We start from the raw sequence: 144,179 nt of genomic DNA on the forward strand, positions 1-144,179 counted from the left end.
CAAAGACCGGGGGGTACGAACACTGGGATGAAGCGCTCAAGGGGGCCAAGAATGATATTAGGCCATATCATCAACATCTGTATGACCTTTTGCTGAGCATGTTTAATACACCTCTGTTTACTTTTAAAATAGGTCATATTGTTGTTTTATTTACATATGTAACTGAGGTGTGTGCCTACAAGATAAAGAAACAGGTATATTTGTTGATATAGATCAAGTAACCAATCATCTGATTTCTTTTTGTCTGGACCGTAGAAAAAATTGTTGTGTATGTTATACTTTTCTCAATTGTCTAAAAAGGGGTATCTGCTCTCCTGAAGTTGAATAAAAAACCTTGTATAAAAACTTTGCGCATAGTGTGGGTCTGTTTGGTTATTTGACAGAATGACTCGGCAAGCTCCCCAAATGCAGGAACTATACTACAACCCAGCCAAGATTGGGGGTTTGGCGGGTAAGAAGGGTTTTCAAAGAGGACTCGCTGAGGCCGGAGTGAAGGTTAATGATGTGGTTGTTTCAGAATGGTTACGGGAACAAGACGCCTATACCTTACATAAACCTCTCAGGATTAACTTTAAAAGAAACCGCGTATATGCAACTGACATAGACTCACAATGGCAAATGGATCTAGTCGATATGTCAAATTTATCAAAACATAACAATGGTCACAAATTGATGTTGATGTGTATCGATGTGTTATCAAAATATGCCTGGGCTCGCATTCTACATAAAAAAACAGGTCGGGCGGTGACAAGGGCCTTTGAGGATATATTGTCCCAGGGTCGATGTCCTAAAAAACTGCAGACTGATAAAGGAAAAGAGTTTCTCAACAGAGAATTTCAGAATCTACTGAAGAGACACAAAATACATCATTTCACCACCGGTAATGAGCTTAAGGCATTGGTAGTGGAGAGGTTTAACCGCACCATGAAGACCAAAATCTGGAGATATTTTACAGCGGTCAACACGTTCAAGTATTTTGATAAAGTTCAGGATTTTATCGATGCTTACAACCAAGGGTATCACACCAGTATTAAAATGAAGCCTATAGATGTTGATCAAAGTAATTCTTTTAAGGTCTATAAAGAATTATACGGACCATTTATTAAGAAGGGAAAAACTACTTATAAGTTCAACATCGGTGATGTGGTTCGCGTTTCAAAGCTAAGGAGTACTTTTGCCAAAGGTTATGAACAAACATTTTCTGACGAATATTTTACAGTTACCGAACAGTTGGCTTGAGACCCCCCCGTGTACCGGTTAAAAGACTATGACGGGGAGGATATAGAAGGAACGTTTTACGAAGCCGAGTTACAAAAAATTATTGTGGGTAAAGACAGTGTATACAGAGTTGAAAAGATATTAGCTGAAAAAACCCAGAACCGGAAAAAATACGTGTTGGTGAAATGGCTTGGATGGCCTGAAAAGTTCAATAGTTGGGTCCCGGAACAACAGGTTTGCGATATTCAATCCTTATAACAACATGCCCGTGGGTAGGTTGGGGGCATTACTTTCGGTACTCAAGATGGAATCAGGAGGCTTCTACGTGACTCTACCCAGTAACGCCTCTCTCGATATATACCCTAAAAATGAAATATCCAGTTACACGGTACAATTTGGAAAATCTATAGATCTAAGGGGGTCGTGGGAAGTGGGGTTGGCGGAAATACAGTATCCTTACACTTGGGCTGTTTTACAAGATAAGGATGCCACCTTCGCCATTTTTGATGATGTTAAAATCAATGGATATTCACGATACAAGGAGGTTATTATGACAATGTGGATAAAATATTAGATGAGATGCATAAACAGTTCTCAGAAGGCACCCCCAACATCAAGCTATATTACAACCCTATTAAAAACAGAGTGTACAAGGTGTCAAAACCAGGTATTAGCATTCAAACCAGCGGCCAACTGGGGCGTATATTAGGGTTCTATTCTGACACAGAGAGCAGGTTCTCAGAAGTGGTGGGGCGGCTTTTACACTCTTTATGTGTATACGGATATCATAACCCACCAGAGGGTCGGGGATAGTTATGTCCCCCTTTTGAGAAATGTACTTATTAAAGGTAAAAGCAATGACATGGTCACAATTACTTATGACAAGCCACACTACGTACCAGTCTCAAAGACCCACTTTGACAACATCACGATCGAAGTCAAATCGGATCAGAATATCAACGTACCCTTCCGCTTCGGTAAAGTTATTGTCAAACTACATTTTCGACCCCTGAAACAGTGTGTACATTATTAAAATGGCTACCTCGAGGGGTTATGTAGATCCTAGCGCCTATGTGGATTATTACAAGATGCAAGCCGGGAACGGCTTGCCCGGTATTGTAGGAGCCCCCACAATGTATGGCGCCGGTCTAGGAGGACTCTTTCGTGGTCTCTTTAGAATGGCCGTACCCCTGCTTAAGAGAGGCTTTGCTATAGCCAGACCCCACTTGAAATCAGCGGCTAAAAATATTGTTAGTGACGTGTTCACCAATGTTATGAACCGGGCAGCTAGCCATGAGCATCAGGAGGGTTCGGGTCTCATGGTAATGGCGAGGAGGGGGGGTAAAAGAAGAAACAGCATGTGTCCACCAGGGGGCGACGAAGATCCGTGGCTAACAAAAAACGAAGAATCTCTCATTCTCCAACATATCGTGGAAATTTCAGACACGGCCCCTCTGGAGTTTTTTATAGCTGGCAATGGCGAGGATTATATTGATTTGAATAACACATTTATTTTAATGAACTGTAAAGTGACTGATGAGGATGGCGATGCAATCGAGAAGACGGCCAACGCTGGGGTCATCAATTACCCGGTGGCCACCATGTTTTCACAGGTGGATGTGACCCTGGGAGATCGGCTCATTAGTCAAAGCAGCAATACTTACCCCTATAGAGCCATGATGGAGTGTATCCTTAATTATAGTGAGGAGACCCTGAGCAAACAGTTCAGCCCCGGCCTTTTCTTCAAAGACATCCCGGAAGCTATGGACGACAAGGATCCAGAGGGACTCAATAAGGGTTTTCAAAAAAGAACGGCCTCTTCAACAGAAGGGAGGACCTTTGAGCTAATGGGGCATATCCATGCAGACATATTTTTCCAAGAAAAACTCATGCTCAACGGGGTAGACATTAAAATTAAAATGATCCGTAGTAAAAGTGCTTTTTGTCTGATGACCCCTGATACTGAAAAATATAAACTGACCATATTATTGGCCTCGCTGTTTGTGAAGAAAGTGTCCGTCTCCCCGGCGGTTAAACTAGGACACACGCAGGCGTTAATGACGGCAAACGCCAAGTACCCGATCGAAAGAGTCTATATGAAAGTCCACAGTATCCCCGCAGGGACACGGGTGATGAACCAGGAAAATCTGTTTCTAGGACAGCTCCCAAAACAGGTTATTATAGGTCTCGTGGATAATGATGCATTTACCGGGGTTTACAACAAGAACCCCTTTAACTTTAAACATTTTAACGCGGAATTTATAGCGTTGTACGTCGATGGTGTGCAGGTTCCATCCAGACCTTTTCAACCTGACTTTGAAAACGGCAATGCGGTTCGTGAATATTACAGTCTAGTACTGGCTACGGGTCGTCATCTCAAGGATCAAACTCTGCTGATCGATCGCCGGGAATACTGCAGCGGTTACACCCTGAACGGTTTCAACCTGACCCCTGATGAAGAGTGTGGACAACATTTTTCACTGATGAAGACGGGCAATATGCGTTTGGAGATGCGTTTCAAGCAGCCTCTACCACGCACTGTAAATATGGTCGTGTATGCTGTGTTTGACAACATTATTGAGGTGAATCAGAGGAGAAACGTTCTGTATGATTATTATTAAAATGAACACCAGAGAGCTCAACCACATCATGAATGCCCTGGCCGGCTCACGGAAACTGTTTCAAGGAGTCTACGCCTGCGATCAGCTGCCTAAATTTAAGATCAAGAATTTACCTGCAATGTACATAATCAACACACACCCTAAAAATATGCCCGGAGAACATTGGCTGGCTATTTATCTAAGGGAGGACCACCGTGGTGAATTTTTTGATTCCTATGGAAACCCCCCGGATTTCAGACCTTTCCCTCGGAAGATCAATAACTTTCTGCTCAACAACTGTCAAGAAACCATTTACAGCGGTCGTCAAGTACAAAGTATTCAGACCTTCACTTGTGGTCAACACTGTGTGTTTTTCTTATATCATAGATCTAAAGGAAGGTCATACCCCGATATTATGGCCTTGTACAGTGAGGATTTAGGCCAAAATGATAAAAAAGTGGCAGAGTTTGTCAGTACACTGTGGACCCCCCCTTATAACACAATGACTTACGACCCTAGCCAGCCATGTATACAGATGGGGTGTTCTTGTGAGGATTTTAAAAGATGTCATGCGTGTTAAGGTGAAAAAATAATGAAAACAGCCTTTGAATCATTAGTTTTGTTTTTATTCAAAACAATTCTAATACAAAGCAGGGGTTATGTTATAAATAAATGTACAACATTTGAAAATAAAAAAAATTAAATAAAAAATTGTTTGTCGGGTCATTATTTACAGGGGAGACAAATAAAAACATGAGATTAATAAGCTTCCCAACGATGGATTGATCCTGAGGATGGTCGCTCAGCACGGTCAGAGTAATGAGATATCGGAGTCAGATCAGGCTCCACCTCTTTACACAGATGGAATTTTTGTCGCGTTTCCTGGTTAGGAACTGTGGATTGGGGCATGTTCAGACAGGCCATCGCCTGTAGGAAAGCATTCCAGCCTACAGGTCGGCGACTATCGGGTACCTTATTAGTGCTAGTGACACTCTTCAACAAATCAAACATGTGTGAACCTTTGATCAGTTGTCCTTTAAAAACAAATTCACCCTGTTCATTCCAAGCCGTTACCCGCGGTTTCTGAACCATTTTGTGCAGGATATATTCTGCATGTCTTTTGCTTCTGGCCGGCATGTTTCTCAAAACATCCGTTACAACATCTCCCTCTGAACTCTCAACAGGTTCGGTCACCGCAACATCTTTATCAACCGTACCCCCCGCATCAGCCCCAGAACCATTTTCTTGAGAGGCCATGGTTAAAGTTAAAATGTTTTGATCTTTTTCACCCTGTCTAACCAAATGGAGGTAGCGCTGTAACGTGTTGGTATACAACTGGGCTTTGGAATACTGATTTAAATCGGCCCTGGCCTGTATAGCTTTCATTTCAGAGTCCAGGTTGTTTTCGGCCGTTTGTCTAATGGGCTCTGGCCCGACAACATTTTTTCTCAGTTTCTCAAGCTGCTCCTGAGGGATCAAAAACATTTTCTGAGCATATTCCATTATTAACCCACTCTGGAAGCTAGAAGACTGGTTAGGAAAGGCACGGCTATGCTCAACAGCGGTCCTATAAAACCCCCGGTTTGATTAATCTTCTTTCTTTTTCTTTTAATAGAATACTTCTTATTAGCGATGATCTTGATAACCGCTTTTTGTTTTTTGAGTTTAGAATGTTGAGAAGGGGTTAGGGGTATATTACCACGTAAGATGTTAAAAGCTATTTCACACAGGGTCTCGATCAAATCCGAGGGGGCCCCTGCCAGCACAGCTTTCCTATGGCGCGGGCTCCCCTCAAATAACATTTGCAAAAGTGGCAGATTTCTTTTAATCCGAACAGACATTCTTATTTATTTCCTTTTCTTTAGCACATACACTGCCGGCCAATCGGGCGGGCACAAACCTGTTCTGAGGCGAAAGTCTTCTGGGGTTTGTGCTTTTAAGTCTGCAATCAAGTACCCGTAGGGTTTTTTGGTGGCATCCTCAAATGCCTCCAAAAAGAACTTGGTCTGGTTAGGGTACATTTGACGAGCCAAGACGGTGACCTGTAGTTTATCTCTGGGGTTTTTAAAAAGAATTATATAATTGGCATTTAAATTAATAGTGCGGCTTTTTTTACCTTGAAAAAATAGATTTTGAACTAAATAAATAATACTTAAATTCCTATGATGAGTGTACTTTGTGAAAGCTTTTTCCACTTCACTGTTGTCACCGGCCTGCTCCATCAGGTCATCAAGGATCACTAGATTAGTTTGACCGGGCGGGAACAAGTCATCGTCACACAACAAGGCGGGGAGACCTTGCACAAATTTCAGATTATTTTTTTTCGAAGCCAAATCATCGTAGAGAGGTTGCCAGCAAGAGTAACACCACACTATGTTGTCAAGAGCTTGGGACTTGGTTGCGTCCACATCTTCTATGATGTTCTTTATAAGATAGCTCTTCCCCGAATTGGAGGGACCAGCTATAATACAGGAGAAAGGGTGTTGAAGTCTGTTATCAAAACCACCGCTAATATCCATAAGGCAGAGTGGTATAATCAGTCTTCAACACTCTTTTATTGTACACCACCCTGAATCGTTTGTTTAGTGATCTATTTTCCAACATTTACCCCTTTTTATTGCGATAGATCTGATTTCCGGCTGTAATAATCTCACGAGGAGGCGCGTCTTTCTCGGTTACAAAACTTTCTACCAGGGTCGTCAGAGACTTGATGTTAATGAGCTTGTTGTTACAATGGTTCAGAGTGAAACCCTTAACTTTCATACAGGTCTTACCCGCAGCCGTTCTGTATGCGTAAGTCTTAGGACCCCCTGAAACAAACTCCACTATGTGGTCCTGAGGATCTAGTTCGCTCGTTAACTCCCCAAGGTAGTCCCCGAGGGGAGGGACCCAATCCCCTGGCCTGGTGACAAAGATTACAGAGTCAGTATCATGATAGAGCGTGCGTTCCTGCAACTGATCCATTAAGTTGTACAGTTCAAGCCGGGCGTAAGCCGTGGTAAAAACCGCTATGAAAACATTAACGTTCCCCTGTTTGGTGGGGAAATCTTTAGGGGCCCTCCACTGGACCTGTGCCACGTGGTCATTTAAGAATTGAAAGTGTGATACTGCATGTTGTTTGGAAAACATAAATTCTATAAACTGTTCAGGGGTTTTAATCAAGGTTGTGTTTAGACGGTAATTTCTTTCCCCAAACTTACCCCACAGACTGTTTAAAATCAGTTTGGACATTTGTCTCTTGGCGGGGTTTACAGTTATGTTCCCCGGCTCTAGACGGATCCCTTCCTTTTCAAAATATTGCTGAACGTATCGCTCTTTGGCCGCGGAGTCAACACACCATGAGGGATAGCCCGATGCCTCCTGTTTCCCTTTCAGATGGGTCATAATGTAATCAGCAAAAAGAGTATCAGATTTTTCAGAAAAATGCCAAACCTCATTCACCTTACCGACTCTGTAACCTTTCTACACCGCCTTGTCAAGCTCAATGCTACACCAGACACCCGTCAGCGCTCTCTCTTCATCACTGTGCAGACAAGAGGTAGTTTGATTTTCAGTTTCCACACACGTTCTACACAGAGGGAACATCAATTTTCCCGAACACCTGTAAGGCAACATGGGTAAGAACAGCTCGCGAGGAGGGTACATGGTGACTTTGATCAAACCAAAGTAATGTCCGATTTCGAGAAAGTCACGATAAACAATGGTTGGACGCCCCACCGGGTACATTTTGGTCTTGTTGACATAAGGGTACAGACTGGTGAAATCATAGTAATCTACTCTCTCACCCTCCTTTACCTCATAATGTAAACAGAGGGCGTTGGTACGACCCCCAAATAACGCATCCCGGGGCTCTAGACGTTCAGGAAAGTCCAAGGTTTCCATAAACCGTTGTACCCCCGCTTCCTGTTGCTTCAGGGTCGTCCACTCGTGTTTCCAAATCACCAGCACGTTCAAACCATAGGTGTTTTTTAAAGTTTCAATTCGTTCCTGGAAATCATAGTACATATCACCGCAGAGTTTTTGTGTTACGGGGTTAAAGGTGTTTGGGTCGAAGCACTGAGGACAGCCATGGTAAATACAACCTGCAAACTCATAAGCGGTACGCCGCCCGGACACGTCGCTAAAACCGTCTAAGTAGTAAGGCCCCATTTTGACTTCCCCTTGATTTAAAGCATGTCTGATGAAGATGTTATCCCGGGCACTCAGGTATTCCAGCCACTGTATGGAGACAGTCGAAAAGTTCTTTTGTCTAGCACGATAGTTGTCAGAAGTGGTGACCGCTATAGTGTTTTTCTGCAAGAAATTGGACCGATACATTTTCATGCAGAGAGACGTTATGGTCACACTTTGCAAAGGGTCGAGACCCGATGTGTTGATAACCTCGGCGCAGAAACGCACACAGGCTTCTTTAAGGATCACCACATCATTTTTACAATAAGAGGCCATCTCTTCTCGGAAATCAAAAACACCTCCCTTAACCGTATTGTACCATTTAAAGAATTCCTCCCTCTCATGAGACATCATAGTATCAACCCCATAATAAGAGGCGGGCGGGTAGGACCCTCGATAATTTTGAGTGTCCTTAGTATTAAAAAAATGGCAGAACCAACCTTTCTTCTGAGCCTCAAAACCCAGAGCCTTAGGCAAAGCGCTCAATTTCATGGGGAGGAAATTTAACGAGTCTATGTAACGTTAGTTGAAAGCTTCGTCGGTGAAACACATGATCTTGCTACCCTGAGCTATTATTTTTGGGGTCACCCCATTTTCCACCAGATACTTCATCAAAATGTAAGAATCATAACCCTTAGCATTGTGGGCAATAAATGTGTAATTGAGGTATTTTGGACCGCGATACCGCGTAAAGAAATCCCTGACACAACTCTCACCGCTAGCTGACCACTCACGATCCAACATGTCAATACAGTGTATATAATTAGCAACGTGGACCCCGTTTTCTTGCCGGCATTCAAAAGCAAAAAAGACATACCGGTTGTGCGGCGGCTCCTTTTTAACCGGCTGAATAAAGCACTGGTGTTCGGACCCCGGGGTTAAATCAGCATTACAGATCCTGCATCTCGGCTCCAGACATTTGTGTGGTTTAACCTCATGAAAACGGTACTGGAGGCAACACTGCGGGCAATATTTAGTTTGATCACAATAACTCCGTTTTTTAACCCCCTCAGCAGCGGCCCTCTGTACCTTATGCTCGGAAAAACAGAACGCTGAGAGACAAATCCTTAAGCAATCTTTACATCGGATGGTAGGGGCCAAACCCTTACGACATTGCGGATTGAAACAGACGTTACAGTAACCGTCACAGCGGTGCTTAAGCTTATCAATGAAGGCCTTATAACACCAATGACAAACATACGAACAACCCAAAAAAGCCGTCAAACTCTTTATTCCAAAGTAATGACTATCACTTAGGAAGAGAAACAGTGTCTGTGTATGGGTTTCAGGATGTATCTGAAATTTCACAAATACTTCCTTTACCTCACAACGGTACCACACAACAATTTTTAAAGACAACAACTCCTCAAACTTGGTGATGTCTGAAAAGGTAACCATCTGTTGAGAGTTTAAGCCGGCCCTCTGATGAAGCATTAAAGCCTCTTGCAGAGCTTGGGGTTCAGGCATGTCGGGGGTGAGTAGTTTTATTAAACTGTAAGCAAAACAGAGCTTATTGTCCCCACTGGAACTCACCACTAATTGCCTGAGCTTGGTCCTAATTATGTCGTTCTTCAAGCATTTCGACAGTCTTCTAAGCGCCCCACCCTCAGGGTTACGAACCACATTCATTACCAGAGACAGACTTTCATCAGCTAAGATGGCTGCGTTACTTTGCAATAACGCTTCGATTTTAGCCAGACATCTAAATTATCTCCACTCAGCATTACAGATAGGTTGCTAAACAAATCATCCCCTCTGAGTTCTAACTGTACAACATCTCGAGGTCTGACCCTTTCAGCAACCTGTTCAAGCATTTTCTGCAAGGCCTCGTGTATGTTGACAAATATTTCTGCATAATTGTCACAATTTAAAAGTTCTGCAAAATTAAAACGCTGAATCATTTCAAAATTGTTATAGGCCGGTCTATCTATAATCACGGGATCACTGGTACTCTTGGACACATCATCATTTTGAACAAAGCCTTCACCCCCTACATTCTCACAGAGCATGTCCTCCACAGCCTTATCAGTCTCAGAACCCTCCACATTCCGAACACCCCCACTGCTGACATCTACAAAACCCCCTTTTTGAGGAGGCTCATTTAAAGCCTGTAAAAGTCCTTCAAAGATATCCAACCGGTTAATGTCAAGACCCTCCTCTATAGTGATGGCTGCTTCTGCCGCCATCCTGTGTTCTAATTGTCTCAAATAATTTATAATAGGGGCAGAATTTGGTCGGGGTAGCTCCTCCAAAGCCTCCACCATTTCAAACAAATCGGGGTGAACTAGGGGGTGAACCTCTATAAGCGCTACCGGTGGGAGGTGGTTATTTAGATCATTGACCATCTGTAACAGGTCGGGGTTCACCGGTAAGTCTGTTAATTCACATTCTATCGGTGGTAATTGGGGGTTATTTAAATAATTTATCATTTGTAATAGTTCCAGGTTCATTGGGACATCAGAGGAGTTCACAACAGGGCCGGGGATGTTCTCTCGGGAAGGTCTTTTTGGGGCCCTAGCATGTTCATAATCCTTTAGTTTGTGAGTTCTTTTACCAAGTCAGGACATTTTTTAATTTATTTTTTATTTTTCCAACAACCCACAATAGTAAGGCGTTTTGTGTCTATTAATACATTAAATACGGTACAATTCGTTAGTAAGGGTATTAATAAGGGTGTTTTGGCTCTCTATCACCAGGTTTTGCCCCACTAACACAAGTCTTTGATTTTGTAACTAAGTATGTAGCAACTCATGCCGACCTTCAGGAAGTAGCTCCGGGGGCTGGTGGCCTGGCTCAGCTTCAAAGGATGGTCGCTCCGGTAAATCTCGGTCGAAGGAGGCAGGGAGCGAGCGTATACTCATGGACGGAGACCAAGAAGGCCTTTGCGGTGACACCCTGGCCAAGCGCGGGGTACTGTTCCGCGTTTCTGTAGCCAAGAAACGGGTCTGGGGGGACGATGTTGAAACCAGGCCGTCGTTGGGTGGTGTGTCAGCCCTGACTGACGGCGACCCCTGAGGTTGTTGGATGCCTGTATTTGTTCCGCCCGACAATGCGGCGGGCTGAATCTGGGGTGTTGAATTACCCCCAGAAGGCTGTGGCCTGAGTAGATGTTGGGGGGTCTCCAAGACCACCGTGGGGGATCCTCTCGGTGATCTCACCGGGGAAGATGTTTGATCCCACTTAGACGGGGTAATTGTCCTCAATAGCTCATCCACAGAATGACTATCCCAAGAGTCTTGGGAAGAATAAAAATATACATTACATTTACATCTTTAAACGGAGACAGAAATCAAACTTAAAACAACATGTCCAGCACATTCAAAACCTTTAGCTTTTTTAGACCTTTGAAAATAGCCTTAGACATTCACTACAACGCCTTATTATTTACAGACAATATATTTATTAGGACTTGATAATAAATGTAAAACAGAGAAGCCGCTGTAAATAAACTGTTTCTTAAATGTTTCTTTAAAAACTGTAATATTGTTAATAAAACACACACACACACAACAACATTTCATTTTTAAACGAACCTTCCAAGTGTAAACGCTTCCTGATCCCGGGACTTCCTGTTTCACAAACGTTTTCACGATCTGTTTAAATATTAAATACAATGAACACCTTCAAGCCTTTTCCTACAACCACTTTAAAACAGAAGTATAATAGCGGGAGATAAGCCAAACAACTTACTAAACCCTTTCGGACGGCTTTACTTCCTAACCAGACGGTACGGCAATCGGTCATTTCTAAACACGTTCCCCAGAAACAAGCCTAGATCTGTCCGGACTTCTAAAGATCTTTCCCAGAACCCCCCGCCCTACAGGAAACGGTCACCCATCGCTTAAATATTAGCCCTCAACGGGCAAACAAAGCCCTTTTAAAAACATTAAAGTTTGAAAGATCTTACTTACCTCCACAGAATAATCGTTTCTTATGTTTTTCGGCTGGTTTAGCTTTTTGCACCGCTGTGAAGGTAAGAGACATGTTTAACCTTTAACCACACCGCTTTATAAAAAGCTTTAACCTCTTACAGGCTGCAGACATATACTCACAGCTATCAGATACCGGGGCTGACGGCCTTTCAGATTCTTGAAAGGTTACGGTTCTCGAAGGTAAAACGAAACAAGCCCTCGATGTGGAAGGCCTTTCGTTGTCTCGAACCACGTTTCTTAATACTGTTAGACAGGATAATTTTTTTAAAATTAACAAAACTGGACTCAAACATCTTACAGAAACGTTATACAAACAAACAGGGGTTTAGTTCTTACCCGGTCGGCAGACAGCCTGTCTAGGGACAACCACTTCTCTTGGTCGAGACATTAATCACAGGCCTTTCGATAGTTTCTGTGTAATTAAAGAGACCGGCATTAATATATATTAAAACGTTTTCATAACTCTAATGAGCCGCTTCAAAACCACACACACCCATACATAAGAACCCATGAGCGCAAACACAAAAATCTTACCGTCGTTGTTCCAGATGATCTCCTCAGCGTTTGGAATTAACTCCTGTTGACTGGCTGAAAAATAATTTTACAAAACTTAAAACAGATGTTATAGCCTTATTTACAATACATGCACACAACACGCTCTGAGTCAATGAAAAGAATCTGAAGACTTGCCTAAAAACTCGTTTAAATCGAAGTCGCTGATGTTGTTTCCGGACATTGTTGATCTTTAGTCTTAAATCGAAAGGTCAGTATGAGTCTGTCGAGCTGAAGACCAGACCTTCATACTTATACTGATGGCCACATGCCGGATCTGCTTGTAAGGCATTGTTCTGGTCTGGCCTTTGTGCATCAAGACCTATAGTCAACAAACCACTAAGAATATTGCAGGCCTTTATAAGCGCTAAAAAACAACCTGAGCCAAGAAACTAACTATAAAGATCTAAAATAACTAGCGCTTTTACAGTGATTTTTTTTTTTTTTTTAATAGCGATGCTTTGTTTGGTATTAAACAAGTCACAAACTACTCAGAACAGCGTTTATCCCCGCAAAAGAGATATTTGGGTTTATTTTACAAAGCTTATAAATTATATAGGTTAAAAGTATTCTGAATGTTTTGATACCACATGCCATACGTACTGTTGTCTGAGCCCACCCCCGCCACCCATGGTGTGAGTGATTTAGCCTTGAGTGTTGTGATCTATTTAGCATTGAGTGATCAGTTGTTTTTATTTTTTAAACGATTCCTTATCATCAGGGATTGAGACTGCTAAAATACCTTAAAAGCATATCCTTATCTTAAGTCTAACTCTTATGAGCTTTAAGACCCTAGAATGTATTTAAGTAAAACGACTGAACACATTATGTGAGAGATAAAATATAACCACAGCTTTTTTTTTTTTTTTTTACAAAAACAATTAACCTATACACACAAACACCCACACACACACCCTCTTTTTTAATTTTATTTTTAATTAAATTTGAGGGGAGAGACAGAGCCAGATACAGTGTGGATAACATAAGTACCCTATGCAAAACAGGCATTGTTAGGACCTGGGATCATAACAGACAACAGAACTTGTTGATCTTATAAAATGATTGGGCGAGAGAGAGAGAGAGACAGACAGAGACAGTGTGAATATGATAAACGCACTATTCAAAACTGGCATTGTTAAGACCTGGGACCATTACAGACAACAGAACTTGTTGATCTTATAACGGTTTAGATTTACTAAACCATTACATGTATATTTAAAAAAGACCCCCAAACACTACAGGAAGAGCCGACCCATTCACACTCTACAGTTGACCAACAAGAAAAACAAGAACAACAGGTTATGGGCGGCCTTGTTGTTCAGGGTTTTATGGGTGTACACTTTCTGACGGATATGACGTAGGAATAATTAAGGAAATAACTCTACCTAAAATCACGCCTCCCAATTATGACGTAGGAATATTAATAAGCTTAGGGCATACGTCATAACAAAATAGGCCGCGCCCATAAAACCCTACTATCTACTCATAAGAGTAACAGCAATGTCGCCGATCCTGCTACGGTCGTATTGTAACAGCAACAACATGTATCGATTTTAAAACTGTCAGTTCCAGCGCCTCGCAAAGCTACCCTTCTGTGATTGTTTGTTCTCAAGGTCAGGATTTCTTGACACTCCGAGGGATGGCCGGCCGCGTTACAGGGACAGATAACACGGCACTAGCACGCGTGCACCGCGGGTTGTTTCCGCCCGGTTTCGAACCAGGGACCTTTCGCGTGTGAGGCGAACGTGATAGCCACTACACTACGGAAACCGACCTGTCCTGGTGTTTCGAATGGCTCCCATCGAAGCCGGCTGGTAAAACGCGCACAGGCGTTTCCCGTGGGCCAGCCTGTGAGATAAAGGTTTCTATTTTCACTGACCTATTTTGCATTGCTCAAGGACACATCAGGACACTTTGGAAACTCTTTCAAAGGAAGAACGCCCTGAGCTATGACAAGACTTACACTTACCCCAACAAGGTGATGCTCAATGGCTTGTTCAAACAGCTGCTGCTCGTCTTGTGCCACCATCAGACAATCACAGAGCTATTGTGCCTTCTACACCTTACGGTAGCTTTACTTTAACAATAATAATGACGGCGACCACGACGACAAAAAGAAAAACAAGAACAACAACAACAACAACAACAACAATAACATCATCATCAGATTTTAATTAAAAGTGGCTACACCAGCGTTTACAATTTCAACCTGTCGACGGACGGACGCTCTGAGTCCAACAATTTCGGGAACTCCAATGAAGGAAAGCCACCTACCACCTCCGGGGAACCACGAGGGCAAGCAGGACGAAAAGGGCCGGCCCACAGCAGGCTCTTTCCGCCCGGTTTCAAACCGGGGACCTTTCGTGCGTTAGGCGAACGTGATAGCCACTACACTACGGAAACCAACCCGTCCTGGTGTTTCGAATAACTCCTATCGAAGCCGGCTGGTAAAATGCACACAGGCGTTTCCCGTGGGCCAGCCTGTGAGATAAAGGTTTCTATTTTCACTGACCTATTTTGCATTGCTCAAGGGCACATCAGGACACTTTGGAAACTCTTTCAAAGGAAGAACGCCCTGAGCAATGACAAGACTTACACTTACCCCAACAAGGTGATGCTCAATGGCTTGTTCAAACAGCTGCTGCTCGTCTTGTGCCACCATCAGACAATCACAGAGCTATTGTGCCTTCTGCACCTTACGGTAGCAACAAATCTAACTACTGCTTTACTTTAACATTAATAATGACGGCGACTACGACGACAACAAGAACAACAACAACAACAACAACATCAACAAGAACAACAACAACATCATCATCATCATCATCAGATTTTAATTAAAAGTGGCTACACCAGCGTTTACAATTTCAACCTGTCGACGGACGGACGCTCTGAGTGCACCGATTTCGGGATACTTCGGAAACTCTTTCAAAGGCAGGACGCCCTGCGATCAGACAGTGCCTGCACTTAGCCCAACAAGGTGATGCTGAATGGCTTGTTCAAACGGCTGGTGGTCTTCCGTCACCACCAGACTATCAGAGCTATTTTGTGCCTTCAACTACATAAGAGTAACAGCAATGTCACCGATCCTGCTACGGTCGTATTGCAACAGCAACGACATGTATCGATTTTAAAAGTGTCAGTTCCAGCGCCTCGCAAAGCTACCCTTCTGCGATCATTTGTTCTCAAGGTCAGGATTTCTTGCCACTCCGAGGAAGAGAAAACGACGGCCGGCCATGGGGCAGAGAGATGAGGACGGGTAACACGGCACTGGCACGCGTGCACCGCGGGTTGTTTCTGCCAAGTTTCGAACCGGGGACTTTTCGCGTGTGAGGCGAACATGATAGCCACTACACTACAGAAACCAACCTGTCCTGGGGTTTCGATTGGCTCCCATCGAAGCAGGCTGGTAAAACGCGCACAGGCGTTTCCCGTGGGCCTGCCTGTGAGATAAAGGTTTCTATTTTCACTGACCTATATTGCATTGCTCAAGGGCACATCAGGACACTTTGGAAACTCTTTTAAAGGAAGAATGCCCTGAGCTATGACAAGACTTACACTTACCCCAACAAGGTGATGCTCAATGGCTTGTTCAAACAGCTGCTGCTCGTCTTGTGCCACCATCAGACAATCACAGAGCTATTGTGCCTTCTACACCTTACGGTAGCAACAAATCTAACTACTGCTTTACTTTAACAATAATAATGACGGCGATCACGATGACAACAAGAACAACAACAACAACATCATCATCATCATCATCATCAGATTTTAATTAAAAGTGGCTACACCAGCATTTACAATTTCAACCTGTCGACGGACGGACGCTCTGAGAGCACCGATTTCGGGCACTCCAATGAAGAAAAGCTACCCACCGCCTCCGGGGAACCACGAGGGCAAACAGGACGAAAAGGGCCGGCCCACAGCAGGCTGTTTCCGCCCGGTTTCGAACCGGGGACCTTTCGCGTGTTAGGCGAACGTGATAACCGCTACACTACGGAAACTGACACCGCCACGTCTTGCTTCAAACGGTTACCGTTGAAGCCTGCTGGTAAAACGGGCTCAGGCATTTCAGGTCGGCTAGACTGTGAGATGGCGTCTGAAGTGCCGCGAAAGGATGCCATTTTCACAGACCTGTTTGGCATTGCTAAAGGGCACATCAGGACACTTCGGAAACTCTTTCAAAGGCAGGACGCCCTGCGCTCTGACAGTGCCTGCACTTAGCCCAACAAGGTGATGCTGAATGGCTTGTTCAAACGGCTGGTGGTCTTCCGTCACCACCAGACTATCAGAGCTATACTGCGCCTTCAACTACATAAGAGTAGATAGTAGGGTTTTTTGGGCGCAGCCTATTTTGTTATGACGTATGCCCTAAGCTTATTAATATTCCTACGTCATAATTGGGGGGCGTGATTTTAGGTAGAGTTATTTCCTTAATTATTCCTACGTCATATCCGTCAGAAAGTGTACACCCATAAAACCCTGAACATCAAGGCCACCCATAAATACCCCCACCCCTCTGAAGGCAACGCCCCGAAACTCTCCTCTCTATTTAAGAACCCGCGCTGCTTTTAGGCAATACCTCTTTAATTCTCAGCATCAGAAACATCCCGCTTCTTCAACATGTCCAGCGACATCAACATGAAACCCCGCAAGAAACAATCCCGGGCAAGGGTTCCTGTGCTCACCAATTTGAAGATTGAATGCTCCTGGGTGTTGTTCTGGGGGGCTCGACGGGGTTACCGCTTTAAAAGGGATCCCAGCTATGTTGGAGTGGAGCTTTTTGCTTTGGGAGAGAAGGAGGGTACGTTGGAACCTTTTGAGACGGTAATTGAATACTCTTATGAGGACTGGTTGAAGGTGATGGCCTGGAGAGATCTGGGGCTTGTGGATAAGACTCTAGAAGGCTTGCAAGAGGGTCCAAGAGAATGCGAAATGGAGTCTCCGACTCAGGGTTTTGAAAGGTGTGAATGGGAAAGCTTGCAGAACTACGGTAGAGTGGTGAAGAGTCTATCTCTAACTACAGATCGTAAGGTTTTGTTTAGCAGTACCCTGATTACAAACCCTATTGAAGGGGGTGTGGAGGATCCAGAAAAACAGGTTACTGAAATTATGTTTGACGCCGTGGACTGGCCGTTCTTGAAAGAGGTCATAAACTGTATAAATGATGGTTTTGACATCTTGACCAAATGTTCGCAACTGGATTTGGTTAGAAGGAGAATATGCTGGATTATGGATTATATATCCCCCTTGAATGACGACGACGATGATAAAACAGACGACGTGTGGGGTTTTGGAGGGGGGTCTGACGGCTCAGGGGCTACTCTCTTCTAAGAGGGCGGTGTGTCGTGACGTAGTGAAGAGATAGGATAAAAGGCGCAACAATTCAATCATGGTTGAAAATTAAAGAGAATGTCTTACCTGAAAGCTGCGGACGTCGACAGGCTCTACAGGCCTCTTCAAACCCGGGATCACCCCTGGTTCTATTCCCCAGATTTTGTATACACTCTGGAACCCTTTGACTGCGGTTACTCTCCAAGACCTCAGACCCTGGACTGCTTCTGCAACTGGTTCTGTCATCAACACTCTGCAGCTAACCTGAGAGCGCTATTACACCATGTGCTTGACAGAAAAGTAGCCAACGCGAGCCTTTTCTCTACAGATTTAACCATCGATGAGGATCAACTTTCAAACCTGGAAAAGTTAATGGCTGCTGTAACAAAGACCGGGGGGTACGAACACTGGGATGAAGCGCTCAAGGGGGCCAAGAATGATATTAGGCCATTTCATCAACATCTGTATGACCTTTTACTGAGCATGTTTAATACACCTCTGTTTACTTTTAAAATAGGTCATATTGTTGTTTTATTTACATATGTAACTGAGGTGTGTGCCTACAAGATAAAGAAACAGGTATATTTGTTGATATAGATCAAGTAACCAATCATCTGATTTCTTTTTGTCTGGACCGTAGAAAAAATTGTTGTGTATGTTATACTTTTCTCAAATGTCTAAAAAGGGGTATCTGCTCTCCTGAAGTTGAATAAAAAACCTTGTATAAAAACTTTGCGCATAGTGTGGGTCTGTGTGGTTATTTGACAGAATGACTCGGCAAGCTCCCCAAATGCAGGAACTATACTACAACCCAGCCAAGATTGGGGGTTTGGCGGGTAAGAAGGGTTTTCAAAGAGGACTCGCTGAGGCCGGAGTGAAGGTTAATGATGTGGTTGTTTCAGAATGGTTACGGGAACAAGACGCCTATACCTTACATAAACCTCTCAGGATTAACTTTAAAAGAAACCGCGTATATGCAACTGACATAGACTCACAATGGCAAATGGATCTAGTCGATATGTCAAATTTATCAAAACATAACAATGGTCACAAATTGATGTTGATGTGTATCGATGTGTTATCAAAATATGCCTGGGCTCGCATTCTACATAATACAACAGGTCGGGCGGTGACAAGGGCCTTTGAGGATATATTGTCCCAGGGTCGATGTCCTAAAAAACTGCAGACTGATAAAGGAAAAGAGTTTCTCAACAGAGAATTTCAGAATCTACTGAAGAGACACAAAATACATCATTTCACCACCGGTAATGAGCTTAAGGCATCGGTAGTGGAGAGGTTTAACCGCACCATAAAGACCAAAATGTGGAGATATTTTACAGCGGTCAACACGTTCAAGTATTTTGATAAAGTTCAGGATTTTATCGATACTTACAACCAAGGGTATCACACCAGTATTAAAATGAAGCCTATAGATGTGGATCAAAGTAATTCTTTTAAGGTCTATAAAAAATTATACGGACCATTTATTAAGAAGGGAAAAACTACTTATAAGTTCAACATCTGTGATGTGGTTCGCGTTTCAAAGCTAAGGAGTACTTTTACAGTTACCAAACAGTTGGCTAGAGACCCCCCCGTGTACCGGTTAAAAGACTATGACGGGGAGAATATAGAAGGAACGTTTTACGAAGCCGAGTTACAAAAAATTATTGTGGGTAAAGACAGTGTATACAGAGTTGAAAAGATATTAGCTGAAAAAACCCAGAACCGGAAAAAATATGTGTTGATGAAATGGCTTGGATGGCCTGAAAAGTTCAATAGTTGGGTCCCGGAACAACAGGTTTGCGATATTCAATCCTTATAACAACATGCCCGCGGGTGTGTTGGGGGCATTACTTTCGATACTCAAGATCGAATCAGGAGGCTTCTACGTGACTCTACCCAGTAACGCCTCTCTCGATATATACCCTAAAAATGAAATATTTGGAATTTGGAAAATCTATAGATCTAAGGGGGTCGTGGGAAGTGGGGTTGGCGGAAATACAGTATCCTTACACTTGGGCTGTTTTACAAGATAAGGATGCCACTTTCGCCATTTTTGATGATGTTAAAAAGAGTCAATGGACATTCACGATACAAGGAGGTTATTATGACAATGTGGATAAAATATTAGATGAGATGCATAAACAGTTCTCAGAAGGCACCCCCAACATCAAGCTATATTACAACCCTATTAAAAACAGAGTGTACAAGGTGTCAAAACCAGGTATTAGCATTCAAACCAGCGGCCAACTGGGGCGTATATTAGGGTTCTATTCTGACACAGAGAGCAGGTTCTCAGAAGTGGTGTGGCTGCTTTTACACTCTTTATGTGTATACGGATATCATAACCCACCAGAGGGTCTGGGATAGTTATGTCCCCCTTTTGAGAAATGTACTTATTAAAGGTAAAAGCAATGACATGGTCACAATTACTTATGACAAACCACACTACGTACCAGTCTCAATGACCCACTTTGACAACATCACGATCGAAGTAAAATCGGATCAGAATATCAACGTACCCTTCCGCTTCGGTAAAGTTAATGTCAAACTACATTTTCGACCCCTGAAACAGTGTGTACATTATTAAAATGGCTACCTCGAGGGGTTATGTAGATCCTAGCGCCTATGTGGATTATTACAAGATGCAAGATGGAACGGCTTGCCCGGTTTTGTAGGAGCCCCCACAATGTATGGCGCCGGTCTAGGAGGACTCTTTCGTGGTCTCTTTAGAATGGCCGTACCCCTGCTTAAGAGAGGCTTTGCTATAGCCAGACCCCACTTGAAATCAGCGGCTAAAAATATTGTTAGTGACGTGTTCACCAATGTTATGAACCGGGCAGCTAGCCATGAGCATCAGGAGGGTTCGGGTCTCATGGTAATGGCGAGGAGGGGGGGTAAAAGAAGAAACAGCATGTGTCCACCAGGGCGACGAAGATCCGTGGCTAACAAAAAACGAAGAATCTCTCATTCTCCAACATATCGTGGAAACACTCGGAGAAGGAAGCAGCACAAGAAAAAACCTGCAAAAAGAAAGTCTCAAAGAAAGAAAAATAGAGCCTCAGGATACATCTTTTAAACATGTCTTTTTTCCACAGTCTATCGGAAGTATGCGTCAAATCAGAACTGGATCTGTTTACAGTTCCATACACTCAAACGAGTATAGATAAGATCATATATGTAGAGATTCCCCCTCTATCTGCAATTTCAAACACGGCCCCTCTGGAGTTTTTTATAGCTGGCAATGGCGAGGATTATACTGATTTGAATAACACATTTATTTTAATGAACTGTAAAGTGACTGATTAGGATGGCGATGCAATCGAGAAGACGGCCATCGCTGGGGTCATCAATTACCCGGTGGCCACCATGTTTTCACAGGTGGATGTGACCCTAAGAGATCGGCTCATTAGTCAAAGCAGCAATACTTACCCCTATAGAGCCATGATGGAGTGTAAACTTAATTATAGTGAGGAGACCCTAAGCAAACAGTTCAGCCCCGGCCTTTTCTTCAAAGACATCTCGGAAGCTATGGACGACAAGGATCCAGAGGGACTCAATAAGGGTTTGCAAAAAAGAACTGCCTCTTCAACAGAAGGGAGGACCTTTGAGCTAATGGGGCATATCCATGCAGACATATTTTTCCAAGAAAAACTCATGCTCAACGGGGTAGACATAAAAATTAAAATGATCCGTAGTAAAAGTGCTTTTTGTCTGATGACCCCTGATACGGAAAAATATAAACTGACCATATTATCGGCCTCGCTGTTTGTGAAAAAAGTGTCCGTCTCCCCGGCGGTTAAACTAGGACACGCGCAGGCGTTAATGACGGCAAACGCCGAGTACCCGATCGAAAGAGTCTATATGAAAGTCCACAGTATCCCCGCAGGGACACGGGTGATGAACCAGGAAAATCTGTTTCTAGGACAGCTCCCAAAACAGGTTATTATAGGTCTTGTGGATAATGATGCATTTACCGGGGTTTACAACAAGAACCCCTTTAACTTTAAACATTATAACGTGGAATTTATAGTATTGTACGTCGATGGTGTGCAGGTTCCATCCAGACCTTTTCAACCTGACTTTGAAAACGGCAATGCGGTTCGTGAATATTACAGTCTAGTACTGGCTAAGGGTCGCCATCTCAAGGATCAAACTCTGCTGATCGATCGCCGGGAATACTGCAGCGGTTACACCCTGTACGGTTTCAACCTGGCCCCTGACGAAGAGTGTGGACAACATTTTTCACTGATGAAGACGGGCAATATGCGTTTGGAGATGCGTTTCAAGCAGCCTCTACCACGCACTGTAAATATGGTCGTGTATGCTGTGTTTGACAACATTATTGAGGTGCATCAGAGGAGAAACGTTCTGTATGATTATTATTAAAATGAACACCAGAGATCTCAACCACATCATGAATGCCCTGGCCGGCTCACGGAAACTGTTTCAAGGAGTCTACGCCTGCGATCAGCTGCCTAAATTTAAGATCAAGAATTTACCTGCAATGTACATAATCAACACACACCCTAAAAATATGCCCGGAGAACATTGGCTGGTTATTTATCTAAGGGAGGACCAACGTGGTGAATTTTTTGATTCCTATGGAAACCCCCCAGATTTCAGACCTTTCCCTCGGAAGATCAATAACTTTCTGCTCAACAACTGTCAAGAAACCATTTACAGCTGTCGTCAAGTACAAAGTCTTCAGACCTTCACTTGTGGTCAACACTGTGTGTTTTTCTTATATAATAGATCTAAAGGAAGGTCATACCCCGATATTATGGCCTTGTACAGTGAGGATTTAGGCCAAAATGATAAAAAAGTGGCAGAGTTTGTCAGGACACTGTGGACCCCCCCTTATAACACAATGACTTACGACCCTAGCCAGACATGTATACAGATGGGGTGTTCTTGTGAGGATTTTAATAGATGTCATGCGTGTTAAGGTGAAAAAATAATGAAAACAGCCTTTTAATCATTAGTTTTGTTTTTATTCAACACAATTCTTATACAAAGCAGGGGTTATGTTATAAATAAATGTACAACATTTGAAAATAAAAAAAATAAAATAAAAAATTGTTTGTCGGGTCATTATTTACAGGGGAGACAAATAAAAACATGAGATTAATAAGCTTCCCAACGATGGATAGATCCTGAGGATGGTCGCTCAGCACGGTCAGAGTAATGAGATATCGGAGTCAGATCAGGCTCCACCTCTTTACACAGACGGATTTTTTGTCGCGTTTCCTGGTTAGGAACTGTGGATTGGGGCATGTTCAGACAGGCCATCGCCTGTAGGAAAGCATTCCAGCCTACAGGTCGGCGACTATCGGGTACCTTATTAGTGCTAGTGACACTCTTCAACAAATCAAACATGTGTGAACCTTTGATCAGTTGTCCTTTAAAAACAAATTCACCCTGTTCATTCCAAGCCGTTACCCACGGTTTCTGAACCATTTTGTGCAGGATATATTCTGCATGTCTTTTGCTTCTGGCCGGCATGTTTCTCAAAACATCCGTTACAACATCTCCCTCTGAACTCTCTACAGGTTCGGTCACCGCAACATCTTTATCAACCGTTCCCCCCGCATCAGCCCCAGAACCATTTTCTTGAGAGGCCATGGTTAAAGTTAAAATGTTTTGATCTTTTTCACCCTGTCTAACCAGACGGAGGTAGCGCTGTAACGTGTTGGTATACAACTGGGCTTTGGAATACTGATTTAAATCGGCCCTGGCCTGTATAGCTTTCATTTCAGAGTCCAGGTTGTTTTCGGCCGTTTGTCTAATGGGCTCTGGCCCGACAACATTTTTTCTCAGTTTCTCAAGCTGCTCCTGAGGGATCAAAAAAATTTTCTGAGCATATTCCATTATTAACCCACTCTGGAAGCTAGAAGACTGGTTAGGAAAGGCACGGCTATGCTCAACAGCGGTCCTATAAAACCCCCGGTTTGATTAATCTTCTTTCTTTTTCTTTTAATAGAATACTTCTTATTAGCGATGATCTTGATAACCGCTTTTTGTTTTTTGAGTTTAGAATGTTGAGAAGGGGTTAGGGGTATATTACCGCGTAAGATGTTAAAAGCTATTTCACACAGGGTCTCGATCAAATCCGAGGGGGCCCCTGCCAGCACAGCTTTCCTATGGCGCGGGCTCCCCTCAAATAACATTTGCAAAAGCGGCAGATTTCTTTTAATCCGAACAGACATTCTTATTTATTTCCTTTTCTTTAGCACATACACTGCCGGCCAATCGGGCGGGCACAAACCTGTTCTGAGGCGAAAGTCTTCTGGGGTTTGTGCTTTTAAGTCCGCAATCAAGTACCCGTAGGGTTTTTTGGTGGCATCCTCAAATGCCTCCAAAAAGAACTTGGTCTGGTTAGGGTACATTTGACGAGCCAAGACGGTGACCTGTAGTTTATCTCTGGGGTATTTAAAAAGAATTATATAATTGGCATTTAAATTAATAGTGCGGCTTTTTTTACCTTGAAAAAATAGATTTTGAACTAAATAAATAATACTTAAATTCCTATGATGAGTGTACTTTGTGAAAGCTTTTTCCACTTCACTGTTGTCACCGGCCTGCTCCATCAGGTCATCAAGGATCACTAGATTAGTTTGACCGGGCGGGAACAAGTCATCGTCACACAACGAGGCGGGGAGACCTTGCACAAATTTCAGATTATTTTTTTTCGAAGCCAAATCATCGTAGAGAGGTTGCCAGCAAGAGTAACGCCACACTATGTTGTCAAGAGCTTGGGACACGGTTGCGTCCACATCTTCTATGATGTTCTTTATAAGATAGCTCTTCCCCGAATTGGAGGGACCGGCTATAATACAGGAGAAAGGGTGTTGAAGTCTGTTATCAAAACCACCGCTAATATCCATAAGGCAGAGTGGTATAATCAGTCTTCAAGACTCTTTTATTGTACACCACCCTGAACCGTTTGTTTAGTGATCTATTTTCCAACGTGTACCCCTTTTTATTGCGATAGATCTGATTTCCGGCTGTAATAATCTCACGAGGAGGCGCGTCTTTCTCGGTTACAAAACTTTCTACCAGGGTCGTCAGAGACTTGATGTTAATGAGCTTGTTGTTACAATGTTTCAGAGTGAAACCCTTAACTTTCATACAGGTCTTACCCGCAGCCGTTCTGTATGCGTAAGTCTTAGGACCCCCTGAAACAAACTCCACTATGTGGTCCTGAGGATCTAGTTCGCTCGTTAACTCCCCAAGGTAGTCCCCGAGGGGAGGGACCCAATCCCCTGGCCTGGTGACAAAGATTACAGAGTCAGTATCATGATAGAGCGTGCGTTCCTGCAACTGATCCATTAAGTTGTACAGTTCAAGCCGGGCGTAAGCCGTGGTAAAAACCGCTATGAAAACATTAACGTTCCCCTGTTTGGTGGGGAAATCTTTAGGGGCCCTCCACTGGACCTGTGCCACGTGGTCATTTAAGAATTGAAAGTGTGATACTGCATGTTGTTTGGAAAACATAAATTCTATAAACTGTTCAGGGGTTTTAATCAAGGTTGTGTTTAGACGGTAATTTCTTTCCCCAAACTTACCCCACAGACTGTTTAAAATCAGTTTGGACATTTGTCTCTTGGCGGGGTTTACAGTTATGTTCCCCGGCTCTAGACGGATCCCTTCCTTTTCAAAATATTGCTGAACGTATCGCTCTTTGGCCGCGGAGTCAACACACCATGAGGGATAGCCCGATGCCTCCTGTTTCCCTTTCAGATGGGTCATAATGTAATCAGCAAAAAGAGTATCAGGTTTTTCAGAAAAATGCCAAACCTCATACACCTTACCGACTCTGTAACCTTTCTCCACCGCCTTGTCAAGCTCAATGCTACACCAGACACCCGTCAGCGCTCTCTCTTCATCACTGTGCAGACAAGAGGTAGTTTGATTTTCAGTTTCCACACACGTTCTACACAGAGGGAACATCAATTTTCCCGAACACCTGTAAGGCAACACGGGTAAGAACAGCTCGCGAGGAGGGTACATGGTGACTTTGATCAAACCAAAGTAATGTCCGATTTCGAGAAAGTCACGATAAACAATGGTTGGACGCCCCACCGGGTACATTTTGGTCTTGTTGACATAAGGGTACAGACTGGTGAAATCATAGTAATCTACTCTCTCACCCTCCTTTACCTCATAATGTAAACAGAGGGCGTTGGTACGACCCCCAAATAACGCATCCCGGGGCTCTAGACGTTCAGGAAAGTCCAAGGTTTCCATAAACCGTTGTACCCCCGCATCCTGTTGCTTCAGGGTCGTCCACTCGTGTTCCCAAATCACCAGCACGTTCAAACCATAGGTGTTTTTTAAAGTTTCAATTCGTTCCTGGAAATCATAGTACATATCACCGCAGAGTTTTTGTGTTACGGGGTTAAAGGTGTTTGGGTCGAAGCACTGAGGACAGCCATGGTAAATACAACCAGCAAACTCATAAGCGGTACGCCGCCCGGACACGTTGCTAAAACCGTCTAAGTAGTAAGGCCCCATTTTGACTTCCCCTTGATTTAAAGCATGTCTGATGAAGATGTTATCCCGGGCACTCAGGTATTCCAGCCACTGTATGGAGACAGTCGAAAAGTTCTTTTGTCTAGCACGATAGTTGTCAGAAGTGGTGACCGCTATAGTGTTTTTCTGCAAGAAATTGGACCGATACATTTTCATGCAGAGAGACGCTATGGTCACACTTTGCAAAGGGTCGAGACCCGATGTGTTGATAACCTCGGCGCAGAAACGCACACAGGCTTCTTTAAGGATCACCACATCATTTTTACAATAAGCGGCCATCTCTTCTCGGAAATCAAAAACACCTCCCTTAACCGTATTGTACCATTTAAAGAATTCCTCCCTCTCATGAGACATCATAGTATCAACCCCATAATAAGAGGCGGGCGGGTAGGACCCTCGATAATTTTGAGTGTCCTTAGTATTAAAAAAATGGCAGAACCAACCTTTCTTCTGAGCCTCAAAACCCAGAGCCTTAGGCAAAGCGCTCAATTTCATGGGGAGGAAATTTAACGAGTCTATGTAACGTTAGTTGAAAGCTTCGTCGGTGAAACACATGATCTTGCTACCCTGAGCTATTATTTTTGGGGTCACCCCATTTTCCACCAGATACTTCATCAAAATGTAAGAATCATAACCCTTAGCATTGTGGGCAATAAATGTGTAATTGAGGTATTTTGGACCGCGATACCGCGTAATGATTTCCCTGACACAACTCTCACCGCTAGCTGACCACTCACGATCCAACATGTCAATACAGTGTATATAATTAGCAACGTGGACCCCGTTTTCTTGCCGGCATTCAAAAGCAAAAAAGACATACCGGTTGTGCGGCGGCTCCTTTTTAACCGGCTGAATAAAGCACTGGTGTTCGGACCCCGGGGTTAAATCAGCATTACAGATCCTGCATCTCGGCTCCAGACATTTGTGTGGTTTAACCTCATGAAAACGGTACTGGAGGCAACACTGCGGGCAATATTTAGTTTGATCACAATAACTCAGTTTTTTAACCCCCTCAGCAGCGGCCCTCTGTACCTTATGCTCGGAAAAACAGAACGCAGAGAGACAAATCCTTAAGCAATCTTTTCATCGGATGGTAGGGGCCAAACCCTTACAACATTGGGGATTGAATCAGACGTTACAGTAACCGTCACAGCGGTGCTTAAGCTTATCATTGAAGGCCTTATAACAACAATGACAAACATACGAACAACCCAAAAAAGCCGTCAAACTCTTTATTCCAAAGTAATGACTATCACTTAGGAAGAGAAACAGTGTCTGTGTATGGGTTTCAGCATGTGTCTGAAATTTCACAAATACTTCCTTTACCTCACAATGGTACCACACAACAATTTTTAAAGACAACAACTCCTCAAACTTGGTGATGTCTGAAAAGGCAACCATCTGTTGAGAGTTTAAGCCGGCCCTCTGATGAAGCATTAAAGCCTCTTGCAGAGCTTGGGGTTCAGGCATGTCGGGGGTGAGTAATTTTATTAAACTGTAAGCAAAACAGAGCTTATTGTCCCCACTGGAACTCACCACTAATTGCCTGAGCTTGGTCCTAATTATGTCGTTCTTCAAGCATTTCGACAGACTTCTAAGCACCCCACCCTCAGGGTTACGAACCACATTCATTACCAGAGACAGACTTTCATCAGCTATGATGGCTGCGTTACTTTGCAATAATGCTTCGATTTTAGCCAGACGTCTAAATTATCTCCACTCAGCATTACAGATAGGTTGCTAAACAAATCATCCCCTCTGAGTTCTAACTGTACAACATCTCGAGGTCTGACCCTTTCAGCAACCTGTTCAAGCATTTTCTGCAAGGCCTCGTATATGTTGACAAATATTTCTGCATAATTGTCACAATTTAAAAGTTCTGCAAAATTAAAACGCTGAATCATTTCAAAATTGTTATAGGCCGGTCTATCTATAATCACGGGATCACTGGTACTCTTGGACACATCATCATTTTGAACAAAGCCTTCACCCCCTACATTCTCACAGAGCATGTCCTCCACAGCCTTATCAGTCCCAGAACCCTCCAAATTCCGAACACCCCCACTGCTGACATCTACAAAACCCCCTTTTTGAGGAGGCTCATTTAAAGCCTGTAAAAGTCCTTCAAAGATATCCAACCGGTTAATGTCAAGACCCTCCTCTATAGTGATGGCTGCTTCTGCCGCCATCCTGTGTTCTAATTGTCTCAAATCATTTATAATAGGGGCAGAATTTGGTCGGGGTAGCTCCTCCAAAGCCTCCACCATTTCAAACAAATCGGGGTGAACTAGGGGGTGAACCTCTATAAGCGCTACCGGTGGGAGGTGGTTATTTAGATCATTGACCATCTGTAACAGGTCGGGGTTCACCGGTAAGTCTGTTAATTCACATTCTATCGGTGGTAATTGGGGGTTATTTAAATCATTTATCATTTGTAATAGTTCCAGGTTCATTGGGACATCAGAGGAGTTCACAACAGGGCCGGGGATGTTCTCTCGGGAAGGTCTTTTTGGGGCCCTAGCTTGTTCATAATCCTTTAGTTTGTGAGTTCTTTTACCAAGTCAGGACATTTTTTAATTTATTTTTTATTTTTCCAACAACCCACAATAGTAAGGCGTTTTGTGTCTATTAAAACATTAAATACGGTACAATTCGTTAGTAAGGGTATTAATAAGGGTGTTTTGGCTCTCTATCAGCAGGTTTTGCCCCACTAACACAAGTCTTTGATTTTGTAACAAAGTATGTAGCAACTCATGCCGACCTTCAGGAAGAAGCTCCGGGGGCTGGTGGCCTGGCTCAGCTTCAAAGGATGGTCGCTCCGGTAAATCTCGGTCGAAGGAGGTAAGGAGCGAGTGTATACTCATGGACGGAGACCAAGAAGGCCTTTGCGGTGACACCCTGGCCAAGCGCGGGGTACTGTTCCGCGTTTCTGTAGCCAAGAAACGGGTCTGGGGGGACGATGTTGAAACCAGGCCGTCGTTGGGTGGTGTGTCAGCCCTGACTGACGGCGACCCCTGAGGTTGTTGGATGCCTGTATTTGTTCCGCCCGACAATGCGGCGGGCTGAATCTGGGGTGTAGAATTACCCCCAGAAGGCTGTGGCCTGAGTAGATGTTGGGGGGTCTCCAAGACCACCGTGGGGGATCCTCTCGGTGATCTCACCGGGAAAGATGTTTGATCCCACTTAGACGGGGTAATTGTCCTCAATAGCTCATCCACAGAATGACTATCCCAAGAGTCTTGGGAAGAATAAAAATATACATTACATTTACATCTTTAAACGGCGACAGAAATCAAACTTAAAACAACATGTCCAGGACATTCAAAACCTTTAGCTTTTTTAAACCTTTGAAAATAGCCTTAGACATTCACTACAACGCCTTATTATTTACAGACAATATATTTATTAGGACTTGATAATAAATGTAAAACAGAGAAGCCGCTGTAAATAAACTGTTTCTTAAATGTTTCTTTAAAAACTGTAATATTGTTAATAAAACACACACACACACAACAACATTTCATTTTTAAACGAACCTTCCAAGTGTAAACGCTTCCTGATCCCGGGACTTCCTGTTTCACAAACGTTTTCACGATCTGTTTAAATATTAAATACAATGAACACCTTCAAGCCTTTTCCTACAACCACTTTAAAACAGAAGTATAATAGCGGGAGATAAGCCAAACAACTTACTAAACCCTTTCGGACGGCTTTACTTCCTAACCAGACGGTACGGCAATCGGTCATTTCTAAACACGTTCCCCAGAAACAAGCCTAGACCTGTCCGGACTTCTAAAGATCTTTCCCAGAACCCCCCGCCCTACAGGAAACGGTCACCCATCGCTTAAATATTAGCCCTCAACGGGCAAACAAAGCCCTTTTAAAAACATTAAAGTTTGAAAGATCTTACTTACCTCCACAGAATAATCGTTTCTTATGTTTTTCGGCTGGTTTAGCTTTTTGCACCGCTGTGAAGGTAAGAGACATGTTTAACCTTTAACCACACCGCTTTATAAAAAGCTTTAACCTCTTACAGGCTGCAGATATATACTCACAGCTATCAGATACCGGGGCTGACGGCCTTTCAGATTCTTGAAAGGTTACGGTTCTCGAAGGTAAAACGAAACAAGCCCTCGATGTGGAAGGCCTTTCGTTGTCTCGAACCACGTTTCTTAATACTGTTAGACAGGATAATTTTTTTAAATTAACAAAACTGGACTCAAACATCTTACAGAAACGTTATACAAACAAACAGGGGTTTAGTTCTTACCCGGTCGGCAGACAGCCTGTCTAGGGACAACCACTTCTCTTGGTCGATCCTCGGAGACATTAATCACAGGCCTTTCGATAGTTTCTGTGTAATTAAAGAGACCGGCATTAATATATATTAAAACGTTTTCATAACTCTAATGAGCCGCTTCAAAACCACACACACCCATGCATAAGAACCCATGAGCGCAAACACAAAAATCTTACCGTCGTTGTTCCAGATGATCTCCTCAGCGTTGGGAATTAACTCCTGTTGACTGGCTGAAAAATAATTTTACAGAACTTAAAACAGATGTTATAGCCTTATTTACAATACATGCACACAACACGCTCTGAGTCAATGAAAATAATCTGAAGACTTGCCTAAAAACTCGTTTAAATCGAATCGCTGATGTTGTTTCCAGACATTGTTGATCTTTAGTCTTAAATCGAAAGGTCAGTATGAGTCTGTCGAGCTGAAGACCAGACCTTCATACTTAAAATGATGGCCACATGCCGGATCTGCTTGTAAGGCATTGTTCTGGTCTGGCCTTTGTGCCACCCTGTTACCAATTAACATATCAAAACCAACCAATAAAATGACACTGCATCAAATTTCAAATAGAAACCAAGATGGAGACGATCTCTCTCCTCTCTACTCTAAACTTTTATTAGAACCTTTTGGTCTCTCAAAAAAACATTTTTAAGCATCAAGACCTATAGTCAACAACCACTAAGAATATTTCAGGCCTTTATAAGCGCTAAAAAACAACCTGAGCCTAGAAAATAACTATAAAGATCAAAAATAACTAGCGCTTTTACAGTGATTTTTTTTTTTTTTTTTATAGCGATGCTTTGTTTGGTATTAAACAAGTCACAAACTACTCAGAACAGCGTTTATCCCCGCAAAAGAGATATTTGGGTTTATTTTACAAAGCTTATAAATTATATAGGTTAAAAGTATTCTGAATGTTTTGATACCACACGCCATACCTATTGTTGTCTGAGCACACCCCCGCCCCCCATGGTGTGAGTGATTTAGCCTTGAGTGTTGTGATCTATTTAGCATTGAGTGATCAGTTGTTTTCATTTTTTAAACGATTCCTTATCATCAGGGATTGAGACTGCTAAAATACCTTAAAAGCATATCCTTATCTTAAGTCTAACTCTTATGAGCTTTAAGACCCTAGAATGTATTTAAGTAAAACGACTGAACACATTATGTGAGAGATAAAATATAACCACAGCTTTTTTTTTTTTTTTTTTACAAAAACAATTAACCTATACACACAAACACCCACACACACACCCTCTTTTTTAATTTAATTTTTAATTAAATTTGAGGAGAGAGACAGAGCCAGATACAGTGTGGATAACATAAGTACCCTATGCAAAACAGGCATTGTTAGGACCTGGGATCATAACAGACAACAGAACTTGTTGAATTTTATAAAATGATTGGGCGAGAGAGAGAGAAAGACAGACAGAGACAGTGTGAATATGATAAACGCACAATTCAAAATTGGCATTGTTAAGACCTGGGACCATTACAGACAACAGAACTTGTTGATCTTATAACGGTTTAGATTTACTAAACCATTAAATGTATATTTAAAAAAGACCCCCAACCACTACAGGAAGAGCCGACCCATTCACACTCTACAGTTGACCAACAAGAACAACAAGAACAACAGGTTATGGGCGGCCTTGTTGTTCAGGGTTTTATGGGTGTACACTTTCTGACGGATATGACGTAGGAATAATTAAGGAAATAACTCTACCTAAAATCACGCCCCCCAATTATGACGTAGGAATATTAATAAGCTTAGGGCATACGTCATAACAAAATAGGCCGCGCCCAAAAAACCCAACTATCTACTCATAAGAGTAACAGCAATGTCGCCGATCCTGCTACGGTCGTATTGTAACAGCAACAACATGTATCGATTTTAAAAGTGTCAGTTCCAGCGCCTCGCAAAGCTACCCTTCTGTGATCGTCTGTTCTCTAGGTCAGGCTTTCTTGACACTCCGAGGAAGAGAAAACGATGGCCGGCCGCGTTACAGGGACAGGTAACACAGCACTAGCACACATGCACCGCGGGTTGTTTCCGCCCGGTTTCGAACCAGGGACCTTTCGCGTGTGAGGCGAACGTGATAGCCACTACACTACGGAAACCAACCTGTCCTGGTGTTTCGAATGGCTCCCATCGAAGCAGGCTGGTAAAACGTGCACAGGCGTTTCCCTTGGGCCAGCCTGTGAGATAAAGGTTTCTAATTTCACTGACCTATTTTGCAATGCTCAAGGGCACATCAGGACACTTTGGAAACTCTTTCAAAGGCAGGACGCCCTGCGCTCTGACAGTGCCTGCACTTAGCCCAACAAGGTGATGCTGAATGGCTTGTTCAAACGGCTGGTGGTCTTCCTTCACCACCAGACTATCAGAGCTATACTGCGCCTTCAACTACATAAGAGTAACAGCAATGTCGCCGATCCTGCTACGGTCGTATTGTAACAGCAACAACATGTATCGATTTTAAAAGTGTCAGTTCCAGCGCCTCGCAAAGCTACCCTTCTTCGATCATTAGTTCTCAAGGTCAGGATTTCTTGCCACTCCGAGGAAGAGAAAACAACGGCCGGCCTTGGGGCAGAGAGATGAGGACGGGTAACACGGCACTGGCATATGTGCACCGCGGGTTGTTTCCACCCAGTTTCGAACCGGGGACCTGTCGCGTGTGAGGCGAACGTGATAGCCACTACACTACGGAAACCGACCTGTCCTAGCGTTTCGAATGGCTCCCATCGAAGCAGGCTGGTAAAACGCGCACAGGCGTTTCCCGTGGGCCAGCCTGTGAGATAAAGGTTTCTATTTTCACTGACCTATTTTGCATTGCTCAAGGGCAAGAGGATCCAGAAAAACAGGTTACTGAAATGATGTTTGACGCCGTGGACTGGCCGTTCTTGAAAGAGGTCATAAACTGTATAAATGATGGATTTGACATCTTGACCAAATGTTCGCAACTGGATTTGGTTAGAAGGAGAATATGCTGGATTATGGATTATATATCCCCCTTGAATGACGACGACGATGATAAAACAGACGACGTGTGGGGTTTTGGAGGGGGGTCTGACGGCTCAGGGGCTACTCTCTTCTAAGAGGGCGGTGTGTCATGACGTAGTGAAGAGATAGGATAAAAGGCGCAACAATTCAATCATGGTTTAAAATTAAAGAGAATGTCTTACCCGAAAGCTGCGGACGTCGACAGGCTCTACAGGCCTCTTCAAACCCGGGATCACCCCTGGTTCTATTCCCCAGATTTTGTATACACTCTGGAACCCTTTGACTGCGGTTACTCTCCAAGACCTCAGACCCCGGTCCCTCAGGACGAAACAACATGCGGTGCGATGGATGTCCAAATGAGTCTCGGGGATCCCCAGCCTCTGGAGCTCATGGAGGGCCTCGATTTTCCCGAACTGTCTACCGTCTGTGCGTCTCAGGAGGGGGTCAGTCCAATGGATGTAGAAACACCCCACAAACCACCAGGCGAACCAATGAGCATCGGACAGTCCCGGGGGCGTGATGAAGATGAAGGATTTATGCCCGGGGTATGTGACCAAGTAAGCAGAGTGGTTAAAAGCACCCTGGTGTATATTCTGAGTGCTCTCATCGACCGAGCTCTGAAAGAAGTCTGTCGGGGGTGTGAAGTGAATCACCCCAGTCAGTTGAGACACAGTTGTTTGTTTGAACCAGACCGTTACTATTTCCTGTTCTATTTCAACGTGTTTTACAGAAGACTGAACAAACCGTGGCTGAAACCGGCACTAATCAAGGCGCTGTCTTACTCCCACATACATGTCACTGCGGGACAAGTCCAGAAAATCATAGATGAGATTTTGCTGGAGCTGAAAAAGGAGCCGTTTATAATAGAGAAACTTGGGCAGCTGCTCAATGACCTGGATGAGCCGAGTAGAAAAACCGCTGGCAAGCTAAAAGCTTATTTCTTCCGTAAAGAAGTTAAAGCTGGGGACAGCGACGAAGAATTCGACATCTACGCCACTGATTCAGACTCTGACCTGAACTAAGGGACTTTGAACATGGGGAATGTTCTGGACTGCTTCTGCAACTGGTTCTGTCATCAACACTCTGCAGCTAACCTGAGAGCGCTATTACACCATGTGCTTGACAGAAAAGTAGCCAACGCGAGCCTTTTCTCTACAGATTTAACCATCGATGAGGATCAACTTTCAAACCTGGAAAAGTTAATGGCTGCTGTAACAAAGATCGGGGGGTACGAACACTGGGATGAAGCGCTCAAGGGGGCCAAGAATGATATTAGGCCATTTCATCAACATCTGTATGACCTTTTACTGAGCAAGTTTAATACACCTCTGTTTAATTTTAAAATAGGTCATATTGTTGTTTTATTTACATATGTAACTGAGGTGTGTGCCTACAAGATAAAGAAACAGGTATATTTGTTGATATAGATCAAGTAACCAATCATCTGATTTCTTTTTGTCTGGACCGTAGAAAAAATTGTTGTGTATGTTATACTTTTCTCAAATGTCTAAAAAGGGGTATCTGCTCTCCTGAAGTTGAATAAAAAACCTTGTATAAAAACTTTGCGCATAGTGTGGGTCTGTGTGGTTATTTGACAGAATGACTCGGCAAGCTCCCCAAATGCAGGAACTATACTACAACCCAGCCAAGATTGGGGGTTTGGCGGGTAAGAAGGGTTTTCAAAGAGGACTCGCTGAGGCCGGAGTGAAGGTTAATGATGTGGTTGTTTCAGAATGGTTACGGGAACAAGACGCCTATACCTTACATAAACCTCTCAGGATTAACTTTAAAAGAAACCGCGTATATGCAACTGACATAGACTCACAATGGCAAATGGATCTAGTCGATATGTCAAATTTATCAAAACATAACAATGGTCACAAATTGATGTTGATGTGTATCGATGTTTAATCAAAATATGCCTGGGCTCGAATTCTACATAATAAAACAGGTTGAGCGGTGACGAGGGTCTTTGAGGATATATTGTCCCAGGGTCGATGTCCTAAAAAACTGCAGACTGATTAAGGAAAAAAGTTTCTCAACAGAGAATTTCAGAATCTACTGAAGAGACACAAAATACATCATTTCACCACCGGAAATGAGCTTAAAGCATCGGTAGTGGAGAGGTTTAACCGCACCATAAAGACCAAAATGTGGAGATATTTTACAGCGGTCAACACGTTCAAGTATTTTGATAAAGTTCAGGATTTTATTGATGCTTACAACCAAGGGTATCACACCAGTATTAAAATGAAGTCTATAGATGTTGATCAAAGTAATTCTTTTCAGGTCTATACAAAATTATACGGACCATTTATTAAGAAGGGAAAAACTACTTATAAGTTCAACATCGGTGATGTGGTTCGCGTTTCAAAGCTAAGGAGTACTTTTGCCAAAGGTTATGAACAAACATTTTCTGACGAATATTTTACAGTTACCGAACAGTTGGCTAGAGCCCCCCCCGTGTACCGGTTAAAAGACTATGACGGGGAGGATATAGAAGGAACGTTTTACGAAGCCGAGTTACAAAAAATTATTGTGGGTAAAGACAGTGTATACAGAGTTGAAAAGATATTAGCTGAAAAAACCCAGAACCGGAAAAAATATGTGTTGGTGAAATGGCTTGGATGGCCTGAAAAGTTCAATAGTTGGGTCCCGGAACAACAGGTTTGCGATATTCAATCCTTATAACAACATGCCCGCGGGTGTGTTGGGGGCATTACTCTCGATACTCAAGATGGAATCAGGAGGCTTCTACGTGACTCTACCCAGTAACGCCTCTCTCGATATATACCCTAAAAATGAAATATCCAGTTACACGGTACAATTTGGAAAATCTATAGATCTAAGAGGGTCGTGGGAAGTGGGGTTGGCGGAAATACAGTATCCTTACACTTGGGCTGTTTTACAAGATAAGGATGCCACCTTCGCCATTTTTGATGATGTTAAAAAGAGTCAATGGACATTCACGATACAAGGAGGTTATTATGACAATGTAGATAAAATATTAGATGAGATGCATAAACAGTTCTCAGAAGGCACCCCCAACATCAAGCTATATTACAACCCTATTAACAACAGAGTGTACAAGGTGTCAAAACCAGGTATTAGCATTCAAACCAGCGGCCAACTGGGGCGTATATTAGGGTTCTATTCTGACACAGAGAGCAGGTTCTCAGAAGTGGTGGGGCGGCTTTTACACTCTTTATGTGTATACGGATATCATAACCCACCAGAGGGTCGGGGATAGTTATGTCCCCCTTTTGAGAAATGTACTTATTAAAGGTAAAAGCAATGACATGGTCACAATTATTTATGACAAGCCACACTACGTACCAGTCTCAAAGACCCACTTTGACAACATCACGATCGAAGACAAATCGGATCAGAATATCAACGTACCCTTCCGCTTCGGTAAAGTTAAGTTGTCAAACTACATTTTCGACCCCTGAAACAGTGTGTACATTATTAAAATGGCTACCTCGAGGGGTTATGTAGATCCTAGCGCCAATGTGGATTATTACAAGATGCAAGATGGAACGGCTTGCCCGGTTTTGTAGGAGCCCCCACAATGTATGGCGCCGGTCTAGGAGGACTCTTTCGTGGTCTCTTTAGAATGGCCGTACCCCTGCTTAAGAGAGGCTTTGCTATAGCCAGACCCCACTTGAAATCAGCGGCTAAAAATATTGTTAGTGACGTGTTCACCAATGTTATGAACCGGGCAGCTAGCCATGAGCATCAGGAGGGTTCGGGTCTCATGGTAATGGCGAGGAGGGGGGGTAAAAGAAGAAACAGCATGTGTCCACCAGGGCGACGAAGATCCGTGGCTAACAAAAAACGAAGAATCTCTCATTCTCCAACATATCGTGGAAACACTCGGAGAAGGAAGCAGCACAAGAAAAAACCTGCAAAAAGAAAGTCTCAAAGAAAGAAAAATAGAGCCTCAGGATATATCTTTTAAACATGTCTTTTGTCCACAGTCTATTGGAAGAATGCGTCAAATCAGAACTGGATCTGTTTACAGTTCCATACACTCAAACGAGTATAGATAAGAGCATATATGTAGAGATTCCCCCTCTTTCTGCAATTTCAGACATGGCCCCTCTGGAGTTTTTTATAGCTGGCAATGGCGAGGATTATAATGATTTGAATAACACATTTATTTTAATGAACTGTAAAGTGACTAATGAGGATGGCGATGCAATCGAGAAGACGTCCAACGCTGGGGTCATCAATTACCCGGTGGCCACCATGTTTTCACAGGTGGATGTGACCCTGGGAGATCGGCTCATTAGTCAAAGCAGCAATACTTACCCCTATAGAGCCATGATGGAGTGTAAACTTAATTATAGTGAGGAGACCCTAAGCAAACAGTTCAGCCCCGGCCTTTTCTTCAAAGACAACCCGGAAGCTATGGACGACAAGGATCCAGAGGGACTCAATAAGGGTTTGCAAAAAAGAACGGCCTCTTCAACAGAAGGGAGGACCTTTGAGCTAATGGGGCATATCAATGCAGACATATTTTTCCAAGAAAAACTCATGCTCAACGGGGTAGACATTAAAATTAAAATGATCCGTAGTAAAAGTGCTTTTTATCTGATGACCCCTGATACTGAAAAATATAAACTGACCATATTATCGGCCTCGCTGTTTGTGAAAAAAGTGTCCGTCTCCCCGGCGGTTAAACTAGGACACGCGCAGGCGTTAAGTACCCGATCGAAAGAGTCTATATGACTGCAGGGACACGGGTGATGAACCAGGAAAATCTGTTTCTAGGACAGCTCCCAAAACAGGTTATTATTGGTCTCGTGGATAATGATGCATTTACCGGGGTTTACAACAAGAACCCCTTTAACTTTAAACATTATAACGCGGAATTTATAGCGTTGTACGTCGATGGTGTGCAGGTTCCATCCAGACCTTTTCAACCTGACTTTGAAAACGGCAATGCGGTTCGTGAATATTACAGTGTAGTACTGGCTACGGGTCGCCATCTCAAGGATCAAACTCTGCTGATCGATCGCCGGGAATACTGCAGCGGTTACACCCTGTACGGTTTCAACCTGACCCCTGACGAAGAGTGTGGACAACATTTTTCACTGATGAAGACGGGCAATATGCGTTTGGAGATGCGTTTCAAGCAGCCTCTACCACGCACTGTAAATATGGTCGTGTATGCTGTGTTTGACAACATTATTGAGGTGAATCAGAGGAGAAACGTTCTGTATGATTATTATTAAAATGAACACCAGAGAGCTCAACCACATCATGAATGCCCTGGCCGGCTCACGGAAACTGTTTCAAGGAGTCTACGCCTGCGATCAGCTACCTAAATTTAAGATCAAGAATTTACCTGCAATGTACATAATCAACACACACCCTAAAAATATGCCCGGAGAACATTGGCTGGCTATTTATCTAAGGTAGGACCACCGTGGTGAATTTTTTGATTCCTATGGAAACCCCCCGGATTTCAGACCTTTCCCTCGGAAGATCAATAACTTTCTGCTCAACAACTGTCAAGAAACCATTTACAGCGGTCGTCAAGTACAAAGTCTTCAGACCTTCACTTGTGGTCAGCACTGTGTGTTTTTCTTATATCATAGATCTAAAGGAAGGTCATACCCCGATATTATGGCCTTGTACAGTGAGGATTTAGGCCAAAATGATAAAAAAGTGGCAGAGTTTGTCAGTACACTGTGGACCCCCCTTATAACACAATGACTTACGACCCTAGCCAGCCATGTATACAGATGGGGTGTTCTTGTGAGGATTTTAAAAGATGTCATGCGTGTTAAGGTGAAAAAATAATGAAAACAGCCTTTGAATCATTAGTTTTGTTTTTATTCAACACAATTCTTATACAAAGCAGGGGTTATGGTATAAATAAATGTACAACATTTGAAAAAAAAAAAAAAAAAAAAAAAAAAATTGTTTGTCGGGTCATTATTTACAGGGGAGACAAATAAAAACATGAGATTAATAAGCTTCCCAACGATGGATAGATCCTGAGGATGGTCGCTCAGCACGGTCAGAGTAATGAGATATCGGAGTCAGATCAGGCTCCACCTCTTTACACAGATGGATTTTTTATCGCGTTTCCTGGTTAGGAACTGTTGATTGGGGCATGTTCAGACAGGCCATCGCCTGTAGGAAAGCATTCCAGCCTACAGGTCGGCGACTATCGGGTACCTTATTAGTGCTAGTGACACTCTTCAACAAATCAAACGTGTGAACCTTTGATCAGTTGTCCCTTAAAAACAAATTCACCCTGTTCATTCCAAGCCGTTACCCGCGGTTTCTGAACCATTTTGTGCAGGATATATTGTGCATGTCTTTTGCTTCTGGCCGGCATGTTTCTCAAAACATCCGTTACAACATCTCCCTCTGAACTCTCAACAGGTTCGGTCACCGCAACATCTTTATCAACCGAACCCCCCGCATCAGCCCCAGAACCATTTTCTTGAGAGGCCATGGTTAAAGTTAAAATGTATTGATCTTTTTCACCCTGTCTAACCAGACGGAGGTAGCGCTGTAACATGTTGGTATACAACTGGGCTTTGGAATACTGATTTAAATCGGCCCTGGCCTGTATAGCTTTCATTTCAGAGTCCAGGTTGTTTTCGGCCATTTGTCTAATGGGCTCTGGCCCGACAACATTTTTTCTCAGTTTCTCAAGCTGCTCCTTAGGGATCAAAAACATTTTCTGAGCATATTCCATTATTAACCCACTCTGGAAGCTAGAAGACTGGTTAGGAAAGGCACGGCTATGCTCAACAGCGGTCCTATAAAACCCCCGGTTTGATTAATCTTCTTTCTTTTTCTTTTAATAGAATACTTCTTATTAGCGATGATCTTGATAACCGCTTTTTGTTTTTTGAGTTTAGATTGTTGAGAAGGGGTTAGGGGTATATTACCGCGTAAGATGTTAAAAGCTATTTCACACAGGGTCTCGATCAAATCCGAGGGGGCCCCTGCCAGCACAGCTTTCCTATGGCGCGGGCTCCCCTCAAATAACATTTGCAAAAGTGGCAGATTTCTTTTAATCCGAACAGACATTCTTATTTATTTCCTTTTCTTTAGCACATACACTGCCGGCCAATCGGGCGGGCACAAACCTGTTCTGAGGCGAAAGTCTTCTGGGGTTTGTGCTTTTAAGTCCGCAATCAAGTACCCGTAGGGTTTTTTGGTGGCATCCTCAAATGCCTCCAAAAAGAACTTGGTCTGGTTAGGGTACATTTGACGAGCCAAGACGGTGACCTGTAGTTTATCTCTGGGGTTTTTAAAAAGAATTATATAATTGGCATATAAATTAATAGTGCGGCTTTTTTTACCTTGAAAAAATAGATTTTGAACTAAATAAATAATACTTAAATTCCTATGATGAGTGTACTTTGTGAAAGCTTTTTCCACTTCACTGTTGTCACCGGCCTGCTCCATCAGGTCATCAAGGATCACTAGATTAGTTTGACCGGGCGGGAACAAGTCATCGTCACACAACGAGGCGGGGAGACCTTGCACAAATTACAGATTATTTTTTTTCGAAGCCAAATCATCGTAGAGAGGTTGCCAGCAAGAGTAACACCACACTATGTTGTCAAGAGCTTGGGACACGGTTGCGTCCACATCTTCTATGATGTTCTTTATAAGATAGCTCTTCCCCGAATTGGAGGGACCGGCTATAATACAGGAGAAAGGGTGTTGAAGTCTGTTATCAAAACCACCACTAATATCCATAAGGCAGAGTGGTATAATCAGTCTTCAAGACTCTTTTATTGTACACCACCCTGAACCGTTTGTTTAGTGATCTATTTTCCAACGTGTACCCCTTTTTATTGCGATAGATATGATTTCCGGCTGTAATAATCTCACGAGGAGGCGCGTCTTTCTCGGTTACAAAACTTTCTACCAGGGTCGTCAGAGACTTGATGTTAATGAGCTTGTTGTTACAATGGTTCAGAGTGAAACCCTTAACTTTCATACAGGTCTTACCCGCAGCCGTTCTGTATGCGTCTTAGGACCCCCTGAAACAAACTCCACTATGTGGTCCTGAGGATCTAGTTCGCTCGTTAACTCCCCAAGGTAGTCCCCGAGGGGAGGGACCCAATCCCCTGGCCTGGTGACAAAGATTACAGAGTCAGTATCATGATAGAGCGTGCGTTCCTGCAACTGATCCATTAAGTTGTACAATTCAAGCCGGGCGTAAGCCGTGGTAAAAACCGCTATGAAAACATTAACGTTCCCCTGTTTGGTGGGGAAATCTTTAGGGGCCCTCCACTGGACCTGTGCCACGTGGTCATTTAAGAATTGAAAGTGTGATACTGCATGTTGTTTGGAAAACGTAAATTCTATAAACTGTTCAGGGGTTTTAATCAAGGTTGTGTTTAGACGGTAATTTCTTTCCCCAAACTTACCCCACAGACTGTTTAAAATCAGTTTGGACATTTGTCTCTTGGCGGGGTTTACAGTTATGTTCCCCGGCTCTAGACGGATCCCTTCCTTTTCAAAATATTGCTGAACGTATCGCTCTTTGGCCGCGGAGTCAACACACCATGAGGGATAGCCCGATGCCTCCTGTTTCCCTTTCAGATGGGTCATAATGTAATCAGCAAAAAGAGTATCAGATTTTTCAGAAAAATGCCAAACCTCATACACCTTACCGACTCTGTAACCTTTCTACACCGCCTTGTCAAGCTCAATGCTACACCAGACACCCGTCAGCGCTCTATCTTCATCACTGTGCAGACAAGAGGTAGTTTGATTTTCAGTTTCCACACACGTTCTACACAGAGGGAACATCAATTTTCCCGAACACCTGTAAGGCAACACGGGTAAGAACAGCTCGCGAGGAGGGTACATGGTGACTTTGATCAAACCAAAGTAATGTCCAATTTCGAGAAAGTCACGATAAACAATGGTTGGACGCCCCACCGGGTACATTTTGGTCTTGTTGACATAAGGGTACAGACTGGTGAAATCATAGTAATCTACTCTCTCACCCTCCTTTACCTCATAATGTAAACAGAGGGCGTTGGTTCGACCCCCAAATAACGCATCCCGGGGCTCTAGACGTTCAGGAAAGTCCAAGGTTTCCATAAACCGTTGTACCCCCGCTTCCTGTTGCTTCAGGGTCGTCCACTCGTGTTTCCAAATCACCAGCACGTTCAAACCATAGGTGTTTTTTAAAGTATCAATTCGTTCCTGGAAATCATAGTACATATCACCGCAGAGTTTTTGTGTTACGGGGTTAAAGGTGTTTGGGTCGAAGCACTGAGGACAGCCATGGTAAATACAACCTGCAAACTCATAAGCGGTACGCCGCCCGAACACGTCGCTAAAACCGTCTAAGTAGTAAGGCCCCATTTTGACTTCCCCTTGATTTAAAGCATGTCTGATGAAGATGTTATCCCGGGCACTCAGGTATTCCAGCCACTGTATGGAGACAGTCGAAAAGTTCTTTTGTCTAGCACGATAGTTGTCAGAAGTGGTGACCGCTATAGTGTTTTTCTGCAAGAAATTGGACCGATACATTTTCATGCAGAGAGACGTTATGGTCACACTTTGCAAAGGGTCGAGACCCGATGTGTTGATAACCTCGGCGCGGAAACGCACACAGGCTTCTTTAAGGATCACCACATCATTTTTACAATAAGCGGCCATCTCTTCTCGGAAATCAAAAACACCTCCCTTAACCGTATTGTACCATTTAAAGAATTCCTCCCTCTCATGAGACATCATAGTATCAACCCCATAATAAGAGGCGGGCGGGTAGGACCCTCGATAATTTTGAGTGTCCTTAGTATTAAAAAAATGGCAGAACCAACCTTTCTTCTGAGCCTCAAAACCCAGAGCCTTAGGCAAAGCGCTCAATTTCATGGGGAGGAAATTTAACGAGTCTATGTAACGTTAGTTGAAAGCTTCGTCGGTGAAACACATGATCTTGCTACCCTGAGCTATTATTTTTGGGGTCACCCCATTTTCCACCAGATACTTCATCAAAATGTAAGAATCATAACCCTTAGCATTGTGGGCAACAAATGTGTAATTGAGGTATTTTGGACCGCGATACCGCGTAAAGAAATCCCTGACACAACTCTCACCGCTAGCTGACCACTCACGATCCAACATGTCAATACAGTGTATATAATTAGCAACGTGGACCCCGTTTTCTTGCCAGCATTCAAAATCAAAAAAGACATACCGGTTGTGCGGCGGCTCCTTTTTAACCGGCTGAATAAAGCACTGGTGTTCGGACCCCGGGGTTAAATCAGCATTACAGATCCTGCATCTCGGCTCCAGACATTTGTGTGGTTTAACCTCATGAAAACGGTACTGGAGGCAACACTGCGGGCAATATTTAGTTTGATGACAATAACTCAGTTTTTTAACCCCCTCAGCAGCGGCCCTCTGTACCTTATGCTCGGAAAAACAGAACGCTGAGAGACAAATCCTTAAGCAATCTTTACATCGGATGGTAGGGGCCAAACCCTTACGACATTGCGGATTGAAACAGACGTTACAGTAACCGTCACAGCGGTGCTTAAGCTTATCATTGAAGGCCTTATAACACCAATGACAAACATACGAACAACCCAAAAAAGCCGTCAAACTCTTTATTCCAAAGTAATGACGATCACTTAGGAAGAGAAACAGTGTCTGTGTATGGGTTTCAGGATGTATCTGAAATTTCACAAATACTTCCTTTACCTCACAACGGTACCACACAACAATTTTTAAAGACAACAACTCCTCAAACTTGGTGATGTCTGAAAAGGCAACCATCTGTTGAGAGTTTAAGCCGGCCCTCTGATGAAGCATTAAAGCCTCTTGCAGAGCTTGGGGTTCAGGCATGTCGGGGGTGAGTAGTTTTATTAAACTGTAAGCAAAACAGAGCTTATTGTCCCCACTGGAACTCACCACTAATTGCCTGAGCTTGGTCCTAATTATGTCGTTCTTCAAGCATTTCGACAGTCTTCTAAGCGCCCCACCCTCAGGGTTACGAACCACATTCATTACCAGAGACAGACTTTCATCAGCTAAGATGGCTGCGTTACTTTGCAATAACGCTTCGATTTTAGCCAGACATCTAAATTATCTCCACTCAGCATTACAGATAGGTTGCTAAACAAATCATCCCCTCTGATTTCTAACTGTACAACATCTCGAGGTCTGACACTTTCAGCAACCTGTTCAAGCATTTTCTGCAAGGCCTCGTGTATGTTGACAAATATTTCTGCATAATTGTCACAATTTAAAAGTTCTGCAAAATTAAAACGCTGAATCATTTCAAAATTGTTATAGGCCGGTCTATCTATAATCACGGGATCACTGGTACTCTTGGACACATCATCATTTTGAACAAAGCCTTCACCCCCTACATTCTCACAGAGCATGTCCTCCACAGCCTTATCAGTCTCAGAACCCTCCACATTCCGAACACCCCCACTGCTGACATCTACAAAACCCCCTTTTTGAGGAGGCTCATTTAAAGCCTGTAAAAGTCCTTCAAAGATATCCAACCGGTTAATGTCAAGACCCTCCTCTATAGTGATGGCTGCTTCTGCCGCCATCCTGTGTTCTAATTGTCTCAAATCATTTATAATAGGGGCAGAATTTGGTCGGGGTAGCTCCTCCAAAGCCTCCACCATTTCAAACAAATCGGGGTGAACTAGGGGGTGAGCCTCTATAAGCGCTACCGGTGGGAGGTGGTTATTTAGATCATTGACCATCTGTAACAGGTCGGGGTTCACCGGTAAGTCTGTTAATTCACATTCTATCGGTGGTAATTGGGGGTTATTTAAATCATTTATCATTTGTAATAGTTCCAGGTTCATTGGGACATCAGAGGAGTTCACAACAGGGCCGGGGATGTTCTCTCGGGAAGGTCTTTTTGGGGCCCTAGCTTGTTCATAATCCTTTAGTTTGTGAGTTCTTTTACCAAGTCAGGACATTTTTTAATTTATTTTTTATTTTTCCAACAACCCACAATAGTAAGGCGTTTTGTGTCTATTAAAACATTAAATACTGTACAATTCGTTAGTAAGGGTATTAATAAGGGTGTTTTGGCTCTCTATCACCAGGTTTTGCCCCACTAACACAAGTCTTTGATTTTGTAACAAAGTATGTAGCAACTCATGCCGACCTTCAGGAAGTAGCTCCGGGGGCTGGTGGCCTGGCTCAGCTTCAAAGGATGGTCGCTCCGGTAAATCTCGGTCGAAGGAGGCAGGGAGCGAGCGTATACTCATGGACGGAGACCAAGAAGGCCTTTGCGGTGACACCCTGGCCAAGCGCGGGGAACTGTTCCGCGTTTCTGTAGCCAAGAAATGGGTCTGGGGGAACGATGTTGAAACCAGGCCGTCGTTGGGTGGTGTGTCAGCCCTGACTGACGGCGACCCATGAGGTTGTTGGATGCCTGTATTTGTTCCGCCCGACAATGCGGCGGGCTGAATCTGGGGTGTTGAATTACCCCCAGAAGGCTGTGGCCTGAGTAGATGTTGGGGGGTCTCCAAGACCACCGTGGGGGATCCTCTCGGTGATCTCACCGGGGAAGATGTTTGATCCCACTTAGACGGGGTAATTGTTCTCAATAGCTCATCCACAGAATGACTATCCCAAGAGTCTTGGGAAGAATAAAAATATACATTACATTTACATCTTTAAACGGCGACAGAAATCAAACTTAAAACAACATGTCCAGGACATTCAAAACCTTTAGCTTTTTTAGACCTTTGAAAATAGCCTTAGACATTCACTACAACGCAATATTATTTACAGACAATATATTTATTAGGACTTGATAATAAATGTAAAACAGAGAAGCCGCTGTAAATAAACTGTTTCTTAAATGTTTCTTTAAAAACTGTAATATTGTTAATAAAACACACACACACACAACAACATTTCATTTTTAAACGAACCTTCCAAGTGTAAACGATTCCTGATCCCGGGACTTCCTGTTTCACAAACGTTTTCACGATCTGTTTAAATATTAAATACAATGAACACCTTCAAGCCTTTTCCTACAACCACTTTAAAACAGAAGTATAATAGCGGGAGATAAGTCAAACAACTTACTAAACCCTTTCGGACGGCTTTACTTCCTAACCAGACGGTACGGCAATCGGTCATTTCTAAACACATTCCCCAGAAACAAGCCTAGACCTGTCCGGACTTCTAAAGATCTTTCCCAGAACCCCCCGCCCTACAGGAAACGGTCACCCATCGCTTAAATATTAGCCCTCAACGGGCAAACAAAGCCCTTTTAAAAACATTAAAGTTTGAAAGATCTTACTTACCTCCACAGAATAATCGTTTCTTATTTTTTTCGGCTGGTTTAGCTTTTTGCACCGCTGTGAAGGTAAGAGACATGTTTAACCTTTAACCACACCGCTTTATAAAAAGCTTTATCCTCTTACAGGCTGCAGACATATACTCACAGCTATCAGATACCGGGGCTGACGGCCTTTCAGATTCTTGAAAGGTTACGGTTCTCGAAGGTAAAACGAAACAAGCCCTCGATGTGGAAGGCCTTTCGTTGTCTCGAACCACGTTTCTTAATACTGTTAGACAGGATAATTTTTTAAAATTAACAAAACTGGACTCAAACATCTTACAGAAACGTTATACAAACAAACAGGGGTTTAGTTCTTACCCGGTCGGCAGACAGTCTGTCTAGGGACAACCACTTCTCTTGGTCGATCCTCGGAGACATTAATCACAGGCCTTTCGATAGTTTCTGTGTAATTAAAGAGACCGGCATTAATATATATTAAAACGTTTTCATAACTCTAATGAGCCGCTTCAAAACCACACACACCCATACATAAGAACCCATGAGCGCAAACACAAAAATCTTACCGTCGTTGTTCCAGATGATCTCCTCAGCGTTGGGAATTAACTCCTGTTGACTGGCTGAAAAATAATTTTACAGAACTTAAAACAGATGTTATAGCCTTATTTACAATACATGCACACAACACGCTCTGAGTCAATGAAAATAATCTGAAGACTTGCCTAAAAACTCATTTAAATCGAAGTCGCTGATGTTGTTTCCGGACATTGTTGATCTTTAGTCTTAAATCGAAAGGTCAGTAAGAGTCTGTCGAGCTGAAGACCAGACCTTCATACTTATACTGATGGCCACATGCCGGATCTGCTTGTAAGGCATTGTTCTGGTCTGGCCTTTGTGCATCAAGACCTATAGTCAACAAACCACTAAGAATATTTCAGGCCTTTATAAGCGCTAAAAAACAACCTGAGCCAAGAAAATAACTATAAAGATCTAAAATAACTAGCGCTTTTACAGTGTTTTTTTTTTTTTTTTTAATAGCGATGCTTTGTTTGGTATTAAACAAGTCACAAACTACTCAGAACAGCGTTTATCCCCGCAAAAGAGATATTTGGGTTTATTTTACAAATCTTATAAATTATATAGGTTAAAAGTATTCTGAATGTTTTGATACCACATGCCATACGTACTGTTGTCTGAGCCCACCCCCGCCACCCATGGTGTGAGTGATTTAGCCTTGAGTGTTGTGATCTATTTAGCATTGAGTGATCAGTTGTTTTTATTTTTTAAACGATTCCTTATCATCAGGGATTGAGACTGCTAAAATACCTTAAAAGCATATCCTTATCTTAAGTCTAACTCTTATGAGCTTTAAGACCCTAGAATGTATTTAAGTAAAACGACTGAACACATTATGTGAGAGATAAAATATAACCACAGCTTTTTTTTTTTTTTTTTACAAAAACAATTAACCTATACACACAAACACCCACACACACACCCTCTTTTTTAATTTTATTTTTAATTAAATTTGAGGGGAGAGACAGAGCCAGATACAGTGTGGATAACATAAGTACCCTATGCAAAACAGGCATTGTTAGGACCTGGGATCATAACAGACAATAGAACTTGTTGATCTTATAAAATGATTGGGCGAGAGAGAGAGAGAGACAGACAGAGACAGTGTGAATATGATAAACGCACTATTCAAAACTGGCATTGTTAAGACCTGGGACCATTACAGACAACAGAACTTGTTGATCTTATAACGGTTTAGATTTACTAAACCATTACATGTATATTTAAAAAAGACCCCCAAACACTACAGGAAGAGCCGACCCATTCACACTCTACAGTTGACCAACAAGAACAACAAGAACAACAGGTTATGGGCGGCCTTGTTGTTCAGGGTTTTATGGGTGTACACTTTCTGACGGATATGACGTAGGAATAATTAAGGAAATAACTCTACCTAAAATCACGCCCCCCAATTATGACGTAGGAATATTAATAAGCTTAGGGCATACGTCATAAGAAAATAGGCCGCGCCCATAAAACCCTACTATCTACTCATAAGAGTAACAGCAATGTCGCCGATCCTGCTACGGTCGTATTGTAACAGCAACAACATGTATCGATTTTAAAACTGTCAGTTCCAGCGCCTCGCAAAGCTACCCTTCTGTGATCGTTTGTTCTCAAGGTCAGGATTTCTTGACACTCCGAGGAAGAGAAAACGATGGCCGGCCGCATTACAGGGACAGATAACAAAGCACTAGCACGCGTGCACCGCGGGTTGTTTCCGCCCGGTTTCGAACCAGGGACCTTTCGCGTGTGAGGCGAACGTGATAGCCACTACACTACGGAAACCGACCTGTCGTGGTGTTTCGAATGGCTCCCATCGAAGCCGGCTGGTAAAACGCGCACAGGCGTTTCCCGTGGGCCAGCCTGTGAGATAAAGGCTTCTATTTTCACTGACCTATTTTGCATTGCTCAAGGACACATCAGGACACTTTGGAAACTCTTTCAAAGGAAGAACGCCCTGAGCTATGACAAGACTTACACTTACCCCAACAAGGTGATGCTCACTGGCTTGTTCAAACAGCTGCTGCTCGTCTTGTGCCACCATCAGACAATCACAGAGCTATTGTGCCTTCTACACCTTACGGTAGCTTTACTTTAACAATAATAATGACGGCGACCTCGACGACAAAAAGAAAAACAAGAACAACAACAACAACAAGAACAATAACATCATCATCAGATTTTTATTAAAAGTGGCTACACCAGCGTTTACAATTTCAACCTGTCGACGGACGGACGCTCTGAGTGCACCGATTTCGGGATACTTCGGAAACTCTTTCAAAGGCAGGACGCCCTGCGATCAGACAGTGCGTGCACTTAGCCCAACAAGGTGATGCTGAATGGCTTGTTCAAACGGCTGGTGGTCTTCCTTCACCACCAGACTATCAGAGCTATTGTGCCTTCTACACCTTACGGTAGCAACAAATCTAACTACTGCTTTACTTTAACAATGATAATGACGGCGACCACGACGACAACAAGAACAACAACAACAACAACAAGAACAACAACATCATCATCATCATCATCATCAGATTTTAATTAAAAGTGGCTACACCAGCGTTTACAATTTCATCCTGTCGACGGACGGACGCTCTGAGTGCACCGATTTCGGGATACTTCGGAAACTCTTTCAAAGGCAGGACGCCCTGCGATCAGACAGTGCCTGCACTTAGCCCAACAAGGTGATGCTGAATGGCTTGTTCAAACGGCTGGTGGTCTTCCGTCACCACCAGACTATCAGAGCTATTTTGCGCCTTCAACTACATAAGAGTAACAGCAATGTCGCCGATCCTGCTACGGTCGTATTGTAACAGCAACAACATGTATCGATTTTAAAAGTGTCAGTTCCAGCGCCTCGCAAAGCTACCCTTCTTATATCGTTTGTTCTCAAGGTCAGGATTTCTTGCCACTCCGAGGAAGAGAAAACGACAGCCACCCTTGGGGCAGAGAGATGGGGGACGGGTTGTTTCCGCCCGGTTTCGAACCGGGGACCTTTCGCGTGTGAGGCAAACGTGATAGCCACTACACTACGGAAACCGACCCGTCCTGGTGTTTCGAATAACTCCTATCGAAGCCGGCTGGTAAAACGCACACAGGCGTTTCCCGTGGGCCAGCCTGTGAGATAAAGGTTTCTATTTTCACTGACCTATTTTGCATTGCTCAAGGGCACATCAGGACACTTTGGAAACTCTTTCAAAGGAAGAACGCCCTGAGCTATGACAAGACTTACACTTACCCCAACAAGGTGATGCTCAATGGCTTGTTCAAACAGCTGCTGCTTGTCTTGTGCCACCATCAGACAATCACAGAGCTATTGTGCCTTCTACACCTTACGGTAGCTTTACTTTAACAATAATAATGACGGCGACCACGACGACAACAAGAACAACAACAACAACAACAATAACATCATCATCAGATTTTAATTAAAAGTGACTACACCAGCATTTACAATTTCAACCTGTCGATTGACGGACGCTCTGAGTGCACCAATTTCGGGCACTCCAATGAAGAAAAGCCACCTACCGCCTCCGGGGAACCACGAGGGTAAGCAGGACGAAAAGGGCCGGCCCACAGCAGGCTGTTTCCGCCCGGTTTCAAACCGGGGACCTTTCGTGCGTTAGGCGAACATGATAACCGCTACACTTCGGAAACTGACACCGTCACCTCTTGCTTAGAACGGTTACCGTTGGAGACTGCTGGTAAAACCGACCCGTCCTGGCGTTTCGAATGGCTCCCATCGAAGCCGGCTGGTAAAACGCGCACAGGGGTTTCCCGTGGGCCAGCCTGTGAGATAAAGGTTTCTATTTTCACTGACCTATTTTGCATTGCTCAAGGGCACATCAGGACACTTTGGAAACTCTTTCAAAGGATGAACGCCCTGAGCTATGACAAGACTTACACTTACCCCAACAAGGTGATGCTCAATGGCTTGTTCAAACAGCTGCTGCTCGTCTTGTGCCACCATCAGACAATCACTGAGCTATTGTACCTTCTACACCTGACGGTAGCAACAAATCTAACTACTGCTTTACTTTAACAATAATAATGACGGCGACCACGACGACAACAAGAAAAACAAGAACAACAACAACAACAAGAACAAGAACAACAACATCATCATCATATTTTAATTAAAAGTGGCTACACCAGCGTTTACAATTTCAACCTGTCGACGGACGGACGCTCTGAGTGCACCGATTTCGGGACACTTAGGAAACTCTATCAAAGGCAGGTCGCCCTGCGCTCTGACAGTGCCTGCACTTAGCCCAACAAGGTGATGCTGAATGGCTTGTTCAAACGGCTGGAGGTCCTCCGTCACCACCAGACTATCAGAGCTATACTGCGCCTTCGACTACATAAGAGTAACAGCAATGTCGCTGATCCTGCTACGGTCGTATTGTAACAGCTACAACATGTATCGATTTTAAAAGTGTGAGTTCCAGCGCCTCGCAAAGCTACCCTTCTGCGATCGTTTGTTCTCAAGGTCAGGATTTCTTGCCACTCCGAGGAAGAGAAAACGACGGCCGGCCTTGGGGCAGAGAGATGGCGACGGGTAACATGGCACTGGCACGAGTGCACCGCAGGTTGTTTCCGCCCGGTTTCGAACCGGGGACTTTTCGCGTGTGAGGCAAACGTGATAGCCACTACACTACGGAAAACGACCCGTCCTGGCGTTTCGAATGGCTCCCATCGAAGCAGGCTGATAAAACACGCACAGGCGTTTCCCGTGGGCCAGCCTGTGAGATAAAGGTTTCTATTTTCACTGACCTATTTTGCATTGCTAAAGGGCACATCAGGACACTTTGGAAACTCTTTCAAAGGCAGGACGCCCTGCGCTCTGACAGTGCCTGCACTTAGCCCAACAAGGTGATGCTGAATGGCTTGTTCAAACGTCTGGTGGTCTTCCTTCACCACCAGACTATCAGAGCTATTGTGCCTTCTACACCTTACGGTAGCAACAAATCTAACTACTGCTTTACTTTAACAATAATAATGACGGCGACTACGACGACAACAAGAACAACAAGAACAACAACAACATCATCATCATCATCATCATCAGATTTTAATTAAAAGTGGCTACACCAGCGTTTACAATTTCAACCTGTCGACGGACGGACGCTCTGAGAGCACCGATTTCGGGCACTCCAATGAAGAAAAGCCACCCACCGCCTGCAGGGAACCACGAGGGCAAGCAGGACGAAAAGGGCCGGCCCAAAGCAGGCTGTTTCCGCCCGGTTTCGAACCGGGGACCTTTCGCGCGTTAGGCAAATGTGATAACCGCTACACTACAGAAACTGACAACGCCGCCTCTTGCTTCAAACGGTTACCGTTGGAACCTGCTGGTAAAACGGGCTCAGGCGTTTCAGGTCGGCTAGACTGTGAGATGGCGTCTGAAGTGCCGCGAAAGGATGCCATTTTCACAGACCTGTTTGGCATTGCTAAAGGGCACATCAGGACACTTCGGAAACTCTTTCAAAGGCAGGACGCCCTGCGCTCTGACAGTGCCTGCACTTAACCCAACAAGGTGATGCTGAATGGCTTGTTCAAACGGCTGGTGGTCTTCCGTCACCACCAGACTATGAGAGCTATACTGCGCCTTCAACTACATAAGAGTAGATAGTAGGGTTTTTTGGGCGCGGCCTATTTTGTTATGACGTATGCCCTAAGCTTATTAATATTCCTACGTCATAATTGGGGGGCGTGATTTTAGGTAGAGTTATTTCCTTAATTATTCCTACGTCATATCCGTCAGAAAGTGTGCACCCATAAAACCCTGAACAACAAGGCCACCCATAAATACCCCCACCCCTCTGAAGGCAACGCCCCGAAACTCTCCTCTCTATTTAAGAACCCGCGCTTCTTTTAGGCAATACCTCTTTAATTCTCAGCTTCTGAAACATCCCGCTTCTTCAACATGTCCAGCGACATCAACATGAAACCCCGCAAGAAACAATCCCGGGCAAGGGTTCCTGTACTCACCAATTTGAAGATTGAACGCTCCTGGGTGTTGTTCTGGGGGGCTCGACGGGGTTACCGCTTTAAAAGGGATCCCAGCTATGTTGGAGTGGAGCTTCTTGCTTTGGGAGAGAAGGAGGGTACGTTGGAACCTTTTGAGACGGTAATTGAATACTCTTATGAGGACTGGTTGAAGGTGATGGCCTGGAGAGATCTGGGGCTTGTGGATAAGACTCTAGAAGGCTTGCAAGAGGGTCCAAGAGAATGCGAAATGGAGTCTCCGACTCAGGGTTTTGAAAGGTGTGAATGGGAAAGCTTGCAGAACTACGACAGACGACGTGTGGGGTTTTGGAGGGGGGTCTGACGGCTCAGGGGCTACTCTCTTCTAAGAGGGCGGTGTGTCGTGACGTAGTGAAGAGATAGGATAAAAGGTGCAACAATTCATTCATGGTTTAAAATTAAAGAGAATGTCTTACCCGAAAGCTGCGGACGTCGACAGGCTCTACAGGCCTCTTCAAACCCGGGATCACCCCTGGTTCTATTCCCCAGATTTTGTATACACTCTGGAACCCTTTGACTGTGGTTACTCTCCAAGACCTCAGACCCCGGTCCCTCAGGACGAAACAACATGCGGTGCGATGGATGTCCAAATGAGTCTCGGGGATCCCCAGCCTCTGGAGCTCATGGAGGGCCTCGATTTTGCCGAACTGTCTACCGTCTGTGCGTCTCAGGAGGGGGTCAGTCCAATGGATGGAGAAACACCCCACAAACCACCAGGCGACCCAATGAGCATCGGACTGTCCCGGGGGCGTGATGAAGACGCAGGATTTATGCCCGGGGTATGTGACCAAGTAAGCAGAGTGGTTAAAAGCACCCTGGTGTATATTCTGAGTGCTCTCATCGACCGAGCTCTGAAAGAAGTCTGTCGGGGGTGTGAAGTGAATCACCCCAGTCAGTTGAGACACAGTTGTTTGTTTGAACCAGACCGTTACTATTTCCTGTTCTATTTCAACGTGTTTTACAGAAGACTGAACAAACCGTGGCTGAAACCGGCACTAATCAAGGCGCTCTCTTACTCCCACATACATGTCACTGTGGGACAAGTCCAGAAAATCATAGATGAGATTTTGCTGGAGCTGAAAAAGGAGCCGTTTATAATAGAGAAACTTGGGCAGCTGCTCAATGACCTGGATGAGCCGAGTAGAAAAACCGCTGGCAAGCTAAAAGCTTATTTCTTCCGTAAAGAAGTTAAAGCTGGGGGCAGCGACGAAGAATTCGACATCTACGCCACTGATTCAGACTCTGACCTGAACTAAGGGACTTTGAACATGGGGAATGTTCTGGACTGCTTCTGCAACTGGTTCTGTCATCAACACTCTGCAGCTAACCTGAGAGCGCTATTACACCATGTGCTTGACAGAAAAGTAGCCAACGCGAGCCTTTTCTCTACAGATTTAACCATCGATGAGGATCAACTTTCAAACCTGGAAAAGTGAATGGCTGCTGTAACAAAGACCGGGGGGTACGAACACTGGGATGAAGGGCTCAAGGGGGCCAAGAATGATATTAGGCCATTTCATCAACATCTGTATGACCTTTTACTGAGCCTGTTTAATACACCTCTGTTTAATTTTAAAATAGGTCATAATGTTGTTTTATTTACATATGTAACTGAGGTGTGTGCCTACAAGATAAAGAAACAGGTATATTTGTTGATATAGATCAAGTAACCAATCATCTGATTTCATTTTGTCTGGACCGTAGAAAAAATTGTTGTGTATGTTATACTTTTCTCAAATGTCTTAAAAGGGGTATCTGCTCTCCTGAAGTTGAATAAAAAACCTTGTATAAAAACTTTGCGCATAGTGTGGGTCTGTGTGGTTATTTGACAGAATGACTCGGCAAGCTCCCCAAATGCAGGAACTATACTACAACCCAGCCAAGATTGGGGGTTTGGCGGGTAAGAAGGGTTTTCAAAGAGGACTCGCTGAGGCCGGAGTGAAGGTTAATGATGTGGTTGTTTCAGAATGGTTACGGGAACAAGACGCCTATACCTTACATAAACCTCTCAGGATTAACTTTAAAAGAAACCGCGTATATGCAACTGACATAGACTCACAATGGCAAATGGATCTAGTCGATATGTCAAATTTATCAAAACATAACAATGGTCACAAATTGATGTTGATGTGTATCGATGTGTTATCAAAATATGCCTGGGCTCGCATTCTACATAATAAAACAGGTCGGGCGGTGACAAGGGCCTTTGAGGATATATTGTCCCAGGGTCGATGTCCTAAAAAACTGCAGACTGATAAAGGAAAAGAGTTTCTCAACAGAGAATTTCAGAATCTACTGAAGAGACACAAAATACATCATTTCACCACCGGTAATGAGCTTAGGGCATCGGTAGTGGAGAGGTTTAACCGCACCATAAAGACCAAAATGTGGAGATATTTTACAGCGGTCAACACGTTCAAGTATTTTGATAAAGTTCAGGATTTTATCGATGCTTACAACCAAGGGTATCACACCAGTATTAAAATGAAGCCTATAGATGTTGATCAAAGTAATTCTTTTAAGGTCTATAAAAAATTATACGGACCATTTATTAAGAAGGGAAAAACTACTTATAAGTTCAACATCGGTGATGTGGTTCGCGTTTCAAAGCTAAGGAGTACTTTTGCCAAAGGTTATGAAGAAACATTTTCTGACGAATATTTTACAGTTACCGAACAGTTGGCTAGAGACCCACCCGTGTACCGGTTAAAAGACTATGACGGGGAGGATATAGAAGGAACGTTTTACGAAGCCGAGTTACAAAAAATTATTGTGGGTAAAGACAGTGTATACAGAGTTGAAAAGATATTAGCTGAAAAAACCCAGAACCGGAAAAAATATGTGTTGATGAAATGGCTTGGATGGCCTGAAAAGTTCAATAGTTGGGTCCCGGAACAACAGGTTTGCGATATTCAATCCTTATAACAACTTGCCCGCGGGTGTGTTGTGGGCATTACTTTCGATACTCAAGATGGAATCAGGAGGCTTCTACGTGACTCTACCCAGTAACGCCTCTCTCGATATATACCCTAAAAATGAAATATCCAGTTACACGGTACAATTTGGAAAATCTATAGATCTAAGGGGGTCGTGGGAAGTGGGGTTGGCGGAAATACAGTATCCTTACACTTGGGCTGTATTACAAGATAAGGATGCCACCTTCGCCATTTTTGATGATGTTAAAAAGAGTCAATGGACATTCACGATACAAGGAGGTTATTATGACAATGTGGATAAAATATTAGATGAGATGCATAAACAGTTCTCAGAAGGCACCCCCAACATCAAGCTATATTACAACCCTATTAAAAACAGAGTGTACAAGGTGTCAAAACCAGGTATTAGCATTCAAACCAGCGGCCAACTGGGGCGTATATTTGGGATCTATTCTGACACAGAGAGCAGGTTCTCAGAAGTGGTGGGGCGGCTTTTACACTCTTTATGTGTATACGGATATCATAACCCACCAGAGGGTCGGGGATAGTTATGTCCCCCTTTTGAGAAATGTACTTATTAAAGGTAAAAGCAATGACATGGTCACAATTACTTATGACAAGCCACACTACGTACCAGTCTCAAAGACCCAATTTGACAACATCACGATCGAAGTAAAATCGGATCAGAATATCAACGTACCCTTCCGCTTCAGTAAAGTTATTGTCAAACTACATTTTCGACCCCTGAAACAGTTTGTACATTATTAAAATGGCTACCTCGAGGGGTTATGTAGATCCTAGCGCCTATGTGGATTATTACAAGATGCAAGCCGGGAACGGCTTGCCCGGTTTTGTAGGAGCCCCCACAATGTATGGCGCCGGTCTAGGAGGACTCTTTCATGGTCTCTTTAGAATGGCCGTACCCCTGCTTAAGAGAGGCTTTGCTATAGCCAGACCCCACTTGAAATCAGCGGCTAAAAATATTGTTAGTGACGTGTTCACCAATGTTATGAACCGGGCAGCTAGCCATGAGCATCAGGAGGGTTCGGGTCTCATGGTAATGGCGAGGAGGGGGGGTAAAAGAAGAAACAGCATGTGTCCACCAGGGCGACGAAGATCCGTGGCTAACAAAAAACGAAGAATCTCTCATTCTCCAACATATCGTGGAAACACTCGGAGAAGGAAGCAGCACAAGAAAAAACCTGCAAAAAGAAAGTCTCAAAGAAAGAAAAATAGAGCCTCAGGATACATCTTTTAAACATGTCTTTTGTCCACAGTCTATCGGAAGAATGCGTCAAATCAGAACTGGATCTGTTTACAGTTCCATACACTCAAACGAGTATAGATAAGATCATATATGTAGAGATTCCCCCTCTTTCTGCAATTTCAGACACGGCCCCTCTGGAGTTTTTTATAGCTGGCAATGGCGAGGATTATATTGATTTGAATAACACATTTATTTTAATGAACTGTAAAGTGACTGATTAGGATGGCGATGCAGTCGAGAAGACGGCCAACGCTGGGGTCATCAATTTTCACAGGTGGATGTGACCCTGGGAGATCGGCTCATTAGTCAAAGCAGCAATACTTACCCCTATAGAGCCATGATGGAGTGTATCCTTAATTATAATGAGGAGACCCTAAGCAAACAGTTCAGCCTTTCGTCAAAGACATCCCGGAAGCTATGGACGACAAGGATCCAGAGGGACTCAATAAGGGTTTGCAAAAAAGAACGGCCTCTTCAACAGAAGGGAGGACCTTTGAGCTAATGGGGCATATCCATGCAGACATATTTTTCCAAGAAAAACTCATGCTCAACGGGGTAGACATTAAAATTAAAATGATCCGTAGTAAAAGTGCTTTTTGTCTGATGACCCCTGATACTGAACAATATAAACTGACCATATTATCGGCCTCGCTGTTTGTGAAAAAAGTGTCCGTCTCCCCGGCGGTTAAACTAGGATACGCGCAGGCGTTAATGACGGCAAACGCCAAGTACCCGATCGAAAGAGTCTATATGAAAGTCCACAGTATCCCCGCAGTGACACGGGTGATGAACCAGGAAAATCTGTTTCTAGGACAGCTCCCAAAACAGGTTATTATAGGTCTCGTGGATAATGATGCATTTACCGGGGTTTACAACAAGAACCCCTTTAACTTTAAACATTATAACGCGGAATTTATAGCGTTGTACGTCGATGGTGTGCAGGTTCCATCCAGACCTTTTCAACCTGACTTTGAAAACGGCAATGCGGTTCGTGAATATTACAGTCTAGTACTGGCTACGGGTCGCCATCTCAAGGATCAAACTCTGCTGATCGATCGCCGGGAATACTGCAGCGGTTACACCCTGTACGGTTTCAACCTGACCCCTGACGAAGAGTGTGGACAACATATTTCACTGATGATGACGGGCAATATGCGTTTGGAGATGCGTTTCAAGCAGCCTCTACCACACACTGTAAATATGGTCGTGTATGCTGTGTTTGACAACATTATTGAGGTGAATCAGAGGAGAAACGTTCCGTATGATTATTATTAAAATGAACACCAGAGAGCTCAACCACATCATGAATGCCCTGGCCGGCTCACGGAAACTGTTTCAAGGAGTCTACGCCTGCGATCAGCTGCCTAAATTTAAGATCAAGAATTTACCTGCAATGTACATAATCAACACACACCCTAAAAATATGCCCGGAGAACATTGGCTGGCTATTTATCTAAGGGAGGACCACCGTGGTGAATTTTTTGATTCCTATGCAAACCCCCCGGATTTCAGACCTTTCCCTCGGAAGATCAATAACTTTCTGCTCAACAACTGTCAAGAAACCATTTACAGCGGTCGTCAAGTACAAAGTCTTCAGACCTTCACTTGTGGTCAGCACTGTGTGTTTTTCTTATATCATAGATCTAAAGGAAGGTCATACCCCGATATTATGGCCTTGTACAGTGAGGATTTAGGCCAAAATGATAAAAAAGTGGCAGAGTTTGTCAGGACACTGTGGACCCCCCCTTATAACACAATGACTTACAACCCTAGCCAGCCATGTATACAGATGGGGTGTTCTTGTGAGGATTTTAAAAGATGTCATGCATGTTAAGGTGAAAAAATAATGAAAACAGCCTTTGAATCATTAGTTTTGTTTTTATTCAACACAATTCTTATACAAAGCAGAGGTTATGTTATAAATAAATGTACAACATTTGAAAATAAAAAAAATAAAAAATAAAATTGTTTGTCGGGTCATTATTTACAGGGGAGACAAATAAAAACATGAGATTAATAAGCTTCCCAACGATGGATAGATCCTGAGGATGGTCGCTCAGCACGGTCAGAGTAATGAGATATCGGAGTCAGATCAGGCTCCACCTCTTTACACAGACAGATTTTTTGTCGCGTTACCTGGTTAGGAACTGTGGATTGGGGCATGTTCAGACAGGCCATCGCCTGTAGGAAAGCATTCCAGCCTACAGGTCGGCGACTATCGGGTACCTTATTAGTGCTAGTGACACTCTTCAACAAATCAAACATGTGTGAACCTTTGATCAGTTGTCCTTTAAAAACAAATTCACCCTGTTCATTCCAAGCCGTTACCCGCGGTTTCTGAACCATTTTGTGCAGGATATATTGTGCATGTCTTTTGCTTCTGGCCGGCATGTTTCTCAAAACATCCGTTACAACATCTCCCTCTGAACTCTCAACAGGTTCGGTCACCGCAACATCTTTATCAACCGTACCCCCCGCATCAGCCCCAGAACCATTTTCTTGAGAGGCCATGGTTAAAGTTAAAATGTTTTGATCTTTTTCACCCTGTCTAACCAGACGGAGGTAGCGCTGTAACGTGTTGGTATACAACTGGGCTTTGGAATACTGATTTAAATCGGCCCTGGCCTGTATAGCTTTCATTTCAGAGTCCAGGTTGTTTTCGGCCGTTTGTCTAATGGGCTCTGGCCCGACAACATTTTTTCTCAGTTTCTCAAGCTGCTCCTGAGGGATCAAGAACATTTTCTGAGCATATTCCATTATTAACCCACTCTGGAAGCTAGAAGACTGGTTAGGAAAGGCACGGATTGGCTCAACAGCGGTCCTATAAAACCCCCGGTTTGATTAATCTTCTTTCTTTTTCTTTTAATAGAATACTTCTTATTAGCGATGATCTTGATAACCGCTTTTTGTTTTTTGAGTTTAGAATGTTGAGAAGGGGTTAGGGGTATATTACCGCGTAAGATGTTAAAAGCTATTTCACACAGGGTCTCGATCAAATCCGAGGGGGCCCCTGCCAGCACAGCTTTCCTATGGCGCGGGCTCCCCTCAAATAACATTTGCAAAAGCGGCAGATTTCTTTTAATCCGAACAGACATTCTTATTTATTTCCTTTTCTTTAGCACATACACTGCCGGCCAATCGGGCGGGCACAAACCTGTTCTGAGGCGAAAGTCTTCTGGGGTTTGTGCTTTTAAGTCCGCAATCAAGTACCCGTAGGGTTTTTTGGTGGCATCCTCAAATGCCTCCAAAAAGAACTTGGTCTGGTTAGGGTACATTTGACGAGCCAAGACGGTGACCTGTAGTTTATCTCTGGGGTTTTTAAAAAGAATTATATAATTGGCATTTAAATTAATAGTGCGGCTTTTTTTACCTTGAAAAAATAGATTTTGAACTAAATAAATAATACTTAAATTCCTATGATGAGTGTACTTTGTGAAAGCTTTTTCCACTTCACTGTTGTCACCGGCCTGCTCCATCAGGTCATCAAGGATCACTAGATTAGTTTGACCGGGCGGGAACAAGTCATCGTCACACAACGAGGCGGGGAGACCTTGCACAAATTTCAGATTATTTTTTTTCGAAGCCAAATCATCGTAGAGAGGTTGCCAGCAAGTGAAACACCACACTATGTTGTCAAGAGCTTGGGACACGGTTGCGTCCACATCTTCTATGATGTTCTTTATAAGATAGCTCTTCCCCGAATTGGAGGGACCGGCTATAATACAGGAGAAAGGGTGTTGAAGTTTGTTTTCAAAACCACCGCTAATATCCATAAGGCAGAGTGGTATAATCAGTCTTCAACACTCTTTTATTGTACACCACCCTGAACCGTTTGTTTAGTGATCTATTTTCCAACGTGTACCCCTTTTTATTGCGATAGATCTGATTTCCGGCTGTAATAATCTCACGAGGAGGCGCGTCTTTCTCGGTTACAAAACTTTCTACCAGGGTCGTCAGAGACTTGATGTTAATGAGCTTGTTGTTACAATGGTTCAGAGTGAAACCCTTAACTTTCATACAGGTCTTACCCGCAGCCGTTCTGTATGCGTAAGTCTTAGGACCCCCTGAAACAAACTCCACTATGTGGTCCTGAGGATCTAGTTCGCTCGTTAACTCCCCAAGGTAGTCCCCGAGGGGAGGGACCCAATCCCCTGGCCTGGTGACAAAGATTACAGAGTCAGTATCATGATAGAGCGTGCGTTCCTGCAACTGATCCATTAAGTTGTACAGTTCAAGCCGGGCGTAAGCCGTGGTAAAAACCGCTATGAAAACATTAACGTTCCCCTGTTTGGTGGGGAAATCTTTAGGGGCCCTCCACTGGACCTGTGCCACATGGTCATTTAAGAATTGAAAGTGTGATACTGCATGTTGTTTGGAAAACATAAATTCTATAAACTGTTCAGGGGTTTTAATCAAGGTTGTGTTTAGACGGTAATTTCTTTCCCCAAACTTACCCCACAGACTGTTTAAAATCAGTTTGGACATTTGTCTCTTGGCGGGGTTTACAGTTATGTTCCCCAGCTCTAGACGGATCCCTTCCTTTTCAAAATATTGCTGAACGTATCGCTCTTTGGCCGCGGAGACAACACACCATGAGGGATAGCCCGATGCCTCCTGTTTCCCTTTCAGATGGGTCATAATGTAATCAGCAAAAAGAGTATCAGATTTTTCAGAAAAATGCCAAACCTCATACACCTTACCGACTCTGTAACCTTTCTCCACCGCCTTGTCAAGCTCAATGCTACACCAGACACCCGTCAGCGCTCTCTCTTCATCACTGTGCAGACAAGAGGTAGTTTTATTTTCAGTTTCCACACACGTTCTACACAGAGGGAACATCAATTTTCCCGAACACCTGTAAGGCAACACGGGTAAGAACAGCTCGCGAGGAGGGTACATGGTGACTTTGATCAAACCAAAGTAATGTCCGATTTCGAGAAAGTCACGATAAACAATGGTTGGACGCCCCACCGGGTACATTTTGGTCTTGTTGACATAAGGGTACAGACTGGTGAAATCATAGTAATCTACTCTCTCACCCTCCTTTACCTCATAATGTAAACAGAGGGCGTTGGTACGACCCCCAAATAACGCATCCCGGGGCTCAAGACGTTCAGGAAAGTCCAAGGTTTCCATAAACCGTTGTACCCCCGCATCCTGTTGCTTCAGGGTCGTCCACTCGTGTTCCCAAATCACCAGCACGTTCAAACCATAGGTGTTTTTTAAAGTTTCAATTCGTTCCTGGAAATCATAGTACATATCACTGCAGAGTTTTTGTGTTACGGGGTTAAAGGTGTTTGGGTCGAAGCACTGAGGACAGCCATGCTAAATACAACCTGCAAACTCATAAGCGGTACGCCGCCCGGACACGTCGCTAAAACCGTCTAAGTAGTAAGGCCCCATTTTGACTTCCCCTTGATTTAAAGCATGTCTGATGAAGATGTTATCCCGGGCACTCAGGTATTCCAGCCACTGTATGGAGACAGTCGAAAAGTTCTTTTGTCTAGCACGATAGTTGTCAGAAGTGGTGACCGCTATAGTGTTTTTCTGCAAGAAATTGGACCGATACATTTTCATGCAGAGAGACGCTATGGTCACACTTTGCAAAGGGTCGAGACCCGATGTGTTGATAACCTCGGCGCGGAAACGCACACAGGCTTCTTTAAGGATCACCACATCATTTTTACAATAAGCAGCCATCTCTTCTCGGTCATCAAAAACACCTCCCTTAACCGTATTGTACCATTTAAAGAATTCCTCCCTCTCATGAGACATCATAGTATCAACCCCATAATAAGTGGCGGGCAGGTAGGACCCTCGATAATTTTGAGTGTCCATAGTATTAAAAAAATGGCAGAACCAACCTTTCTTCTGAGCCTCAAAACCCAGAGCCTTAGGCAAAGCGCTCAATTTCATGGGGATGAAATTTAACAAGTCTATGTAACGTTAGTTGAAAGCTTCGTCGGTGAAACACATGATCTTGCTACCCTGAGCTATTATTTTTGGGGTCACCCCATTTTCCACCAGATACTTCATCAAAATGTAAGAATCATAACCCTTAGCATTGTGGGCAATAAATGTGTAATTGAGGTATTTTGGACCGCGATACCGCGTAAAGAAATCCCTGACACAACTCTCACCGCTAGCTGACCACTCACGATCCAACATGTCAATACAGAGTATATAATTAGCAACGTGGACCCCGTTTTCTTGCCGGCATTCAAAAGCAAAAAAGACATACCGGTTGTGCGGCGGCTCCTTTTTAACCGGCTGAATAAAGCACTGGTGTTCGGACCCCGGGGTTAAATCAGCATTACAGATCCTGCATCTCGGCTCCAGACATTTGTGTGGTTTAACCTCATGAAAACGGTACTGGAGGCAACACTGCGGGCAATATTTAGTTTGATCACAATAACTCAGTTTTTTAACCCCCTCAGTAGCGGCCCTCTGTACCTTATGCTCGGAAAAACAGAACGCTGAGAGACAAATCCTTAAGCAATCTTTACATCGGATGGTAGGGGCCAAACCCTTACGACATTGCGGATTGAAACAGACGTTACAGTAACCGTCACATCGGTGCTTAAGCTTATCATTGAAGGCCTTATAATACCAATGACAAACATACGAACAACCCAAAAAAGCCGTCAAACTCTTTATTCCAAAGTAATGACTATCACTTAGGAAGAGAAACAGTGTCTGTGTATGGGTTTCAGGATGTGTCTGAAATTTCACAAATACTTCCTTTACCTCACAACGGTACCACACAACAATTTTTAAAGACAACAACTCCTCAAACTTGGTGATGTCTGAAAAGGCAACCATCTGTTGAGAGTTTAAGCCGGCCCTCTGATGAAGCATTAAAGCTTCTTGCAGAGCTTGGGGTTCAGGCATGTCGGGGGTGAGTAGTTTTATTAAACTGTAAGCAAAACAGAGCTTATTGTCCCCACTGGAACTCACCACTAATTGCCTGAGCTTGGTCCTAATTATGTCGTTCTTCAAGCATTTCGACAGTCTTCTAAGCGCCCCACCCTCAGGGTTACGAACCACATTCATTACCAGAGACAGACTTTCATCAGCTATGATGGCTGCGTTACTTTGCAATAACGCTTCGATTTTAGCCAGACGTCTAAATTATCTCCACTCAGCATTACAGATAGGTTGCTAAACAAATCATCCCCTCTGAGTTCTAACTGTACAACATCTCGAGGTCTGACCCTTTCAGCAACCTGTTCAAGCATTTTCTGCAAGGCCTCGTGTATGTTGACAAATATTTCTGCATAATTGTCACAATTTAAAAGTTCTGCAAAATTAAAACGCTGAATCATTTCAAAATTGTTATAGGCCGGTCTATCTATAATCACGGGATCACTGGTACTCTTGGACACATCATCATTTTGAACAAAGCCTTCACCCCCTACATTCTCACAGAGCATGACCTCCACAGCCTTATCAGTCTCAGAACCCTCCACATTCCGAACACCCCCACTGCTGACATCTACAAAACCCCCTTTTTGAGGAGGCTCATTTAAAGCCTGTAAAAGTCCTTCAAAGATATCCAACCGGTTAATGTCAAGACCCTCCTCTATAGTGATGGCTGCTTCTGCCGCCATCCTGTGTTCTAATTGTCTCAAATCATTTATAATAGGGGCAGAATTTGGTCGGGGTAGCTCCTCCAAAGCCTCCACCATTTCAAACAAATCGGGGTGAACTAGGGGGTGAACCTCTATAAGCGCTACCGGTGGGAGGTGGTTATTTAGATCATTGACCATCTGTAACAGGTCGGGGTTCACCGGTAAGTCTGTTAATTCACATTCTATTGGTGGTAATTGGGGGTTATTTAAATCATTTATCATTTGTAATAGTTCCAGGTTCATTGGGACATCAGAGGAGTTCACAACAGGGCCGGGGATGTTCTCTCGGGAAGGTCTTTTTGGGGCCCTAGCTTGTTCATAATCCTTTAGTTTGTGAGTTCTTTTACCAAGTCAGGACATTTTTTAATTTATTTTTTATTTTTCCAACAACCCACAATAGTAAGGCGTTTTGTGTCTATTAAAACATTAAATACGGTACAATTCGTTAGTAAGGGTATTAATAAGGGTGTTTTGGCTCTCTATCACCAGGTTTTGCCCCACTAACACAAGTCTTTGATTTTGTAACAAAGTATGTAGCAACTCATGCCGACCTTCAGGATGTAGCTCCGGGGGCTGGTGGCCTGGCTCAGCTTCAAAGGATGGTCGCTCCGGTAAATCTCGGTCGAAGGAGGCAGGGAGCGAGCGTATACTCATGGACGGAGACCAAGAAGGCCTTTGCGGTGACACCCTGGCCAAGCGCGGGGTACTGTTCCGCGTTTCTGTAGCCAAGAAACGGGTCTGGGGGGACGATGTTGAAACCAGGCCGTCGTTGGGTGGTGTGTCAGCCCTGACTGACGGCGACCCCTGAGGTTGTTGGATGCCTGTATTTGTTCCGCCTGACAATGCGGCAGGCTGAATCTGGGGTGTTGAATTACTCCCAGAAGGCTGTGGCCTGAGTAGATGTTGGGGGGTCTCCAAGACCACCGTGGGGGATCCTCTCGGTGATCTCACCGGGGAAGATGTTTGATCCCACTTAGACGGGGTAATTGTCCTCAATAGCTCATTCACAGAATGACTATCCCAAGAGTCTTGGGAAGAATAAAAATATACATTACATTTACATCTTTAAACGGCGACAGAAATCAAACTTAAAACAACATGTCCAGGACATTCAAAACCTTTAGCTTTTTTAGACCTTTGAAAATAGCCTTAGACATTCACTACAACGCCTTATTATTTACAGACAATATATTTATTAGGACTTGATAATAAATGTAAAACAGAGAAGCCGCTGTAAATAAACTGTTTCTTAAATGTTTCTTTAAAAACTGTAATATTGTTAATAAAACACACACACACACAACAACATTTCATTTTTAAACGAACCTTCCAAGTGTAAACGCTTCCTGATCCCGGGACTTCCTGTTTCACAAACGTTTTCACGATCTGTTTAAATATTAAATACAATGAACACCTTCAAGACTTTTCCTACAACCACTTTAAAACAGAAGTATAATAGCGGGATATAAGCCAAACAACTTACTAAACCCTTTCGGACGGCTTTACTTCCTAACCAGACGGTACAGCAATCGGTCATTTCTAAACACGTTCCCCAGAAACAAGCCTAGACCTGTCCGGACTTCTAAAGATCTTTCCCAGAACCCCCCGCCCTACAGGAAACGGTCACCCATCGCTTAAATATTAGCCCTCAACGGGCAAACAAAGCTCTTTTAAAAACATTAAAGTTTGAAAGATCTTACTTACCTCCACAGAATAATCGTTTCTTATGTTTTTCGGCTGGTTTAGCTTTTTGCACCGCTGTGAAGGTAAGAGACATGTTTAACCTTTAACCACACCGCTTTATAAAAAGCTTTAACCTCTTACAGGCTGCAGATATATACTCACAGCTATCAGATACCGGGGCTGACGGCCTTTCAGATTCTTGAAAGGTTACGGTTCTCGAAGGTAAAACGAAACAAGCCCTCGATGTGGAAGGCCTTTCGTTGTCTCGAACCACGTTTCTTAATACTGTTAGACAGGATAATTTTTTTAAATTAACAAAACTGGACTCAAACATCTTACAGAAACGTTATACAAACAAACAGGGGTTTAGTTCTTACCCGGTCGGCAGACAGCCTGTCTAGGGACAACCACTTCTCTTGGTCGATCCTCGGAGACATTAATCACAGGCCTTTCGATAGTTTCTGTGTAATTAAAGAGACCGGCATTATTATATATTAAAACGTTTTCATAACTCTAATGAGCCGCTTCAAAACCACACACACCCATACATAAGAACCCATGAGCGCAAACACAAAAATCTTACCGTCGTTGTTCCAGATGATCTCCTCAGCGTTGGGAATTAACTCCTGTTGACTGGCTGAAAAATAATTTTACAGAACTTAAAACAGATGTTATAGCCTTATTTACAATACATGCACACAACACGCTCTGAGTCAATGAAAATAATCTGAAGACTTGCCTAAAAACTCGTTTAAATCGAATCGCTGATGTTGTTTCCGGACATTGTTGATCTTTAGTCTTAAATCGAAAGGTCAGTGTGAGTCTGTCGAGCTGAAGACCAGACCTTCATACTTATACTGATGGCCACATGCCGGATCTGCTTGTAAGGCATTGTTCTGGTCTGGCCTTTGTGCCACCCTGTTACCAATTAACATATCAAAACCAACCAATAAAATGACACTGCATCAAATTTCAAATAGAAACCAAGATGGAGACGATCTCTCTCCTCTCTACTCTAAACTTTTATTAGAACCTTTTGGTCTCTCAAAAAAACATTTTTAAGCATCAAGACCTATAGTCAACAACCACTAAGAATATTTCAGGCCTTTATAAGCGCTAAAAAACAACCTGAGCCTAGAAAATAACTATAAAGATCAAAAATAACTAGCGCTTTTACAGTGATTTTTTTATTTATTTTTTATAGCGATGCTTTGTTTGGTATTAAACAAGTCACAAACTACTCAGAACAGCGTTTATCCCCGCAAAAGAGATATTTGGGTTTATTTTACAAAGCTTATAAATTATATAGGTTAAAAGTATTCTGAATGTTTTGATATCACACGCCATACCTACTGTTGTCTTCTACACCTTACGGTAGCAACAAATCTAACTACTGCTTTACTTTAACAATAATAATGACGGCGACCACGATGACAACAAGAACAACAACAACAACATCATCATCATCATCATCATCAGATTTTAATTAAAAGTGGCTACACCAGCGTTTACAATTTCAACCTGTCGACGGACGGACGCTCTGAGAGCACCGATTTCGGGCACTCCAATGAAGAAAAGACACCCACCGCCTCCGGGGAACCACGAGGGCAAGCAGGACGAAAAGGGCCGGCCCAAAGCAGGCTGTTTCCACCCGGTTTCGAACCGGGGACCTTTCGCGCGTTAGGCAAATGTGATAACCGCTACACTACAGAAACTGACAACGCCGCCTCTTGCTTCAAACGGTTACCGTTGGAGCCTGCTGGTAAAACAGGCTCAGGCGTTTCAGGTCGGCTAGACTGTGAGATGGCGTCTGAAGTGCCGCGAAAGGATGCCATTTTCACAGACCTGTTTGGCATTGCTTAAGGGCACATCAGGACACTTCGGAAACTCTTTCAAAGGCAGGACGCCCTGCGCTCTGACAGTGCCTGCACTTAACCCAACAAGGTGATGCTGAATGGCTTGTTCAAACGGCTGGTGGTCTTCCGTCACCACCAGACTATGAGAGCTATACTGCGCCTTCAACTACATAAGAGTAGATAGTAGGGTTTTTTGGGCGCGGCCTATTTTGTTATGACGTATGCCCTAAGCTTATTAATATTCCTACGTCATAATTGGGGGGCGTGATTTTAGGTAGAGTTATTTCCTTAATTATTCCTACGTCATATCCGTCAGAAAGTGTGCACCCATAAAACCCTGAACAACAAGGCCACCCATAAATACCCCCACCCCTCTGAAGGCAACGCCCCGAAACTCTCCTCTCTATTTAAGAACCCGCGCTTCTTTTAGGCAATACCTCTTTAATTCTCAGCTTCTGAAACATCCCGCTTCTTCAACATGTCCAGCGACATCAACATGAAACCCCGCAAGAAACAATCCCGGGCAAGGGTTCCTGTACTCACCAATTTGAAGATTGAACGCTCCTGGGTGTTGTTCTGGGGGGCTCGACGGGGTTACCGCTTTAAAAGGGATCCCAGCTATGTTGGAGTGGAGCTTCTTGCTTTGGGAGAGAAGGAGGGTACGTTGGAACCTTTTGAGACGGTAATTGAATACTCTTATGAGGACTGGTTGAAGGTGATGGCCTGGAGAGATCTGGGGCTTGTGGATAAGACTCTAGAAGGCTTGCAAGAGGGTCCAAGAGAATGCGAAATGGAGTCTCCGACTCAGGGTTTTGAAAGGTGTGAATGGGAAAGCTTGCAGAACTACGACAGACGACGTGTGGGGTTTTGGAGGGGGGTCTGACGGCTCAGGGGCTACTCTCTTCTAAGAGGGCGGTGTGTCGTGACGTAGTGAAGAGATAGGATAAAAGGTGCAACAATTCATTCATGGTTTAAAATTAAAGAGAATGTCTTACCCGAAAGCTGCGGACGTCGACAGGCTCTACAGGCCTCTTCAAACCCGGGATCACCCCTGGTTCTATTCCCCAGATTTTGTATACACTCTGGAACCCTTTGACTGTGGTTACTCTCCAAGACCTCAGACCCCGGTCCCTCAGGACGAAACAACATGCGGTGCGATGGATGTCCAAATGAGTCTCGGGGATCCCCAGCCTCTGGAGCTCATGGAGGGCCTCGATTTTGCCGAACTGTCTACCGTCTGTGCGTCTCAGGAGGGGGTCAGTCCAATGGATGGAGAAACACCCCACAAACCACCAGGCGACCCAATGAGCATCGGACTGTCCCGGGGGCGTGATGAAGACGCAGGATTTATGCCCGGGGTATGTGACCAAGTAAGCAGAGTGGTTAAAAGCACCCTGGTGTATATTCTGAGTGCTCTCATCGACCGAGCTCTGAAAGAAGTCTGTCGGGGGTGTGAAGTGAATCACCCCAGTCAGTTGAGACACAGTTGTTTGTTTGAACCAGACCGTTACTATTTCCTGTTCTATTTCAACGTGTTTTACAGAAGACTGAACAAACCGTGGCTGAAACCGGCACTAATCAAGGCGCTCTCTTACTCCCACATACATGTCACTGTGGGACAAGTCCAGAAAATCATAGATGAGATTTTGCTGGAGCTGAAAAAGGAGCCGTTTATAATAGAGAAACTTGGGCAGCTGCTCAATGACCTGGATGAGCCGAGTAGAAAAACCGCTGGCAAGCTAAAAGCTTATTTCTTCCGTAAAGAAGTTAAAGCTGGGGGCAGCGACGAAGAATTCGACATCTACGCCACTGATTCAGACTCTGACCTGAACTAAGGGACTTTGAACATGGGGAATGTTCTGGACTGGTTCTGCAACTGGTTCTGTCATCAACACTCTGCAGCTAACCTGAGAGCGCTATTACACCATGTGCTTGACAGAAAAGTAGCCAACGCGAGCCTTTTCTCTACAGATTTAACCATCGATGAGGATCAACTTTCAAACCTGGAAAAGTGAATGGCTGCTGTAACAAAGACCGGGGGGTACGAACACTGGGATGAAGGGCTCAAGGGGGCCAAGAATGATATTAGGCCATTTCATCAACATCTGTATGACCTTTTACTGAGCATGTTTAATACACCTCTGTTTAATTTTAAAATAGGTCATAATGTTGTTTTATTTACATATGTAACTGAGGTGTGTGCCTACAAGATAAAGAAACAGGTATATTTGTTGATATAGATCAAGTAACCAATCATCTGATTTCTTTTTGTCTGGACCGTAGAAAAAATTGTTGTGTATGTTATACTTTTCTCAAATGTCTTAAAAGGGGTATCTGCTCTCCTGAAGTTGAATAAAAAACCTTGTATAAAAACTTTGCGCATAGTGTGGGTCTGTGTGGTTATTTGACAGAATGACTCGGCAAGCTCCCCAAATGCAGGAACTATACTACAACCCAGCCAAGATTGGGGGTTTGGCGGGTAAGAAGGGTTTTCAAAGAGGACTCGCTGAGGCCGGAGTGAAGGTTAATGTTGTGGTTGTTTCAGAATGGTTACGGGAACAAGACGCCTATACCTTTCATAAACCTCTCAGGATTAAGTTTAAAAGAAACCGCGTATATGCAACTGACAGACTCACAATGGCAAATGGATCTAGTCGATATGTCAAATTTATCAAAACATAACAATGGTCACAAATTGATGTTGATGTGTATCGATGTGTTATCAAAATATGCCTGGGCTCGCATTCTACATAATAAAACAGGTCGGGCGGTCACAAGGGCCTTTGAGGATATATTGTCCAAGGGTCGATGTCCTAAAAAACTGCAGACTGATAAAGGAAAAGAGTTTCTCAACAGAGAATTTCAGAATCTACTGAAGAGACACAAAATACATCATTTCACCACCGGTAATGAGCTTAGGGCATCGGTAGTGGAGAGGTTTAACCGCACCATAAAGACCAAAATGTGGAGATATTTTACAGCGGTCAACACGTTCAAGTATTTTGATAAAGTTCAGGATTTTATCGATGCTTACAACCAAGGGTATCACACCAGTATTAAAATGAAGCCTATAGATGTTGATCAAAGTAATTCTTTTAAGGTCTATAAAAAATTATACGGACCATTTATTAAGAAGGGAAAAACTACTTATAAGTTCAACATCGGTGATGTGGTTCGCGTTTCAAAGCTAAGGAGTACTTTTGCCAATGGTTATGAAGAAACATTTTCTGACGAATATTTTACAGTTACCGAACAGTTGGCTAGAGACCCACCCGTGTACCGGTTAAAAGACTATGACGGGGAGAATATAGAAGGAACGTTTTACGAAGCTGAGTTACAAAAACTTATTGTGGGTAAAGACAGTGTATACAGAGTTGAAAAGATATTAGCTGAAAAAACCCAGAACCGGAAAAAATATGTGTTGATGAAATGGCTTGGATGGCCTGAAAAGTTCAATAGTTGGGTCCCGGAACAACAGGTTTGCGATATTCAATCCTTATAACAACTTGCCCGCGGGTGTGTTGTGGGCATTACTTTCGATACTCAAGATGGAATCAGGAGGCTTCTACGTGACTCTACCCAGTAACGCCTCTCTCGATATATACCCTAAAAATGAAATATCCAGTTACACGGTACAATTTGGAAAATCTATAGATCTAAGGGGGTCGTGGGAAGTGGGGTTGGCGGAAATACAGTATCCTTACACTTGGGCTGTTTTACAAGATAAGGATGCCACCTTCGCCATTTTTGATGATGTTAAAAAGAGTCAATGGACATTCACGATACAAGGAGGTTATTATGACAATGTGGATAAAATATTAGATGAGATGCATAAACAGTTCTCAGAAGGCACCCCCAACATCAAGCTATATTACAACCCTATTAAAAACAGAGTGTACAAGGTGTCAAAACCAGGTATTAGCATTCAAACCAGCGGCCAACTGGGGCGTATATTTGGGATCTATTCTGACACAGAGAGCAGGTTCTCAGAAGTGGTGGGGCGGCTTTTACACTCTTTATGTGTATACGGATATCATAACCCACCAGAGGGTCGGGGATAGTTATGTCCCCCTTTTGAGAAATGTACTTATTAAAGGTAAAAGCAATGACATGGTCACAATTACTTATGACAAGCCACACTACGTACCAGTCTCAAAGACCCAATTTGACAACATCACGATCGAAGTAAAATCGGATCAGAATATCAACGTACCCTTCCGCTTCAGTAAAGTTATTGTCAAACTACATTTTCGACCCCTGAAACAGTTTGTACATTATTAAAATGGCTACCTCGAGGGGTTATGTAGATCCTAGCGCCTATGTGGATTATTACAAGATGCAAGCCGGGAACGGCTTGCCCGGTTTTGTAGGAGCCCCCACAATGTATGGCGCCGGTCTAGGAGGACTCTTTCATGGTCTCTTTAGAATGGCCGTACCCCTGCTTAAGAGAGGCTTTGCTATAGCCAGACCCCACTTGAAATCAGCGGCTAAAAATATTGTTAGTGACGTGTTCACCAATGTTATGAACCGGGCAGCTAGCCATGAGCATCAGGAGGGTTCGGGTCTCATGGTAATGGCGAGGAGGGGGGGTAAAAGAAGAAACAGCATGTGTCCACCAGGGCGACGAAGATCCGTGGCTAACAAAAAACGAAGAATCTCTCATTCTCCAACATATCGTGGAAACACTCGGAGAAGGAAGCAGCACAAGAAAAAACCTGCAAAAAGAAAGTCTCAAAGAAAGAAAAATAGAGCCTCAGGATACATCTTTTAAACATGTCTTTTGTCCACAGTCTATCGGAAGAATGCGTCAAATCAGAACTGGATCTGTTTACAGTTCCATACACTCAAACGAGTATAGATAAGATCATATATGTAGAGATTCCCCCTCTTTCTGCAATTTCAGACATGGCCCCTCTGGAGTTTTTTATAGCTGGCAATGGCGAGGATTATATTGATTTGAAAAACACATTTATTTTAATTAACTGTAAAGTGACTGATTAGGATGGCGATGCAATCGAGAAGACGGCCAACGCTGGGGTCATCAATTTTCACAGGTGGATGTGACCCTGGGAGATCGGCTCATTAGTCAAAGCAGCAATACTTACCCCTATAGAGCCATGATGGAGTGTATCCTTAATTATAATGAGGAGACCCTAAGCAAACAGTTCAGCCTTTCTTCAAAGACATCCCGGAAGCTATGGACGACAAGGATCCAGAGGGACTCAATAAGGGTTTGCAAAAAAGAACGGCCTCTTCAACAGAAGGGAGGACCTTTGAGCTAATGGGGCATATCCATGCAGACATATTTTTCCAAGAAAAACTCATGCTCAACGGGGTAGACATTAAAATTAAAATGATCCGTAGTAAAAGTGCTTTTTGTCTGATGACCCCTGATACTGAAAAATATAAACTGACCATATTATCGGCCTCGCTGTTTGTGAAAAAAGTGTCCGTCTCCCCGGCGGTTAAACTAGGACACGCGCAGGCGTTAATGACGGCAAACGCCAAGTACCCGATCGAAAGAGTCTATATGAAAGTCCACAGTATCCCCGCAGGGACACGGGTGATGAACCAGGAAAATCTGTTTCTAGGACAGCTCCCAAAACAGGTTATTATAGGTCTCGAAGATAATGATGCATTTACCGGGGTTTACAACAAGAACCCCTTTAACTTTAAACATTATAACGCGGAATTTATAGCGTTGTACGTCGATGGTGTGCAGGTTCCATCCAGACCTTTTCAACCTGACTTTGAAAACGGCAATGCGGTTCGTGAATATGACAGTCTAGTACTGGCTACGGGTCGCCATCTCAAGGATCAAACTCTGCTGATCGATCGCCGGGAATACTGCAGCGGTTACACCCTGTACGGTTTCAACCTGACCCCTGACGAAGAGTGTGGACAACATTTTTCACTGATGAAGACGGGCAATATGCGTTTGGAGATGCGTTTCAAGCAGCCTCTACCACGCACTGTAAATATGGTCGTGTATGCAGTGTTTGACAACATTATTGAGGTGAATCAGAGGAGAAACGTTATGTATGATTATTATTAAAATGAACACCAGAGAGCTCAACCACATCATGAATGCCCTGGCCAGCTCACGGAAACTGTTTCAAGGAGTCTACACCTGCGATCAGCTGCCTAAATTTAAGATCAAGAATTTACCTGCAATGTACATAATCAACACACACCCTAAAAATATGCCCGGAGAACATTGGCTGGCTATTTATCTAAGGGAGGACCACCGTGGTGAATTTTTTGATTCCTATGCAAACCCCCCGGATTTCAGACCTTTCCCTCGGAAGATCAATAACTTTCTGCTCAACAACTGTCAAGAAACCATTTACAGCGGTCGTCAAGTACAAAGTCTTCAGACCTTCACTTGTGGTCAACACTGTGTGTTTTTCTTATATCATAGATCTAAAGGAAGGTCATACCCCGATATTATGGCCTTGTACAGTGAGGATTTAGGCCAAAATGATAAAAAAGTGGCAGAGTTTGTCAGGACACTGTGGACCCCCCCTTATAACACAATGACTTACGACCCTAGCCAGCCGTGTATACAGATGGGGTGTTCTTGTGAGGATTTTAAAAGATGTCATGCGTGTTAAGGTGAAAAAATAATGAAAACAGCCTTTGAATCATTAGTTTTGTTTTTATTCAACACAATTCTTATACAAAGCAGGGGTTATGGTATAAATAAATGTACAACATTTGAAAAATAAAAAATAAAAATAAAAAATTGTTTGTCGGGTCATTATTTACAGGGGAGACAAATAAAAACATGAGATTAATAAGCTTCCCAACGATGGATAGATCCTGAGGATGGTCGCTCAGCACGGACAGAGTAATGAGATATCGGAGTCAGATCAGGCTCCACCTCTTTACACAGACGGATTTTTTGTCGCGTTTCCTGGTTAGGAACTGTTGATTGGGGCATGTTCAGACAGGCCATCGCCTGTAGGAAAGCATTCCAGCCTACAGGTCGGCGACTATCGGGTACCTTATTAGTGCTAGTGACACTCTTCAACAAATCAAACATGTGTGAACCTTTGATCAGTTGTCCTTTAAAAACAAATTCACCCTGTTCATTCCAAGCCGTTACCCGCAGTTTCTGAACCATTTTGTGCAGGATATATTGTGCATGTCTTTTGCTTCTGGCCGGCATGTTTCTCAAAACATCCGTTACAACATCTCCCTCTGAACTCTCTACAGGTTCGGTCACCGCAACATCTTTATCAACCGTTCCCCCCGCATCAGCCCCAGAACCATTTTCTTGAGAGGCCTTGGTTAAAGTTAAAATGTTTTGATCTTTTTCACCCTGTCTAACCAGACGGAGGTAGCGCTGTAACGTGTTGGTATACAACTGGGCTTTGGAATACTGATTTAAATCGGCCCTGGCCTGTATAGCTTTCATTTCAGAGTCCAGGTTGTTTTCGGCCGTTTGTCTAATGGGCTCTGGCCCGACAACATTTTTTCTCAGTTTCTCAAGCTGCTCCTGAGGGATCAAAAACATTTTCTGAGCATATTCCATTATTAACCCACTCTGGAAGCTAGAAGACTGGTTAGGAAAGGCACGGCTATGCTCAACAGCGGTCCTATAAAACCCCCGGTTTGATTAATCTTCTTTCTTTTTCTTTTAATAGAATACTTCTTATTAGCGATGATCTTGATAACCGCTTTTTGTTTTTTGAGTTTAGAATGTTGAGAAGGGGTTAGGGGTATATTACCGCGTAAGATGTTAAAAGCTATTTCACACAGGGTCTCGATCAAATCCGAGGGGGCCCCTGCCAGCACAGCTTTCCTATGGCGCGGGCTCCCCTCAAATAACATTTGCAAAAGCGGCAGATTTCTTTTAATCCGAACAGACATTCTTATTTATTTCCTTTTCTTTAGCACATAGACTGCCGGCCAATCGTGCGGGCACAAACCTGTTCTTAGGCGAAAGTCTTCTGGGGTTTGTGCATTTAATTTCGCAATCAAGTACCCGTAGGGTTTTTTGGTGGCATCCTCAAATGCCTCCAAAAAGAACTTGGTCTGGTTAGGGTACATTTGACGAGCCAAGACGGTGACCTGTAGTTTATCTCTGGGGTTTTTAAAAAGAATTATATAATTGGCATATAAATTAATAGTGCGGCTTTTTTTACCTTGAAAAAATAGATTTTTAACTAAATAAATAATACTTTAATTCCTATGATGAGTGTACTTTGTGAAAGCTTTTTCCACTTCACTGTTGTCACCGGCCTGCTCCATCAGGTCATCAAGGATCACTAGGTTAGTTTGACCGGGCGGGAACAAGTCATCGCCACACAACGAGGCGGGGAGACCTTGCACAAATTTCAGATTATTTTTTTTCGAAGCCAAATCATCGTAGAGAGGTTGCCAGCAAGAGTAACACCACACTATGTTGTCAAGAGCTTGGGACACGGTTGCGTCCACATCTTCTATGATGTTCTTTATAAGATAGCTCTTCCCCGAATTGGAGGGACCGGCTATAATACAGGAGAAAGGGTGTTGAAGTCTGTTATCAAAACCACCGCTAATATCCATAAGGCAGAGTGGTATAATCAGTCTTCAACACTCTTTTATTGTACACCACTCTGAACCGTTTGTTTAGTGATCTATTTTCCAACGTGTACCCCTTTTTATTGCGATAGATCTGATTTCCGGCTGTAATAATCTCACGAGGAGGCGCGTCTTTCTCGTTACAAAACTTTCTACCAGGGTCGTCAGAGACTTGATGTTAATGAGCTTGTTGTTACAATGGTTCAGAGTGAAACCCTTAACTTTCATACAGGTCTTACCCGCAGCCGTTCTGTATGCGTAAGTCTTAGGACCCCCTGAAACAAACTCCACTATGTGGTCCTGAGGATCTAGTTCGCTCGTTAACTCCCCAAGGTAGTCCCCGAGGGGAGGGACCCAATCCCCTGGCCTGGTGACAAAGATTACAGAGTCAGTATCATGATAGAGCGTGCGTTCCTGCAACTGATCCATTAAGTTGTACAGTTCAAGCCGGGCGTAAGCCGTGGTAAAAACCGCTATGAAAACATTAACGTTCCCCTGTTTGGTGGGGAAATCTTTAGGGGCCCTCCACTGGACCTGTGCCACGTGGTCATTTAAGAATTGAAAGTGTGATACTGCATGTTGTTTGGAAAACATAAATTCTATGAACAGTTCAGGGGTTTTAATCAAGGTTGTGTTTAGACGGTAATTTCTTTCCCCAAACTTACCCCACAGACTGTTTAAAATCAGTTTGGACATTTGTCTCTTGGCGGGGTTTACAGTTATGTTCCCCGGCTCTAGACGGATCCCTTCCTTTTCAAAATATTGCTGAACGTATCGCTCTTTGGCCGCGGAGTCAACACACCATGAGGGATAGCCCGATGCCTCCTGTTTCCCTTTCAGATGGGTCATAATGTAATCAGCAAAAAGAGTATCAGTTTTTTCAGAAAAATGCCAAACCTCATACACCTTACCGACTCTGTAACCTTTCTCCACCGCCTTGTCAAGCTCAATGCTACACCAGACACCCGTCAGCGCTCTCTCTTCATCACTGTGCAGACAAGAGGTAGTTTGATTTTCAGTTTCCACACACGTTCTACACAGAGGGAACATCAATTTTCCCGAACACCTGTAAGGCAACACGGGTAAGAACAGCTCGCGAGGAGGGTACATGGTGACTTTGATCAAACTAAAGTAATGTCCGATTTCGAGAAAGTCACGATAAACAATGGTTGGACGCCCCACCGGGTACATTTTGGTCTTGTTGACATAAGGGTACAGACTGGTGAAATCATAGTAATCTACTCTCTCACCCTCCTTTACCTCATAATGTAAACAGAGGGCATTGGTACAACCCCCAAATAACGCATCCCGGGGCTCTAGACATTCAGGAAAGTCCAAGGTTTCCATAAACCGTTGTACCCCCGCATCCTGTTGCTTCAGGGTCGTCCACTCGTGTTCCCAAATCACCAGCACGTTCAAACCATAGGTGTTTTTTAAAGTTTCAATTCGTTCCTGGAAATCATAGTACATATCACCGCAGAGTTTTAGTGTTACGGGGTTAAAGGTGTTTGGGTCGAAGCACTGAGGACAGCCATGGTAAATACAACCGGCAAACTCATAAGCGGTACGCCGCCCGGACACGTCGCTAAAACCGTCTAAGTAGTAAGGCCCCATTTTTACTTCCCCTTGATTTAAAGCATGTCTGATGAAGATGTTATCCCGGGCACTCAGGTATTCCACCCACTGTATGAAGACAGTCGAAAAGTTCTTTTGTCTAGCACGATAGTTGTCAGAAGTGGTGACCGCTATAGTGTTTTTCTGCAAGAAATTGGACCGATACATTTTCATGCAGAGAGACGCTATGGTCACACTTTGCAAAGGGTTGAGACCCGATGTGTTGATAACCTCGGCGCGGAAACGCACACAGGCTTCTTTAAGGATCACCACATCATTTTTATAATAAGCGGCCATCTCTTCTCGGAAATCAAAAACACCTCCCTTAACCGTATTGTACCATTTAAAGAATTCCTCCCTCTCATGAGACATCATAGTATCAACCCCATAATAAGAGGCGGGCGGGTAGGACCCTTGATAATTTTGAGTGTCCTTAGTATTAAAAAAATGGCAGAACCAACCTTTCTTCTGAGCCTCAAAACCCAGAGCCTTAGGCAAAGCGCTCAATTTCATGGGGAGGAAATTTAACAAGTCTATGTAACGTTAGTTGAAAGCTTCGTCGGTGAAACACATGATCTTGCTACCCTGAGCTATTATTTTTGGGGTCACCCCATTTTCCACCAGATACTTCATCAAAATGTAAGAATCATAACCCTTAGCATTGTGGGCAATAAATGTGTAATTGAGGTATTTTGGACCTCGATACCGCGTAAAGAAATCCCTGACACAACTCTCACCGCTAGCTGACCACTCACGATCCAACATGTCAATACAGTGTATATAATTAGCAACGTGGACCCCGTTTTCTTGCCGGCATTCAAAATCAAAAAAGACATACCAGTTGTGCGGCGGCTCCTTTTTAACCGGCTGAATAAAGCACTGGTGTTCGGACCCCGGGGTTAAATCAGCATTACAGATCCTGCATCTCGGCTCCAGACATTTGTGTGGTTTAACCTCATGAAAACGGTACTGGAGGCAACACTGCGGGCAACATTTAGTTTGATCACAATAACTCCATTTTTTAACCCCTCTCAGCAGCGGCCCTCTGTACCTTATGCTCGGAAAAACAGAACGCTGAGAGACAAATCCTTAAGCAATCTTTACATCGGATGGTAGGGGCCAAACCCTTACGACATTGCGGATTGAAACAGACGTTACAGTAACCGTCACAGCGGTGCTTAAGCTTATCATTGAAGGCCTTATAACACCAATGACAAACATACGAACAACCCAAAAAAGCCGTCAAACTCTTTATTCCAAAGTAATGACTATCACTTAGGAAGAGAAACAGTGTCTGTGTATGGGTTTCAGGATGTGTCTGAAATTTCACAAATACTTTCCTTTACCTCACAACGGAACCACACAACAATTTTTAAAGACAACAACTCCTCAAACTTGGTGATGTCTGAAAAGGCAACCATCTGTTGAGAGTTTAAGCCGGCCCTCTGATGAAGCATTAAAGCCTCTTGCAGAGCTTGGGGTTCAGGCATGTCGGGGGTGAGTAGTTTTATTAAACTGTAAGCAAAACAGAGCTTATTGTCCCCACTGGAACTCACCACTAATTGCCTGAGCTTGGTCCTAATTATGTCGTTCTTCAAGCATTTCGACAGTCTTCTAAGCGCCCCACCCTCAGGGTTACGAACCACATTCATTACCAGAGACAGACTTTCATCAGCTAAGATGGCTGCGTTACTTTGCAATAACGCTTCGATTTTAGCCAGACGTCTAAATTATCTCCACTCAGCATTACAGATAGGTTGCTAAACAAATCATCCCCTCTGAGTTCTAACTGTACAACATCTCGAGGTCTGACCCTTTCAGCAACCTGTTCAAGCATTTTCTGCAAGGCCTCGTGTATGTTGACAAATATTTCTGCATAATTGTCACAATTTAAAAGTTCTGCAAAATTAAAACGCTGAATCATTTCAAAATTGTTATAGGCCGGTCTATCTATAATCACGGGATCACTGGTACTCTTGGACACATCATCATTTTGAACAAAGCCTTCACCCCCTACATTCTCACAGAGCATGTCCTCCACAGCCTTATCAGTCTCAGAACCCTCCACATTCCGAACACCCCCACTGCTGACATCTACAAAACCCCCTTTTTGAGGAGGCTCATTTACAGCCTGTAAAAGTCCTTCAAAGATATCCAACCGGTTAATGTCAAGACCCTCCTCTATAGTGATGGCTGCTTCTGCCGCCATCCTGTGTTCTAATTGTCTCAAATCATTTATAATAGGGGCAGAATTTGGTAGGGGTAGCTCCTCCAAAGCCTCCACCATTTCAAACAAATCGGGGTGAACTAGGGGGTGAACCTCTATAAGCGCTACCGGTGGGAGGTGGTTATTTAGATCATTGACCATCTGTAACAGGTCGGGGTTCACCGGTAAGTCTGTTAATTCACATTCTATTGGTGGTAATTGGGGGTTATTTAAATCATTTATCATTTGTAATAGTTCCAGGTTCATTGGGACATCAGAGGAGTTCACAACAGGGCCGGAGATGTTCTCTCGGGAAGGTCTTTTTGGGGCCCTAGCTTGTTCATAATCCTTTAGTTTGTGAGTTCTTTTACCAAGTCAGGACATTTTTTAATTTATTTTTTATTTTTCCAACAACCCACAATAGTAAGGCGTTTTGTGTCTATTAAAACATTAAATACGGTACAATTCGTTAGTAAGGGTATTAATAAGGGTGTTTTGGCTCTCTATCACCAGGTTTTGCCCCACTAACACAAGTCTTTGATTTTGTAACAAAGTATGTAGCAACTCATGCCGACCTTCAGGAAGTAGCTCCGGGGGCTGGTGGCCTGGCTCAGCTTCAAAGGATGGTCGCTCCGGTAAATCTCGGTCGAAGGAGGCAGGGAGCGAGCGTATACTCATGGACGGAGACCAAGAAGGCCTTTGCGGTGACACCCTGGCCAAGCGCGGGGTACTGTTCCGCGTTTCTGTAGCCAAGAAACGGGTCTGGGGGGACGATGTTGAAACCAGGCCGTCGTTGGGTGGTGTGTCAGCCCTGACTGACGGCGACCCCTGAGGTTGTTGGATGCCTGTATTTGTTCCGCCCGACAATGCGGCGGGCTGAATCTGGGGTGTTGAATTACCCCCAGAAGGCTGTGGCCTGAGTAGATGTTGGGGGGTCTCCAAGACCACCGTGGGGGATCCTCTCGGTGATCTCACCGGGGAAGATGTTTGAACCCACTTAGACGGGGTAATTATCCTCAATAGCTCATCCACAGAATGACTATCCCAAGAGTCTTGGGAAGAATAAAAATATACATTACATTTACATCTTTAAACGGTGACAGAAATCAAACTTAAAACAACATGTCCAGGACATTCAAAACCTTTAGCTTTTTTAGACCTTTGAAAATAGCCTTAGACATTCACTACAACGCCTTATTATTTACAGACAATATATTTATTAGGACTTGATAATAAATGTAAAACAGAGAAGCCGCTGTAAATAAACTGTTTCTTAAATGTTTCTTTAAAAACTGTAATATTGTTAATAAAACACACACACACACAACAACATTTCATTTTTAAACGAACCTTCCAAGTGTAAACGCTTCCTGATCCCGGGACTTCCTGTTTCACAAACGTTTTCACGATCTGTTTAAATATTAAATACAATGAACACCTTCAAGCCTTTTCCTACAACCACTTTAAAACAGAAGTATAATAGCGGGAGATAAGCCAAACAACTTACTAAACCCTTTCGGACGTCTTTACTTCCTAACCAGACGGTACGGCAATCGGTCATTTCTAAACACGTTCCCCAGAAACAAGCATAGACCTGTCCGGACTTCTAAAGATCTTTCCCAGAACCCCCCGCCCTACAGGAAACGGTCACCCATCGCTTAAATATTAGCCATCAACGGGCAAACAAAGCCCTTTTAAAAACATTAAAGTTTGAAAGATCTTACTTACCTCCACAGAATAATCGTTTCTTATGTTTTTCGGCTGGTTTAGCTTTTTGCACCGCTGTGAAGGTAAGAGACATGTTTAACCTTTAACCACACCGCTTTATAAAAAGCTTTAACCTCTTACAGGCTGCAGACATATACTCACAGCTATCAGATACCGGGGCTAACGGCCTTTCAGATTCTTGAAAGGTTACGGTTCTCGAAGGTAAAACGAAACAAGCCCTCGATGTGGAAGGCCTTTCGTTGTCTCGAACCACGTTTCTTAATACTGTTAGACAGGATAATTTTTTAAAATTAACAAAACTGGACTCAAACATCTTACAGAAACGTTATACAAACAAACAGGGGTTTAGTTCTTACCCGGTCGGCAGACAGCCTGTCTAGGGACAACCACTTCTCTTGGTCGATCCTCGGAGACATTAATCACAGGCCTTTCGATAGTTTCTGTGTAATTAAAGAGACCGGCATTAATATATATTAAAACGTTTTCATAACTCTAATGAGCCGCTTCAAAACCACACACACCCATGCATAAGAACCCATGAGCGCAAACACAAAAATCTTACCGTCGTTGTTCCAGATGATCTCCTCAGCGTTGGGAATTAACTCCTGTTGACTGGTTGAAAAATAATTTTACAGAACTTAAAACAGATGTTATAGCCTTATTTACAATACATGCACACAACACGCTCTGAGTCAATGAAAATAATCTGAAGACTTGCCTAAAAACTCGTTTAAATCGAATCGCTGATGTTGTTTCCGGACATTGTTGATCTTTAGTCTTAAATCGAAAGGTCAGTATGAGTCTGTCGAGCTGAAGACCAGACCTTCATACTTATACTGATGGCCACATGCCGGATCTGTTTGTAAGGCATTGTTCTGGTCTGGCCTTTGTGCCACCCTGTTACCAATTAACATATCAAAACCAACCAATAAAATGACACTGCATCAAATTTCAAATAGAAACCAAGATGGAGACGATCTCTCTCCTCTCTACTCTAAACTTTTATTAGAACCTTTTGGTCTCTCAAAAAAACATTTTTAAGCATCAAGACCTATAGTCAACAACCACTAAGAATATTTCAGGCCTTTATAAGCGCTAAAAAACAACCTGAGCCTAGAAAATAACTATAAAGATCAAAAATAACTAGCGCTTTTACAGTGATTTTTTTTTTTTTTTTTATAGCGATGCTTTGTTTGGTATTAAACAAGTCACAAACTACTCAGAACAGCGTTTATCCCCGCAAAAGAGATATTTGGGTTTATTTTACAAAGCTTATAAATTATATAGGTTAAAAGTATTCTGAATGTTTTGATATCACACGCCATACCAACTGTTGTCTTCTACACCTTACGGTAGCAACAAATCTAACTACTGCTTTACTTTAACAATAATAATGACGGCGACTACGACGACAACAAGAACAACAAGAACAACAACAACAACATCATCATCATCATCATCAGATTTTAATTAAAAGTGGCTACACCAGCGTTTACAATTTCAACCTGTCGACGGACGGACGCTCTGAGAGCACCGATTTCGGGCACTCCAATGAAGAAAAGCCACCCACCGCCTGAGGGGAACCACGAGGGCAAGCAGGACGAAAAGGGCCGGCCCAAAGCAGGCTGTTTCCACCCGGTTTCGAACCGGGGACCTTTCGCGCGTTAGGCAAATGTGATAACCGCTACACTACAGAAACTGACAACGCCGCCTCTTGCTTCAAACGGTTACCGTTGGAGCCTGCTGGTAAAACAGGCTCAGGCGTTTCAGGTCGGCTAGACTGTGAGATGGCGTCTGAAGTGCCGCGAAAGGATGCCATTTTCACAGACCTGTTTGGCATTGCTTAAGGGCACATCAGGACACTTCGGAAACTCTTTCAAAGGCAGGACGCCCTGCGCTCTGACAGTGCCTGCACTTAACCCAACAAGGTGATGCTGAATGGCTTGTTCAAACGGCTGGTGGTCTTCCGTCACCACCAGACTATGAGAGCTATACTGCGCCTTCAACTACATAAGAGTAGATAGTAGGGTTTTTTGGGCGCGGCCTATTTTGTTATGACGTATGCCCTAAGCTTATTAATATTCCTACGTCATAATTGGGGGGCGTGATTTTAGGTAGAGTTATTTCCTTAATTATTCCTACGTCATATCCGTCAGAAAGTGTGCACCCATAAAACCCTGAACAACAAGGCCACCCATAAATACCCCCACCCCTCTGAAGGCAACGCCCCGAAACTCTCCTCTCTATTTAAGAACCCGCGCTTCTTTTAGGCAATACCTCTTTAATTCTCAGCTTCTGAAACATCCCGCTTCTTCAACATGTCCAGCGACATCAACATGAAACCCCGCAAGAAACAATCCCGGGCAAGGGTTATTGTACTCACCAATTTGAAGATTGAACGCTCCTGGGTGTTGTTCTGGGGGGCTCGACGGGGTTACCGCTTTAAAAGGGATCCCAGCTATGTTGGAGTGGAGCTTCTTGCTTTGGGAGAGAAGGAGGGTACGTTGGAACCTTTTGAGACGGTAATTGAATACTCTTATGAGGACTGGTTGAAGGTGATGGCCTGGAGAGATCTGGGGCTTGTGGATAAGACTCTAGAAGGCTTGCAAGAGGGTCCAAGAGAATGCGAAATGGAGTCTCCGACTCAGGGTTTTGAAAGGTGTGAATGGGAAAGCTTGCAGAACTACGACAGACGACGTGTGGGGTTTTGGAGGGGGGTCTGACGGCTCAGGGGCTACTCTCTTCTAAGAGGGCGGTGTGTCGTGACGTAGTGAAGAGATAGGATAAAAGGTGCAACAATTCATTCATGGTTTAAAATTAAAGAGAATGTCTTACCCGAAAGCTGCGGACGTCGACAGGCTCTACAGGCCTCTTCAAACCCGGGATCACCCCTGGTTCTATTCCCCAGATTTTGTATACACTCTGGAACCCTTTGACTGTGGTTACTCTCCAAGACCTCAGACCCCGGTCCCTCAGGACGAAACAACATGCGGTGCGATGGATGTCCAAATGAGTCTCGGGGATCCCCAGCCTCTGGAGCTCATGGAGGGCCTCGATTTTGCCGAACTGTCTACCGTCTGTGCGTCTCAGGAGGGGGTCAGTCCAATGGATGGAGAAACACCCCACAAACCACCAGGCGACCCAATGAGCATCGGACTGTCCCGGGGGCGTGATGAAGACGCAGGATTTATGCCCGGGGTATGTGACCAAGTAAGCAGAGTGGTTAAAAGCACCCTGGTGTATATTCTGAGTGCTCTCATCGACCGAGCTCTGAAAGAAGTCTGTCGGGGGTGTGAAGTGAATCACCCCAGTCAGTTGAGACACAGTTGTTTGTTTGAACCAGACCGTTACTATTTCCTGTTCTATTTTAACGTGTTTTACAGAAGACTGAACAAACCGTGGCTGAAACCGGCACTAATCAAGGCGCTCTCTTACTCCCACATACATGTCACTGTGGGACAAGTCCAGAAAATCATAGATGAGATTTTGCTGGAGCTGAAAAAGGAGCCGTTTATAATAGAGAAACTTGGGCAGCTGCTCAATGACCTGGATGAGCCGAGTAGAAAAACCGCTGGCAAGCTAAAAGCTTATTTCTTCCGTAAAGAAGTTAAAGCTGGGGGCAGCGACGAAGAATTCGACATCTACGCCACTGATTCAGACTCTGACCTGAACTAAGGGACTTTGAACATGGGGAATGTTCTGGACTGCTTCTGCAACTGGTTCTGTCATCAACACTCTGCAGCTAACCTGAGAGCGCTATTACACCATGTGCTTGACAGAAAAGTAGCCAACGCGAGCCTTTTCTCTACAGATTTAACCATCGATGAGGATCAACTTTCAAACCTGGAAAAGTGAATGGCTGCTGTAACAAAGACCGGGGGGTACGAACACTGGGATGAAGGGCTCAAGGGGGCCAAGAATGATATTAGGCCATTTCATCAACATCTGTATGACCTTTTACTGAGCATGTTTAATACACCTCTGTTTAATTTTAAAATAGGTCATAATGTTGTTTTATTTACATATGTAACTGAGGTGTGTGCCTACAAGATAAAGAAACAGGTATATTTGTTGATATAGATCAAGTAACCAATCATCTGATTTCTTTTTGTCTGGACCGTAGAAAAAATTGTTGTGTATGTTATACTTTTCTCAAATGTCTTAAAAGGGGTATCTGCTCTCCTGAAGTTGAATAAAAAACCTTGTATAAAAACTTTGCGCATAGTGTGGGTCTGTGTGGTTATTTGACAGAATGACTCGGCAAGCTCCCCAAATGCAGGAACTATACTACAACCCAGCCAAGATTGGGGGTTTGGCGGGTAAGAAGGGTTTTCAAAGAGGACTCGCTGAGGCCGGAGTGAAGGTTAATGTTGTGGTTGTTTCAGAATGGTTACGGGAACAAGACGCCTATACCTTTCATAAACCTCTCAGGATTAAGTTTAAAAGAAACCGCGTATATGCAACTGACAGACTCACAATGGCAAATGGATCTAGTCGATATGTCAAATTTATCAAAACATAACAATGGTCACAAATTGATGTTGATGTGTATCGATGTGTTATCAAAATATGCCTGGGCTCGCATTCTACATAATAAAACAGGTCGGGCGGTCACAAGGGCCTTTGAGGATATATTGTCCAAGGGTCGATGTCCTAAAAAACTGCAGACTGATAAAGGAAAAGAGTTTCTCAACAGAGAATTTCAGAATCTACTGAAGAGACACAAAATACATCATTTCACCACCGGTAATGAGCTTAGGGCATCGGTAGTGGAGAGGTTTAACCGCACCATAAAGACCAAAATGTGGAGATATTTTACAGCGGTCAACACGTTCAAGTATTTTGATAAAGTTCAGGATTTTATCGATGCTTACAACCAAGGGTATCACACCAGTATTAAAATGAAGCCTATAGATGTTGATCAAAGTAATTCTTTTAAGGTCTATAAAAAATTATACGGACCATTTATTAAGAAGGGAAAAACTACTTATAAGTTCAACATCGGTGATGTGGTTCGCGTTTCAAAGCTAAGGAGTACTTTTGCCAATGGTTATGAAGAAACATTTTCTGACGAATATTTTACAGTTACCGAACAGTTGGCTAGAGACCCACCCGTGTACCGGTTAAAAGACTATGACGGGGAGAATATAGAAGGAACGTTTTACGAAGCTGAGTTACAAAAACTTATTGTGGGTAAAGACAGTGTATACAGAGTTGAAAAGATATTAGCTGAAAAAACCCAGAACCGGAAAAAATATGTGTTGATGAAATGGCTTGGATGGCCTGAAAAGTTCAATAGTTGGGTCCCGGAACAACAGGTTTGCGATATTCAATCCTTATAACAACTTGCCCGCGGGTGTGTTGTGGGCATTACTTTCGATACTCAAGATGGAATCAGGAGGCTTCTACGTGACTCTACCCAGTAACGCCTCTCTCGATATATACCCTAAAAATGAAATATCCAGTTACACGGTACAATTTGGAAAATCTATAGATCTAAGGGGGTCGTGGGAAGTGGGGTTGGCGGAAATACAGTATCCTTACACTTGGGCTGTTTTACAAGATAAGGATGCCACCTTCGCCATTTTTGATGATGTTAAAAAGAGTCAATGGACATTCACGATACAAGGAGGTTATTATGACAATGTGGATAAAATATTAGATGAGATGCATAAACAGTTCTCAGAAGGCACCCCCAACATCAAGCTATATTACAACCCTATTAAAAACAGAGTGTACAAGGTGTCAAAACCAGGTATTAGCATTCAAACCAGCGGCCAACTGGGGCGTATATTTGGGATCTATTCTGACACAGAGAGCAGGTTCTCAGAAGTGGTGGGGCGGCTTTTACACTCTTTATGTGTATACGGATATCATTACCCACCAGAGGGTCGGGGATAGTTATGTCCCCCTTTTGAGAAATGTACTTATTAAAGGTAAAAGCAATGACATGGTCACAATTACTTATGACAAGCCACACTACGTACCAGTCTCAAAGACCCAATTTGACAACATCACGATCGAAGTAAAATCGGATCAGAATATCAACGTACCCTTCCGCTTCAGTAAAGTTATTGTCAAACTACATTTTCGACCCCTGAAACAGTTTGTACATTATTAAAATGGCTACCTCGAGGGGTTATGTAGATCCTAGCGCCTATGTGGATTATTACAAGATGCAAGCCGGGAACGGCTTGCCCGGTTTTGTAGGAGCCCCCACAATGTATGGCGCCGGTCTAGGAGGACTCTTTCATGGTCTCTTTAGAATGGCCGTACCCCTGCTTAAGAGAGGCTTTGCTATAGCCAGACCCCACTTGAAATCAGCGGCTAAAAATATTGTTAGTGACGTGTTCACCAATGTTATGAACCGGGCAGCTAGCCATGAGCATCAGGAGGGTTCGGGTCTCATGGTAATGGCGAGGAGGGGGGGTAAAAGAAGAAACAGCATGTGTCCACCAGGGCGACGAAGATCCGTGGCTAACAAAAAACGAAGAATCTCTCATTCTCCAACATATCGTGGAAACACTCGGAGAAGGAAGCAGCACAAGAAAAAACCTGCAAAAAGAAAGTCTCAAAGAAAGAAAAATAGAGCCTCAGGATACATCTTTTAAACATGTCTTTTGTCCACAGTCTATCGGAAGAATGCGTCAAATCAGAACTGGATCTGTTTACAGTTCCATACACTCAAACGAGTATAGATAAGATCATATATGTAGAGATTCCCCCTCTTTCTGCAATTTCAGACATGGCCCCTCTGGAGTTTTTTATAGCTGGCAATGGCGAGGATTATATTGATTTGAAAAACACATTTATTTTAATTAACTGTAAAGTGACTGATTAGGATGGCGATGCAATCGAGAAGACGGCCAACGCTGGGGTCATCAATTTTCACAGGTGGATGTGACCCTGGGAGATCGGCTCATTAGTCAAAGCAGCAATACTTACCCCTATAGAGCCATGATGGAGTGTATCCTTAATTATAATGAGGAGACCCTAAGCAAACAGTTCAGCCTTTCTTCAAAGACATCCCGGAAGCTATGGACGACAAGGATCCAGAGGGACTCAATAAGGGTTTGCAAAAAAGAACGGCCTCTTCAACAGAAGGGAGGACCTTTGAGCTAATGGGGCATATCCATGCAGACATATTTTTCCAAGAAAAACTCATGCTCAACGGGGTAGACATTAAAATTAAAATGATCCGTAGTAAAAGTGCTTTTTGTCTGATGACCCCTGATACTGAAAAATATAAACTGACCATATTATCGGCCTCGCTGTTTGTGAAAAAAGTGTCCGTCTCCCCGGCGGTTAAACTAGGACACGCGCAGGCGTTAATGACGGCAAACGCCAAGTACCCGATCGAAAGAGTCTATATGAAAGTCCACAGTATCCCCGCAGGGACACGGGTGATGAACCAGGAAAATCTGTTTCTAGGACAGCTCCCAAAACAGGTTATTATAGGTCTCGAAGATAATGATGCATTTACCGGGGTTTACAACAAGAACCCCTTTAACTTTAAACATTATAACGCGGAATTTATAGCGTTGTACGTCGATGGTGTGCAGGTTCCATCCAGACCTTTTCAACCTGACTTTGAAAACGGCAATGCGGTTCGTGAATATGACAGTCTAGTACTGGCTACGGGTCGCCATCTCAAGGATCAAACTCTGCTGATCGATCGCCGGGAATACTGCAGCGGTTACACCCTGTACGGTTTCAACCTGACCCCTGACGAAGAGTGTGGACAACATTTTTCACTGATGAAGACGGGCAATATGCGTTTGGAGATGCGTTTCAAGCAGCCTCTACCACGCACTGTAAATATGGTCGTGTATGCAGTGTTTGACAACATTATTGAGGTGAATCAGAGGAGAAACGTTATGTATGATTATTATTAAAATGAACACCAGAGAGCTCAACCACATCATGAATGCCCTGGCCAGCTCACGGAAACTGTTTCAAGGAGTCTACACCTGCGATCAGCTGCCTAAATTTAAGATCAAGAATTTACCTGCAATGTACATAATCAACACACACCCTAAAAATATGCCCGGAGAACATTGGCTGGCTATTTATCTAAGGGAGGACCACCGTGGTGAATTTTTTGATTCCTATGCAAACCCCCCGGATTTCAGACCTTTCCCTCGGAAGATCAATAACTTTCTGCTCAACAACTGTCAAGAAACCATTTACAGCGGTCGTCAAGTACAAAGTCTTCAGACCTTCACTTGTGGTCAACACTGTGTGTTTTTCTTATATCATAGATCTAAAGGAAGGTCATACCCCGATATTATGGCCTTGTACAGTGAGGATTTAGGCCAAAATGATAAAAAAGTGGCAGAGTTTGTCAGGACACTGTGGACCCCCCCTTATAACACAATGACTTACGACCCTAGCCAGCCGTGTATACAGATGGGGTGTTCTTGTGAGGATTTTAAAAGATGTCATGCGTGTTAAGGTGAAAAAATAATGAAAACAGCCTTTGAATCATTAGTTTTGTTTTTATTCAACACAATTCTTATACAAAGCAGGGGTTATGGTATAAATAAATGTACAACATTTGAAAAATAAAAAATAAAAATAAAAAATTGTTTGTCGGGTCATTATTTACAGGGGAGACAAATAAAAACATGAGATTAATAAGCTTCCCAACGATGGATAGATCCTGAGGATGGTCGCTCAGCACGGACAGAGTAATGAGATATCGGAGTCAGATCAGGCTCCACCTCTTTACACAGACGGATTTTTTGTCGCGTTTCCTGGTTAGGAACTGTTGATTGGGGCATGTTCAGACAGGCCATCGCCTGTAGGAAAGCATTCCAGCCTACAGGTCGGCGACTATCGGGTACCTTATTAGTGCTAGTGACACTCTTCAACAAATCAAACATGTGTGAACCTTTGATCAGTTGTCCTTTAAAAACAAATTCACCCTGTTCATTCCAAGCCGTTACCCGCAGTTTCTGAACCATTTTGTGCAGGATATATTGTGCATGTCTTTTGCTTCTGGCCGGCATGTTTCTCAAAACATCCGTTACAACATCTCCCTCTGAACTCTCTACAGGTTCGGTCACCGCAACATCTTTATCAACCGTTCCCCCCGCATCAGCCCCAGAACCATTTTCTTGAGAGGCCATGGTTAAAGTTAAAATGTTTTGATCTTTTTCACCCTGTCTAACCAGACGGAGGTAGCGCTGTAACGTGTTGGTATACAACTGGGCTTTGGAATACTGATTTAAATCGGCCCTGGCCTGTATAGCTTTCATTTCAGAGTCCAGATTGTTTTCGGCCGTTTGTCTAATGGGCTCTGGCCCGACAACATTTTTTCTCAGTTTCTCAAGCTGCTCCTGAGGGATCAAAAACATTTTCTGAGCATATTCCATTATTAACCCACTCTGGAAGCTAGAAGACTGGTTAGGAAAGGCACGGCTATGCTCAACAGCGGTCCTATAAAACCCCCGGTTTGATTAATCTTCTTTCTTTTTCTTTTAATAGAATACTTCTTATTAGCGATGATCTTGATAACCGCTTTTTGTTTTTTGAGTTTAGAATGTTGAGAAGGGGTTAGGGGTATATTACCGCGTAAGATGTTAAAAGCTATTTCACACAGGGTCTCGATCAAATCCGAGGGGGCCCCTGCCAGCACAGCTTTCCTATGGCGCGGGCTCCTCTCAAATAACATTTGCAAAAGCGGCAGATTTCTTTTAATCCGAACAGACATTCTTATTTATTTCCTTTTCTTTAGCACATAGACTGCCGGCCAATCGTGCGGGCACAAACCTGTTCTTAGGCGAAAGTCTTCTGGGGTTTGTGCATTTAATTTCGCAATCAAGTACCCGTAGGGTTTTTTGGTGGCATCCTCAAATGCCTCCAAAAAGAACTTGGTCTGGTTAGGGTACATTTGACGAGCCAAGACGGTGACCTGTAGTTTATCTCTGGGGTTTTTAAAAAGAATTATATAATTGGCATATAAATTAATAGTGCGGCTTTTTTTACCTTGAAAAAATAGATTTTTAACTAAATAAATAATACTTTAATTCCTATGATGAGTGTACTTTGTGAAAGCTTTTTCCACTTCACTGTTGTCACCGGCCTGCTCCATCAGGTCATCAAGGATCACTAGGTTAGTTTGACCGGGCGGGAACAAGTCATCGCCACACAACGAGGCGGGGAGACCTTGCACAAATTTCAGATTATTTTTTTTCGAAGCCAAATCATCGTAGAGAGGTTGCCAGCAAGAGTAACACCACACTATGTTGTCAAGAGCTTGGGACACGGTTGCGTCCACATCTTCTATGATGTTCTTTATAAGATAGCTCTTCCCCGAATTGGAGGGACCGGCTATAATACAGGAGAAAGGGTGTTGAAGTCTGTTATCAAAACCACCGCTAATATCCATAAGGCAGAGTGGTATAATCAGTCTTCAACACTCTTTTATTGTACACCACTCTGAACCGTTTGTTTAGTGATCTATTTTCCAACGTGTACCCCTTTTTATTGTGATAGATCTGATTTCCGGCTGTAATAATCTCACGAGGAGGCGCGTCTTTCTCGTTACAAAACTTTCTACCAGGGTCGTCAGAGACTTGATGTTAATGAGCTTGTTGTTACAATGGTTCAGAGTGAAACCCTTAACTTTCATACAGGTCTTACCCGCAGCCGTTCTGTATGCGTAAGTCTTAGGACCCCCTGAAACAAACTCCACTATGTGGTCCTGAGGATCTAGTTCGCTCGTTAACTCCCCAAGGTAGTCCCCGAGGGGAGGGACCCAATCCCCTGGCCTGGTGACAAAGATTACAGAGTCAGTATCATGATAGAGCGTGCGTTCCTGCAACTGATCCATTAAGTTGTACAGTTCAAGCCGGGCGTAAGCCGTGGTAAAAACCGCTATGAAAACATTAACGTTCCCCTGTTTGGTGGGGAAATCTTTAGGGGCCCTCCACTGGACCTGTGCCACGTGGTCATTTAAGAATTGAAAGTGTGATACTGCATGTTGTTTGGAAAACATAAATTCTATGAACAGTTCAGGGGTTTTAATCAAGGTTGTGTTTAGACGGTAATTTCTTTCCCCAAACTTACCCCACAGACTGTTTAAAATCAGTTTGGACATTTGTCTCTTGGCGGGGTTTACAGTTATGTTCCCCGGCTCTAGACGGATCCCTTCCTTTTCAAAATATTGCTGAACGTATCGCTCTTTGGCCGCGGAGTCAACACACCATGAGGGATAGCCCGATGCCTCCTGTTTCCCTTTCAGATGGGTCATAATGTAATCAGCAAAAAGAGTATCAGTTTTTTCAGAAAAATGCCAAACCTCATACACCTTACCGACTCTGTAACCTTTCTCCACCGCCTTGTCAAGCTCAATGCTACACCAGACACCCGTCAGCGCTCTCTCTTCATCACTGTGCAGACAAGAGGTAGTTTGATTTTCAGTTTCCACACACGTTCTACACAGAGGGAACATCAATTTTCCCGAACACCTGTAAGGCAACACGGGTAAGAACAGCTCGCGAGGAGGGTACATGGTGACTTTGATCAAACTAAAGTAATGTCCGATTTCGAGAAAGTCACGATAAACAATGGTTGGACGCCCCACCGGGTACATTTTGGTCTTGTTGACATAAGGGTACAGACTGGTGAAATCATAGTAATCTACTCTCTCACCCTCCTTTACCTCATAATGTAAACAGAGGGCATTGGTACAACCCCCAAATAACGCATCCCGGGGCTCTAGACATTCAGGAAAGTCCAAGGTTTCCATAAACCGTTGTACCCCCGCATCCTGTTGCTTCAGGGTCGTCCACTCGTGTTCCCAAATCACCAGCACGTTCAAACCATAGGTGTTTTTTAAAGTTTCAATTCGTTCCTGGAAATCATAGTACATATCACCGCAGAGTTTTAGTGTTACGGGGTTAAAGGTGTTTGGGTCGAAGCACTGAGGACAGCCATGGTAAATACAACCGGCAAACTCATAAGCGGTACGCCGCCCGGACACGTCGCTAAAACCGTCTAAGTAGTAAGGCCCCATTTTTACTTCCCCTTGATTTAAAGCATGTCTGATGAAGATGTTATCCCGGGCACTCAGGTATTCAACCCACTTTATGAAGACAGTCGAAAAGTTATTTTGTCTAGCACGATAGTTGTCAGAAGTGGTGACCGCTATAGTGTTTTTCTGCAAGAAATTGGACCGATACATTTTCATGCAGAGAGACGCTATGGTCACACTTTGCAAAGGGTTGAGACCCGATGTGTTGATAACCTCGGCGCGGAAACGCACACAGGCTTCTTTAAGGATCACCACATCATTTTTATAATAAGCGGCCATCTCTTCTCGGAAATCAAAAACACCTCCCTTAACCGTATTGTACCATTTAAAGAATTCCTCCCTCTCATGAGACATCATAGTATCAACCCCATAATAAGAGGCGGGCGGGTAGGACCCTTGATAATTTTGAGTGTCCTTAGTATTAAAAAAATGGCAGAACCAACCTTTCTTCTGAGCCTCAAAACCCAGAGCCTTAGGCAAAGCGCTCAATTTCATGGGGAGGAAATTTAACAAGTCTATGTAACGTTAGTTGAAAGCTTCGTCGGTGAAACACATGATCTTGCTACCCTGAGCTATTATTTTTGGGGTCACCCCATTTTCCACCAGATACTTCATCAAAATGTAAGAATCATAACCCTTAGCATTGTGGGCAATAAATGTGTAATTGAGGTATTTTGGACCTCGATACCGCGTAAAGAAATCCCTGACACAACTCTCACCGCTAGCTGACCACTCACGATCCAACATGTCAATACAGTGTATATAATTAGCAACGTGGACCCCGTTTTCTTGCCGGCATTCAAAATCAAAAAAGACATACCAGTTGTGCGGCGGCTCCTTTTTAACCGGCTGAATAAAGCACTGGTGTTCGGACCCCGGGGTTAAATCAGCATTACAGATCCTGCATCTCGGCTCCAGACATTTGTGTGGTTTAACCTCATGAAAACGGTACTGGAGGCAACACTGCGGGCAACATTTAGTTTGATCACAATAACTCCATTTTTTAACCCCTCTCAGCAGCGGCCCTCTGTACCTTATGCTCGGAAAAACAGAACGCTGAGAGACAAATCCTTAAGCAATCTTTACATCGGATGGTAGGGGCCAAACCCTTACGACATTGCGGATTGAAACAGACGTTACAGTAACCGTCACAGCGGTGCTTAAGCTTATCATTGAAGGCCTTATAACACCAATGACAAACATACGAACAACCCAAAAAAGCCGTCAAACTCTTTATTCCAAAGTAATGACTATCACTTAGGAAGAGAAACAGTGTCTGTGTATGGGTTTCAGGATGTGTCTGAAATTTCACAAATACTTTCCTTTACCTCACAACGGAACCACACAACAATTTTTAAAGACAACAACTCCTCAAACTTGGTGATGTCTGAAAAGGCAACCATCTGTTGAGAGTTTAAGCCGGCCCTCTGATGAAGCATTAAAGCCTCTTGCAGAGCTTGGGGTTCAGGCATGTCGGGGGTGAGTAGTTTTATTAAACTGTAAGCAAAACAGAGCTTATTGTCCCCACTGGAACTCACCACTAATTGCCTGAGCTTGGTCCTAATTATGTCGTTCTTCAAGCATTTCGACAGTCTTCTAAGCGCCCCACCCTCAGGGTTACGAACCACATTCATTACCAGAGACAGACTTTCATCAGCTAAGATGGCTGCGTTACTTTGCAATAACGCTTCGATTTTAGCCAGACGTCTAAATTATCTCCACTCAGCATTACAGATAGGTTGCTAAACAAATCATCCCCTCTGAGTTCTAACTGTACAACATCTCGAGGTCTGACCCTTTCAGCAACCTGTTCAAGCATTTTCTGCAAGGCCTCGTGTATGTTGACAAATATTTCTGCATAATTGTCACAATTTAAAAGTTCTGCAAAATTAAAACGCTGAATCATTTCAAAATTGTTATAGGCCGGTCTATCTATAATCACGGGATCACTGGTACTCTTGGACACATCATCATTTTGAACAAAGCCTTCACCCCCTACATTCTCACAGAGCATGTCCTCCACAGCCTTATCAGTCTCAGAACCCTCCACATTCCGAACACCCCCACTGCTGACATCTACAAAACCCCCTTTTTGAGGAGGCTCATTTACAGCCTGTAAAAGTCCTTCAAAGATATCCAACCGGTTAATGTCAAGACCCTCCTCTATAGTGATGGCTGCTTCTGCCGCCATCCTGTGTTCTAATTGTCTCAAATCATTTATAATAGGGGCAGAATTTGGTAGGGGTAGCTCCTCCAAAGCCTCCACCATTTCAAACAAATCGGGGTGAACTAGGGGGTGAACCTCTATAAGCGCTACCGGTGGGAGGTGGTTATTTAGATCATTGACCATCTGTAACAGGTCGGGGTTCACCGGTAAGTCTGTTAATTCACATTCTATTGGTGGTAATTGGGGGTTATTTAAATCATTTATCATTTGTAATAGTTCCAGGTTCATTGGGACATCAGAGGAGTTCACAACAGGGCCGGAGATGTTCTCTCGGGAAGGTCTTTTTGGGGCCCTAGCTTGTTCATAATCCTTTAGTTTGTGAGTTCTTTTACCAAGTCAGGACATTTTTTAATTTATTTTTTATTTTTCCAACAACCCACAATAGTAAGGCGTTTTGTGTCTATTAAAACATTAAATACGGTACAATTCGTTAGTAAGGGTATTAATAAGGGTGTTTTGGCTCTCTATCACCAGGTTTTGCCCCACTAACACAAGTCTTTGATTTTGTAACAAAGTATGTAGCAACTCATGCCGACCTTCAGGAAGTAGCTCCGGGGGCTGGTGGCCTGGCTCAGCTTCAAAGGATGGTCGCTCCGGTAAATCTCGGTCGAAGGAGGCAGGGAGCGAGCGTATACTCATGGACGGAGACCAAGAAGGCCTTTGCGGTGACACCCTGGCCAAGCGCGGGGTACTGTTCCGCGTTTCTGTAGCCAAGAAACGGGTCTGGGGGGACGATGTTGAAACCAGGCCGTCGTTGGGTGGTGTGTCAGCCCTGACTGACGGCGACCCCTGAGGTTGTTGGATGCCTGTATTTGTTCCGCCCGACAATGCGGCGGGCTGAATCTGGGGTGTTGAATTACCCCCAGAAGGCTGTGGCCTGAGTAGATGTTGGGGGGTCTCCAAGACCACCGTGGGGGATCCTCTCGGTGATCTCACCGGGGAAGATGTTTGATCCCACTTAGACGGGGTAATTGTCCTCAATAGCTCATCCACAGAATGACTATCCCAAGAGTCTTGGGAAGAATAAAAATATACATTACATTTACATCTTTAAACGGTGACAGAAATCAAACTTAAAACAACATGTCCAGGACATTCAAAACCTTTAGCTTTTTTAGACCTTTGAAAATAGCCTTAGACATTCACTACAACGCCTTATTATTTACAGACAATATATTTATTAGGACTTGATAATAAATGTAAAACAGAGAAGCCGCTGTAAATAAACTGTTTCTTAAATGTTTCTTTAAAAACTGTAATATTGTTAATAAAACACACACACACACAACAACATTTCATTTTTAAACGAACCTTCCAAGTGTAAACGCTTCCTGATCCCGGGACTTCCTGTTTCACAAACGTTTTCACGATCTGTTTAAATATTAAATACAATGAACACCTTCAAGCCTTTTCCTACAACCACTTTAAAACAGAAGTATAATAGCGGGAGATAAGCCAAACAACTTACTAAACCCTTTCGGACGTCTTTACTTCCTAACCAGACGGTACGGCAATCGGTCATTTCTAAACACGTTCCCCAGAAACAAGCATAGACCTGTCCGGACTTCTAAAGATCTTTCCCAGAACCCCCCGCCCTACAGGAAACGGTCACCCATCGCTTAAATATTAGCCATCAACGGGCAAACAAAGCCCTTTTAAAAACATTAAAGTTTGAAAGATCTTACTTACCTCCACAGAATAATCGTTTCTTATGTTTTTCGGCTGGTTTAGCTTTTTGCACCGCTGTGAAGGTAAGAGACATGTTTAACCTTTAACCACACCGCTTTATAAAAAGCTTTAACCTCTTACAGGCTGCAGACATATACTCACAGCTATCAGATACCGGGGCTAACGGCCTTTCAGATTCTTGAAAGGTTACGGTTCTCGAAGGTAAAACGAAACAAGCCCTCGATGTGGAAGGCCTTTCGTTGTCTCGAACCACATTTCTTAATACTGTTAGACAGGATAATTTTTTAAAATTAACAAAACTGGACTCAAACATCTTACAGAAACGTTATACAAACAAACAGGGGTTTAGTTCTTACCCGGTCGGCAGACAGCCTGTCTAGGGACAACCACTTCTCTTGGTCGATCCTCGGAGACATTAATCACAGGCCTTTCGATAGTTTCTGTGTAATTAAAGAGACCGGCATTAATATATATTAAAACGTTTTCATAACTCTAATGAGCCGCTTCAAAACCACACACACCCATGCATAAGAACCCATGAGCGCAAACACAAAAATCTTACCGTCGTTGTTCCAGATGATCTCCTCAGCGTTGGGAATGAACTCCTGTTGACTGGTTGAAAAATAATTTTACAGAACTTAAAACAGATGTTATAGCCTTATTTACAATACATGCACACAACACGCTCTGAGTCAATGAAAATAATCTGAAGACTTGCCTAAAAACTCGTTTAAATCGAATCGCTGATGTTGTTTCCGGACATTGTTGATCTTTAGTCTTAAATCGAAAGGTCAGTATGAGTCTGTCGAGCTGAAGACCAGACCTTCATACTTATACTGATGGCCACATGCCGGATCTGTTTGTAAGGCATTGTTCTGGTCTGGCCTTTGTGCCACCCTGTTACCAATTAACATATCAAAACCAACCAATAAAATGACACTGCATCAAATTTCAAATAGAAACCAAGATGGAGACGATCTCTCTCCTCTCTACTCTAAACTTTTATTAGAACCTTTTGGTCTCTCAAAAAAACATTTTTAAGCATCAAGACCTATAGTCAACAACCACTAAGAATATTTCAGGCCTTTATAAGCGCTAAAAAACAACCTGAGCCTAGAAAATAACTATAAAGATCAAAAATAACTAGCGCTTTTACAGTGATTTTTTTATTTATTTTTTATAGCGATGCTTTGTTTGGTATTAAACAAGTCACAAACTACTCAGAACAGCGTTTATCCCCGCAAAAGAGATATTTGGGTTTATTTTACAAAGCTTATAAATTATATAGGTTAAAAGTATTCTGAATGTTTTGATATCACACGCCATACCTACTGTTGTCTTCTACACCTTACGGTAGCAACAAATCTAACTACTGCTTTACTTTAACAATAATAATGACGGCGACCACGATGACAACAAGAACAACAACAACAAGAACAACAACAACAACATCATCATCATCATCATCATCAGATTTTAATTAAAAGTGGCTACACCAGCGTTTACAATTTCAACCTGTCGACGGACGGACGCTCTGAGTGCATCGATTGCGGGCACTCCAATGAAGAAAAGACACCCACCGCCTCCGGGGAACCACGAGGGCAAGCATGACGAAAAGGGTCAGCCCACAGTAGGCTGTTTCCGCCCGGTTTCGAACCGGGGACCTTTCGCGCGTTAGGCGAACGTGATAACCGCTACACTACGGAAACTGACACCGCTGCCTCTTGCTTCAAATGGTTACCGTTAAAGCCTGCTGGTAAAACGGGCTCAGGTGTTTCAGGTCGGCTAGGCTGTGAGATGGCGTCTGAAGTGCGGCGAAAGGATGCCATTTTCACTGACCTGTTTGGCATTGCTAAAGGGCACATCAGGACACTTCGGAAACTCTTTTAAAGGCAGGACGCCCTGCGCTCTGACAGTGCCTGCACTTAGCCCAACAAGGTGATGCTGAATGGCTTGTTCAAACGTCTGGTGGTCTTCCTTCACCACCAGACTATCAGAGCTATTGTGCCTTCTACACCTTACGGTAGCAACAAATCTAACTACTGCTTTACTTTAACATTAATAATGACGGCGACTACGACGACAACAAGAATAACAACAACAACATCATCATCATCAGATTTTAATTAAAAGTGGCTACACCAGCGTTTACAATTTCAACCTGTCGACGGACGGACGCTCTGAGTGCACCGATTTCGGGACACTTCGGAAACTCTTTCAAAGGCAGGACGACCTGCGCTCTGACAGTGCCTGCACTTAACCCAACAAGGTGATGCTGAATGGCTTGTTCAAACGGCTGGTGGTCTTCCGTCACCACCAGACTATGAGAGCTATACTGCGCCTTCAACTACATAAGAGTAGATAGTAGGGTTTTTTGGGCGCGGCCTATTTTGTTATGACGTATGCCCTAAGCTTATTAATATTCCTACGTCATAATTGGGGGGCGTGATTTTAGGTAGAGTTATTTCCTTAATTATTCCTACGTCATATCCGTCAGAAAGTGTACACCCATAAAACCCTGAACAACAAGGCCACCCATAAATACCCCCACCCCTCTGAAGGCAACGCCCCGAAACTCTCCTCTCTATTTAAGAACCCGCGCTTCTTTTAGGCAATACCTCTTTAATTCTCAGCTTCTGAAACATCCCGCTTCTTCAACATGTCCAGCGACATCAACATGAAACCCCGCAAGAAACAATCCCGGGCAAGGGTTCCTGTACTCACCAATTTGAAGATTGAATGCTCCTGGGTGTTGATCTGGGGGGCTCGACGGGGTTACCGCTTTAAAAGGGATCCCAGCTATGTTGGAGTGGAGCTTCTTGCTTTGGGAGAGAAGGAGGGTACGTTGGAACCTTTTGAGACGGTAATTGAATACTCTTATGAGGACTGGTTGAAGGTGATGGCCTGGAGAGATCTGGGGCTTGTGGATAAGACTCTAGAAGGCTTGCAAGAGGGTCCAAGAGAATGCGAAATGGAGTCTCCGACTCAGGGTTTTGAAAGGTGTGAATGGGAAAGCTTGCAGAACTACGACAGACGACGTGTGGGGTTTTGGAGGGGGGTCTGACGGCTCAGGGGCTACTCTCTTCTAAGAGGGCGGTGTGTCGTGACGTAGTGAAGAGATAGGATAAAAGGTGCAACAATTCATTCATGGTTTAAAATTAAAGAGAATGTCTTACCCGAAAGCTGCGGACGTCGACAGGCTCTACAGGCCTCTTCAAACCCGGGATCACCCCTGGTTCTATTCCCCAGATTTTGTATACACTCTGGAACCCTTTGACTGTGGTTACTCTCCAAGACCTCAGACCCCGGTCCCTCAGGACGAAACAACATGCGGTGCGATGGATGTCCAAATGAGTCTCGGGGATCCCCAGCCTCTGGAGCTCATGGAGGGCCTCGATTTTGCCGAACTGTCTACCGTCTGTGCGTCTCAGGAGGGGGTCAGTCCAATGGATGGAGAAACACCCCACAAACCACCAGGCGACCCAATGAGCATCGGACTGTCCCGGGGGCGTGATGAAGACGCAGGATTTATGCCCGGGGTATGTGACCAAGTAAGCAGAGTGGTTAAAAGCACCCTGGTGTATATTCTGAGTGCTCTCATCGACCGAGCTCTGAAAGAAGTCTGTTGGGGGTGTGAAGTGAATCACCCCAGTCAGTTGAGACACAGTTGTTTGTTTGAACCAGACCGTTACTATTTCCTGTTCTATTTCAACGTGTTTTACAGAAGACTGAACAAACCGTGGCTGAAACCGGCACTAATCAAGGCGCTCTCTTACTCCCACATACATGTCACTGTGGGACAAGTCCAGAAAATCATAGATGAGATTTTGCTGGAGCTGAAAAAGGAGCCGTTTATAATAGAGAAACTTGGGCAGCTGCTCAATGACCTGGATGAGCCGAGTAGAAAAACCGCTGGCAAGCTAAAAGCTTATTTCTTCCGTAAAGAAGTTAAAGCTGGGGGCAGCGACGAAGAATTCGACATCTACGCCACTGATTCAGACTCTGACCTGAACTAAGGGACTTTGAACATGGGGAATGTTCTGGACTGCTTCTGCAACTGGTTCTGTCATCAACACTCTGCAGCTAACCTGAGAGCGCTATTACACCATGTGCTTGACAGAAAAGTAGCCAACGCGAGCCTTTTCTCTACAGATTTAACCATCGATGAGGATCAACTTTCAAACCTGGAAAAGTGAATGGCTGCTGTAACAAAGACCGGGGGGTACGAACACTGGGATGAAGGGCTCAAGGGGGCCAAGAATGATATTAGGCCATTTCATCAACATCTGTATGACCTTTTACTGAGCATGTTTAATACACCTCTGTTTACTTTTAAAATAGGTCATATTGTTGTTTTATTTACATATGTAACTGAGGTGTGTGCCTACAAGATAAAGAAACAGGTATATTTGTTGATATAGATCAAGTAACCAATCATCTGATTTCTTTTTGTCTGGACCGTAGAAAAAATTGTTGTGTATGTTATACTTTTCTCAAATGTCTAAAAAGGGGTATCTGCTCTCCTGAAGTTGAATAAAAAACCTTGTATAAAAACTTTGCGCATAGTGTGGGTCTGTGTGGTTATTTGAGAGAATGACTCGGCAAGCTCCCCAAATGCAGGAACTATACTACAACCCAGCCAAGATTGGGGGTTTGGCGGGTAAGAAGGGTTTTCAAAGAGGACTCGCTGAGGCCGGAGTGAAGGTTAATGATGTGGTTGTTTCAGAATGGTTACGGGAACAAGACGCCTATACCTTACATAAACCTCTCAGGATTAACTTTAAAAGAAACCGCGTATATGCAACTGACATAGATTCACAATGGCAAATGGATCTAGTCGATATGTCAAATATATCAAAACATAACAATGGTCACAAATTGATGTTGATGTGTATCGATGTGTTATCAAAATATGCCTGGGCTCACATTCTACATAATAAAACAGGTCGGGCGGTGACAAGGGCCTTTGAGGATATATTGTCCCAGGGTCGATGTCCTAAAAAACTGCAGACTGATAAAGGAAAAGAGTTTCTCAACAGAGAATTTCAGAATCTACTGAAGAGACACAAAATACATCATTTCACCACCGGTAATGAGCTTAGGGCATCGGTAGTGGAGAGGTTTAACCGCACCATAAAGACCAAAATGTGGAGATATTTTACAGCGGTCAACACGTTCAAGTATTTTGATAAAGTTCAGGATTTTATCGATGCTTACAACCAAGGGTATCACACCAGTATTAAAATGAAGCCTTTAGATGTTGATCAAAGTAATTCTTTTAAGGTCTATAAAAAATTATACGGACCATTTATTAAGAAGGGAAAAACTACTTATTAGTTCAACATCGGTGATGTGGTTCGCGTTTCAAAGCTAAGGAGTACTTTTGCCAAAGGTTATGAACAAACATTTTCTGACGAATATTTTACAGTTACCGAACAGTTGGCTAGAGACCCCCCCGTGTACCGGTTAAAAGACTATGACAGGGAGGATATAGAAGGAACGTTTTACGAAGCCGAGTTACAAAAAATTATTGTGGGTAAAGACAGTGTATACAGAGTTGAAAAGATATTAGCTGAAAAAACCCAGAACCGGAAAAAATATGTGTTGATGAAATGGCTTGGATGGCCTGAAAAGTTCAATAGTTGGGTCCCGGAACAACAGGTTTGCGATATTCAATCCTTATAACAACATGCCCGCGGGTGTGTTGGGGGCATTACTTTCGATTCTCAAGATGGAATCAGGAGGCTTCTACGTGACTCTACCCAGTAATGCCTCTCTCAATATATATCCTAAAAATGAAATATCCAGTTACACGGTACAATTTGGAAAATCTATAGATCTAAGGGGGTCGTGGGAAGTGGGGTTGGCGGAAATACAGTATCCTTACACTTGGGCTGTTTTACAAGATAAGGATGCCACCTTCGCCATTTTTGATGATGTTAAAATCAATGGACATTCACGATACAAGGAGGTTATTATGACAATGTGGATAAAATATTAGATGAGATGCATAAACAGTTCACAGAAGGCACCCCCAACATCAAGCTATATTACAACCCTATTAAAAAAAGAGTGTACAAGGTGTCAAAACCAGGTATTAGCATTCAAACCAGCGGCCAACTGGGGCGTATATTAGGGTTCTATTCTGACACAGAGAGCAGGTTCTCAGAAGTGGTGGGGCGGCTTTTACACTCTTTATGTGTATACGGATATCATAACCCACCAGAGGGTCGGGAATAGTTATGTCCCCCTTTTGAGAAATGTACTTATTAAAGGTAAAAGCAATGACATGGTCACAATTACTTATGACAAGCCACACTACGTACCAGTCTCAAAGACCCACTTTGACAACATCACGATCGAAGTCAAATCGGATCAGAATATCAACGTACCCTTCCGCTTCAGTTAAGTTATTGTCAAACTACATTTTCGACCCCTGAAACAGTTTGTACATTATTAAAATGGCTACCTCGAGGGGTTATGTAGATCCTAGCGCCTATGTGGATTATTACAAGATGCAAGCCGGGAACGGCTTGCCCGGTTTTGTAGGAGCCCCCACAATGTATGGCGCCGGTCTAGGAGGACTCTTTCATGGTCTCTTTAGAATGGCCGTACCCCTGCTTAAGAGAGGCTTTGCTATAGCCAGACCCCACTTGAAATCAGCGGCTAAAAATATTGTTAGTGACGTGTTCACCAATGTTATGAACCGGGCAGCTAGCCATGAGCATCAGGAGGGTTCGGGTCTCATGGTAATGGCGAGGAGGGGGGGTAAAAGAAGAAACAGCATGTGTCCACCAGGGCGACGAAGATCCGTGGCTAACAAAAAACGAAGAATCTCTCATTCTCCAACATATCGTGGAAACACTCGGAGAAGGAAGCAGCACAAGAAAAAACCTGCAAAAAGAAAGTCTCAAAGAAAGAAAAATAGAGCCTCAGGATACATCTTTTAAACATGTCTTTTGTCCACAGTCTATCGGAAGAATGCGTCAAATCAGAACTGGATCTGTTTACAGTTCCATACACTCAAACGAGTATAGATAAGATCATATATGTAGAGATTCCCCCTCTTTCTGCAATTTCAGACACGGCCCCTCTGGAGTTTTTTATAGCTGGCAATGGCGAGGATTATATTGATTTGAAAAACACATTTATTTTAATGAACTGTAAAGTGACTGATTAGGATGGCGATGCAATCGAGAAGACGGCCAACGCTGGGGTCATCAATTAATCAATTACCCGGTGGCCACCATGTTTTCACAGGTGGATGTGACCCTGGGAGATCGGCTCATTAGTCAAAGCAGCAATACTTACCCCTATAGAGCCATGATGGAGTGTATCCTTAATTATAGTGAGGAGACCCTAAGCAAACAGTTCAGCCCCGGCCTTCTCTTCAAAGACATCCCGGAAGCTATGGACGACAAGGATCCAGAGGGACTCAATAAGGGTTTGCAAAAAAGAACGGCCTCTTCAACAGAAGGGAGGACCTTTGAGCTAATGGGGCATATCCATGCAGACATATTTTTCCAAGAAAAACTCATGCTCAACGGGGTAGACATTAAAATTAAAATGATCCGTAGTAAAAGTGCTTTTTGTCTGATGACCCCTGATACGGAAAAATATAAACTGACCATATTATCGGCCTTGCTGTTTGTGAAAAAAGTGTCCGTCTCCCCGGCGGTTAAACTAGGACACGCGCAGGCGTTAATGACGGCAAACGCCAAGTACCCGATCGAAAGAGTCTATATGAAAGTCCACAGTATCCCCGCAGGGACACGGGTGATGAACCAGGAAAATCTGTTTCTAGGACAGCTCCCAAAACAGGTTATTATAGGTCTCGTGGATAATGATGCATTTACCGGGGTTTACAACAAGAACCCCTTTAACTTTAAACATTATAACGCGGAATTTATAGCGTTGTACGTCGATGGTGTGCAGGTTCCATCCAGACCTTTTCAACCTGACTTTGAAAACGGCAATGCGGTTCGTGAATATTACAGTCTAGTACTGGCTACGGGTCGCCATCTCAAGGATCAAACTCTGCTGATCGATCGCCGGGAATACTGCAGCGGTTACACCCTGTATGGTTTCAACCTGACCCCTGACGAAGAGTGTGGACAACATATTTCACTGATGAAGACGGGCAATATGCGTTTGGAGATGCGTTTCAAGCAGCCTCTACCACACACTGTAAATATGGTCGTGTATGCTGTGTTTGACAACATTATTGAGGTGAATCAGAGGAGAAACGTTATGTATGATTATTATTAAAATGAACACCAGAGAGCTCAACCACATCATGAATGCCCTGGCCGGCTCACGGAAACTGTTTCAAGGAGTCTACGCCTGCGATCAGCTGCCTAAATTTAAGATCAAGAATTTACCTGCAATGTACATAATCAACACACACCCTAAAAATATGCCCGGAGAACATTGGCTGGCTATTTATCTAAGGGAGGACCACCGTGGTGAATTTTTTGATTCCTATGCAAACCCCCCGGATTTCAGACCTTTCCCTCGGAAGATCAATAACTTTCTGCTCAACAACTGTCAAGAAACCATTTACAGCGGTCGTCAAGTACAAAGTCTTCAGACCTTCACTTGTGGTCAGCACTGTGTGTTTTTCTTATATCATAGATCTAAAGGAAGGTCATACCCCGATATTATGGCCTTGTACAGTGAGGATTTAGGCCAAAATGATAAAAAAGTGGCAGAGTTTGTCAGGACACTGTGGACCCCCCCTTATAACACAATGACTTACAACCCTAGCCAGCCATGTATACAGATGGGGTGTTCTTGTGAGGATTTTAAAAGATGTCATGCATGTTAAGGTGAAAAAATAATGAAAACAGCTTTTGAATCATTAGTTTTGTTTTTATTCAACACAATTCTTATACAAAGCAGAGTTTATGTTATAAATAAATGTACAACATTTGAAAATAAAAAAAATAAAAAATAAAATTGTTTGTCGGGTCATTATTTACAGGGGAGACAAATAAAAACATGAGATTAATAAGCTTCCCAACGATGGATAGATCCTGAGGATGGTCGCTCAGCACGGTCAGAGTAATGAGATATCGGAGTCAGATCAGGCTCCACCTCTTTACACAGACGGATTTTTTGTCGCGTTACCTGGTTAGGAACTGTGGATTGGGGCATGTTCAGACAGGCCATCGCCTGTAGGAAAGCATTCCAGCCTACAGGTCGGCGACTATCGGGTACCTTATTAGTGCTAGTGACACTCTTCAACAAATCAAACATGTGTGAACCTTTGATCAGTTGTCCTTTAAAAACAAATTCACCCTGTTCATTCCAAGCCGTTACCCGCGGTTTCTGAACCATTTTGTGCAGGATATATTGTGCATGTCTTCTGCTTCTGGCCGGCATGTTTCTCAAAACATCCGTTACAACATCTCCCTCTGAACTCTCAACAGGTTCGGTCACCGCAACATCTTTATCAACCGTACCCCCCGCATCAGCCCCAGAACCATTTTCTTGAGAGGCCATGGTTAAAGTTAAAATGTTTTGATCTTTTTCACCCTGTCTAACCAGACGGAGGTAGCGCTGTAACGTGTTGGTATACAACTGGGCTTTGGAATACTGATTTAAATCGGCCCTGGCCTGTATAGCTTTCATTTCAGAGTCCAGGTTGTTTTCGGCCGTTTGTCTAATGGGCTCTGGCCCGACAACATTTTTTCTCAGTTTCTCAAGCTGCTCCTGAGGGATCAAGAACATTTTCTGAGCATATTCCATTATTAACCCACTCTGGAAGCTAGAAGACTGGTTAGGAAAGGCACGGATATGCTCAACAGCGGTCCTATAAAACCCCCGGTTTGATTAATCTTCTTTCTTTTTCTTTTAATAGAATACTTCTTATTAGCGATGATCTTGATAACCGCTTTTTGTTTTTTGAGTTTAGAATGTTGAGAAGGGGTTAGGGGTATATTACCGCGTAAGATGTTAAAAGCTATTTCACACAGGGTCTCGATCAAATCCGAGGGGGCCCCTGCCAGCACAGCTTTACTATGGCGCGGGCTCCCCTCAAATAACATTTGCAAAAGCGGCAGATTTCTTTTAATCCGAACAGACATTCTTATTTATTTCCTTTTCTTTAGCACATACACTGCCGGCCAATCAGGCGGGCACAAACCTGTTCTGAGGCGAAAGTCTTCTGGGGTTTGTGCTTTTAAGTCCGCAATCAAGTACCCGTAAGGTTTTTTGGTGGCATCCTCAAATGCCTCCAAAAAGAACTTGGTCTGGTTAGGGTACATTTGACGAGCCAAGACGGTGACCTGTAGTTTATCTCTGGGGTTTTTAAAAAGAATTATATAATTGGCATTTAAATTAATAGTGCGGCTTTTTTTACCTTGAAAAAATAGATTTTGAACTAAATAAATAATACTTAAATTCCTATGATGAGTGTACTTTGTGAAAGCTTTTTCCACTTCACTGTTGTCACCGGCCTGCTCCATCAGGTCATCAAGGATCACTAGATTAGTTTGACCGGGCGGGAACAAGTCATCGTCACACAACGAGGCGTGGAGACCTTGCACAAATTTCAGATTATTTTTTTTCGAAGCCAAATCATCGTAGAGAGGTTGCAAGCAAGAGAAACACCACACTATGTTGTCAAGAGCTTGGGACACGGTTGCGTCCACATCTTCTATGATGTTCTTTATAAGATAGCTCTTCCCCGAATTGGAGGGACCGGCTATAATACAGGAGAAAGGGTGTTGAAGTCTGTTATCAAAACCACCGCTAATATCCATAAGGCAGAGTGGTATAATCAGTCTTCAACACTCTTTTATTGTACACCACCCTGAACCGTTTGTTTAGTGATCTATTTTCCAACGTGTACCCCTTTTTATTGCGATAGATCTGATTTCTGGCTGTAATAATCTCACGAGGAGGCGCGTCTTTCTCGGTTACAAAACTTTCTACCAGGGTCGTCAGAGACTTGATGTTAATGAGCTTGTTGTTACAATGGTTCAGAGTGAAACCCTTAACTTTCATACAGGTCTTACCCGCAGCAGTTCTGTATGCGTAAGTCTTAGGACCCCCTGAAACAAACTCCACTATGTGGTCCTGAGGATCTAGTTCGCTCGTTAACTCCCCAAGGTAGTCCCCGAGGGGAGGGACCCAATCCCCTGGCCTGGTGACAAAGATTACAGAGTCAGTATCATGATAGAGCGTGCGTTCCTGCAACTGATCCATTAAGTTGTACAGTTCAAGCCGGGCGTAAGCCGTGGTAAAAACCGCTATGAAAACATTAACGTTCCCATGTTTGGTGGGGAAATCTTTAGGGGCCCTCCACTGGACCTGTGCCACGTGGTCATTTAAGAATTGAAAGTGTGATACTGCATGTTGTTTGGAAAACATAAATTCTATAAACTGTTCAGGGGTTTTAATCAAAGTTGTGTTTAGACGGTAATTTCTTTCCCCAAACATACCCCACAGACTGTTTAAAATCAGTTTGGACATTTGTCTCTTGGCGGGGTTTACAGTTATGTTCCCCGGCTCTAGACGGATCCCTTCCTTTTCAAAATATTGCTGAACGTATCGCTCTTTGGCCGCGGAGTCAACACACCATGAGGGATAGCCCGATGCCTCCTGTTTCCCTTTCAGATGGGTCATAATGTAATCAGCAAAAAGAGTATCAGGTTTTTCAGAAAAATGCCAAACCTCATACACCTTACCGACTCTGTAACCTTTCTCCACCGCCTTGTCAAGCTCAATGCTACACCAGACACCCGTCAGCGCTCTCTCTTCATCACTGTGCAGACAAGAGGTAGTTTGATTTTCAGTTTCCACACACGTTCTACACAGAGGGAACATCAATTTTCCCGAACACCTGTAAGGCAACACGGAGGAGGGTACATGGTGACTTTGATCAAACCAAAGTAATGTCCGATTTCGAGAAAGTCACGATAAACAATGGTTGGACGCCCCACCGGGTACATTTTGGTCTTGTTGACATAAGGGTACAGACTGGTGAAATCATAGTAATCTACTCTCTCACCCTCCTTTACCTCATAATGTAAACAGAGGGCGTTGGTACAACCCCCAAATAACGCATCCCGGGGCTCTAGACGTTCAGGAAAGTCCAAGGTTTCCATAAACCATTGTACCCCCGCATCCTGTTGCTTCAGGGTTGTCCACTCGTGTTCCCAAATCACCAGCACGTTCAAACCATAGGTGTTTTTTAAAGTTTCAATTCGTTCCTGGAAATCATAGTACATATCACCGCAGAGTTTTTGTGTTACAGGGTTAAAGGTGTTTGGGTCGAAGCACTGAGGACAGCCATGGTAAATACAACCTGCAAACTCATAAGCGGTACGCCGCCCGGACACGTTGCTAAAACCGTCTAAGTAGTAAGGCCCCATTTTGACTTCCCCTTGATTTAAAGCATGTCTGATGAAGATGTTATCCCGGGCACTCAGGTATTCCAGCCACTGTATGGAGACAGTCGAAAAGTTCTTTTGTCTAGCACGATAGTTGTCAGAAGTGGTGACCGCTATAGTGTTTTTCTGCAAGAAATTGGACCGATACATTTTCATGCAGAGAGACGCTATGGTCACACTTTGCAAAGGGTCGAGACCTGATGTGTTGATAACCTCGGCGCGGAAACGCACACAGGCTTCTTTAAGGATCACCACATCATTTTTACAATAAGCGGCCATCTCTTCTCGGTAATCAAAAACACCTCCCTTAACCGTATTGTACCATTTAAAGAATTCCTCCCTCTCATGAGACATCATAGTATCAACCCCATAATAAGAGGCGGGCAGGTAGGACCCTCGATAATTTTGAGTGTCCATAGTATTAAAAAAATGGCAGAACCAACCTTTCTTCTGAGCCTCAAAACCCAGAGCCTTAGGCAAAGCGCTCAATTTCATGGGGAGGAAATTTAACAAGTTTATGTAACGTTAGTTGAAAGCTTCGTCGGTGAAACACATGATCTTGCTACCCTGAGCTATTATTTTTGGGGTCACCCCATTTTCCACCAGATACTTCATCAAAATGTAAGAATCATAACCCTTAGCATTGTGGGCAATAAATGTGTAATTGAGGTATTTTGGACCGCAATACCGCGTAAAGAAATCCCTGACACAACTATCACCGCTAGCTGACCACTCACGATCCAACATGTCAATACAGTGTATATAATTAGCAACATGGACCCCGTTTTCTTTTCGGCATTCAAAGTCAAAAAAGACATACCGGTTGTGCGGCGGCTCCTTTTTAACCGGCTGAATAAAGCACTGGTGTTCGGACCCCGGGGTTAAATCAGCATTACAGATCCTGCATCTCGGCTCCAGACATTTGTGTGGTTTAACCTCATGAAAACGGTACTGGAGGCAACACTGCGGGCAATATTTAGTTTGATCACAATAACTCCGTTTTTTAACCCCCTCAGCAGCGGCCCTCTGTACCTTATGCTCGGAAAAACAGAACGCAGAGAGACAAATCCTTAAGCAATCTTTACATCGGATGGTAGGGGCCAAACCCTTACGACATTGCGGATTGAAACAGACGTTACAGTAACCGTCACAGCGGTGCTTAAGCTTATCATTGAAGGCCTTATAACAACAATGACAAACATACGAACAACCCAAAAAAGCAGTCAAACTCTTTATTCCAAAGTAATGACTATCACTTAGGAAGAGAAACAGTGTCTGTGTATGGGTTTCAGGATGTGTCTGAAATTTCACAAATACTTCCTTTACCTCACAACGGTACCACACAACAATTTTTAAAGACAACAACTCCTCAAACTTGCTGATGTCTGAAAAGGCAACCATCTGTTGAGAGTTTAAGCCGGCCCTCTGATGAAGCATTAAAGCCTCTTGCAGAGCTTGGGGTTCAGGCATGTCGGGGGTGAGTAGTTTTATTAAACTGTAAGCAAAACAGAGCTTATTGTCCCCACTGGAACTCACCACTAATTGCCTGAGCTTGGTCCTAATTATGTCGTTTTTCAAGCATTTCGACAGTCTTCTAAGCGCCCCACCCTCAGGGTTACGAACCACATTCTTTACCAGATACAGACTTTCATCAGCTAAGATGGCTGCGTTACTTTGCAATAACGCTTCGATTTTAGCCAGACGTCTAAATTATCTCCACTCAGCATTACAGATAGGTTGCTAAACAAATCATCCCCTCTGAGTTCAAACTGTACAACATCTCGAGGTCTGACCCTTTCAGCAACCTGTTCAAGCATTTTCTGCAAGGCCTCGTGTATGTTGACAAATATTTCTGCATAATTGTCACAATTTAAAAGTTCTGCAAAATTAAAACGCTGAATCATTTCAAAATTGTTATAGGCCGGTCTATCTATAATCACGGCATCACTGGTACTCTTGGACACATCATCATTTTGAACAAAGCCTTCACCCCCTACATTCTCACAGAGCATGTCCTCCACAGCCTTATCAGTCTCAGAACCCTCCACATTCCGAACACCCCCACTGCTGACATCTACAAAACCGCCTTTTTGAGGAAGCTCATTTAAAGCCTGTAAAAGTCCTTCAAAGATATCCAAGACCCTCCTCTATAGTGATGGCTGCTTCTGCCGCCATCCTGTGTTCTAATTGTCTCAAATCATTTATAAAAGGGGCAGAATTTGGTTGGGGTAGCTCCTCCAAAGCCTCCACCATTTCAAACAAATCGGGGTGAACTAGGGGGTGAACCTCTATAAGCGCTACCGGTGGGAGGTGGTTATTTAGATCATTGACCATCTGTAACAGGTCGGGGTTCACCGGTAAGTCTGTTAATTCACATTCTATCGGTGGTAATTGGGGGTTATTTAAATCATTTATCATTTGTAATAGTTCCAGGTTCATTGGGACATCAGAGGAGTTCACAACAGGGCCGGGGATGTTCTCTCGGGAAGGTCTTTTTGGGGCCCTAGCTTGTTCATAATCCTTTAGTTTGTGAGTTCTTTTACCAAGTCAGGACATTTTTTAATTTATTTTTTATTTTTCCAACAACCCACAATAGTAAGGCGTTTTGTGTCTATTAAAACATTAAATACGGTACAATTCGTTAGTAAGGGTATTAATAAGGGTGTTTTGGCTCTCTATCACCAGGTTTTGCCCCACTAACACAAGTCTTTGATTTTGTAACAAAGTATGTAGCAACTCATGCCGACCATCAGGAAGTAGCTCCGGGGGCTGGTGGCCTGGCTCAGCTTCAAAGGATGGTCGCTCCGGTAAATCTCGGTCGAAGGAGGCAGGGAGCGAGCGTATACTCATGGACGGAGACCAAGAAGGCCTTTGCGGTGACACCCTGGCCAAGCGCGGGGTACTGTTCCGCGTTTCTGTAGCCAAGAAACGGGTCTGGGGGGACGATGTTGAAACCAGGCCGTCGTTGGGTGGTGTGTCCGCCCTGACTGATGGCGACCCCTGAGGTTGTTGGATGCCTGTATTTGTTCCGCCCGACAATGTGGCGGGCTGAATCTGGGGTGTTGAATTACCCCCAGAAGGCTGTGGCCTGAGTAGATGTTGGGGGGTCTCCAAGACCACCGTGGGGGATCCTCTCGGTGATCTCACCGGGGAAGATGTTTGATCCCACTTAGACGGGGTAATTGTCCTCAATAGCTCATCCACAGAATGACTATCCCAAGAGTCTAGGGAAGAATAAAAATATACATTACATTTACATCTTTAAACGGCAACAGAAATCAAACTTAAAACATGTCCAGGACATTCAAAAGCTTTAGCTTTTTTAGACCTTTGAAAATAGCCTTAGACATTCACTACAACGCCTTATTATTTACAGACAATATATTTATTAGGACTTGATAATAAATGTAAAACAGAGAAGCCACTGTAAATAAACTGTTTCTTAAATGTTTCTTTAAAAACTGTAATATTGTTAATAAAACACACACACACACAACAACATTTCATTTTTAAACGAACCTTCCAAGTGTAAACGCTTCCTGATCCCGGGACTTCCTGTTTCACAAACGTTTTCACGATCTGTTTAAATATTAAATACAATGAACACCTTCAAGCCTTTTCCTACAACCACTTTAAAACAGAAGTATAATAGCGGGAGATAAGCCAAACAACTTACTAAACCCTTTCGGACGGCTTTACTTCCTAACCAGACGGTACGGCAATCGGTCATTTCTAAACACGTTCCCCAGAAACAAGCCTAGACCTGTCCGGACTTCTAAAGATCTTTCCCAGAACCCCCCGCCCTACAGGAAACGGTCACCCATCGCTTAAATATTAGCCCTCAACGGGCAAACAAAGCCCTTTTAAAAACATTAAAGTTTGAAAGATCTTACTTACCTCCACAGAATAATCGTTTCTTATGTTTTTCGGCTGGTTTAGCTTTTTGCACCGCTGTGAAGGTAAGAGACATGTTTAACCTTTAACCACACCGCTTTATAAAAAGCTTTAACCTCTTACAGGCTGCAGACATATACTCACAGCTATCAGATACCGGGGCTGACGGCCTTTCAGATTCTTGAAAGGTTACGGTTCTCGAAGGTAAAACGAAACAAGCCCTCGATGTGGAAGGCCTTTCGTTGTCTCGAACCACGTTTCTTAATACTGTTAGACAGGATAATTTTTTTAAATTAACAAAACTGGACTCAAACATCTTACAGAAACGTTATACAAACAAACAGGGGTTTAGTTCTTACCCGGTCGGCAGACAGCCTGTCTAGGGACAACCACTTCTCTTGGTCGATCCTCGGAGACATTAATCACAGACCTTTCGATAGTTTCTGTGTAATTAAAGAGACCGGCATTAATATATATTAAAACGTTTTCATAACTCTAATGAGCCGCTTCAAAACCACACACACCCATACATAAGAACCCATGAGCGCAAACACAAAAATCTTACCGTCGTTGTTCCAGATGATCTCCTCAGCGTTGGGAATTAACTCCTGTTGACTGGTTGAAAAATAATTTTACAGAACTTAAAACAGATGTTATAGCCTTATTTACAATACATGCACACAACACGCTCTGAGTCAATGAAAATAATCTGAAGACTTGCCTAAAAACTCGTTTAAATCGAAGTCGCTGATGTTGTTTCCGGACATTGTTGATCTTTAGTCTTAAATCGAAAGGTCAGTAAGAGTCTGTCGAGCTGAAGACCAGACCTTCATACTTATAATGATGGCCACATGCCGGATCTGCTTGTAAGGCATTGTTCTGGTCTGGCCTTTGTGCCGCCCTGTTACCAATTAACATATCAAAACCAACCAATAAAATGACACTGCATCAAATTTCAAATAGAAACCATAATGGAGACGATCTCTCTCCTCTCTACTCTAAACTTTTATTAGAACCTTTTGGTCTCTCAAAAAAACATTTTTAAGCATCAAGACCTATAGTCAACAACCACTAAGAATATTTCAGGCCTTTATAAGCACTAAAAAACAACCTGAGCCAAGAAAATAACTATAAAGATCTAAAATAACTAGCGCTTTTACAGTGATTTTTTTTTTTTTTTATAGCGATGCTTTGTTTGGTATTAAACAAGTCACAAACTACTCAGAACAGCATTTATCCCCGCAAAAGAGATATTTGGGTTTATTTTACAAAGCTTATAAATTATATAGGTTAAAAGTATTCTGAATGTTTTGATACCACACGCCATACCTACTGTTGTCTGAGCCCATTCCCGCCCCCGCCCCCGCCCCCGCCCCCGCCCCCGCCCCCGCCCCCCATGGTGTGAGTGATTTAGCCTTGAGTGATGTGATCTATTTAGCATTGAGTGATCAGTTGTTTTTATTTTTTAAATGATTCCTTATCATCAGGGATTGAGACTGCTAAAATACCTTAAAAGCATATCCTTATCTTAAGTCTAACTCTTATGAGCTTTAAGACCCTAGAATGTATTTAAGTAAAACGACTGAACACATTATGTGAGAGATAAAATATAACCACAGCTTTTTTTTTTTTTTTTTACAAAAACAATTAACCTATACACACAAACAACCACACACACACCCTCTTTTTTAATTGTATTTTTAATTAAATTTGAGGGGAGAGACAGAGCCAGATACAGTGTGGATAACATAAGTACCCTATGCAAAACAGGCATTGTTAGGACCTGGGATCATAACAGACAACAGAACTTGTTGATCTTATAAAATGATTGGGCGAGAGAGAGAGAGAGAGAGACAGACAGAGACAGTGTGAATATGATAAACGCACTATTCAAAACTGGCATTGTTAAGACCTGGGACCATTACAGACAACAGAACTTGTTGATCTTATAACGGTTTAGATTTACTAAACCATTACATGTATATTTAAAAAAGACCCCCAACCACTACAGGAAGAGCCGACCCATTCACACTCTACAGTTGACCAACAAGAACAACAAGAACAACAGGTTATGGGCGGCCTTGTTGTTCAGGGTTTTATGGGTGTACACTTTCTGACGGATATGACGTAGGAATAATTAAGGAAATAACTCTACCTAGAATCACGCCCCCCAATTATGACGTAGGAATATTAATAAGCTTAGGGCATACGTCATAACAAAATAGGCCGCGCCCAAAAAATCCTACTATCTACTCATAAGAGTAACAGCAATGTCGCCGATCCTGCTACGGTCATATTGTAACAGCAACAACATGTATCGATTTTAAAAGTGTCAGTTCCAGCGCCTCGCAAAGCTACCCTTCTGTGATCGTTTGTTCTCAAGGTCAGGATTTCTTGACACTCCGAGGAAGAGAAAACGATGGCCAGCCGCGTTACAGGGACAGGTTACACGGCACTGGCACGCGTGCACCGCGGGTTGTTTCTGCCCGGTTTCGAACTAGGGACCTTTCGCGTGTGAGGCGAACGTTATAGCCACTACACTAAGGAAACCGACCCGTCCTGGCGTTTCGAATGGCTCCCATCGAAGCAGGCTGGTAAAACGCGCACAGGCGTATCCCGTGGGCCAGCCTGTGAGATAAAGGTTTCTATTTTCACTGACCTATTTTGCATTGCTCAAGGGCACATCAGGACACTTTGGAAACTCTTTCAAAGGCAGGACGCCCTGCGCTCTGACAGTGCCTGCACTTAGCCCAACAAGGTGATGCTGAATGGCTTGTTCAAACGGCTGGTGGTCTTCCTTCACCACCAGACTATCAGAGCTATTGTGCCTTCTACACCTTACGGTAGCAACAAATCTAACTACTGCTTTACTTTAACAATAATAATGACGGCGACCACGACGACAACAACAACAACAACATCATCATCATCATCATCATCAGATTTTAATTAAAAGTGGCTACACCAGCGTTTACAATTTCATCCTGTCGACGGACGGACGCTCTGAGTGCACCGATTTCGGGCACTCCAATGAAGAAAAGCCACCCACTGCCTCTAGGGAACCACGAGGGCAAGCAGGATGAAAAGGACCGGACCACAACAGGCTGTTTCCGCCCGGTTTCGAACGGGGGACCTTTCGCGCGTTAGGCAAACGTGATGACTGCTACACTACGGAAACTGACACTGTGGCCTCTTGCTTCGAACGGTTACCGTTGGAGCCTGCTGGTAAAACGGGCTCAGGCGTTTCAGGTCGGCTAGGCTGTGAGATGGCGTCTGTAGTGCCGCGAAAGGATGCCATTTTCACTGACCTGTTTGGCATTGCTAAAGGGCACATCAGGATACTTCGGAAACTCTTTCAAAGGCAGGACGCCCTGCGCTCTGACAGTGCCTGCACTTAGCCCAACAAGGTGATGCTGAATGGCTTGTTCAAACGGCTGGTGGTCTTCCGTCACCACCAGACTATCAGAGCTATACTGCGCCTTCAACTACATAAGAGTAACAGCAATGTCGCCGATCCTGCTACGGTCGTATTGTAACAGCAACAACATGTATCAATTTTAAAAGTGTCAGTTCCAGCGCCTCGCAAAGCTTCCCTTCTGCGATCGTTTGTTCTCAAGGTCAGGAATTTTTGCCACTCCGAGGAAGAGAAAACGACGGCCAGCCTTGGGGCAGAGAGATGGGGACGGGTAACACGGCACTGGCACGCGTGCACCTCGGGTTGTTTCCGGCCGTTTTCGAACCAGGGAATTTTTGCGTGTGAGGCGAACGTAATAGCCACTACACTACGGAAACCGACCTGTCCTGGCGTTTCGAATGGCTCCCATCGAAGCCGGCTGGTAAAACGCGCACGGGGGTTTCCCGTGGGCCAGCCTGTGAGATAAAGGTTTCTATTTTCACTGACCTATTTTGCATTGCTCAAGGGCACATCAGGACACTTTGGAAACTCTTTCAAAGGAAGAACGCCCTGAGCTATGACAAGACTTACACTTACCCCAACAAGGTGATGCTCAATGGCTTGTTCAAACAGCTGCTGCTCGTCTTGTGCCACCATCAGACAATCACAGAGCTATTGTGCGTTCTACACCTTACGATAGCAACAAATCTAACTACTGCTTTACTTTAACATTAATAATGACGGTGACTACGACGACAACAAGAACAACAAGAACAACATCAACAACAACAACAACAACAACAACATCATCAACATCATCAGATTTTAATTAAAAGTGGCTACACCAGCGTTTACAATTTCAACCTGTCGACGGACGGACGCTCTGAGTGCACCGATTTCGGGAACTCCAATGAAGAAAAACCACCCACCGCCTCCGGGGAACCACGAGGGCAAGCAGGACGAAAAGGACCGGCCCACAGCAGGCTGTTTCCGCCTGATTTCTATCGGGGGACCTTTCGCACGTTAGGCAAACGTGATAACCGCTACACTACGGAAACTGACACTGCGGCCTCTTGCTTCGAACGGTTACCGTTGGAGCCTGCTGGTAAAACGGGCTCAGGCGTTTCAGGTCGGCTAGGCTGTGAGATGGCGTCTGTAGTGCCGCGAAAGGATGCCATTTTCACTGACCTGTTTGGCATTGCTAAAGGGCACATCAGGACACTTCGGAAACTCTTTCAAAGGCAGGACGCCCTGCGCTCTGACAGTGCCTGCACTTAGCCCAACAAGGTGATGCTGAATGGCTTGTTCAAACGGCTGGTGGTCTTCCGTCACCACCAGACTATCAGAGCTATACTGCGCCTTCAACTACATAAGATTAACAGCAATGTCGCCGATCCTGCTACGGTCGTATTGTAACAGCAACAACATGTATCGATTTAAAAGTGTCAGTTCCAGCGCCTCGCAAAGCTACCCTTCTGCGATCGTTTGTTCTCAAGGTCAGGATTTCTTGCCACTCCGAGGAAGAGAAAACAACAGCCACCCTTGGGGCAGAGAGATGGGGGACGGGTAACACGGCACTGGCACACGTGCACCGCGGGTTGTTTCCACCCAGTTTCGAACCGGGGACCTTTTGCGTGTGAGGCAAACGTGATAGCCACTACACTACGGAAACCAACCCGTCCTGCTATTTCGAATAACTCCTATCGAAGCCGGCTGGTAAAACGCACACAGGCGTTTCCCGTGGGCCAGCCTGTGAGATAAAGGTTTCTATTTTCACTGACCTATATTGCATTGCTCAAGGGCACATCAGGACACTTTGGAAACTCTTTCAAAGGAAGAACGCCCTGAGCAATGACAAGACTTACACTTACCCCAACAAGGTGATGCTCAATGGCTTGTTCAAACAGCTGCTGCTCGTCTTGTGCCACCATCAGACAATCACAGAGCTATTGTGCCTTCTGCACCTTACGGTAGCAACAAATCTAACTACTGCTTTACTTTAACAATAATAATGACGGCGACCACGACGACAACAAGAACAACAACAAGAACAACAACAACAACATCATCATCATCAGATTTTAATTAAAAGTGGCTACACCAGCGTTTACAATTTCAACCTGTCGACGGACGGACGCTCTGAGAGCACCGATTTCGGGCACTCCAATGAAGAAAAGCTACCCACCGCCTCCGGGGAACCACGAGGGCAAACAGGATGAAATGGACCGGCCCACAGCAGGCTGTTTCCGCCCGGTTTCGAACCGGGGACCTTTCGCGTGTTAGGCGAACGTGATAACCGCTACACTACGGAAACTGACACCGCCACGTCTTGCTTCAAACGATTACCGTTGAAGCCTGCTCGTAAAACGGGCTCACGCATTTCAGGTCGGCTAGACTGTGAGATGGCGTCTGAAGTGCTGCGAAAGGATGCCATTTTCACAGACCTGTTTGGCATTGCTAAAGGGCACATCAGGACACTTTGGAAACTCTTTCAAAGGCAGGTCGCCCTGCGCTTTAAAAGGGATCCCAGCTATGTTGGAGTGGAGCTTTTTGCTTTGGGAGAGAAGGAGGGTACGTTGGAACCTTTTGAGACGGTAATTGAATACTCTTATGAGGACTGGTTGAAGGTGATGGCCTGGAGAGATCTGGGGCTTGTGGATAAGACTCTAGAAGGCTTGCAAGAGGGTCCAAGAGAATGCGAAATGGAGTCTCCGACTCAGGGTTTTGAAAGGTGTGAATGGGAAAGCTTGCAGAACTACGGTAGAGTGGTGAAGAGTCTATCTCAAACTACAGATCGTAAGGTTTTGTTTAGCAGTACCCTGATTACAAACCCTATTGAAGGGGGTGTGGAGGATCCAGAAAAACAGGTTACTGAAATTATGTTTGACGCCGTGGACTGGCCGTTCTTGAAAGAGGTCATAAACTGTATAAATGATGGTTTTGACATCTTGACCAAATGTTCGCAACTGGATTTGGTTAGAAGGAGAATATGCTGGATTATGGATTATATATCCCCCTTGAATGACGACGACGATGATAAAACCGACGACGTGTGGGGTTTTGGAGGGGGGTCTGACGGCTCAGGGGCTACTCTCTTCTAAGAGGGCGGTGTGTCGTGACGTAGTGAAGAGATAGGATAAAAGGCGCAACAATTCATTCATGGTTTAAAATTAAAGAGAATGTCTTACCCGAAAGCTGCGGACGTCGACAGGCTCTACAGGACTCTTCAAACCCGGGATCACCCCTGGTTCTATTCCCCAGATTTTGTATACACTCTGGAACCCTCTGACTGCGGTTACCCTCCAAGACCTCAGACCCCGGTCCCTCAGGACGAAACAACATGCGGTGCGATGGATGTCCAAATGAGTCTCGGGGATCCCCAGCCTCTGGAGCTCATGGAGGGCCTCGATTTTGCCGAACTGTCTACCGTCTGTGCGTCTCAGGAGGGGGTCAGTCCAATGGATGTAGAAACACCCCACAAACCACCAGGCGACCCAATGAGCATCGGACTGTCCCAGGGGCGTGATGAAGACGCAGGATTTATGCCCGGGGTATGTGAACAAGTAAGCAGAGTGGTTAAAAGCACCCTGGTGTATATTCTGAGTGCTCTCATCGACCGAGCTCTGAAAGAAGTCTGTCGGGGGTGTGAAGTGAATCACCCCAGTCAGTTGAGACACAGTTGTTTGTTTGAACCAGACCGTTACTATTTCCTGTTCTATTTCAACGTGTTTTACAGAAGACTGAACAAACCGTGGCTGAAACCGGCACTAATCAAGGCGCTGTCTTACTCCCACATACATGTCACTGCGGGACAAGTCCAGAAAATCATAGATGAGATTTTGCTGGAGCTGAAAAAGGAGCCGTTTATAATAGAGAAACTTGGGCAGCTGGTCAATGACCTGGATGAGCCGAGTAGAAAAACCGCTGGCAAGCTAAAAGCTTATTTCTTCCGTAAAGAAGTTAAAGCTGGGGGCAGCGACGAGGAATTCGACATCTACGCCACTGATTCAGACTCTGACCTGAACTAAGGGACTTTGAACATGGGGAATGTTCTGGACTGCTTCTGCAACTGGTTCTGTCATCAACACTCTGCAGCTAACCTGAGAGCGCTATTACACCATGTGCTTGACAGAAAAGTAGCCAACGCGAGCCTTTTCTCTACAGATTTAACCATCGATGAGGATCAACTTTCAAACCTGGAAAAGTGAATGGCTGCTGTAACAAAGACCGGGGGGTACGAACACTGGGATGAAGCGCTCAAGGGGGCCAAGAATGATATTAGGCCATTTCATCAACATCTGTATGACCTTTTGCTGAGCATGTTTAATACACCTCTGTTTACTTTTAAAATAGGTCATATTGTTGTTTTATTTACATATGTAACTGAGGTGTGTGCCTACAAGATAAAGAAACAGGTATATTTGTTGATATAGATCAAGTAACCAATCATCTGATTTCTTTTTGTCTGGACCGTAGAAAAAATTGTTGTGTATGTTATACTTTTCTCAAATGTCTAAAAAGGGGTATCTGCTCTCCTGAAGTTGAATAAAAAACCTTGTATAAAAACTTTGCGCATAGTGTGGGTCTGTTTGGTTATTTGACAGAATGACTCGGCAAGCTCCCCAAATGCAGGAACTATACTACAACCCAGCCAAGATTGGGGGTTTGGCGGGTAAGAAGGGTTTTCAAAGAGGACTCGCTGAGGCCGGAGTGAAGGTTAATGATGTGGTTGTTTCAGAATGGTTACGGGAACAAGACGCCTATACCTTACATAAACCTCTCAGGATTAACTTTAAAAGAAACCGCGTATATGCAACTGACATAGACTCACAATGGCAAATGGATCTAGTCGATATGTCAAATTTATCAAAACATAACAATGGTCACAAATTGATGTTGATGTGTATCGATGTGTTATCAAAATATGCCTGGGCTCGCATTCTACATAAAAAAACAGGTTGGGCGGTGACAAGGGCCTTTGAGGATATATTGTCCCAGGGTCGATGTCCTAAAAAACTGCAGACTGATAAAGGAAAAGAGTTTCTCAACAGAGAATTTCAGAATCTACTGAAGAGACACAAAATACATCATTTCACCACAGGTAATGAGCTTAAGGCATCGGTAGTGGAGAGGTTTAACCGCACCATGAAGACCAAAATCTGGAGATATTTTACAGCGGTCAACACGTTCAAGTATTTTGATAAAGTTCAGGATTTTATCGATGCTTACAACCAAGGGTATCACACCAGTATTAAAATGAAGCCGATAGATGTTGATCAAAGTAATTCTTTTAAGGTCTATAAAGAATTATACGGACCATTTATTAAGAAGGGAAAAACTACTTATAAGTTCAACATCGGTGATGTGGTTCGCGTTTCAAAGCTAAGGAGTACTTTTGCCAAAGGTTATGAACAAACATTTTCTGACGAATATTTTACAGTTACCGAACAGTTGGCTAGAGACCCCCCCGTGTACCGGTTAAAAGACTATGACGGGGAGGATATAGAAGGAACGTTTTACGAAGCCGAGTTACAAAAAATTATTGTGGGTAAAGACAGTGTATACAGAGTTGAAAAGATATTAGCTGAAAAAACCCAGAACCGGAAAAAATATGTGTTGGTGAAATGGCTTGGATGGCCTGAAAAGTTCAATAGTTGGGTCCCGGAACAACAGGTTTGCGATATTCAATCCTTATAACAACATGCCCGCGGGTGTGATGGGGGCATTACTTTCGGTACTCAAGATGGAATCAGGAGGCTTCTACGTGACTCTACCCAGTAACGCCTCTCTCGATATATACCCTAAAAATGAAATATCCAGTTACACGGTACAATTTGGAAAATCTATAGATCTAAGGGGGTCGTGGGAAGTGGGGTTGGCGGAAATACAGTATCCTTACACTTGGGCTGTTTTACAAGATAAGGATGCCACCTTCGCCATTTTTGATGATGTTAAAATCAATGGATATTCACGATACAAGGAGGTTATTATGACAATGTGGATAAAATATTAGATGAGATTCATAAACAGTTCTCAGAAGGCACCCCCAACATCAAGCTATATTACAACCCTATTAAAAACAGAGTGTACAAGGTGTCAAAACCAGGTATTAGCATTCAAACCAGCGGCCAACTGGGGCGTATATTAGGGTTCTATTCTGACACAGAGAGCAGGTTCTCAGAAGTGGTGGGGCGGCTTTTACACTCTTTATGTGTATACGGATATCATAACCCACCAGAGGGTCGGGGATAGTTATGTCCCCCTTTTGAGAAATGTACTTATTAAAGGTAAAAGCAATGACATGGTCACAATTACTTATGACAAGCCACACTACGTACCAGTCTCAAAGACCCACTTTGACAACATCACGATCGAAGTCAAATCGGATCAGAATATCAACGTACCCTTCCGCTTCGGTAAAGTTATTGTCAAACTACATTTTCGACCCCTGAAACAGTGTGTACATTATTAAAATGGCTACCTCGAGGGGTTATGTAGATCCTAGCGCCTATGTGGATTATTACAAGATGCAAGCCGGGAACGGCTTGCCCGGTATTGTAGGAGCCCCCACAATGTATGGCGCCGGTCTAGGAGGACTCTTTCGTGGTCTCTTTAGAATGGCCGTACCCCTGCTTAAGAGAGGCTTTGCTATAGCCAGACCCCACTTGAAATCAGCGGCTAAAAATATTGTTAGTGACGTGTTCACCAATGTTATGAACCGGGCAGCTAGCCATGAGCATCAGGAGGGTTCGGGTCTCATGGTAATGGCGAGGAGGGGGGGGTAAAAGAAGAAACAGCATGTGTCCACTAGGGGGCGACGAAGATCCGTGGCTAACAAAAAACGAAGAATCTCTCATTCTCCAACATATCGTGGAAACACTCGGAGAAGGAAGCAGCACAAGAAAAAACCTGCAAAAAGAAAGTCTCAAAGAAAGAAAAATAGAGCCTCAGGATACATCTTTTAAACATGTCTTTTGTCCACAGTCTATCGGAAGAATGCGTCAAATCAGAACTGGATCTGTTTACAGTTCCATACACTCAAACGAGTATAGATAAGAGCATATATGTAGAGATTCCCCCTCTTTCTGCAATTTCAGACACGGCCCCTCAAGAGTTTTTTTATAGCTGGCAATGGCGAGGATTATATTGATTTGAATAACACATTTATTTTAATGAACTGTAAAGTGACTGATGAGGATGGCGATGCAATCGAGAAGACGGCCAACGCTGGGGTCTTCAATTACCCGGTGGCCACCATGTTTTCACAGGTGGATGTGACCCTGGGAGATCGGCTCATTAGTCAAAGCAGCAATACTTACCCCTATAGAGCCATGATGGAGTGTATCCTTAATTATAGTGAGGAGACCCTAAGCAAACAGTTCAGCCCCGGCCTTTTCTTCAAAGACATCCCGGAAGCTATGGACGACAAGGATCCAGAGGGACTCAATAAGGGTTTGCAAAAAAGAACGGCCTCTTCAACAGAAGGGAGGACCTTTGAGCTAATGGGGCATATCCATGCAGACATATTTTTCCAAGAAAAACTCATGCTCAACGGGGTAGACATTAAAATTAAAATGATCCGTAGTAAAAGTGCTTTTTGTCTGATGACCCCTGATACTGAAAAATATAAACTGACCATATTATCGGCCTCGCTGTTTGTGAAAAAAGTGTCCGTCTCCCCGGCGGTTAAACTAGGACACGCGCAGGCGTTAATGACGGCAAACGCCGAGTACCCGATCGAAAGAGTCTATATGAAAGTCCACAGTATCCCCGCAGGGACACGGGTGATGAACCAGGAGAATCTGTTTCTAGGACAGCTCCCAAAACAGGTTATTATAGGCCTCGTGGATAATGATGCATTTACCGGGGTTTACAACAAGAACCCCTTTAACTTTAAAGATTATAATGCGGAATTTATAGCGTTGTACGTCGATGGTGTGCAGGTTCCATCCAGACCTTTTCAAGCTGACTTTGAAAACGGCAATGCGGTTCGTGAATATTACAGTCTAGTACTGGCCACGGGTCGCCATCTCAAGGATCAAACTCTACTGATCGATCGCCGGGAATACTGCAGCGGTTACACCTTGTACGGTTTCAACCTGACCCCTGACGAAGAGTGTGGACAACATTTTTCACTGATGAAGACGGGCAATATGCGTTTGGAGATGCGTTTCAAGCAGCCTCTACCACGCACTGTAAATATGGTCGTGTATGCTGTGTTTGACAACATTATTGAGGTGAATCAGAGGAGAAACGTTCTGTATGATTATTATTAAAATGAACACCAGAGAGCTCAACCACATCATGAATGCCCTGGCCGGCTCACGGAAACTGTTTCAAGGAGTCTACGCCTGCGATCAGCTGCCTAAATTTAAGATCAAGAATTTACCTGCAATGTACATAATCAACACACACCCTAAAAACATGCCCGGAGAACATTGGCTGGCTATTTATCTAAGGGAGGACCACCGTGGTGAATTTTTTGATTCCTATGCAAACCCCCCGGATTTCCGACCTTTCCCTCGGAAGATCAATAACTTTCTGCTCAACAACTGTCAAGAAACCATTTACAGCGGTCGTCAAGTACAAAGTCTTCAGACCTTCACTTGTGGTCAACACTGTGTGTTTTTCTTATATCATAGATCTAAAGGAAGGTCATACCCCGATATTATGGCCTTGTACAGTGAGGATTTAGGCCAAAATGATAAAAAAGTGGCAGAGTTTGTCAGGACACTGTGGACCCCCCTTTATAACACAATGACTTACGACCCTAGCCAGCCATGTATACAGATGGGGTGTTCTTGTGAGGATTTTAAAAGATGTCATGCGTGTTAAGGTGAAAAAATAATGAAAACAGCCTTTGAATCATTAGTTTTTGTTTTTATTCAATACAATTCTTATACAAAGCAGGGGTTATGTTATAAATAAATGTACAACATTTGAAAAAAAAAAAAATAAAAAAAAAAATTGTTTGTCGGGTCATTATTTACAGGGGAGACAAATAAAAACATGAGATTAAAAAGCTTCCCAACGATGGATAGATCCTGAGGATGGTCGCTCAGCACGGTCAGAGTAATGAGATATCGGAGTCAGATCAGGCTCCACCTCTTTACACAGACGGATTTTTTGTCGCGTTTCCTGGTTAGGAACTGTGGATTGGGGCATGTTCAGACAGGCCATCGCCTGTAGGAAAGCATTCCAGCCTACAGGTCGGCGACTATCGGGTACCTTATTAGTGCTAGTGACACTCTTCAACAAATCAAACGTGTGAACCTTTGATCAGTTGTCCTTTAAAAACAAATTCACCCTGTTCATTCCAAGCCGTTACCCGCGGTTTCTGAACCATTTTGTGCAGGATATATTCTGCATGTCTTTTGCTTCTGGCCGGCATGTTTCTCAAAACATCCGTTACAACACCTCCCTCTGAACTCTCAACAGGTTCGGTCACCGCAACATCTTTATCAACCGTACCTCCCGCATCAGCCCCAGAACCATTTTCTTGAGAGGCCATGGTTAAAGTTAAAATGTTTTGATCTTTTTCACCCTGTCTAACCAGACGGAGGTAGCGCTGTAAAGTGTTGGTATACAACTGGGCTTTGGAATACTGATTTAAATCGGCCCTGGCCTGTATAGCTTTCATTTCAGAGTCCAGGTTGTTTTCGGCCGTTTGTCTAATGGGCTCTGGCCCGACAACATTTTTTCTCAGTTTCTCAAGCTGCTCCTGAGGGATCAAAAACATTTTCTGAGGATATTCCATTATTAACCCACTCTGGAAGCTAGAAGACTGGTTAGGAAAGGCACGGCTATGCTCAACAGCGGTACTATAAAACCCCCGGTTTGATTAATCTTCTTTCTTTTTCTTTTAATAGAATACTTCTTATTAGCGATGATCTTGATAACCGCTTTTTGTTTTTTGAGTTTAGAATGTTGAGAAGGGGTTAGGGGTATATTACCGCGTAAGATGTTAAAAGCTATTTCACACAGGGTCTCGATCAAATCCGAGGGGGCCCCTGCCAGCACAGCTTTCCTATGGCGCGGGCTCCCCTCAAATAACATTTGCAAAAGCGGCAGATTTCTTTTAATCCGAACAGACATTCTTATTTATTTCCTTTTCTTTAGCACATACACTGCCGGCCAATCGGGCGGGCACAAACCTGTTCTGAGGCGAAAGTCTTCTGGGGTTTGTGCTTTTAAGTCCGCAATCAAGTACCCGTAGGGTTTTTTGGTGGCATCCTCAAATGCCTCCAAAAAGAACTTGGTCTGGTTAGGGTACATTTGACGAGCCACGACGGTGACCTGTAGTTTATCTCTGGGGTTTTTAAAAAGAATTATATAATTGGCATTTAAATTAATAGTGCGGCTTTTTTTACCTTGAAAAAATAGATTTTGAACTAAATAAATAATACTTAAATTCCTATGATGAGTGTACTTTGTGAAAGCTTTTTCCACTTCACTGTTGTCACCGGCCTGCTCCATCAGGTCATCAAGGATCACTAGATTAGTTTGACCGGGCGGGAACAAGTCATCGTCACACAACGAGGCGGGGAGACCTTGCACAAATTTCAGATTATTTTTTTTCGAAGCCAAATCATCGTAGAGAGGTTGCCAGCAAGAGTAACACCACACTATGTTGTCAAGAGCTTGGGACACGGTTGCGTCCACATCTTCTATGATGTTCTTTATAAGATAGCTCTTCCCCGAATTGGAGGGACCGGCTATAATACAGGAGAAAGGGTGTTGAAGTCTGTTATCAAAACCACCGCTAATATCCATAAGGCAGAGTGGTATAATCAGTCTTCAACACTCTTTTATTGTACACCACCCTGAATCGTTTGTTTAGTGATCTATTTTCCAACATTTACCCCTTTTTATTGCGATAGATCTGATTTCCGGCTGTAATAATCTCACGAGGAGGCGCGTCTTTCTCGGTTACAAAACTTTCTACCAGGGTCGTCAGAGACTTGATGTTAATGAGCTTGTTGTTACAATGGTTCAGAGTGAAACCCTTAACTTTCATACAGGTCTTACCCGCAGCCGTTCTGTATGCGTAAGTCTTAGGACCCCCTGAAACAAACTCCACTATGTGGTCCTGAGGATCTAGTTCGCTCGTTAACTCCCCAAGGTAGTCCCCGAGGGGAGGGACCCAATCCCCTGGCCTGGTGACAAAGATTACAGAGTCAGTATCATGATAGAGCGTGCGTTCCTGCAACTGATCCATTAAGTTGTACAGTTCAAGCCGGGCGTAAGCCGTGGTAAAAACCCCTATGAAAACATTAACGTTCCCCTGTTTGGTGGGGAAATCTTTAGGGGCCCTCCACTGGACCTGTGCCACGTGGTCATTTAAGAATTGAAAGTGTGATACTGCATGTTGTTTGGAAAACATAAATTCTATAAACTGTTCAGGGGTTTTAATCAAGGTTGTGTTTAGACGGTAATTTCTTTCCCCAAACTTACCCCACAGACTGTTTAAAATCTGTTTGGACATTTGTCTCTTGGCGGGGTTTACAGATATGTTCCCTGGCTCTAGACGGATCCCTTCCTTTTCAAAATATTGCTGAACGTATCGCTCTTTGGCCGCGGAGTCAACACACCATGAGGGATAGCCCGATGCCTCCTGTTTCCCTTTCAGATGGGTCATAATGTAATCAGCAAGAAGAGTATCAGATTTTTCAGAAAAATGCCAAACCTCATTCACCTTACCGACTCTGTAACCTTTCTCCACCGCCTTGTCAAGCTCAATGCTACACCAGACACCCGTCAGCGCTCTCTCTTCATCACTGTGCAGACAAGAGGTAGTTTGATTTTCAGTTTCCACACACGTTCTACACAGAGGGAACATCAATTTTCCCGAACACCTGTAAGGCAACATGGGTAAGAACAGCTCGCGAGGAGGGTACATGGTGACTTTGATCAAACCAAAGTAATGTCCGATTTCGAGAAAGTCACGATAAACAATGGTTGGACGCCCCACCGGGTACATTTTGGTCTTGTTGACATAAGGGTACAGACTGGTGAAATCATAGTAATCTACTCTCTCACCCTCCTTTACCTCATAATGTAAACAGAGGGCGTTGGTACGACCCCCAAATAACGCATCCCGGGGCTCTAGACGTTCAGGATAGTCCAAGGTTTCCATAAACCGTTGTACCCCCGCTTCCTGTTGCTTCAGGGTCGTCCACTCGTGTTTCCAAATCACCAGCACGTTCAAACCATAGGTGTTTTTTAAAGTTTCAATTCGTTCCTGGAAATCATAGTACATATCACCGCAGAGTTTTTGTGTTACGGGGTTAAAGGTGTTTGGGTCGAAGCACTGAGGACAGCCATGGTAAATACAACCTGCAAACTCATAAGCGGTACGCCGCCCGGACACATCGCTAAAACCGTCTAAGTAGTAAGGCCCCATTTTGACTTCCCCTTGATTTAAAGCATGTCTGATGAAGATGTTATCCCGGGCACTCAGGTATTCCAGCCACTGTATGGAGACAGTCGAAAAGTTATTTTGTCTAGCACGATAGTTGTCAGAAGTGGTGACCGCTATAGTGTTTTTCTGCAAGAAATTGGACCGATACATTTTCATGCAGAGAGACGCTATGGTCACACTTTGCAAAGGGTCGAGACCCGATGTGTTGATAACCTCGGCGCGGAAACGCACACAGGCTTCTTTAAGGATCACCACATCATTTTTACAATAAGCGGCCATCTCTTCTCGGAAATCAAAAACACCTCCCTTAACCGTATTGTACCATTTAAAGAATTCCTCCCTCTCATGAGACATCATAGTATCAACCCCATAATAAGAGGCGGGCGGGTAGGACCCTCGATAATTTTGAGTGTCCTTAGTATTAAAAAAATGGCAGAACCAACCTTTCTTCTGAGCCTCAAAACCCAGAGCCTTAGGCAAAGCGCTCAATTTCATGGGGAGGAAATTTAACGAGTCTATGTAACGTTAGTTGAAAGCTTCGTCGGTGAAACACATGATCTTGCTACCCTGAGCTATTATTTTTGGGGTCACCCCATTTTCCACCAGATACTTCATCAAAATGTAAGAATCATAACCCTTAGCATTGTGGGCAATAAATGTGTAATTGAGGTATTTTGGACCGCGATACCGCGTAAAGAAATCCCTGACACAACTCTCACCGCTAGCTGACCACTCACGATCCAACATGTCAATACAGTGTATATAATTAGCAACGTGGACCCCGTTTTCTTGCCGGCATTCAAAAGCAAAAAAGACATACCGGTTGTGCGGCGGCTCCTTTTTAACCGGCTGAATAAAGCACTGGTGTTCGGACCCCGGGGTTAAATCAGCATTACAGATCCTGCATCTCGGCTCCAGACATTTGTGTGGTTTAACCTCATGAAAACGGTACTGGAGGCAACACTGCGGGCAATATTTAGTTTGATCACAATAACTCCGTTTTTTAACCCCCTCAGCAGCGGCCCTCTGTACCTTATGCTCGGAAAAACAGAACGCTGAGAGACAAATCCTTAAGCAATCTTTACATCTGATGGTAGGGCCAAACCCTTATGACATTGCGGATTGAAACAGACGTTACAGTAACCGTCACAGCGGTGCTTAAGCTTATCATTGAAGGCCTTATAACACCAATGACAAACATACGAACAACCCAAAAAAGCCGTCAAACTCTTTATTCCAAAGTAATGACTATCACTTAGGAAGAGAAACAGTGTCTGTGTATGGGTTTCAGGATGTATCTGAAATTTCACAAATACTTCCTTTACCTCACAACGGTACCACACAACAATTTTTAAAGACAACAACTCCTCAAACTTGGTGATGTCTGAAAAGGTAACCATCTGTTGAGAGTTTAAGCCGGCCCTCTGATGAAGCATTAAAGCCTCTTGCAGAGCTTGGGGTTCAGGCATGTCGGGGGTGAGTAGTTTTATTAAACTGTAAGCAAAACAGAGCTTATTGTCCCCACTGGAACTCACCACTAATTGCCTGAGCTTGGTCCTAATTATGTCGTTCTTCAAGCATTTCGACAGTCTTCTAAGCGCCCCACCCTCAGGGTTACGAACCACATTCATTACCAGAGACAGACTTTCATCAGCTAAGATGGCTGCGTTACTTTGCAATAACGCTTCGATTTTAGCCAGACATCTAAATTATCTCCACTCAGCATTACAGATAGGTTGCTAAACAAATCATCCCCTCTGAGTTCTAACTGTACAACATCTCGAGGTCTGACCCTTTCAGCAACCTGTTCAAGCATTTTCTGCAAGGCCTCGTGTATGTTGACAAATATTTCTGCATAATTGTCACAATTTAAAAGTTCTGCAAAATTAAAACGCTGAATCATTTCAAAATTGTTATAGGCCGGTCTATCTATAATCACGGGATCACTGGTACTCTTGGACACATCATCATTTTGAACAAAGCCTTCACCCCCTACATTCTCACAGAGCATGTCCTCCACAGCCTTATCAGTCTCAGAACCCTCCACATTCCGAACACCCCCACTGCTGACATCTACAAAACCCCCTTTTTGAGGAGGCTCATTTAAAGCCTGTAAAAGTCCTTCAAAGATATCCAACCGGTTAATGTCAAGACCCTCCTCTATAGTGATGGCTGCTTCTGCCGCCATCCTGTGTTCTAATTGTCTCAAATCATTTATAATAGGGGCAGAATTTGGTCGGGGTAGCTCCTCCAAAGCCTCCACCATTTCAAACAAATCGGGGTGAACTAGGGGGTGAACCTCTATAAGCGCTACCGGTGGGAGGTGGTTATTTAGATCATTGACCATCTGTAACAGGTCGGGGTTCACCGGTAAGTCTGTTAATTCACATTCTATCGGTGGTAATTGGGGGTTATTTAAATTATTTATCATTTGTAATAGTTCCAGGTTCATTGGGACATCAGAGGAGTTCACAACAGGGCCGGGGATGTTCTCTCGGGAAGGTCTTTTTGGGGCCCTAGCTTGTTCATAATCCTTTAGTTTGTGAGTTCTTTTACCAAGTCAGGACATTTAAAAAAAATATATATATTTTTCCAACAACCCACAATAGTAAGGCATTTTGTGTCTATTAAAACATTAAATACGGTACAATTCGTTAGTAAGGGGATTAATAAGGGTGTTTTGGCTCTCTATCATCAGGTTTTGCCCCACTAACACAAGTCTTTGATTTTGTAACAAAGTATGTAGCAACTCATGCCGACCTTCAGGAAGTAGCTCCGGGGGCTGGTGGCCTGGCTCAGCTTCAAAGGATGGTCGCTCCGGTAAATCTCGGTCGAAGGAGGCAGGGAGCGAGCGTATACTCATGGACGGAGACCAAGAAGGCCTTTGCGGTTACACCCTGGCCAAGCGCGGGGTACTGTTCCGCGTTTCTGTAGCCAAGAAACGGGTCTGGGGGGACGATGTTGAAACCAGGCCGTCGTTGGGTGGTGTGTCAGCCCTGACTGACGGCGACCCCTGAGGTTGTTGGATGCCTGTATTTGTTCCGCCCGACAATGCGGCGGGCTGAATCTGGGGTGTTGAATTACCCCCAGAAGGCTGTGGCCTGAGTAGATGTTGGGGTGTCTCCAAGACCACCGTGGGGGATCCTCTCGGTGATCTCACCGGGGAAGATGTTTGATCCCACTTAGACGGGGTAATTGTCCTCAATAGCTCATCCACAGAATGACTATCCCAAGAGTCTTGGGAAGAATAAAAATATACATTACATTTACATCTTTAAACGGCGACAGAAATCAAACTTAAAACAACATGTCCAGGACATTCAAAACCTTTAGCTTTTTTAGACCTTTGAAAATAGCCTTAGACATTCACTACAACGCCTTATTATTTACAGACAATATATTTATTAGGACTTGATAATAAATGTAAAACAGAGAAGCCGCTGTAAATAAACTGTTTCTTAAATGTTTCTTTAAAAACTGTAATATTGTTAATAAAACACACACACACACAACAACATTTCATTTTTAAACGAACCTTCCAAGTGTAAACGCTTCCTGATCCCGGGACTTCCTGTTTCACAAACGTTTTCACGATCTGTTTAAATATTAAATACAATGAACACCTTCAAGCCTTTTCCTACAACCACTTTAAAACAGAAGTATAATAGCGGGAGATAAGCCAAACAACTTACTAAACCCTTTCGGACGGCTTTACTTCCTAACCAGACGGTACGGCAATCGGTCATTTCTAAACACGTTCCCCAGAAACAAGCCTAGACCTGTCCGGACTTCTAAAGATCTTTCCCAGAACCCCCCGCCCTACAGGAAACGGTCACCCATCGCTTAAATATTAGCCCCCAACGGGCAAAACAAAGCCCTTTTAAAAACATTAAAGTTTGAAAGATCTTACTTACCTCCACAGAATAATCGTTTCTTATGTTTTTCGGCTGGTTTAGCTTTTTGCACCGCTGTGAATGTAAGAGACATGTTTAACCTTTAACCACACCGCTTTATAAAAAGCTTTAACCTCTTACAGGCTGCAGATATATACTCACAGCTATCAGATACCGGGGCTGACGGCCTTTCAGATTCTTGAAAGGTTACGGTTCTCGAAGGTAAAACGAAACAAGCCCTCGATGTGGAAGGCCTTTCGTTGTCTCGAACCACGTTTCTTAATACTGCTAGACAGGATAATTTTTTAAAATTAACAAAACTGGACTCAAACATCTTACAGAAACGTTATACAAACAAACAGGGGTTTAGTTCTTACCCGGTCGGCAGACAGCCTGTCTAGGGACAACCACTTCTCTTGGTCGATCCTCGGAGACATTAATCACAGGCCTTTCGATAGTTTCTGTGTAATTAAAGAGACCGGCATTAATATATATTAAAACGTTTTCATAACTCTAATGAGCCGCTTCAAAACCACACACACCCATACATAAGAACCCATTAGCGCAAACACAAAAATCTTACCGTCGTTGTTCCAGATGATCTCCTCAGCGTTGGGAATTAACTCCTGTTGACTGGCTGAAAAATAATTTTACAGAACTTAAAACAGATGACGCTCTGAGTCAATGAAAATAATCTGAAGACTTGCCTAAAAACTCGTTTAAATCGAAGTCGCTGATGTTGTTTCCGGACATTGTTGATCTTTAGTCTTAAATCGAAAGGTCAGTGTGAGTCTGTCGAGCTGAAGACCAGACCTTCATACTTATACTGATGGCCACATGCCGGATCTGCTTGTAAGGCATTGTTCTGGTCTGGTCTGGCCTTTGTGCCGCCCTGTTACCAATTAACATATCAAAACCAACCAATAAAATGACACTGCATCAAATTTCAAATAGAAACCAAGATGGAGACGATCTCTCTCCTCTCTACTCTAAACTTTTATTAGAACCTTTTGGTCTCTCAAAAAACATTTTTAAGCATCAAGACCTATAGTCAACAACCACTAAGAATATTTCAGGCCTTTATAAGCGCTAAAAAACAACCTGAGCCAAGAAAATAACTATAAAGATCTAAAATAACTAGCGCTTTTACAGTGATTTTTTTTTTTTTTTTTATAGCGATGCTTTGTTTGGTATTAAACAAGTCACAAACTACTCAGAACAGCGTTTATCCCCGCAAAAGAGATATTTGGGTTTATTTTACAAAGCTTATAAATTATATAGGTTAAAAGTATTCTGAATGTTTTGATACCACACGCCATACGTACTGTTGTCTGAGCCCACCCCCCCGCCCCCCATGGTGTGAGTGATTTAGCCTTGAGTGTTGTGATCTATTTAGCATTGAGTGATCAGTTGTTTTTATTTTTTAAACGATTCCTTATCATCAGGGATTGAGACTGCTAAAATACCTTAAAAGCATATCCTTATCTTAAGTCTAACTCTTATGAGCTTTAAGACCCTAGAATGTATTTAAGTAAAACGACTGAACACATTATGTGAGAGATAAAATTTAACCACAGCTTTTTTTGTTTTTGTTTTACAAAAACAATTAACCTATACACACAAACACCCACACACACACCCTCTTTTTTAATTTTATTTTTAATTAAATTTGAGGGGAGAGACAGAGCCAGATACAGTGTGGATAACATAAGAACCCTATGCAAAACAGGCATTGTTAGGACCTGGGATCATAACAGACAACAGAACTTGTTGATCTTATAAAATGATAGGGCGAGAGAGAGAGAGAGAGAGACAGACAGAGACAGTGTGAATATGATAAACGCACTATTCAAAACTGGCATTGTTAAGACCTGGGACCATTACAGACAACAGAACTTGTTGATCTTATAACGGTTTAGATTTACTAAACCATTAAATGTATATTTAAAAAAGACCCCCAACCACTACAGGAAGAGCCGACCCATTCACACTCTACAGTTGACCAACAAGAACAACAAGAACAACAGGTTATGGGCGGCCTTGTTGTTCAGGGTTTTATGGGTGTACACTTTCTGACGGATATGACGTAGGAATAATTAAGGATATAACTCTACCTAAAATCACGCCCCCCAATTATGACGTAGGAATATTAATAAGCTTAGGGCATACGTCATAACAAAATAGGCCGCGCCCAAAAAACCCTACTATCTACTCATAAGAGTAACAGCAATGTCGCCGATCCTGCTACGGTCGTATTGTAACAGCAACAACATGTATCGATTTTAAAAGTGTCAGTTCCAGCGCTTCGCAAAGCTACCCTTCTGCGATCGTTTGTTCTCAAGGTCAGGATTTCTTGCCACTCCGAGGAAGAGAAAACGATGGCCAGCCTTGGGGCAGAGAGATGGCGACAGGTAACACGGCACTGGCACGCGTGCACCGCGGGTTGTTTCCGCACAGTTTCGAACCAGGGACCTTTCGCATGTGAGGCGTATGTGATAACGCTATGCTACGGAAACCGACACTGCCGCTTCTTGCTTCGAACGGTTACCGTTGAAGCCTGCTGGTAAAACGGGCTGTGGCGTTTCAGGTCGGCTAGGCTGTGAGATGGCGTCTGAAGTGCCGCGAAAGGATGCCATTTTCACTGACCTGTTTGGCATTGCTAAAGGGCACATCAGGACACTTTGGAAACTCTTTCAAAGGCAGGACGCCCTGCGCTCTGACAGTGCCTGCACTTAGCCCAACAAGGTGATGCTGAATGGCTTGTTCAAACGGCTGGTGGTCTTCCGTCACCACCAGACTATCAGAGCTATACTGCGCCTTCAACTACATAAGAGTAGATAGTAGGGTTTTTTGGGCGCGGCCTATTTTGTTATGACGTATGCCCTAAGCTTATTAATATTCCTACGTCATAATTGGGGGGCGTGATTTTAGGTAGAGTTATTTCCTTAATTATTCCTACGTCATATCCGTCAGAAAGTGTACACCCATAAAACCCTGAACAACAAGGCCACCCATAAATACCCCCACCCCTCTGAAGGCAACGCCCCGAAACTCTCCTCTCTATTTAAGAACCCGCGCTGCTTTTAGGCAATACCTCTTTAATTCTCAGCATCTGAAACATCCCGCTTCTTCAACATGTCCAGCGACATCAACATGAAACCCCGCAAGAAACAATCCCGGGCAAGGGTTCCTGTACTCACCAATTTGAAGATTGAACGCTCCTGGGTGTTGTTCTGGGGGGCTCGACGGGGTTACCGCTTTAAAAGGGATCCCAGCTATGTTGGAGTGGAGCTTTTTGCTTTGGGAGAGAAGGAGGGTACGTTGGAACCTTTTGAGACGGTAATTGAATACTCTTATGAGGACTGGTTGAAGGTGATGGCCTGGAGAGATCTGGGGCTTGTGGATAAGACTCTAGAAGGCTTGCAAGAGGGACCAAGAGAATGCGAAATGGAGTCTCCGACTCAGGGTTTTGAAAGGTGTGAATGGGAAAGCTTGCAGAACTACGGTAGAGTGGTGAAGAGTCTATCTCTAACTACAGATCGTAAGGTTTTGTTTAGCAGTACCCTGATTACAAACCCTATTGAAGGGGGTGTGGAGGATCCAGAAAAACAGGTTACTGAAATTATGTTTGACGCCGTGGACTGGCCGTTCTTGAAAGAGGTCATAAACTGTATAAATGATGGTTTTGACATCTTGACCAAATGTTCGCAACTGGATTTGGTTAGAAGGAGAATATGCTGGATTATGGATTATATATCCCCCTTGAATGACGACGACGATGATAAAACAGATGACGTGTGGGGTTTTGGAGGGGGGTCTGACGGCTCAGGGGCTACTCTATTCTAAGAGGGCGGTGTGTCGTGACGTAGTGAAGAGATAGGATAAAAGGCGCAACAATTCATTCATGGTTTAAAATTAAAGAGAATGTCTTACCCGAAAGCTGCGGATGTCGACAGGCTCTACAGGCCTCTTCAAACCCGGGATCACCCCTGGTTCTATTCCCCAGATTTTGTATACACTCCGGAACCCTCTGACTGCGGTTACTCTCCGAGACCTCAGACCCCGGTCCCTCATTACGAAACAACATGCGGTGCGATGGATGTCCAAATGAGTCTCGGGGATCCCCAGCCTCTGGAGCTCATGGAGGGCCTCGATTTTGCCGAACTGTCTACCGTCTGTGCGTCTCAGGAGGGGGTCAGTCCAATTGATGTTGAAACACCCCACAAACCACCAGGCGACCCAATGAGCATCGGACTGTCCCGGGGGGTGATGAAGACGCAGGATTTATGCCCGGGGTATGTGACCAAGTAAGCAGAGTGGTTAAAAGCACCCTGGTGTATATTCTGAGTGCTCTCATCGACCGAGCTCTGAAAGAAGTCTGTCGGGGGTGTGAAGTGAATCACCCCAGTCAGTTGAGACACAGTTGTTTGTTTGAACCAGACCGTTACTATTTCCTGTTCTATTTCAACGTGTTTTACAGAAGACTGAACAAACCGTGGCTGAAACCGGCACTAATCAAGGCGCTGTCTTACTCCCACATACATGTCACTGCGGGACAAGTCCAGAAAATCATAGATGAGATTTTGCTGGAGCTGAAAAAGGAGCCGTTTATAATAGAGAAACTTGCGCAGCTGCTCAATGACCTGGATGAGCCGAGTAGAAAAACCGCTGGCAAGCTAAAAGCTTATTTCTTCCGTAAAGAAGTTAAAGCTGGGGGCAGCGACGAAGAATTCGACATCTACGCCACTGATTCAGACTCTGACCTGAACTAAGGGACTTTGAACATGGGGAATGTTCTGGACTGCTTCTGCAACTGGTTCTGTCATCAACACTCTGCAGCTAACCTGAGAGCGTTATTACACCATGTGCTTGACAGAAAAGTAGCCAACGCGAGCCTTTTCTCTACAGATTTAACCATCGATGAGGATCAACTTTCAAACCTGGCAAAGTGAATGGCTGCTGTAACAAAGACCGGTGGGTACGAACACTGGGATGAAGGGCTCAAGGGGGCCAAGAATGATATTAGGCCATTTCATCAACATCTGTATGACCTTTTACTGAGCATGTTTAATACACCTCTGTTTACTTTTAAAATAGGTCATATTGTTGTTTTATTTACATATGTAACTGAGGTGTGTGCCTACAAGATAAAGAAACAGGTATATTTGTTGATATAGATCAAGTAACCAATCATCTGATTTCTTTTTGTCTGGACCGTAGAAAAAATTGTTGTGTATGTTATACTTTTCTCAAATGTCTAAAAAGGGGTATCTGCTCTCCTGAAGTTGAATAAAAAACCTTGTATAAAAACTTTGCGCATAGTGTGGGTCTGTGTGGTTATTTGACAGAATGACTCGGCAAGCTCCCCAAATGCAGGAACTATACTACAACCCAGCCAAGATTGGGGGTTTGGCGGGTAAGAAGGGTTTTCAAAGAGGACTCGCTGAGGCCGGAGTGAAGGTTAATGATGTGGTTGTTTCAGAATGGTTACGGGAACAAGACGCCTATACCTTACATAAACCTCTCAGGATTAACTTTAAAAGAAACCGCGTATATGCAACTGACATAGACTCACAATGGCAAATGGATCTAGTCGATATGTCAAATTTATCAAAACATAACAATGGTCACAAATTTATGTTGATGTGTATCGATGTGTTATCAAAATATGCCTGGGCTCGCATTCTACATAATAAAACAGGTCGGGCGGTGACAAGGGCCTTTGAGGATATATTGTCCCAGGGTCGATGTCCTAAAAAACTGCAGACTGATAAAGGAAAAGAGTTTCTCAACAGAGAATTTCAGAATCTACTGAAGAGACACAAAATACATCATTTCACCACCGGTAATGAGCTTAAGGCATCGGTAGTGGAGAGGTTTAACCGCACCATAAAGACCAAAATGTGGAGATATTTTACAGCGGTCAACACGTTCAAATATTTTGATAAAGTTCAGGATTTTATCGATACTTACAACCAAGGGTATCACACCAGTATTAAAATGAAGCCTATAGATGTGGATCAAAGTAATTCTTTTAAGGTCTATAAAAAATTATACGGACCATTTATTAAGAAGGGAAAATCTACTTATAAGTTCAACATCGGTGATGTGGTTCGCGTTTCAAAGCTAAGGAGTACTTTTGCCAAAGGTTATGAACAAACATTTTCTTACGAATATTTTACAGTTACCGAACAGTTGGCTAGAGACCCCCCCGTGTACCGGTTAAAAGACTATGACGGGGAGGATATAGAAGGAACGTTTTACGAAGCCGAGTTACAAAAAATTATTGTGGGTAAAGACAGTGTATACAGAGTTGAAAAGATATTTGCTGAAAAAACCCAGAACCGGAAAAAATATGTGTTGGTGAAATGGCTTGGATGGCCTGAAAAGTTCAATAGTTGGGTCCCGGAACAACAGGTTTGCGATATTCAATCCTTATAACAACATGCCCGCGGGTGTGTTGGGGGCATTACTTTCGATACTAAAGATCGAATCAGGAGGCTTCTACGTGACTCTACCCAGTAACGCCTCTCTCGATATATACCCTAAAAATGAAATATCCAGTTACACGGTACAATTTGGAAAATCTATAGATCTAAGGGGGTCGTGGGAAGTGGGGTTGGCGGAAATACAGTATCCTTACACTTGGGCTGTTTTACAAGATAAGGATGCCACCTTCGCCATTTTTGATGATGTTAAAAAGAGTCAATGGACATTCACGATACAAGGAGTTTATTATGACAATGTGGATAAAATATTAGATGAGATGCATAAACAGTTCTCAGAAGGCACCCCCAACATCAAGCTATATTACAACCCTATTAAAAACAGAGTGTACAAGGTGTCAAAACCAGGTATTAGCATTCAAACCAGGGGCCAACTGGGGCGTATATTAGGGTTCTATTCTGACACAGAGAGCAGGTTCTCAGAAGTGGTGTGGCGGCTTCTACACTCTTTATGTGTATACGGATATCATAACCCACCAGAGGGTTGGGGATAGTTATGTCCCCCTTTTGAGAAATGTACTTATTAAAGGTAAAAGCAATGACATGGTCACAATTACTTATGACAAACCACACTACGTACCAGTCTCAAAGACCCACTTTGACAACATCACGATCAAAGTAAAATCGGATCAGAATATCAACGTACCCTTCCGCTTCGGTAAAGTTAATGTCAAACTACATTTTCGACCCCTGAAACAGTGTGTACATTATTAAAATGGCTACCTCGAGGGGTTATGTAGATCCTAGCGCCTATGTGGATTATTACAAGATGCAAGATGGAACGGCTTGCCCGGTTTTGTAGGAGCCCCCACAATGTATGGCGTCAGTCTAGGAGGACTCTTTCGTGGTCTCTTTAGAATGGCCGTACCCCTGCTTAAGAGAGGCTTTGCTATAGCCAGACCCCACTTGAAATCAGCGGCTAAAAATATTGTTAGTGACGTGTTCACCAATGTTATGAACCGGGCAGCTAGCCATGAGCATCAGGAGGGTTCGGGTCTCATGGTAATGGCGAGGAGGGGGGGTAAAAGAAGAAACAGCATGTGTCCACCAGGGCGACGAAGATCCGTGGCTAACAAAAAACGAGGAATCTCTCATTCTTCAACATATCGTGGAAACACTCGGAGAAGGAAGCAGCACAAGAAAAAACCTGCAAAAAGAAAGTCTCAAAGAAAGAAAAATAGAGCCTCAGGATACATCTTTTAAACATGTCTTTTGTCCACAGTCTATCGGAAGAATGCGTCAAATCAGAACTGGATCTGTTTACAGTTCCATACACTCAAACGAGTATAGATAAGATCATATATGTAGAGATTCCCCCTCTTTCTGCAATTTCAGACACGGCCTCTCTGGAGTTTTTTAAAGCTGGCAATGGCGAGGATTATATTGATTTGAATAACACATTTATTTTAATGAACTGTAAAGTGACTGATTAGGATGGCGATGCAATCGAGAAGACGGCCAACGCTGGGGTCATCAATTACCCGGTTGCCACCATGTTTTCACAGGTGGATGTGACCCTGGGAGATCGGCTCATTAGTCAAAGCAGCAATACTTACCCCTATAGAGCCATGATGGAGTGTAAACTTAATTATAGTGAGGAGACCCTAAGCAAACAGTTCAGCCCCGGCCTTTTCTTCAAAGACATCCCGGAAGCTATGGACGACAAGGATCCAGAGGGACTCAATAAGGGTTTGCAAAAAAGAACGGCCTCTTCAACAGAAGGGAGGACCTTTGAGCTAATGGGGCATATCCATGCAGACATATTTTTCCAAGAAAAACTCATGCTCAACGGGGTAGACATAAAAATTAAAATGATCCGTAGTAAAAGTGCTTTTTGCCTGATGACCCCTGATACTGAAAAATATAAACTGAGCATATTATCGGCCTCGCTGTTTGTGAAAAAAGTGTCCGTCTCCCCGGCGGTTAAACTAGGACACGCGCAGGCGTTAAGTACCCGATCGAAAGAGTCTATATGAAAGTCCACAGTATCCCCGCAGGGACACGGGTGATGAACCAGGAAAATCTGTTTCTAGGACAGCTCCCAAAACAGGTTATTATAGGTCTCGTGGATAATGATGCATTTACCGGGGTTTACAACAAGAACCCCTTTAACTTTAAACATTATAACGTGGAATTTATAGTATTGTACGTCGATGGTGTGCAGGTTCCATCCAGACCTTTTCAACCTGACTTTGAAAACGGCAATGCGGTTCGTGAATATTACAGTCTAGTACTGGCTAAGGGTCGCCATCTCAAGGATCAAACTCTGCTGATCGATCGCCGGGAATACTGCAGCGGTTACACCCTGTACGGTTTCAACCTGACCCCTGACGAAGAGTGTGGACAACATTTTTCACTGATAAAGACGGGCAATATGCGTTTGGAGATGCGTTTCAAGCAGCCTCTACCACGCACTGTAAATATGGTCGTGTATGCTGTGTTTGACAACATTATTGAGGTGCATCAGAGGAGAAACGTTCTGTATGATTATTATTAAAATGAACACCAGAGAGCTCAACCACATCATGAATGCCCTGGCCGGCTCACGGAAACTGTTTCAAGGAGTCTACGCCTGCGATCAGCTGCCTAAATTTAAGATCAAGAATTTACCTGCAATGTACATAATCAACACACACCCTAAAAATATGCCCGGAGAACATTGGCTGGTTATTTATCTAAGGGAGGA

At 43.6% G+C, this 144,179-nt stretch overlaps 11 non-coding genes across 11 annotated transcripts; all 11 read right to left on the minus strand.

Annotated features, from left to right (window-relative positions):
* Positions 1-14,169: 14,169 nt before the first annotated feature.
* Positions 14,170-14,242, minus strand: trnav-cac (transfer RNA valine (anticodon CAC)). The gene has a single exon. It is a non-coding gene; the product is annotated as a tRNA-Val (tRNA).
* A 2,161-nt stretch (positions 14,243-16,403) lies between these two features.
* Positions 16,404-16,476, minus strand: trnav-aac (transfer RNA valine (anticodon AAC)). The gene has a single exon. It is a non-coding gene; the product is annotated as a tRNA-Val (tRNA).
* A 16,216-nt stretch (positions 16,477-32,692) lies between these two features.
* trnav-cac (transfer RNA valine (anticodon CAC)) lies at positions 32,693-32,765 on the minus strand. The gene has a single exon. It is a non-coding gene; the product is annotated as a tRNA-Val (tRNA).
* A 16,465-nt stretch (positions 32,766-49,230) lies between these two features.
* Positions 49,231-49,303, minus strand: trnav-cac (transfer RNA valine (anticodon CAC)). Its single transcript has one exon. It is a non-coding gene; the product is annotated as a tRNA-Val (tRNA).
* A 1,181-nt stretch (positions 49,304-50,484) lies between these two features.
* Positions 50,485-50,557, minus strand: trnav-cac (transfer RNA valine (anticodon CAC)). The gene has a single exon. It is a non-coding gene; the product is annotated as a tRNA-Val (tRNA).
* A 2,192-nt stretch (positions 50,558-52,749) lies between these two features.
* trnav-aac (transfer RNA valine (anticodon AAC)) lies at positions 52,750-52,822 on the minus strand. The gene has a single exon. It is a non-coding gene; the product is annotated as a tRNA-Val (tRNA).
* A 15,879-nt stretch (positions 52,823-68,701) lies between these two features.
* On the minus strand, positions 68,702-68,774 carry trnav-aac (transfer RNA valine (anticodon AAC)). Its single transcript has one exon. It is a non-coding gene; the product is annotated as a tRNA-Val (tRNA).
* A 15,883-nt stretch (positions 68,775-84,657) lies between these two features.
* trnav-aac (transfer RNA valine (anticodon AAC)) lies at positions 84,658-84,730 on the minus strand. The gene has a single exon. It is a non-coding gene; the product is annotated as a tRNA-Val (tRNA).
* A 15,893-nt stretch (positions 84,731-100,623) lies between these two features.
* On the minus strand, positions 100,624-100,696 carry trnav-aac (transfer RNA valine (anticodon AAC)). The gene has a single exon. It is a non-coding gene; the product is annotated as a tRNA-Val (tRNA).
* A 19,576-nt stretch (positions 100,697-120,272) lies between these two features.
* On the minus strand, positions 120,273-120,345 carry trnav-cac (transfer RNA valine (anticodon CAC)). Its single transcript has one exon. It is a non-coding gene; the product is annotated as a tRNA-Val (tRNA).
* A 569-nt stretch (positions 120,346-120,914) lies between these two features.
* Positions 120,915-120,987, minus strand: trnav-aac (transfer RNA valine (anticodon AAC)). The gene has a single exon. It is a non-coding gene; the product is annotated as a tRNA-Val (tRNA).
* Positions 120,988-144,179: the final 23,192 nt, after the last annotated feature.

This window comes from Amia ocellicauda, chromosome 11 (genome assembly GCF_036373705.1).
Source record: "Amia ocellicauda isolate fAmiCal2 chromosome 11, fAmiCal2.hap1, whole genome shotgun sequence".
Taxonomy (NCBI): domain Eukaryota; kingdom Metazoa; phylum Chordata; class Actinopteri; order Amiiformes; family Amiidae; genus Amia; species Amia ocellicauda.